The sequence below is a fragment of the Trifolium pratense genome, linkage group LG2, assembly GCF_020283565.1.
Source record: "Trifolium pratense cultivar HEN17-A07 linkage group LG2, ARS_RC_1.1, whole genome shotgun sequence".
NCBI lineage: Eukaryota > Viridiplantae > Streptophyta > Magnoliopsida > Fabales > Fabaceae > Trifolium > Trifolium pratense.
This window is the reverse complement of record NC_060060.1, coordinates 32,853,214-32,996,534: the sequence shown is the minus strand read 5'-3', so window position 1 is coordinate 32,996,534 and position 143,321 is coordinate 32,853,214. Positions and strand designations below refer to the sequence as shown.

Sequence of the window (143,321 nt, the reverse complement as noted above, 5' to 3'; positions counted from 1 at the left end):
TTCATACACATAAAGTGGAGGATCAAAGTTCGAACATCGGCCATGGCGTTTGACAAAATACACAAAGGGTGCTTATAAATAAATTTCATTTGTATATCTTATATTTAGGCTGAGTATAAAAATGTGTAATAAAATACACATCCTTATTTTTCAATAAAATAAAAATATGAATATTTGTTTTGCAAATTTACTTGAAACTTAAAATTTACTTGAAACAAAGTCACTAAGTTTGATCTAGTGGTGGAGGTTTGGGTAGTATACTATAGGTTTTTGATTTGATTATCAGCTCATTGTAAATAAAATAAAAAACTACTTGAAACATAATTCCATAATATATATGAACCACTTCTATAAACTATATGATTTACATTTACCAAATTATTTTATAAATCAATATGAATCATATAATTTATGTAATGAGTTTAATTGTTGTGCACGTCGGTGTAAAATTTTTTTACACATACATTTAATGACACGTTGCCACATCATTTAATGAATGTGACACATCATGTGTTTTAAATTACCATACATGATATGTCGGTATATTATTGGACGCATGTGCAAAATAACTTTAGACCGACGGTGCATATAAATTAAATTCTTAGGTAGATGATAATGGAGAATAAATCATACAATTATAAAACTAAATATGCACTCTTTATTATTCAACAATTTTATCGAAAAAAAATAGTAATTGAGAAAGGGTGCATTACTCGTGCATTACTCTAACACCCTCCAATGGTTACTCGTGCATAAACATATTCTCACACCCTCCAATGGTGCATTACTCTAACAAATAACTTTACCATCATGAAAGGTTAAGTAATGAACTGCACAAACAAGATTGATTTTTTTTTCTTCTTATATTATAATATCGTGAAAAGTTAAAAATATTCTCTTTACTATTATTATTACGTGACCTCCTTACTTTGTGTGTTAAAATAACAAATACACTACAAGAATATATATATATATATATATATACATACTTAAAATTATATATATTAATAGTTATAATTTTATGACAAACACAAAAGAACATAAGTGTTTAAAACTATTTAATTATTTACCGTAGAAGAAAAAACTATTTAATTATTTATAGAAGAGCAAGTACTTTATACACTATAAAGAGATCAAATGATCATATTCTATTTTTTACATGCAAATTGAAAAGGAAAAAATGGCTGAAATTCTCAAGATTTTTTATGCTATGACTGCATTTCTTTTCTTATTTATTGTCGTAATGAAAGTTAGTGGTGATGATGGCAAGTCATTTTTTTTATCCTTTTCAAATTTTCTAAACAAATATTTTATTATGTTTAATTAGTAACATTATTTTGTTATCTTTTTTCATTATAGATTTTATTAAATGTAAAGATGACGCTGATTGTCCAAAATTTTGGTTTCCTGTAAATATTAAATGCATTGATCATGAATGTCGATATTTTGGTAATCTTCATGATTTTGATGAGTATCGGACCTAGAAGAAGTACAAAGATTCCCTACAAATGAGAACGAGTTACTGTGTTAGAAAAATAAATATGCAATATATTTTATGTTAGAATATGTTATGAGTTTTCATTTAATTATTTTAGGGTCACCAAATTTTATTTCTCTTTTTCTATTTTATTGGACCTTACTTTTGTAATTTTGTACTCCACCAGTTAGGTTGAAAAAAAAAATTATCTTACTTCAAAGCCTACAATTATTTTTTTATGTCACAATATTTCTCTTCCTTTTGATTGTATTTCGTATGCCTCGTTGGTTTTTAGAAGATATGGAAAAACAATCAATTAGATTAGATACTACAATAACGGTAAAGAAATTAATCAATTATTTATTTTGTTTGTATCCGCAACAATTTTTTAAAATTGGTGAACTAAGTTCAATATTACTTACCCTATAGACTAACGTGTATTTTGTCAAAGTAGTGACATGTGATTAAAAGGAAAATATATTAGTATGTGTTACTAATCATAATAAAGGGGTGATTTAAGTGGTAAGAGTCTTAAACCTCTTAAATAAATGGACAGGGGTTCGATTTCTATATATTTATTCATGTGCATAAAAAAAATTCGGCTAAAATAAGAGAATTCATGTACTCCCCACAGATTTTTTAACAAAAATTAATCACCAAATATCTCTTAAGACACGTGTTAACAATTTGCTTACAAAAATCAATCGTAACCAAAATCAATTCCAAGGGACGACACCAGCCACAATACACCCAACACCCACACTTGCCAACTACCCTTCTATCTTATTAGGAACCTGAGTTAGGATTTTCTCAATTTGTCAAAATAAATAGAGTTTCATTTGGAGAGATAGACAAAAAAAAATAGTGAGTAAAAAAAAAAAAGACACAAAAAATAGTAATTAGTGAAAGTCACTTAATGATAGTGGAACTCATTTAGTGCTCGAACTCACTACATACTTTTTGTGTCTATCTCTCTCACTCTAATTGAAATTTTTATATTTCTTTTAAGAGACGGAAAGAATGCTAATCCAAAAGTAAAAAAAAAAATGACAAATATGGAGATTAGTAGAGGAAGAAAAATAATGGAAGGTTTGTTTGCACCAAGCTCTTGATGAGGTTAAAATCTAGGTATTCCTTGTACTAGTATGATTATGAGAATTTCAAACTTTATTCTTTACACTTATTTTGGCATACAAAATCTTGTACTATAAAGATAATGCGTTGCAATCATTGCATTCCTTCTGAATGGATACAAGAATCTTCTTGTATGAGAAGCATTGTGAGGCGCGATATAAATCATATTATTCGTCAGAGTATCAACTATCAATTGGTTAAAGCTGTCAAATGAGTTGGTCCAACACGTATGAATGGGTTCAATAGGGTTAGCCGACTGGCTACATGGGCTACCAAAATTGAGCTCAGACCAAACATTAACATTAATATGTGCAACAAAGCTACTCTCATTTTTCACACACACCAAAACAAAGAAATGACACAACTAATAAAATACCTATCACATAAAACATCTATCGTATCGAATCCCAAACAAACTAACTAGTAACTACCACGAATATTCATGCAAAAGTATAGAATATTTGTCATAAATCACAAGTTATGAAGTAGTCATACATAAGAAAACAATAACTACCACATAAAACATTCATAGGAAACAATTTTGCACCCACCTTCATTGAATTTCATTGGGAAAATCTCGGGGATTTTGTTGGAAGAGACCTTCTGAAATATTCGGCCACAAGACATCGTGGTGATTGAGTTAATGCTTCGCGACAATGAGAATTCACTGGATTGATAGCAAAGAGGGCCACAATGGGCTACCACAGCGGGTAAGAGACAGGAGAAACTGTTTCGATTGTAGAGAGAAGCACAAAAAAGAGTAATGGATATGAGATACACATTGGTAAGTTGTAACACATCATTCGGGAGATTGTCGTGATGTTCAGTTTCGTGACATCAAATATTTCCCTTCCATGTTTATTTTAGGAACAAATAAACTCAAGAGACAAATTCACCTAATGAATCAAAGAGAAGAACCATACTTGAAGAGAACACGAACAAAAAATAAAGACAAAGTGCACGAAAGTAACCAACACAAGGTGGCGAATCATCATTTTAATTCAGTTGAGCCACCAATTAACTACTTACATAAAAATAGAACCCTAAAATCATTCAGAGATTCGGCACATCTACTCCAACTTAATTAGTGGTCTAAAATTCGAACCTTGAAAATACATCAAGGTTAAACCTTTTAAAGAGTAGTGTTTTGTCTTCTATTGATGTCTCCAATTTTAAAAGTCTCTTTATTTATATCCTTTATATACCTCAAAACTATAGTAACAAACATATTTATAAAAATGGAGATGATCTTTAACTCCTAACCGAGGATTGAAAATTGAAAGAACTTCACCATTGCATCGAATTATAGATACTATTATCTGGCTCATTCTAAGTACTATTTAGAAAGAGGAAACATAGAGAGAAATTTAGAAGAAAGATGATGAGAAGCATTACAAACAATTTGGTTTCGAATATTCGCTCCAATAATAATAGAGCAACACCCCATGCCAAAGCACCCCAGCCTGACCAATACCTAACTGCAATAGCACAAAATAAGTATTATACATTGTTTCTTTAAGAGTTAATGTAGATTTTTATGTACCATGTATATTGTATAGTATCATCTGAAAATCAACTTAAGTCGAATAAATAAATAAATAAATAAATAGAAAATTTATCAATAAAGAACAAAGAAGTTCCTTCACCACCAAGCATAACTAACAAAGGGAAGAATTAAACTTTGTCAAACTAAGCATTTGCTTGCAATAAACCAACAAAGTAAAAGTAGTAATTCCCTTTACAAAAAGGTTGCTTCCTCGAGATATTTGGAAAATTGGTTGTTGTTAATTGGTTTTAGCTTCTAGTTATAGAAGCCGAAAAGTTATGAATTTGGAATCTTCATCATCTTGACGCACTTGCCAAAAAGACAAGTGCTATGACTTACTGAAATCGAACGAAAATGTCTTCTGGATTTGCTCTTTCAAAGAAGGTGGTGAGGAAGGGCGCGAATCTTCATTGATGAGGAATGATTTCAAGTGCCTAGCAAACTCTTTAGGCTTTTCAATGTTCAATGCATGTCCTGCATTCTTGATAATCACCATTTGAGTATTTTCACCTATATGCCTGCTTCAAAGAAAGGACAAGTCCATGTTAACTAGTTTAATACAATGCACACACATTCAATGTAAATTATAAGCGGCGACATGAATGAACTTTCACCGAGTTGAAATTGAAATGTCACCTTTTTAATCTGTAGCCTAATTCCAGAGGGAATACCTGATCTTGCTCTCCCCACATGATTAGAGTAGGCTGCTCCAATAAAAAACCAAAATGATGTGAATCAATCAATGCATCCAAAATGAGAAGATATATCATAAATATTTGAGAATTACTAACATATTACTAACATAGATGACAAAGCACAACATAAACAGAATCAGATTTGCTGCAGTAACTGCGTTGCTCAATTTTCAATCTCGACGGTCAAAATAACGGCCAGGATTGTTTACGGTGTCTAAATAGATGCTTCTCTTACAGAAGGGAAGCCGGATCCAACATAAGCAAGGTATTAAGCCTAGAATCCCGAGTGTTCATGTGAAATTTGAAATTGAAAGAAACTAAAACAAAAACAGTACACTGTAGTATACAAACTATAAATGTCGTTGGATTTCAGTTTGAAATTTGAAAGAAACTTATTGAGTTAATTCACCAAGATAATCCCTTTTTTACTCGTGAAATGACTTTAATTTTAAAATTATACCTTTAGCTTTCAACCTAGTAAAATAAGCTAGCTCTCATTCAAACCGAAAATCCAAACACAATCCAGAACTATGATAGCAATTAATGACAACCGAGCCATATCTACTGGGTCGAAAGCTAAATGTATAATTTAAAAATAAAGAATGACTATATTTTAATATTTCTAACACATGGTGAGAAGATATAGATATATACCTTATTGATTTTTGGAAGGCTGGAAAGTTGTCTATCTTTTAGTATTGCCTCAAGCAACTCTCTCTTCTGCTCAATGTGATCTGTGCACATTACCTGTCCAAATTAATAAGCACATACATAACAAAATCATCATAGGAGTAATGTGATAAACCAATTGATCTTGATCTATGAAACTCCGAAACAAACACGAGACACAACACTGACATATATAGACACCGCATACACACACACACCTTTGATAATTTATAAATGTAATAAAATGTGTAGGTGTCGTGTCAGCATCAGATATGTCTTCAATCTAAAGTGTCAGTGCTACATAGATCATTGAACTCGATCATGAAAAAAGAGACAAAGCATCCATACATACATGAATGAAATCTTCAAGGAACCAAGAAGGAACAACCCTAGCAGGCCTAACAAAAGACAACCTCATCAATTCCCTAAGCTTATCAGGAGTTTGAGGTAACAAAATACTAGAAGCTTCCTCCAAACTAGAAACCTTAAACAACCCATTTTTCATATCAATTTCCTCCAAACAAACACCAGCACAACACAAAACCAACTTCTCAATCACCTCAGGAAACTGAGCAGCCAAACTATACCCCACAAATCCACCATAGCTTATCCCAACCAAGCTCAATCTATTAACACCATGAGCTTCCATAAGCTTCATCAAACACAAAGCTTGAAAAGATTCAGTCCTCTCTGGCCTTGAAGTAAAAGATCCACCAAAGAAAAGAAGATCAGGAACATACAAATTGAAGTGTGTAATGAAATGACGAAGATATTCACCATATTGCCACATTGCATTGGCGCCAAAACCATGAACAAGAACAAGTGATGGTTTACATGGGTTATGTAATTTTGGTATCCAACAATGCATGGTGGTTCCATCGCCGAGATCCGTCACCACCGACCGGAGACCGGCGACCATGAATGAGTGGCGGTATAACCAGTCTCTTGAAGCGGCAAAACTGAAACATTTTGAAAATTTTGACAACATGGAAGAAAGATAAAAAAAAAAAAAAAAAAAAATGAATCTTTGTTTGATTTTTGTGATTGTTTTTGAAGAATTTGAAATGGGCTATGAAGAAATTCAAAAGGGTGTGTTATTTTTATATGATAATAATGAAAACGATGGATTTAAGAAACAGAGGAAAAAAAGAATTTTGATTAGTTTAATGTTAGATTTATATTGAATGATTCATAAGATTGATCGATGGAAGAATAAGGAAGACGGTGAGCGAAGAACACGAGATATTGCCAACTCAAATTGGAATGCAATAATTGCGGATTGTGAATTGATGAAGAGGTTACATGTGTATGTTCTTGTACATTCTATTTTAGAAGGATAAAAACAAAGGGTATAAAGACAAAAATAACATGATAGATCTCGAAACAAATGTATAGATAAACACCTTGAGTCAGTAGTGTAGAGAAGAAAACAAAATACATCTCACTCGTAATAAGACATTTGAGGAAGGATTGTCTTTCATTATTTTTTCTCTATATTTATGTGTGATTTTTGCTATAAGTTATTTGACAAAAAATAAATTGCCATAATATAATATTAAGAGTAAATTTGAAGTGAAGTATGCAGGTGTTAATAAATCTTTTATATTATAAGCTTGTATACATAAGCAAATTCTAAACCCTAATTTGTTTTTCTCATTTTCCCTCCATTTTATAATGCAATTTTTATTAAAAAATAATACAATTTTGTCTTGACTAGGATTCGAACCCGCAATCCTTCAATGCAAGGCAATATTTCTAACCACTATGACAAGTATACCAATTGTGATTAAAATTATGTGCAATAATTGATAAGCACCATCAATTTTAAAAGTATATCATATCAAAATTATTGTTGACTATATTATTCATCACGAAATATTTTTATGTCTTTCCTGATCAATAATTTTTTTTCTACTGGATCATAAATTTAGAGAATAATTATCATGTGAGATTTGGAAAGTTATTATCACGTGTAATTTAAAAAGTTATATATATATATATATATTCTCATACTATAACACCTTCAACAATATTTAAATCTATTAAAAAAAAACCATCTTTCACATTTCAATGTCTCATGTAACCTTACTTATATCACTTTTTAAATTATTTATTATGCAGTTTATTAAATTGTAGTTTTTTAAAATTGGAAAAAGAATTTTGTCAAAAAAGATTAATGGAAAAAGAATTGATATTTTTTATAAATACCCTTTATTTTTACGTTAATGTATCCAAACATAAACCAATTCTGTTTAACTCACTTTTAACCAAAATCAAATCTATCAAACTCAATTCTGCTAAATCAATTTTTTTGCAATACAACCAAACACAATCATAGTCATGTCACTAATCACATTCATTATTTTGATTTTAACATTGCAGATTTAATATTAACCGGTGATCAATTGATACAATATGCACTAAGAGATATTGAGATGATGTTACGTAGTTGTGGGAAGAGTTTAAAAGATTATCCTCCAATGCCTAGAGCAGACACATCATTAGTTCCTGATATACAAAATAGTTTAATACACGACGAATTGAATTATAACAAACAATCATTAGCTGAGGAACATGTTAGATTGATGTCAACTATGACTTCAAAGCAACATAAAGTATATGGCACAATCATGACAAGATTTAACGAAAACAAACATGATGTGTTTTTTCTTTGTGGTTATGGCGGTACAAGGAAGACATTTATTTGGAGGGTCATGTCAGTCGCATTACGCTCAAAAGGTGAGATAGTTTTAACAGTTGCCTCAAGTGGGATCGCTACATTGCTTATACCTGGCGGTAGAACAACACATTCAAGATTTTGTATTCCTCTAAATGTTGACGAGTTTTCAACATGTATCATAGTTCCTAAAAGCCCTTTGGCGCTATTAATACAAAAAGCAAACCTCATTATATGGGATGAAGCACCAATGATGCACAAACACTGTTTCGAAGCTGTTGATCGAACTTTAAAAGATATTCTCAAGTCTGTTGATAAAAAACAATAAACACATTCCCTTCGGTTGAAAAGTTGTTTTTGGCAGAGATTTTAGACAAATTCTACCAGTAATACCCAAAGGTACAAGGCCAGAAGTTGTTCATGCTACTATTAATTCTTCGGTTCTTAAAATTTTTTTGTGAAGTTTTAACATTAAGTAAAAACATGAGGCTTCTCGGTGGTATTTCGAGTGCAGACGTTGAACAAAGAAAATTGTTTTCTGAATGGGTTTTGGGTGTTGGCAATGGGGAAATTGGAGATGAAAACGACGATGATTTAGAACTTGACATTCCATCAGATTTATTGATTCCAAATTCAGGTGATCCTCTTGCTTCTATCGTTGAAAGCACATATCCCAAATTTTTACAAAACATGAACGATATAACGTATTTCCAAAATAGAGCTATACTAGCTCCTAAAAATTCAATAGTCGACACAATAAATGATTATATGTTGGATTTAATTTCTGGTGAAGAAAAAACATACTTGAGTTATGATACTACACTCACACAAAATGTAGACGGTCAAATAGTGGATGATGTTCATGCTCCCGATTTTTTTAACACGATTTCTACGTCGGGACTTCTAAATCACAAGTTGAGACTTAAAGTTGGAGTTCCAGTTATGTTATTAAGGAATTTGAATTAAAAATTAGGATTATGCAATGGAACAATATTTATTATTACGAGATTGGGAAAACGTGCTCTTGAAGGAAAATTTATTTCAAGAAGTAATATTGGTAATCAGGTTTTCATACCTAGATTTTCTCTAACACCATCTGACGTGATAATTTCTTTTAAATTTCAACGGAGACAATTTCCTATAATGATTTCTTTTGCGATGACTATTAATAAGAGTCAGAGGCAATCTTTAAAGCATGTTGGGATATATCTTTCATCGCCAGTGTTTTCACATGGTCAGTTGTATGTTGCAATTTCAAGAGTTACTTCTAGAAAATGATTAAAAATATTGATCATCGATGACGACGGTGAAGATACGACTAAGACTTCGAATGTGGTCTATAAGGAAGTCTTTCGTAATATAACATAATTTTCTTTGTATGAATATTTATCCAAAATTATTATTGAACTATCGTTTAATGTTACTCAACTTTTTTCATATACCTTACATTATTGAAATTATCATATATTATTTAATCATTATATATCTTACAGCTAATTAGACCCGTACACCGCACGGGTCGATGTTCTAGTTATTATTTATGTTAGTTTATTAGGTATATTTATCCACGGTTTATAAGTTCACCTAGTTAAATTCAACCGAAAACATGTTAAAACTACGTGTATTTAAGTAGTATTTGTCATTTCGTCTAAGATAAAAAAAAAATATATCTACGACAGCAAACTAACATATAAATGATTAAATTATGTATATTACCAAATAATAGAACAGATGGAGTACAAGTACAATGCAAAAAAAAATTATGCCTATTGACACATTACTCAAAAGCCATTTCTTTTCTTTTTTTTCTTTCTGTTTTTTTGGATACTCAAAAGCCATTTCTTTTCTTCTTTTTCTTTTATATACTCAAAAGACATTTATAAAATAAAACAATTAAAAATGGCAAAAGATGTATCAAGTTTGACTAAACTACCAAATTTCATAATTATACCCATTAAAAAAAAAACCTCCATAATTCCAGTTGATAAATAAATTCACTCATTTCAATCAAAAAAATAAATCCACTAATTCTCAAAAAAGACAATTTTCTAATTCACTTTAAAGGCATAAAATTTTAGTCGATAGGCATTGACAACAACAATACACATGTAGTATATTTTTAGAGTTCAATTTAAACAGCCTAATGTCGTTATCTATGTCGGAATGAGCTTATGACTAAAACTAGGACTAAATCTTATTCACTAGCAATAGACCCTTATTCACTAGCAATAAATCTTTGTAAGTTTACTCTATATTAATACAAGTAATTTCATGTATAATCACTTGAGATATCTGATGTTTCAATGGAATGGAAGCCTTAAAAAACATACCAAAATGAATAACGATAGATATGCAAAATAATCGTCGTCTACAAAACTTTAAACAACTAAAAACAGTTGTTTCAAAAAAACTACAAGCTTCCATAAAATCTAAATTACTGTGTTTTTGGGTTGCCTTTCTTTGCACTTCCCCCCTTTTTAAAAGGCTTCTTCTGAGGTTTCAGTTTGTTGTTGGTTGTTGAAGACTTCAATTTATCACTTCTTCGGTTTTTCTCTTTCTTCACATTTGTCACTGTGACAGCCTAGAATACAGAGAGTACAATTATGAAAAGAAACACTAAACAATCAAAACTTGATAACAATCGAAATCAATGTAATAGTTCAGTAGATAACTTGAATGTACCTTTTTAACATTGAGTATATCGTGGTTATTCTTGGACAAGATCTTGTTCAATATTTTTTCAGCTTGCTCCCTCTCCGTTGGGCCTGTCGCTTTTCCATCTGCTGCAGGTGCTACCGGCGGGAACTTGATGAAAAGAAAACAAAGGAAGCTAACCAGTCAATTTAATGAAAGATAACTGCTTCTAACATTGTAAGATAGCTGCTTCTACATGGATAATACTAAGATAAACTAATTTCTGTACGAGTATAGAGCACACCTTTCGGAATTTTCCTTTATGTTTTGGAGGCTTTTCACCTGGCAATTTCTTGTCAAATTTCCCACCGCTAGCTGTGGCAGTTGATGCAATTCCTGCTACATTACCTAATTCATCCTTGGTAACCTTCTTCTGCACTGCCTGAGTTCCTGTTATGGGCAAGGAAGTAGCAGCCAATTGAACATGGCTGCACAGGACATTATTTAGATCTCATTTCAATTGTGTTTGTTACAGGTGTAAAACAATGCAAACAAATCAGAGTGAGGGTCACAACTGAATAAATGACAGTAGATAATAGTTGTTAGAAAGCTAGACAATTAACACAATTAGTTCTTTGTAACTTCTGTAATTGTTTGACCAGTTGGTGTTCTCGCATTTTGAGTACCGTTATGGGACTCTTCTATCATATTTCACACATGAGATAAACAGTTCATGGTTCCTCTCCAGTTAGTGAAAAGGATGATAATAAAACTATCCTCGATGGGTTTAGCAGACAATACACTCTTTCTCATAATTCTTTGTCCTTGCCTTATTCTTTCCAATCAGACAAATTGTTCAACAGAAAACAGCACATGAATATGAGCAAGGTAGAGGAAAAAGAACACATGTGTAAGTACTAAGTATACAAATACAAATAGCCATAGGTCAAAACAGCACATGAATATGAGCAAGGTAGAGGAAAAGGAACACATGTGTAGGTACTAAGTATACAAATACAAAGAGCCATAGGTCAAAACACTCCAACAAACTAGTAAAACAGATAAATGACAAAGGTATAACTCCAGCCCAAACTTAATTTCTAGAAAGGAACCAATACTACATACAATAAATTACATTGACAAGTACAAGCATATGATGATGGATGGGTACAAATAGAATGCCACTGTAGAACAAAAACATCAAGGCTAAATGGAAGTGATTAGGAGACAAACCTAGGTAAATCCCCGAACTTTGCAGCATTTCTCAAGTTCTGTACCCGGTTTTTCTCCTGTTTATCAACTCTTCCCTTTTTGTTTTCTCTTCTTTTGGCAAAAGGATCCTCATCTGGATCTGCAAAATGTTACAATACGATTATTGATATAGCAAGTCTGTTAGGAGAAAAATAATAGCAGCCCTCGGAGTGTGTTAAATGATTTACCATCAGTTGGTTTAGCCTCAATAATAGGTATGGCCTCTTCGTCATTGGCACGATCATAACCATGTCTGCGTTTCCATGTTTCAGATTGTTCATCAAAAACAATTTTGTCCTTCTTCCGATTAATAATGCCTGAAAAGTAATACAGAACACGGAGATTAAAAATCAAAACAGAAAACATACATAGCATTAAGAAAAGTATGACAGCACAGCTAACCTTTCTTTTTAGCAAATTCTTCCCATTTAGTAGGAGGTCTTGGCCTTGGCATCTGAAAAGATTACAAAACTTGATTAGCAAACAATTTGACTGATTAATTAATAATAATAATGAAATTGAAGAAAAAGAGAAAAGGGTTAATACGTGTTTTTCTCTGGGTAATTTGGTGGTTGGTGGAGGCAATTTAACAAGGGGTCCATCGATATCTTCAGTTGAGGGCAAAGTAAATAGAGAATCTGCGATAGCTTGAACTAACTCAGTGCCTTTCTCTAAACATTCCTTTACCAGTTTCTCCCTAATAGCTTCACTAGTGTTAGATTCAAAATCATATAGATTCAAAATCAAAATCAATATCATAAATAAAAAAGGAACAAACCTGGATTGTTGAGAAGAGACGGTGGAATGGGAGTCATACGCCATTAGGTTACCGAGGTCCACCTCGAACATCTTCTCACCTTCGATCTCCATCTGTTAGGGCGATGATAGGGGTGAACGGAAGATGGATGCCGGCGGCGCGGCAACGGAGGGGGGGGGGGGGGGGGGGGAAGGAGTGTGAGAGAGGGTTCTTCTCTCTTGTTGTGACTTTAGGGTTCGATCTCTTTAATACTTTAATTCATTAAAAAAAAAAAAATCTTCTATTTTTTTTAGTGACAAAACGACGACGTTTACTTCAGGGGAAAAAAAAGATGCTGCGGGTTTCATAATGGGTCAAATAGCTAGGGATACTCGGCGGGTCGGGTTTTTTTTTACCTTTTTTTTATAAGCAATGTTAGTCGTTAGTATTATAATATTATTATGGTAATTTTTTCTTCTTTATCAGGACTTTAACACTGGACAACCATTAGTTCAACTAGCTTAATCAGTTGTACTACCCATTTCATCCCAAATTTGATTATTCTTCGTTTAACACTGTTATCCAACCCATCAATAAAAAAAATTCCTCAAGTAAATTAATTAGTAGTTACTTTTTCAAAAAAAAAAAAATTAATTAGTAGTTATAATTTCACTTTTTTTTCACCAGTAATTTAATCTAGTTTGGGGTCATTTCTGGCATCAAGTGGTTTCGGCCCACTCCCGATCGCAGTTGCGGAGATCGAACCGTGGTTCTCCCTACCAATATGAATAAATGGAAGTGTCAAAATTCAAACTTTGGTCCTCCGATGTCGTTGTCAATTGAACTATACTCATCGGGACGAATTGATTAAATTTGAACCAACTTGATTCGATGTAGAGTGAGTTACTACTATAATACTTTTTTTCGTCAAATAATACATTTTAAAAAAAAAATATGTAATGCCTAACATAATTACACTTGAATAGAAAGCAAACAGACATTAAGTTGTGCTGCTAATTTTTTTGACCGTTAAATCAATCCTTTTAAAATAAAATAAATAAAAAAGTGTTTATATAATTAAATAATATTTTATTTTATGAAAATTCAACCACTTGATTAAATTCTATAAAATTCGAATCATTGAATTGAATGAGTCACCAAATTTGTGAACACCTTACCCCCGTTTTCTGGTTCAATTGGTCTAATTGGCTGATCATAGTCGTTTTTTAATACAATGTTGAACATCATTTTGGTTGTTTGCTATAAAGAGTAAGGATGGAAGAACTAATCCAATAACCCGATGAATTTGAAGATCGAAACCAATGAAATTGGTTCAATTATTTTATGTTCGGATTTGTACTAAATTAAAATAATCAAATTCGATCTATATATTATTTTTTTTGGATACAATGCCATTTTAATTTCAAGTAGCTGAATGGTATTAAATAGAAATCAAGTTAAAAATAACTTTGGAATGCACAACACACACATACAACATAACAATTATAGTCACTCGAATTATAGCTGGGGGATCAATCATGCTAGCAAGTCATGTATACCATGCATTTTTTGTTGTTGACAAACCCATAAATTCCAGTTCACATGTTCAAAGTAAAAATATATGTCACACTGCCTCATGTCATAATACAAATTGCTAAGAAGAAAAAAAATGACGGCATGCATCAATCTACACAAAAGAAATCAAGAAATACTAAATGGTACCACCTAATTGGATTTAAGAGAAATTCAAATTGAATTTTACATAGGAAAAAGAGCAAACCCTATGCTGCATAAAATTCCAAACTAATAATTGATTTCATGAGATTTTCGAACAAATGTATTATCATTTGAATCGAACAACAATGCAGGAAATGTCATCCCTACTCTCTCTTTTCAATGCTTCTGCAATTAGTTGTTTAGCTGCCTTTTGTGTATCTTTTATCTTTATGGCAATATCAACTGCTTCTTGGTTTGCCATTACCTGATATAATATGTAATAATGAATGAGACTCAAATTCAAAGATGAATAACGGACAAAAGGTGAAGATTAATCAAGGTTTTACTTACCTTCCATAGACCATCACTAGCAAGTATCAAGAGCTCAGTATCTTGATCGATATCTTCAGGTTGTACGTCTGGATCAGATCGTAAGTGTGACTTCAGGTTTCTGTCTCCAAATGCACGAGCAACTGCAAGTTGTCCATTCACTCTAGCAACATCTCCTGATATAACATTCACAAGTCAGGAAGTTCAGAACACTCAACCCAAAAGGGGTTAACATCAATGTATGCAAATAAACGTTATGATAAGTTTTAGAATTTAGGTGGTGGTTAACTTGATTCTGCAAAATCATGCTTGTATTGTGAAGGATGGTTCCGTCTTATAAATATATTTTAGGTCATCTATTTAATGTGAGATTCTAACAACACATCCCCTCACGCTCAGGATTAAATATCTGAAGCGTGACCTGAGTCACTGATAACAGATATTCTAACAAACCTAGGATAGACATTGATACTAACTTAGAATTTAGGTTAGGCGATCTAACTCCACCTCACAAAATCGATATGTAAGGTGAGGGATACCTCCCACTTATAAACATATTTTAGGTCATATCACGTCCGATATGATTACGAAATTATGGTTAGTGACATTGTTGATTAAATATGTTAAAGTATAACACTCTTTCGTTACTCTCGAGCACATAGTTTTATCAAGTTAGACTTTATGAAGCAACGCATACTAATTTGAGACCTATGTTCTATACAAGTGAAGTTAAAGCACAGGGTATGTCATAAATCAGAACATGATTAAACTAAAGTAAAGTTGATTAGCATGTCTGAACGATAGCATCTAATAAACTGCAATGGAACCAAACATGGATTCCTACATGGACCATGAATTCTCAAGATGATTCTACACTTCATGGCACACTTTATGGACCATTAAGGTGTACAAAGAATGCAAATCAACAAATATACATCCACAAATTTTCATCAACAATGGAAAGGCAATCTTATTGTAGCATAAGACTTCAACTTGATGTTAGAAAATTATGTTTATAAACAAGTAAGCATTGAACATGTATATGAGCAATATCTCATAAGCATTAAGGTTTATTGAAGTACCTGGAAGGTTCGAGACAAAGCCTCCTTTATTCTCGATGATGCGTCTTTCAGTATTAGGCTCATGATCAATACTCATCTGTATAGCGACGCCTTTCCTCGAAAGAACAGCCCGTGAATCTCCAACATTTGCTATCCATAACTTCTGATTATTTATAAGAATGGCTGTCACTGCAGTCGATCCCCCTCGCCCCAAATCAGGATTGTGAGATAGAATGGCCTGATCCGTTGCCTCATAAGCTTCGATGATCGAACTGTTTGGATCAGTCCAAAAGTTCTCCTACCACAACCAATCATAACTCAAGAATGAGATTTCAATTGAAAAATTAAATTATTCCAAAAGATATATTATTATTAATTAATGCGGTCTTAACGGCCATTTTACAATAGTTTCCGAAGGGATTTGAATTTCGTCCATTTAAGTTATAACTTTTAAGATCAAACTTTTAGCATTGAGCTAACACCTAATTGTCAAACTCTTATTCCAAAGACATTACATGAAACAGGAAAAGAAATTCTTCATTATATGCAACATATAACAAAAAAGAATCGAAAAACGTTCACAATGGAATTAAATATAGATGATAATGTTATATTGGTTGGAGAACTCACTTCCTTCAAGATATTAGAAAAGAGATGTTTTTGTAAATAGGCAGGCACAGTGTCACCCAAGTGTCCATCAAATATAGCAAAAAGTCCCAACTCTCGGCCATTAAACTGGACAATTTTCGCAACGTGAAAGTCCTCCATTGTGTGGTCTTGTGTCCCTTCAACTAAGCAAAAGCCATACTTAAGAGGGCACTGAAGGCTCTTGCCTTTGCCAGAGCTACATGAAGAACGTCCTCCAACACCCTAAAACTTTGCAAGTTAAAATACAACAAAAATAAAAGAATATACTACTTTTAACAATTTAGTACTACAAATGTCAATAGATACCACATAACATAAATGCAATGCAAGGAGATAGGAAAGTAAAACATAGCTAAAACACATAAACACCAAACACGACACTGACACAAGCACAAACACATCAACACTGTTAATAATTTGAGAAAATGTAATTATTGAATGTGCTACATGTGTCAATGGTGTGTTGATTCGAACACCAGACACACATTCAATCTAAAATGTCAGTGCTACATAAGCTCATTTCCGCATTAATTATTAACCTCACTCAGCATCCACTACTGTTATGAGGATACAGATTCTCACAAAAGCACAAAATAATCCTATAAGTTTCAATTTTCTTCATCAAGTAACAAAATATGGGACAATCACAATACTAAATCACCAGAACTTAATTCTAACGTTTCATCTAAGTCTCTTTTAGAATCAAGGAAATATCCTAATTAAATAACTTTAAGAAATTTTATATATACATAGAGATATACAATATATTGGATATTCCAAAGACAAAAGAAAAAAAATCAAAGAGGCAAAAAATCATCACCTTTCTGGAAGAGTTGAAGCAACAGAGACTATCCATTTTGTTCAACTATCTCTCAACATCTACTTCTTCAGCTAATATTCAAAACCGAAATTTTCAAAAAAAAAAAATACAAAATTTTCAAACAGCTCTGAATTATTACTCAGATGATAATTTTCAATACCCAGATGATCAAATTCTGTGATCAATCGAAAAATCTGAACTTTTTACAGAAAAAATGAGAGGGAAGATCTATATAGGAAGTGGGTGGTCACGGATTCTGCCGTTTTGTTGCGGAAAGAAGAGAAAGAGACAAATCAATCACTGAAAACAAACACAGAAAAATTTATTCTGATAGAAACTAGAAAGAGCTTATTAATAGGAAACAATTATTGTTTATTGAGAATTAAGAAACAATAAAAAATGTTAAGAATTAAGAAAGTCTTGTTTCAATGTCCGCAAAACACACAAAAAAGGCAGAGGTTACCCTTGTTGACTTTTTGCAGTTTTTTGTATTTTATTATTAAGAGTTTTTTGTATTTTAATTAGCAGTCCTAATTTTTTTTCTTTCACCATTAGTCTAACTTGGTTTGGGGTCAGTTCTGACATCAAATGATTTCAGCCCCTCCCGATCATAGTTGCAGAGGATCGAATCGTAGTCCACCTAATCAAGTTCAGCGTCAATCATCACTTAACCGACTAACAATTGATAATTAGTAGTACTAATTTGTTTTAAGATTATTAATAATTGGACATAATTATTGTAATAGTCAACTCTGCTGGTTCAGATTTTTCAGGTAAGTCATTAAAATTTTCTTGTCATATTTGAGCATAGAAACATAAAATCAGCTAATGAAGACAAAAAAGAGTCATGGGTTTAATCTTCACAATTTTTTTAACTTGTTTTGAAACAAGACAATAAATGCCAAGTGTGAGAGAAAGTTTGCTATAAGTACTTTGAAGACTTGGAAGGGAATCTTGTGAGGCTCATGTTTAATTTCACATGAAGTTAAATTTGTTAGGGTAGATAATTGACTTTGCTGACAGTGTCTCAGAAAGTCAAAAGGTTTCCTTCTCTAGCAGTCTAGTTTTTGTTTTCTTATCTAAATCTGCACACTTGTTGTAACTTTGTAGTACAATGGCAGGGTTATTTGGTAATTGTTATTTTCTCTTGCTTTGAGTCTCCCCATTTTTAGAGTAAAATATTTTTTAGTGTAAAATTTTACTAAAATATTTTATTAAAGGTGTGTTTGGTAAGTTCAATAAGCTAACTTATAGTTTATTGGACTACCTTATAAGCTTGTTTGAAAAAAATAAAAGTATTTGGTAAAAAGCTTTTCTCACGAGCTTATAGCTTTTTTTGAGATGCTATTTCAAGTAGCGTTTGAACTTATAGCTTATAGTTTTTTACGGTTTTTTCCATTTTTAACCTTTAATTTAATTTTATTATTTTTTATAAAATAAAAAACTATCCACTACATATAAATGTCTTTTTATGTCTTTTTATATTTTTCAATCATTTAAAAAACTAATTTTACCAAACACTTTAATTTCAATCAGCTAATTTTTCAGCTATCAGCTAACTTATCAGCTATAAACTAGCTTATAGCTTAATTTTACCAAACAGACCTTAAGTCTAAGTGTTAATTAGGAAGAAAAAATTTTGTTCACTGTTACTCGTGCGTGGAGGGTGATAAAGAATCATTTACTTCATTCTGTTTGGTTAGCGGCCAGTTAGAAGATTCACCTAGTGTGTTTTCACGTGTTTTTTAATGAAGATCACTCACGATTAAATAATAGTTGTGCAATTAAGGTAAAAAAGAAGAAAACTATTCTAAAAAATAGTTCAATAACTTCAATAATGATTACAGCTTTAGTAGGATTTATTGTCCACTATCGTACATTCATCATAGGCCTTAGAAAATGAGCACTAACATGCTTATAAATTCCCCTAAGCCACTATAATGACTTAGTGCACCACTATGAAGCATCGAGGCTAGAAGGAAGCTAAAGCTCATCTAAAAATCTTTTCAATACCAAAAACGAAAATTACATACAGTATAAAATTAAGAAAACTAGACTTGATTGTTTTCTATTTTGTCCAATATTATTAGACCACAATTCTTGTCATATTAATTGAGCTTCAAATTGGTCTCAAAACATCTTCATCCAAAATATTTTAGTGCATTTTTTTATAATTCTCCTTCCACATATTTAGTGAACTCATGATCTCATCGAGATTTTTTAGAAGTGTATTTTTTATCAACTTAGTGAGACTCCACGCCACACAAAACAAGTACAATATATGTGCTATTGTAGAATTTAACTTAGTATTTCGTTAATGACTAAAAATAAATTATTTTGTTATTATTCTTGTTTTTGGTATTTTATTTTGATGATATTTTTTTATTAGATTTTTATTTTGTTAATATTAAGAACAAACTAATGATGATGAATAATAATTTATTTATATTAAGTCACTGAGATGAACCATGCATGATTTGTTAACTTTAGTTTTATACAAAATGGAAAAGGAAAAGGAAAATGTGGTGTAATTTGTTAACTTGGGCACAGTCGACTTTTGTACTTAATTTTGCCTTTGCAGTATTTGCTGAAACTATGCATGATCAACCAGCATGACACGAGTTTCCACGCGTTGAAATGGTCATTCTATTCTATCAAGGAGTACGAGGTGGGGATCCTCCACACACATTTAAATGTCCCCTCACATCAACCTCTTTATGTTCATCTGTCTAACATGTTACAATTTTACAGATGAACTTTGCTTCTTTCCATCCTGCAATGTCTTAAATGTTGAGAATGGTTCACGGGAAAATGAAACTAGTGTTTCGAAAATAATTTTTTTTGAAGAAGTTAAATTAATCCACCCAAATTGGCACCTGTGAGAATCAAACTTGAGACCTTAAAGAGGAGCACACTCTCAAATTTCGAAAATAATTTAACTTATATTCGAAAATAAAACTTCCTATTATGAATAGGTTAAACAATATTAGAACACGTGTTAGCATACTCAATTTTTGTGATCAGTTTAATAAAAATTCAATGACTTTTTTTATTTGATTCATCATCGTCAAGAAGAAGGCCGGCTGTCTTGATATGGTTCATCTCAGTGGCCTAATCCAACACAATCTATCTAGGATTCGATTTGACCTCGTACCTCAAATTTTAGTTTCATTTTATAACCTATAAGATAAGATAAGATAAGATTAGGGATCAATTCAGATTAGTACTTGTGTTATCAGACTCATTCAATATACATGAAGCTGAAAAGGCAATTCACGATGAACACACGCCTGCATCACTTTAAAACGCAATTCATGATGGGGAGGCTATCGCTAAAATGGGAAAGTTGAAAAACCAATTGACCAGAAAAAATATAAGCAAAAAAACAAAACGGATAATCATAATTAGCACTTGGTTATAATTCTTATGGCTACAGTCGACTTTTGTACAAATTAAAATAATACATTAGCAAGCTCAGCTGCACCATTATGTTACAACCCCAACCAATTATAAACATAATCATATCCTGTTATAATAAAATCACCATAGGTAAAAAAATCCATGTCTCATTAGATTGCAGTATCTGAATGTCAAACCAGAATGCATGCTAGCTATTATAAACCTATGTATATATATTCAGCCTTTGATCCAGGTAATTTCGATTAGAAATATTTACATCAAGATGATGTTAGGGTAGGACTTCCCCCATGCCAAATAAAGCCAACTGGCCATATATTAACAGTGGGGAGAATAGGAGTAATACCTACAGAGAATCAAATGCTATGGCATTGAAATTTTCATCATCTAAAAGCATATCAATGTCGATCAAATCCTCCACACCATCAACTGTCTCTTCAGAACTGATCAAACCCATATTACAATCCTGCCAGATATAAAATGATCGTTAGCATATCATTAAGCCTAATGTTTAACGAGTTTAGACATTTTCCAGATGTTAGAAAAATTACCTTCTTTTGACGGAAGTCTTCAACAACATTTAGTACACGCCGGTATTGAGCGCGTGCCTCTGGATACTGAACCATGGACTTCACCCTAGAAAGGGCCTTTTCGATCTTTTCCTCTTTTTGTTTTCGTCCTTCCTTTAGATAATCATAATCATCCTCTTTCGGAGAATCATTTTGTTGACTGGGGGCTTTATTAAGGGTTTCTGGTCGAAACCCACGTAGACCACTACCCTTGCGTCTCCATCGTAATATAACCTTCTCCAGGATTCCAACGGACCAGATGACAGTTTTATACTGCTTCCTTACCTGGTGACCTCTTACATGGGCCTTAAACCCACAAAATTGCAAACAGTCAGTGGAACCAAGTCACAAATGTATATGGAAGGATAAAAAAATAATAGATAACAAAAAGAAAACCATGAGTACAAGAGGCCTTTTTCTTCTGGGAGTACATTAGAGGTGCAAAGCACCGCGGGGGAAAATATTATTTTGAGAATTTTAGTTCTGTCTCACCAATTTGAAGATTATTATTATACTCCTTTACAGGTCGTGGTAGTAGGGTAATCATGGAAAGACTTCAATGTAATTGTGATACATATGATATATTGATATTATTCTATGGTATACTTCAGATGAAGTAAAATGCCACTCCTTTCAAGGCCTACACTATTCTATGGTACCCTTCTTCTATGAGATAGCATCACTTTTAAGGCTTACGCTTCATTCCCAAGCATATGATTTGATGACGGGGTTTTAACGCATGTAAATGGCATTGAAAGATGAACCTAATATGAAGAAAAAATTTAACACATGTTTTCTTCACATTGCCTTCTCAAATTTGACAATCACAATGTTTGATCCACATGTATGTACATGAAGGTTATCAAAGGAGCAAACAGAGATGAAAAAGTATGTATTAGAAGATATGAAAATGTCTTGTAATATCTTTTAGAGTATCTAACATGATTAGCTTTTTATGTTGAAGTGTCTAAATTCTAAAATTATATCTTAAGATTAGCTTTCATATTTTTGAGTTATTATCTTAATTTGTTTTCCTATTTAATTAAGACAAGTCTTGTTTTCCTATTAATTAAGATAAGTCTTGTATTAGTATCAATTCGGGCTGGTGCTTAATCTTTTGTAACAACAATTATGGCAAATTACAATTAAAACTCAAATTTTTCATTTTTTCTATCCTCTCTTTATATAACTTAAACAGTACTACAAAAGCATTTTAGCATTTTTAACCTGAGTTTTTATCAAACAAACTCTCCGATATAATCAATTTTGCACCTTCTATAAGAACATCTAACCTATGCAAAATAATGTCCATAGTTTTAAAAAAGAATGAAGAAACAGAACAGATCACTAAACCTGGATTTTAACAATTCTTTGACGGATGATCAAGAATTCTTTTCTCTTCTTCCAACCACGGTACTTTTTCTGTATTTGAGTAGCAGCATCATTGACTAAGCCATCTCCATGTCCTGACTTGGACGCCTTAGAAGCTAGTAGGGAAAGAGCCCGCTGATCTAACAAACCAAACTCATCATCCTCATACTGAGTTAACTGCTTCCTCTGAAAGGACTGCATTCTGAATACTTGATGTATGCGATCAGCAGCTTGTGTAGCATTACGGACAGCGGTTAGAGTATCCTTAAGGCAGAGGGCATCAGGCATATCACTATAGACGGGTGTTGCAGTTCGCTCCGAAACGGTCTGCACTGCTTTTGTTCCTAAAATTTCTTGCAGACCACCTTTTTGTTGATCATCCACTGTGAGGGCTTCAAGGTGGCTGGTTAATGAAGATTCTGCAAGAAAACCGGAGAGTCCTTTGTGGCCATTGCTAGATGCGAGATCTGCAGCTGTTCTCCCTGAAGGAAATTCTGGAGATGGATCTGTCAATGCTCCACAATCTGCACCCATGGATACAAGGGCAGCAACTGTCCGCTCTCTGAACAAAGGAGGACAGAAGATATATGAATCAATTTCAGTTATACTACTTAGAGCAAAATTATAGAAAGTTCTCAGTGATCTGCCTTTAACTGGCCAACTCAATTGCTTTAGGGATTAGCTCTAACCAAAGTTAATTTATATGCATAAGGAATACTTCTGTTATGTTTAGCACCAAACAGTTTTAAAACTGAAAGGGGGGAAGGGGAGAATTCTATTCAATGAAACATGCATTACTAATTACTTTCTTACTTCCGTAGCAGAAAGAAACTTAAACCAACTTTGAATGCTAGGACAAGCTAAATTTGTAAACAAATTAGCAGTTCAAAAAGTCTCAGGATATTAAAAACAAGGGTAGTAAAGGAAGGTCCAACCAAATTAGTGAACAGATATTGTGTTATGCTCAATCAACTTAACACAATAAAGAGGGAACCCTAACCTGCAACAGGATGCTGCCCAATGTAAGGCCGTCCATCCATTCACATCACGGAAGTTGATATTAACTCCAGCAGTTAAAATTGGGGTTATTGCCCAGTCATAACCAAGAACAGCTGCTAAATGTAGCACGCCCTGCCCATCCTTATCTAACACGTTTGGTCCTTTACCACTCTCAGTTACCTTGTGAAGAAGCCATGAGTACAGTTTCTCTTTAACCTGCCTGTGAAACAGATGCTTCTTCACCTTGTGTTGTGATATATCCATCTCTACAACCCGCTCTTCCTTGATTGAATAATCTTCTTCCTCTCTCAGTGAAATAAGCTTACGAATTAAGTTTCTTTTCTCCGTATCACCCTCAAAGGTTTGATTTGAAGGGTGTACTGGTTTTAAAGAAAGAAACTCGTACAGTCGCAAATGAAGCAGCATTTCATTCGAACTATTGAAAAACTCTGAATAATCTACATTTCTAGAATAGCCCTCTCTGAAATCAAATTCACGCACCTCACTGCAAGCTAACCTATTGGAACAAGTTACATAGAAAGGTACCCGCCCAACCTTATGAGGAGGAGCTTGACAGCACAGAATCCCATTAGCTACAACCTCAGCAGGAACCTCAACTTCCCCAAACATACAGGACCAATTATAGGTTGAAACATCTGGTTGAGTCTTCAAAAATGATCCAATAATCAACACCTGCATAGTTTTGAAAAGGATAAGATATCAAACAAACTGAACCAGTTCTTTCTTGATTCATCTTTGCATTGGAGATCCAAATAGAAAAGGAGAGTGCAACCATTGATCAAATACCCAGATGGAATATTGTTAAGATGCATTACGAAATACCCAGATGTAAGAAGAAATACAACAATAAAAATACAAAACGGAGAACACTTTAAACTACGATATTGAAAGAGAAAAACTGCATGCATCTAACCATAGGGAGATCCGTTGGTATCTGAAAATGCCACATATAGTACCATATTTATTCCCATTATAGAAGAGGATGAAAGAATGAAGCCAAAAGAGAAAGAAAATGATTGTCTGAACTTTTCACTTGAAATAATGGATGCTAATATAGTAAGAAATGATATTTTGTCCTTATTTTCTTTTCACCATTTACTGTCTTTTCTATATTATTGAAAGTAATGTCCCTAAAATTAGTACCTCAATGTCTGAATCTGCATCGGCCCATTTGGGTGAAAAATCATTTATGCTATACAGTTGGTCCTGAGACAGAGATGGGCTCAGTGAGGTTTCATCTATCACATGCCCACATTCATCTGTACTCCATGAAATACCAGGTGAGGACTGCATATTCAAATTATCCACCTCTCCAAGTGCTTTAGTAATCCATCGATTGAAGCTATCAACCTTCCTCAAGCTCTCATCCCTATCCAATAATGAGCGCCTCACAGATAAGGGATGGTTAATAGTTTCTTCACTAGGAACTTCATTTGCGGAATTGGACTTAAGGTCAACTTGTGGGTGTCCATCTACCGTCTCTTCCATATAGTTTTGATGTGCAAGCTTCTCTTTTGGCTCACCATGAAAATTAAACATGACAGGATCAATTTCAGAACTTTCATTATGAGCTACATTCCCTAGTAAACCAGTGCCATAATCAGATCCAAATTCCAAACTCAATGATTGGGTAAAAGTTGGCATGTGTCCTGTGTTGTCTTCAAAAGGAATCTGTGTCCAATCAATAACAATATGAAAATAGTTAGATTTTGTTGCCTAAATCTCATAAATAGGAGTAGTTTGAACACTAAAACCTACATACGAGATAACCAAACAAACTCAATTACAATATCAAAGTTTCAAATCAAGCAATCAATAGACAAACATGACACCAAGACAAGCTAATATGTGGTCACCAAATCAAGCCACTCAAAATTGTAAATTTGTAATAATATATTATAGGTATCTATAGGCTATAGCTTCAGAAATAATAACAAACAACACTAGTAACAACAATAATAAACCATTTACTGTGACACATGAAGCTAAAAGACCAAAGAGTTAAAAATGTAGTTCATGGCTGAGTTTTACTAATGGAAATCCAAAAATTTATCAAGATCATCATGAGGCTGTTTGTTGCAGGGTTTTTTTTTATAAATAAAAAAAAAAAATCAGTTTTAGGAAGATTGCATCTGTTTGTTACAGCTTTTTTAAAAAATCCGAAAACAAGCTGCTAAAAGTAGCTTATCAAAAACTAGATATTTTAGAGGAGAGAGAGAGAGAGAGAGAGAGAGAGAGAGAGAGAGAGAGAATAAGTGTCAAAAGATGGAGGTAATTTTGTACCAAAAAACAAACACAATGAATTCTGCTTTTCTATAAAATCTCTAAATTATGGGATGTCAAAATCATTTATTTTTCTAATCTGAAACAAACGGACCCTATGCTTATTATAGGTCCTATGTTCTGAAATACAAAATGCACAAACTAGAAAGAAAATAGTCTAGGAAATTAGAGCGTGTCTAGTCTCTCCCAACCTAACCCTTGTAATCCTACTCACTCACTGTATAAACCCTCTGCTGTCTTAGGGAGTAACATAATAGGTCCTATGTTCTGAAATACAAAATGCACAAACTAGAAAGAAAATAGTCTAGGAAATTAGAGCGTGTCTAGTCTCTCCCAACCTAACCCTTGTAATCCTACTCACTCACAGTATAAACCCTCTGCTGTCTTAGGGAGTAACATAATAGGTCCTATGTTCTGAAATACAAAATGCACAAACTAGAAAGAAAATAGTCTAGGAAATTAGAGCGTGTCTAGTCTCTCCCAACCTAACCCTTGTAATCCTACTCACTCACTGTATAAACCCTCTGCTGTCTTAGGGAGTAACATAAAATACCTGCCAATTTGGTTGGAGAGGCTGAGAGCCCCCTGCTCCAATAGTGTAGCCACTTCTGCTCATTGAAAAGTCTCCCAAGATGTTATGTTCTTGGTCAAGGATGTTTGCCAGGGAACCAGGTGGAAAGGAAGGGATAGATACAAGAGAAGGATCAGCATTCAACTCAGCAGTGCATTGCAAGACTGTGTCCCATGATGCCAAGCCATGTGCTTTCGGGCCATCAATACAATTACCATCATTTCCGCTAAATTTATCCCTGTCAAAAAGTGGGATATAATCCGTTCCAGAAACTGAAGACTGTCCATGATCACCTGAAAATATTCAGTATACAGAAAAAATTTAGTTGAGAGATTACAAAAATAATCATGTCAGACAACAAAGAACAATAAACATAAGGCAAGGTTGCATGTAAAGGGACCACACACTCACAAACATTCCACGCAAGATATTAAAAACGTTAGCTTATTTTTCCATTTCCAAAGTTTTAAAACCCCGTGAACAAAATTTAGACAAAAATACCTGAATCAGCATCTTCACGTAAAGATGCCAAGCTGCTAGTTGGGCTCATGGAATCTGTACTCAGTGAAGGCACACTACTATAAGTTGTGGGAAAACCAGACGACGGAGAGTTGACCTTTTGGGAATCTGATATGACCCCATCGCTATCGGCACTTCCTCCAATATTTGACTTGTTCCCCTGAAAGATAAAGAATCCACGATACATCTATTAATAAGTCATATAGCACACAAGTTAATCATCACCAGAACTACAAATAACAGTGATGCTGATATTTAGTACGGCACCCAAAAAAACAAAACTCATGATATGCAGTACATGACTATCACAACAAGTATTAGTATTTAATACAAATAATCAGGACTACTTTTTTATTTCAAAAGCTTAAACAGGCGCAAACAATTTTTTAATAAAAATAAAAGTTTTTTCATTTTTATATAAAAGGCTATATGGATAAGAGGATCTTTTTGAAATAGATTATACATCTTTTGGTATCATTGGTTGAGATTTCAACAGATTCAGTTGGGGACTTCCCATGACAATAAAAAAGATGGCATATCAGTTGAAGCTCAAATATCACAACAATATTTTGGAATATATAATAATGCTTAAACTTGGTTGCTAAACATTGATGCTAAGAAAGCATATTCCACAATCCCCAAGGTAAGAAATTCATAAGGAATTTTTTTGAAAAAATACCTTAACTTCCAAGTAGTGGACAAATACTATGTGTGTATCCCTGCAATAAAATATATAGATATATTCTGATCAATAATAAGAAGGAATAAAATACATCGGCAGATGTATATTAAAACTTAAATGCAACCCCAAATGGCATTAAAATAAAATAAAATAAAAAAACTATTATTTTATGACATACTATTATGCAAAATCTTAAATTAATTAGTTCATACTCACTGTTCAAGCAACCAATAGCTTCTCCTTTGAAAATTTTCGTTTTCTTCTCCATGTGCATAGTAGCAGTGTAACGCATCAACACTTCCGACCTAAATTTGCTTGAAGGATAAACAAACCCAGTGAGTAATTATTTAATGGTATAGAAACTTGCTTTTCAATTAGAGAAGACTGATTGACAAAAAAATTAACATCTTACATATACGCAAGTTTTACCGAGACTTGATTATATGTATGTCCTAAAAAGACCAGATTCATCAGCAATGTATAAATTATAACTCGTTCAAATTTTGGATTACCTTTAATTTTTCATGAGCTTCTTTCACTGTTTTTCCATCTTTTTTCTTTCTCCAATTATGTCCATCCTTTCTAAAGTATCTCAAAACCTTCCGGTCAAAAAGAAAAAGTGAACCACCTGTAAATTACAAGTCATTAAGAGTTTATTTGTTTGAAGTCATGTAAAAATAAAAATTACTCTAGGGAATGTAGTTTCCTTCTGTTTGGTACAAGTAATAAAAAATATTCATGGGCATTATTTATTCCCGGGAATCGAGAATACAGATGTTTTTCCCACAATCTAGTCCTATGTCAAGGGGTGGGAATCTTATATATTCCCATCGGAGTAGAAGTTATAATTTTATTCTTCTAATCATATTGCCCAACTTTCACCTTGTTCTACCTTTTTTCTTATATTTATGAATTCATTTAGTTTTGAATTGAAATTTTTTTAAGAACATTCTTAGAAATGATAAATATTTACCAAACATCTTTATTGGGAATAATGTTACTGGTATATATTAACAGGGAAAACATCCCCAAGAATATAATCATATGCATTGAGACAAACACCCATTTATATGCACTAATAATAGGAGCTAATAGATGCATTGAAGATAAAATAAAGCAAGATTTTCACCAAAAACAAAATACTACTAATAATGTCCTAAAACCTTGTGAACTATCAAGATTATGCAATAAGCTTGAGATACTCTTTTGCAACCAGATTTCATGCAAAACTGCATACGAATTTCCCAAAGTGCCCATTTTCCTTTAACTGAACTATATAGGACTTAGTGGAACAAATACGCCTTAAGTTCAGATAATGAACAGTTTAAAAATTTATACAGCTTTGAGAGGAACTACATTCAGCTAATCAAACCTAAGAAGGGCAAACAGTCATATCCAAACCGCAACATTGCACACTTATGAGGTTGTTACTAATTCCAGTAGATAAATATGTTAAAACCTCAAAGTGAAAAACAATTCAACGAAAACTATTGGTTCTAAGCTTAGGCTTTGGGTGATTTGTCAGCCCGTATATGTATATCTAAGAATTTCATGGTAAGTATAGATGTGCTAAATAATTTATTAATAACATATGCAACAAATTTATTAGTAACATACTCGGTGGCCTTATATGAGGTTCTGATGTGATGTGAAACAGCCGATAATTACGAAGAATTTCACAAATTTCTGCAGGTCGTAACCACCGATGTTGTGCTTCAAATTGTAATTGCTGAATATCTGCACATAAAATTGTAATATTGTATTACGTACAACAAAATTTATTCAAGCAATCTATAGCCACAAAATACCGCTGGTTTAAATCCTACTTGTTTTATTTTTTGTACAAATAAGGATTAAATGCTATGAAAACACTTGATAAATTGGAGTGTTTTATTTTGCCCTTATTAACAATTATAACTTTTGAAAAGTTGATCCCAATTTAATTACGTTTAAAGTTTTCTCATAGAAATGAAATTACTTTGTATTTGTAATGATACTTAGAGTCACTCCTGTTAGGATTACAGACTCACAAAACTTATGCGACGGATTAACTCATATAGGTCAATCCAAACAGGCTCTAAGTTAGTTCATCAGGGGAGTTGAAGAAAGTGTTAAGCAGATAAGCAGAAAACTATATGCAAACTATAGTATCATTTGTATCTGTACAATTACAACTATACTAGCTTTATTCAGCAGAAGAACATGCATCATAGAAGTGAAGCAATACAATACTTATCAATATTCAATATTTCATATTACTCGTATCAACATAACCTAATTGAACTAAAATAATCATCATCAAAACCTAATTGAACTAACAGAGTAATTATCAAAACCTAATTTGTATTTTAACCTAAAATAGTGACAAGATCCGAGCATTAATAGTGATAACAACAAAGGAATTGGAAAAATGACCTAATCGAGGACCTAATCCGTAAGAAGGACGCTCCGCCATGGCGATGACTGAATCTGAAATCAACGATGAAACAAACGAGCGAGAGAGAGAGAGAGAGAGAGAGAGAGAGAGAGAGAGAGACTCTGTTCTTATTTTATTTTGATTTTCTTTTTTCCTCCAACACTCAAGTGACGTGACAAAGTGAAAAACTGACGCGGTATATATTTGACATTTATTTCATTATTCTTATTATTTATTATTTAGGTGAACACTTCGGTACACATATTATGTGGATGTGTACCGGTACACTGCTGATGTGGTTAACAAGTGGCAAATATTTAATGCAGATTTTGTTTCTTTATTAAGTTTTCTATATTAAACCCTACTTTTCAATATTTGCAAAAGTATCTTTTACATAAATGTAATCACTAATCATGTCCCACAATAAATCAAAGTATGCATCAAATCTTTCAACTTTTTCAAATTTTTTTTAAGCAAATATTTTCTTTTTACAAGATTCAAATATTATAATATTATTATATATCCAGTAAAATATATGATTTTTTATTATTTAAGAACATCTGGTATTTTCTTTAAAAAAAACAACGGATAAATATATATTATTTTTGATAATATTTATTATTATTATTATTGCATCCAATGAAGTTTTTAATATTTCAATATTATTTATATTTCCATTTTTTTAATATCATTAGTTTGTAATGTTTAATATTTATTTACCTTTGAACCATTAATAGATACAATTATATATTATTTTATGTAAAAAAAACTTATAATTCTTAGTGTGTGTATATATATATATCGACTCCAGAAGTAAGTTTTCATTGACTTACTCCGCTTAATAACTCGACATCGGCATTATATTTCTTCAATCCAACCGTTGAATTCAAATATCTCATTGAGTAGATCAACTTCACAAATTTTTTAAAAAATTCAAAACTGTTTGATACTTTTTTTGACAACTTCAATTGAACGTACGATAAACTTTTAAAAAAAAACTGTTGAATTTCAATGGTCTGAATACATAACTACATATTTTGAATTTTTATAAAATTTTTTGGAGTTTATCTACTCAATAAGATCTTTGAATTCAACGGTTTGATTGAAGAAATATAATGGCGATATCGAGTTATTAAGCGGAGTAAGTCAATGAAGACTTACTCCTAGAGTCAATGGATCCCTCGTCTATATATATATATATAAGCAATACTGTTAATTTTTAGTGTTTCATAATATTTTAGTGGGTTAAATACAACTAAATTAAATTTTTCGTATACATAAAAAAAATTATGTTTTCATCTCTTCAAACTGTTTATGCATGCAGATAGAGTAATGGTGTTAAGTTGACGTGTATTTATGATAATTTTACAAATATGTATAGAGTATTATAAAAAGTTTGTCCAAAAATAAAGAGCACAATATTTAATTTTTAGGTCAAATGATTTTTTAGACAAAAGGAAAAATATATTAAGTAAAAATAAAAAATACAGAGACCGGAGGACATTAAACCTAGCCTGGCTAAAACCTAAACGGGAATACAACGTGATCAAACAAATAAGGTAGAACAACCCTAATCAATCTAACACTACAAACAAATAAGATTTTATGCAATATTATATAAGTTTTTCAAGGTAGTTTATGAGAAAATAGCTTATAAAAATATAATTCTTGTTGGTGAAAACTTATCAAAATAACATAAATTTTATTTATTTGAATAAGTTATTTTCATAAACTAAAAAATAAGCTAAATTCAATCGGGCCCATAATAACAAATAGGTTCAATTAACAAGATGATTATTTGTCTTGTTGGTAAGTTATATGTGTTGTTAACGTATACTCTGGGTTCTAATTCTAATCCATCATGGGCCAAATTTTATTTTACTATTTTTTTGAAAAAAAAAATTGTCTACAAAAGTATGATCGTTTGGTCTAGTGGTGAGGAGTTTGAGTTGTACATTTGAGGTCATAGTTCGCTTTTCAGCTCAATTGTAAACAAAAAAAAAAAGTAGTAGCTTTTACAAAAAAATAAGTTTGTTTGTATTAACTTATTTTTAAGCTTATAAAAAATGATTTATGCAAATAAATAATTGTTAAATCTCAACTAACTGAACTAACAATACTTAAAAATTCATCATGGACCAAATTTTATTTTGCTTTTTATTTTTGAGTTTATCAAAAACATTTTATACAAATAATAAACTTTTATATTAGTTTATTAGTTGCTCCAAAAAAATATTAATTTATAACTTCTACCTAGCGAAAATTGTATTTTCATAAGCTATTGTTTTCATAAATTCTTTGACAAGCTTATGAATAATACATAAGAGCTTATTTATTTGTCTAAGCTTAAAACTAAGTCAATTCAACTGCGCATAAATTTTATCCTTATTAAATCATACTAGTCCCATACTCGTGCATCGCACGGGTGTTATGCGGTATTTTATATTATAATGTTGAAAAATCATTTGTATAAATTGAAACAATAAGTATTATGAAAATTATAAAAATAACAACAATAACAACAAAATAATAATAATGTAAATATAAGATAGATATTAAAGATGTGTTTATACATTTCGAAAAGATTACAATGGATCCTATTGCATCTACCAAAATAAGTTGGTAATCCATAAATTGTCATGTCACTATGAAAACGGTTTGTGGTCATACTCATACACTGTGGTTAGATTAGTGGTTGCACAACTATCTAGGAATTATATATAGATGTTTATACATTTAAAAAACTTATTTATACATCACATTTGAAGTTACTTTGGTATCTTCTTCATTAACATTGATTAGCAGTATCTTTAACTCATCTTCAAAATAACTATGGAAATGACAACATATAATTAACCATGGAAAACAATCAATGTTGAAACATAAGTTTTTATTTATATTATAAATCTCATTGGAGGATTATGAGTTGGATAAACTACTTCATTATCTCTTACCAAAAAACTACTGTATTATCGAATTTGACATTTATATTAAATTGAAACTTATTGGAGCAAAGATAAAACAAACTTAACTCATACTAACATTAGAAAGTACTTTATTTTATTTGTCTTTTTTACTAACATTAGAAAGTAGTTATGACAATCAACCAACTCCTTATATTTACAAAGATTGGACAAAAGATTATTAGCAAAAACATTAACATTTTTGAAAAAAAAAACAATAAAATACACAAAATAATAAAATGAATAAAAAAATTTAAAATGAATAATAACCCAAAACAATAATAATAATAATAATTACAATTAGTACCCCACATTAAATGGATGTAAGTGGATGATGTGGCTAAATGAAAGGTTTTCATTGGTTTGTGGATTAGGGTTTAGATAAACAATTCCACAACTATCTAGGATTTATATATATAGATTTAACCCTACTAATTTCAAAAATCATAACTCTCAACTAATTAGATTAGCTATGGCTCAAGAAACCTAGTTCATATGAAATAAGTCTCAACTAATTTTCTCAATTGTGACCATGGGAATCAATCCATCTCATTCAGTTTGTTCAACTTGACCTAATTAGAATAATAAATACTTAAGAAGTTGAATTTCAACAATCTAACGGTTCAATATCATATTGTTGGACTAATAACTAATGCTCAAGAAACCTTAAATTATGAAAGGATTGCTAAGTCACATCCACCTAGCTAGATTGAAAGGGACTAAGGAGATCATGTATTCTCAATCTGACTATTCAACTTGACCAAATTGGAATGAGAAACACTTAAGAATTCAAATAGTTAAACCTCAACTAGTTAGATTAACTATGACTTAAGAAACCTAGTTTATATGAAATTATTGTTAAGTCTCAACTAATAATGTCGAATGTGACTCAAGAAATAAAAATTTATAGATCAAACACTTCAACTTGAAACATAGTTCATATGTAAACCTAGCTAATTATACTTACTTTCATTAATGAATTCAAATTTTCTCAATCAAGTCGTTCAATATCACCTAATTGGACTAACAATAACTTATGAATTTAAATTTCGACATTCAAGCATGTCTAGAACAATATTTACAAAACTTTAGTATTTTCCAAAATGAGATGAATAAAATATGAATTTTCTAGATCAAAATATCAAGATAATAGTAACGAATGTTCTGACCTAAAAAATCATATTTTGAGATCCTTATTTTTTGACAAACTTTTTATAACGCTCTATACATATTTGCAAAATCATCATAAATACACATCAACTTAACAACATGACTAAAATTACATGCGAAAAATTAAATTTAGTAATTTTGCAGAGGCAAAAAACTTATTTAACCCTATCAAATATTACCAATCACTAAAAAATAACAGAATTACAATAAAATATTTAAACATATTAAAAATTATAAGTTTTTTTTACAAGAAAATAATTGTATTTAATAATTATATGTATTAATTGTTAAACAGTAAATAAATATTAAACTTTATACACTACTAATATTAAAAAATTTGAAAGGAAATAATAATAATAAAAAGTTATTAAAATCATACGTTTTTTTTAAAGAAAAAATATCAAATGTTGTTAAAAATACTAAAATCATATTATTTTATAGGATATTAAATAATATTTTTTAAAGGGATATTAAATAATATTAAAATATTTGAATCTTGTTAAAAAAAATTAAAATCTAGATCGAAAGATTTGATGCATGCTTTGATTTATTGTGGGACATGATTAGTGATTACAGTTATGTGAAGGATGTATTTGCAAATATTAAAAAATAGGATTTAATATAGAAAGCTTAATAAAGAAATAAAATCTGCATTAAATATTTGCCATTTGTTAACCACCTCAGCGATGTACCGGTACACATCCACATAATATGTGTACCGAAGAATTCACCTATTATTTATATTTTTCTTACATGATGAAACTGACGCTCAAGTAATTTTATTGATGTTAAGTAGTAACCAATAATTAGTCACAAAAAATTCAACACATAACTGGAATCCCTGACGGTTTCCCTCCTTCTATAATTTCTTTCCAACAGTACGCTTGTACCTTCACCAATCACCCCCGTAAACAATTTTTATTTTTTCAATTTTATTCTTTTTATTATTTCACTTCAAAATTTGTTTTCATATTTTTTTTAAATAGTCAACATTTCAAATCGGAATACTTAAAAAACTTATCTAGCATAGTAACAATTTGTCACCAGATCGAGATATAGCTACTGAAAGTTTAAATTGTGGCTAAACACAGTTAAAATACATTTAAACTTTTGCCAAACTACAAAGTCTGAATTTTAAGTGTGGAGAGTTGAAGAGAAACCTCCTTCCATGCTAAAACATTGTGTACGCGAAGTTCTTCATGAAACGAGTGCAGAGAGTTGACGAGAAGCGTTCCTCGTATAAACTGTATTTGATGGCCACCACACTTGCAAAATTACAAATGAAGTTATATTTGAACCAACTTCTCTTCTTCACACTAAGTCTTCCTCCATATTGCTTAGCTTTAACAACGCATTCCCAACTCCAAATAAACAATATTAATTGTCCCTTTTTATCATCACATCATTCACTATTGGATAGGACGGAGAAGTAGTAATTCCTTCCCCTAATTTTGATCGAAATTGAAATTAATATTTTGTAGTTCAGCTTTGTTTAGCCACTATTTAATCGTGGCTGACTCTCAGGAATTATTTCACAATATTTTTAGGTAGCTATCTCAATTTGGTCATGGATCATTAATTTTCGGATCTCTTTTTTTGAACAAGACAATCGTGTTTGATTTTATATCTTTCATAGTTACATGTCAAAATTTTCTTTATATTATTCTTTCGAACGACATGTTAGAGACTAGATTGATAGTACGTGAATAAAATTAAAGTGAATGGCTAAATATCATTTTAAATGACAAAAGTCGTCAAATAACAAAAATTGTTTTGGTGCATGCATGTGTTTAAAAGATGACAAAGATAATTTCATTCGTGTTTAAACGATGTGGAGCTATAGTAATCCCCTTTCGCATGAAGTAGAAATGTGGGATATGAAAGCGACTAATTATTGGTTACGAAATTTAGACTATTCTAATGTTGTCATAGAATTATGTTGTAAGCTCGTGGTTGATGGCATTACCGGCTGCGGCGGTGCTACTCTAGTGTGAGGGGTGCAGACCCTCTAGGCTTTTAATATTTATACATGTAGTCTCTACATTATTTTAATTTGAACCATATGAAATTATTAATTTGCACTTCACCCACACATATGCTTTTTGTTTTTCTTCGATAACTTGTTTTTATTTCTTTGATGCAGTTCATGAGTGTGATTAACTGAAATAAATTCTTCATTTTTTTTTTTCTCGCTTAATTAAATCTCTCCATAAACCACGAATACATCAATAAAGTTCAAATCCAACTTGGGCGGGTTGTTTTGAGATCTATAACCACTAGACTAGACAAAGACGATAGAGATATGTTAATAATACAGATATAAATATATCCATGATTTTTTTTAACTAGCCTGTATTATAAGTTTTTCTCATCTTTAATTTTAAGTTCCGTTTATTAAAAAATAAGTTTAAATAAATTTTATACGTTTTATGCAATTATTTTTTAAAACTTCAATTGTTTGATTGGATAAAAAAGGGAAAAAATTACAAGTTTCGTAGTTTAAATGAAACATTTAGTTGAAAGAAAAAATGATTATACTAAAACTTAGTATTCATAATCAAGTGATTGAATTCAAGCTGCAATTATAAAAGTACAAAAAATCAAGTGATTATACTCAATGTTTTGTACTTTTATAATTGGGCGGATGCTAGCGTGCGTCAGTGTAACATATCTCTCACCGGTGGCCAGTCTTAAAAACACATGAGAACCATTAGATCAATCAAGATCACAGTTGGTACTCTACACTAGATCACAACTCCTTTATTTTATTTTATTTTATTTTATTTGAACAAACTCCTTTTTGTCCTCCCCTTCTGTTTTCATCAAGCAAACCGACGATTGCAGCCAGGGAAAAAGTTCACCACCGCGTTGTCTCCCAACTCCGCTGCCTTCGGACAATCCTGACTCTTTCTTGAAGCTCTTATAATTCATGTTCAAATCACTTCCAATTTTCCTCAAATTTGAAGTAAACACAATCAAACCTCCTCATCTAAGTTAAAAATCTGAGTCCCCTACTCTCAAATATATAAATTTTTTAAAGAAATATACAATTTTTAATTCCTTCATAGTACAAACATATAGTAATTTTCTTTTAGAGGGAGAAAGGATGTGGGAAATTAATTTATGCAAAGAAAGGTTTTCTTTTAGATTTGAAGGTTTTTGCTTTCCTTTTCATTCCAGTATAAATTATGAAGATGGAAATTTCATTTTTTTTAATTAACAAACCATTGCTAGATTGGATGAAATGAAGGGGAATGATTCTTCAAGAGAAATTGGAGTTCTACTTCTAACGGTGTTAACGCCAAAGAGATTGGAGTTCTACTTTGAACTAGCTTCGAATCTTCCGTCATCTACTTACGAGTTGTGGTAGTTGTCGTTGGTGCTGCGGCGGTGCTGGTCGCCATCATGGTGGTCGGTGGTGCGGGTATGCGTTGGTGTAGTTTCCGTCAGAAAAGTTGAAGTACGTTACAGACTTACAATACCAACTACCAAGGAGGTGTATGACAGGATTGTCTGTGCACAAGTATACATGTTCTCTATTTTAATTTTGACAGTTCTAAACCATCAATTACATCTGACGGTAAAAAATTAATGGTTCATTAGTGAGAGATATGAGAGGGTCTCTTACCCTAGCATGAGCCTTATAATTGCACTTTATTTTCAAATTATTAGGAATATTTCCTCAAAAATTAGTAAAACTTCTTTATTTGCATCATCAAACTTTAAGGTAAGTTTTAGGTTCCGTCTAACACGAAAGATTTGATAAAATCTTTTATGGTGTAGAAGTCATCAATATTATTATAACGAATACGAATTTTACAAAATCCAATTTTGAATTGAAAGTTTATATTATACAGATCATCAAAATTTGAAAAATCCACAAATTTTTCTAAAAAATTTGAAAAATCATTTGATCTGCTATTGAGACCCATCAAAATTAACGGTATTCGATAAAAATTCATGAACCGTTAATCTTGATGAGTATTAATGACATACCAAATTATCATACCGTATAGAGCTAAAGCTACTGGATTCAATCCTCATTTCCAACCATGTAAACTAAAAAAAAGAATTAGTTCGCTAAATTAAAAATTAAATAAAAAAAGAAGTTAAATAGACTCTAAAATATCATAAGAGTAAATACAATTGAATTAAGATTGTTCTTCAATCATGTCATCTTCATCTTCAATAGTTCTAATCCAAATTCCAAAAACAATGGATTCTGTTGTAACGCAAAAGATACTTTTCAAACCTCTGAATCTAAATTTTCCCATCAGAAGCGGCATCCAACAGCAGCTGAACCACCGCGTTCTCTACCACAACTCTGTTATGCCATTGCGGTGCTCAGCCTCAACTCCTCCTCCTCCTTCTGATGATGCTATTGTTCTCAATGTTCGGGTGTGTCAGTGTGTGTATCCTTTTCTCTTTATTATTAATTTATTATTGTATTTTGACATGAACGAACGAACCAAAATGAATTCAATTCCAATTTGTTATGCTTACGCAGGGAATGATGTGTGAGGGATGTGCTTCTAGCGTCAAGAAAATTCTAGAAACTCAAGTATGTAGTATATTTCAATTTTCAATTTTGATTTTTCGTAACATTTTGCACAGGATAAGATAATCAACTACTTACTTTTTTTAATTAATCACTCATTTTCCTATTTAGTGGAAATAGATAAATTACAGAGATGTAAATTCATGAAATAAAATAGAAAAGTGAGTAATTAATTAGAAGAAACAAACAATATCTATGGTATGTAAGTACAGCTCAGATGGTTAAAAGAGTACAAAGACATCCGATACTTTTTAGATACATTGAATAACTAATATATTTGGTCTATAGTTTAGATACATTAATTATTAAATGTATTTAAAAAAGAATATTTTTCTTATATTAAGGACCAGAGAGGTATGCTAGAACGAGGGTTCGAAGTCGCATTTAGTGTGTGTGAGTTTTGTCACTAGCTCTTGAAACAAAGAAAAAATTGTACACATTAGAGAAACCATGATTATGAAACTGCTAGTATTTATGAGAGATACAAAATAATATGAATGCTTTATTTATCACCAAGAAGAGAGAGCTGAATACTATATGGTAGTGAGGAGAATTTTTTTAGCACTGAGTTGACGTATTCAGGGGAGCAGATTGTTACAGCTCGATACCGTCAAGAACTAGCCTTGTTTTTTTTTTTTTGTGTTACATTTATTACTATGTTGTTTACTAAAATTAGTACATAATATAATTTTGTTTATACTATCGCTAATCATTACTGCAATCTAAATGTGTGTTATTAATGGACAGCCACAAGTGTTATCTGCTACTGTGAATCTAACATCAGAGACAGCACTAGTTTCCCTTTCCCCTTTGTTATCCGAAGATAAAACTTCACCAAATTGGCAAAAGGAGTTAGGAGAAACACTTGCACACCATTTAACTACATGTGGTTTTACTTCTGCCCTTAGAGGTATACAATATACTTTCATCTTCCTCGGCATACTTTGATCAACATTTGCACATATCCTATTATATTAGTTTGTTTACTTGTTTGTTTTTTAAGATTTCACGTAAAGGATAAGATTGTGTTGCTTGAGTTCATAGAGCTGGCTACAAAATCAATGAGTTACCTGCTGTTATAGCATGAGTTCCTAGTAGTCATAGATACATGAAAATTCTCAATAGTTCTTGTCATTTTGTTGAGAAGTTTTTCATTTGGGTTGGTGTTTAAGTCTGTACGTGATAGATGGTATTGTTTTGATGTGTAGTTATTATATCACAAATATTGGGGTGATTTCAGATAGCAGGCTCAGGGAGTTTGTTTTGTTTTTGGAGCCGCTTGGATTTAGTTTCAAACAAGCCTTTAATTTTGTGTTAGGGGATAAAATTGCTTTGGAATGTTTCACTTCTCTTTAATCATTTACTCACTAAACACCCTTTATCGTTATCTACATAATAAATGTTACATCCATGTTTTTAGGAGCTTTACCTTCATTCAATTTTTAGCTAACTGCTCTGCTCATGATAATGAACATTTAAATAAATTAATTTGTTACTATGCTTGTTGTTTACTTAATAATTACTACCTTTAAACAAGATTAGCTTCCGTGTTAAATGGCAGATCAGGAAGATAGAGACTAAAGGAGATTAGCTTCCATGTTGGAGTGAATGGTATATCTTCATTTACCAAATTTGAAAGGTTTTATGATATAACAAAACCCTTTAAACGACTGAACTGTTTTTCAAATAGGTGATTCTCTGAGGCCACTTGTGTTGAGTATTGGAGAGCCATGTCTATGTTTGGATGGATTTGTATGCTGTAGAATTTACTGATGTTCAATCTTAAATTAGTATTAATCTTAGTTATCAAGAAATCTGTGGACTACCTTCAGGGGGTAGTGTTCTGCATAACATCTGTGGACTTGTTTATGTGAAGTTGGTCGGATTTTGTGTGTATAATACATACGACTTCTTTTGGGCCAAATACATGTTATACAGGAAAACTGACTCAATCAAGAGGATATTCCACCATATTTTTTTTATCATAGGCAACTAACATTGCAACTAAAAGACCAAAACTGAAGGTTGTCACTAGGGATTTGGGTTGTGGTGAGGGATTTGGGTAGTACACTATAGGTCACGGGTTCGATCCCCAGCTCTTTGCAAAAAGAAAAAAAAAGACCAAAACTGAAGGTAGTTACAGCTGACCTGAAACTAACAGACCCAAAGAATCCAGCAAAATCACCACCCATTAGCAGCAAAAAAACCACATAAACGAAGCACCCGTAAAACACCCTGCAACTACAGTAGCAACTGAAACCAAAGCTACCTAATCAAACAATTCCCAGATCCCATGACCACTCGTAAAACAAGCAAGAAGGCATCTTTATTAGACCACTCAAAGCCCATTGACAAGAAAACACTTTTACCGCTTCATCCGCAGCCTTTGTGTCGATCACTCCATTAGCGAAAATCACCTCATTTCTCGACTTCCAAATCACCTATAAGGTTGCAAGCCAAATCACCCAAAAACCTTTCCGCATCATCTTATGACCAACTGTACCACTAATACCTTCAAAGAGCAAGAAGTGATTAGGCGGAATGACGATAACCAAACCAAGCCAGTGAAAAATATCTCAGCCGCAAAATCAAAGAACAAACATAGGTGCAGGGCGGATTCCGCTACACCAACACAGTGAGCATAGTCAACTGACTGTCCTGATACTAACACACCACACAAAGCTATGTTGAACTTTGATGAAATTCAATTTAGAAGCTGTTTCCATGAAATTTCACTCGTAACAAAACAAGAAGAAATATAGTATCAAACAAGTATTGTACGTGTATCGATGCTGATTATGTATTAAGTACGAGTACTGTGATTTTTTTTTTGTCTAACAATGAGACCTTGTTCACTAGTTTTTTTTTAACCAAACAAACTTAATTCATATCATTAATTCATATCAAACTTAATACTAGTTGAACACATAAAATTTTATTATTATTCTCATGTTCTCAAAAGGGAAAATTAACACATGAAATGCATTTGGATTGCAAGTAGTTTTAAAGTCAAGTAAGAAGATGACTAGTGCTATGACCACCTTCATAACCACGTTCATAAGTGAGTGGCCCATAGTGGATCGATACTTAAATTTTTTGAACATTTTAATGTCTGCCGGCAATATTCTATTCTTTAAACGTGAAAATACACCTTTTCTAATTTTTCTGGCTAAAATAATAGCATGGTTGTTAAGTTCAATACAACTCACATTTTAATTTTTTTCCGTTATAATAAAACGGTATCAATTCCTTTCCATCCAACTCGCCACTTCACAGTTCAAAGCGCCTATGAACTTCAGTGTCAAAATTTAAACCATATTGAAGGGGATTGGCAAAAGATATGGGACTGGAAGGGTCCCCACAAACTCCAAAATTTCATGTGGATAGCGGCACATGAACGTCTATTAAATAACTATCGCCGAAGCAGATGGGGGATTGAAGTTTCACCCATTTGCCCTAGTTGTGGGAATGGTGACGAAACACTTTTACATGTTTTGCGAGATTGTGTTTACGCAACCCAAGTATGGATCAAGTTAGTTGCCTCAATTCATATTACTAATTTCTTTTCTTTGAATTGCAGGGACTGGATCTTCAAGAACCTCGCCAATCAAGTGTATGCAACACGCAAAGAGGAGTGACGATCTATATTCATGGAGACCTGTTGGAATCTCTGGACGTGGAGGAACAAATCTATTTTTGAGGAAGACTTTCATCGGCCTACTGATCCTATTCGGGTCATTCTTGATTTGGTTCAAGCTATTGATAGGGGCGGACATCTTCACCTAATAAGAGGGTCGAGACGTATTGACACTATCTACATTGGCTGGAAGAGACCACAAGGAGGTTGGGTTAAACTTAATTGTGATGGAGCCTATAAGGAGTCCTTGGATCTTGCAGGATGTGGGGGCCTTATTCGAGACTGCGACGGTCAATGGCGAACAGGTTATACTCGAATGATCGGAACATGTGATGCTCTTCATGCTGAGATGTGGGGAATGTATGAGGGGTTAAAGATAGCTAGACGCCAAGGTTTTTCACATATAATTGTGGAAAGTGACTCTAAATTGCTAGTGGACATGGTTACAAATAATTGGCAGATTAATGGGGCTACTCCCGTTCTGATTCGTCAAATTCGAGATCTTATTAATCTTTCTTGGCATGTTCAGGTTAACCATACCTTGCGAGAAGGCAACAGATGTGCTGATTGGTTAGCTTCATATAGTCTAACAAATGATTCATTTTTTCCCATTGTTTTAGAGGCCCCACCGAGGGAGCTGCAGAGTATCTTATTTGATGACATTTCAGGGGCTTGCATGCCTAGAAATGTTCGTCTAATTTCGTAGTTTTTTTTTTCTTTTCTTTATTTGGGCTTGTTGCCCTCTTTATGTACCAAAAAATAAAAAATAAAAAATAAAACGGTATCAATTAATTCATTATTTCATTCATAAAAATGAGAAAGACTATAAACTTATACTTTTAAACAAATATATGACTGAATGATTTAAATTTAAAGCAATTTAATTGAAAAAAATTTACTTTAAATTCAATTTTACATATGATATTTTTTCTAAATGTGATCATGCATGCAACATGTAATCTAAATCCAAAATACATTATAAATAATAATAAAAAAATTTTTTTTTACCCAAACTAGAAAAGATAACGGCTAGACCAAGAATCTAGAACTTTCTTATGCTGACTCATTACACTGTCAGTGCCAACAAATTCAATTCAATCCAATCCAATCCCTAACTCTATTTATATTTATACTCTTTCATCCCTACATTCACTCACACCTCACTCACCGCTGCCTATATTCAAACCCATCACCCATGTCTCTTGCATCATAAACAATTCTACTTCCATCCTCATATCAGATCTAACTATGATAGGTACATTTTATTTTTTAGATACATGATTTTTATTCTTTGCTAATTATATTCAAATTAAGTCTTTTATTATGATGAATTGGATCTAGATCTATGTTTATTATTAATCATTATATCATTTTGTGTTTGCATATGTGCACTAACATATACTATTGATTTGTTGTTTTTACAGTGAAACCACTGAAGATTTTTACCATTTGTTCCGGTGAAATGCTCATTGTTGATGAGTTTGCTACAACCGTGATTTCTTTGATTAGCCAACACAATATACCAGGTCTTTTTTTGTGGCATTATTTAATATAATTATTTGATTTAAGGGAAAGGAAAGATCATTTATATTAAATAATGTTGTGGGAAGATTTTTGCTACATTCAAATGCAAAAAAATTAAAACAAAATAGAATTTTCACTGCGATTTTTCAACGGCATGAGGGCACATATCATAGAATTTTCATTTCCATAGTTCTCCTTTTTAATTTTTTTTTTTATTTCTCAAAAATATCATTTTGTTGTAATTTTAGTTCTAACTCCACAATTTGACCTCTAATAATTGCGATCTTTGGCCCAAAATTTAGTGATTTTTTTCCCCAATTTGGAAGAGCAAATATAACATTTTCCGGACAATATTCACAAATTTTGAGGCCAAAATCACGAAAAATGTATTGGGCTAAAATTGCAACAATTATGATACTTATGGGACTTAAAAATTTAATTTTTAAAAGATTTCACGAGCATAGTGAGAAGAAAAATGTAATTAAACTAAAATTAAAGCTAACTTAGAAAATAAATAAACTATTAAAGGTATATACATTGTGTCAAAAAAAAAAAAATAGATACAAAACATTTTTTGAAATTTACAAATGTAGCAAGGGCAAGCCTTAAATTTTGGTGTATAAAAAACAAAATATTTAATTTTTACTAAATAAATAATGAGGTAAGTGGGGGCAGTTGCCTCCAATTCAAAACACTTTGCATCCCCCTCCAAAAAAAAAAAAAACACTTTGCATCCATTCCTGATTCTTTACACAATGCATCTCACAAAAGCTAACTCACAAAAGTTATCGTTTCTCACAAAACTCATTGCAGATGGAGGAACTTGTGCTCCAGCAGACGGGGCAGATCACCGGTGGGATTAGAGTTTGTTGTGGAACTGGTGGATGTGGTGGGATTAGGGCTAATTGTTGTATGTCGCGAGTGTTGTTGTGATTGAAATTGATCCTCAACTTCTCTAGATCAATAAAATTAGTTGGGTTCATTGGAGTTTGAGTTATTGTGTGATGTTTTGAGTGGAAATAATGTTAATGGTGGTCGTGATGATATGCTGCGTAGGAATAATATCTATCTGCAAAACTTGATTAAATCAACTATGTTTGTGTTTGTGGCAGGGGTATACTCCTTAGTCCTTAGGTGCAAGTGTACTATTTTATATTTGTATTGAGGAGTTTGTAATTTAAAATATAAAGAATGAATAAAGATGTTTCTATTTTGCATTGCACCGATTTTTGCTTGGTTTGCACTATTAATTTTACTATTTTAGCGTAACGCCTATGGAGGAAAAAATTAGAGTAAATCGTTTCGTTGTATAGTTTTAGCATGATACTTATTTTAAATGGATCGACTATGTATATGTACCATTCTTGATTAGTTGTAGTGCAATTTATTTATTTTAATAGATGAAATTGTAGTGCATTTGTTGTGAATTACAGTATATGTTAATACATATAGTACGTAATAGTCTTGCTATACTATGATTATTTTATTATATATTCTAAAATAAAATGAAAAAGATACTCATAGTTTGTCGAATGACTAATGAGCATGATCTACGATTTGAATCCGGAGCAATTCATAATAATTTGATTGGGCTGGGTAACGAATTTTCGACCAAATTCTACCCACAAACTTCAATGTCACACACATTTTTTCCTTATTAAAATTGAATCATCATATATAAATATAAGAAAGGAAGATACATGTTTAAAAGTTCTAGCTACCTTGCTTGATATTGTTGAAAATTTGCCACATCTCAATATTAAGGGCAATTTAATTCATCGTAAAATACTTTTTTTTTTTTTTTATATAATTAACAAAGTAATATTTTTGTATTACTTTTACATTTTGTAGTATTAATTTATATTGGGATCTCAATGAAATAATGAGCTTTGCATTCATTTGTTAATGGGTAAAATATGTTTTCAGTCCATACTTTTATGTAGAGTTTTTGTTTTTGTCTCTATATTTTAAAATCATTCTTTTTAGTCCTTAATTAATTTTCAGTTTTGGTTTTAGTCTTAGATATTAAGTCAACTAACAGTTGACTAACAAAAGTCCACGTGGCGTCGACACGTTGGATTCCACATGTGGCATCCTACGTGAACTGCAACGTCATTTTTTAATTTTTAAAAAAATTAATTAATATTTTTTTAAAATTATTTTTTTTAAAAAAATAAATAAATAATTTTTTTGCCAATAATAATTAAAAACCGTTTCTTTTATTTAAAATAAAAATGAAATTATTTAATCAATATTTTTACTATTATTTTTTATCCATTTTTTTAGAAATTATTTTACAACTTTAAAAAAAAAAAAAAAAACTGACGTGACAGTCCACATAGAATGTCACGTGTCAACAAAATCCAACATGGCAACGCCACATAGATTTTCATTAGTCAACAGTTAGTTGACTTAACATTTTAGACTAAAATCAAAACTGAAAATTAATTAAGGACTAAAAAAAATGATTTTAAAGTATATGGATAAAAACCAAAATTCAATATAAAAGTATGACTAAAAATATATTTTATCCTTTGTTAATTCATAATAAGATGTTACGGCTGCCAGAGTTCCTAATTTGCACACTCGAGGACAATAAAAAAAGTAGAAAAGTTACCATAATTGGCTTTTGAGCAAGAATTAGCGGCGTCTTAAACGTGCATATCAACTCAAGAAGCACATGCAAGCACATACCTACTTTTAGAAGATGTTTGTTCCTACATCAAAAATAGAAACATATAAGTATACTATACTCACCAAACTTAAGGGATCTAGTAGAAAAATGACATATTACATAAGCATTTTACATCTGAGGAACATATGTCAGATGTGAAAAGCTATAAGGAGTAGTCTTTCCATCTGGTTTCAATATCCACAGATGTAAAAAATATATATACAAAACGTTTTACATCTGGTTTCAATGTACCAGAAGCATAACTGAACGCGGTGGCAATCCTGTAATTATGGCGAAAATTATCTAAAATATAAATATATCTGGCCATATATAGCCACAGATGTAAAAAGTCAGTATGAATAAAAAAAAAAAAATAGAACCAAGTAAAAGAAAGGCAAATCTTATCTTCTCACCAAACGCATCTTACGCGATATCACCAAACACCATCTTCTCCAAATCGATCGAACCCAGCTGCAACCCCAAATCGACTCTCCGCCGTCTCCTCCAAGCACCGCCGTCTCCCTCTCTCACTCTCAGCCGTCCTCTCTCTCTCTCTCTCTCTCTCTCTCTCTCTCACTCTCATCCGTCCTCTCTCTCACTCGTAATCTCCAACCCTAGCTCTAAATCAAACCTTCTCTCACTCGTAAGGGAAACGCAACATCGCAAACCGTCAACTCATCCTTCAACCGTGACGATCCCGATATCAATTGGCGATTCTCCCTAAATCTCAAACCCTAGTATGGATTCGTCCCCAAATCCTTAACCCAGTGTCGATTCATCCACAAATTCCAGACATCTGTTCGCGCAAAATCTCTTGAAGAATTGGTACCACCATCGAAGGTTCATTCTTCCACTTCAACCGATTTCGTTGATGCCGATTCGCCGATTCTTCGTTCGTCAAAGGTAACCATTTGTTCTAATGCACTTTGGTTGTTCTAAAGTTATTATTTATTTATTTTGTTTTGATTTTTCTGTTGTTGTGCCTCCTCACTGTGATTTACTTTGTTTTAATGTCCTGTTTGTTTTGCATTTTTCATGGTTACTATCTATGGTGTGGAAAGTCTATCCTCTGCTATTTAGTTTGGAAGTGATGTTGGTGAAGCCTTGGAACCACAACGAAAGCTTCAGTTTGGAGTGTTTGAATGTGACATGCTAAAGTGTGAGGGAGTTATAGAAGAGTTTCTTTTAGAAGTGTAAGATTGTTAAAATTGTCCTTTCTAATAACATGATGTATAGTTCTTTATAGAGGAGTTTTGTATTTCCATTACATGAGCTTAATCATGTTTTTATGAGGAACTGTTTCTTAGTTGATTTTAGGTGTCTTCGTTTTGAAATTCCTCTAGCATACATGTTTGTTTTAGGAGACTCACAAGAATCATATTGTTTTTGTATGTCCTATCTTTTGCTTCTTACTTTGTTTCTTATTTAGTTCTAAACTCACTTTGTATGCTACTAGTCTCGAGAGTATAATGAAAGGATAAGACAACGAAGAAGAAAATTTCAATTACTATACTTTTATGTGATGTGTCACTATCCAATAACCAAATACTTAATTAAGATATTGAATGCTTCACTGGCCATCATTATATAAATCAATTTTATGTGTGAATAAAAGTTCTTAAGAATTAATGTATTGTTAAAGCTTTCTTAGGAATTTATGTTATTTGTTTCTTAAAAAGCATTTGGACTAGTAATCCTTATCATGAAAAAGTAGTATATGCAGAACTACATCACCTATATAGTGTGTCTATTTGTGATTTCCAGCTGCTAATGTATTCTTGTGGAAGTGTAGAAACTATGGTTTTTTTCTGGTTCATGTTTATAATGTACCAATTTACTTGTTCAAATGTCAATTTTATGTTTTCAAATATTTAATATATGGTTACTCATAAATTTTTTCATGTGATTTGTGATTTTTTTTTTATAGATATTTTGGAATGAAAGTGAGTTGGAGATGATTGGTCAAAGTTCAGATTATCAGAAAACTATTTACCAAAAGTCTCAAATGCAAAAGGACTTTTTGGCCATCAGGCCTGTGAGTACTTTGCATACTTAGCTTGTTTCTTCAATGCATAAGTTGTTTTGATCAATTTTAGTTTGAATTATTGTTTTGTTTTATCATATAGTATTATAGTAAGTGAAGATGATGTTCGTTCCATCTGTGTCAAGGCATAATATTATCCATGTTTGCATGTAGTTGTAGTTATGCAGTTTGCTAGAGTAATCTTATATTAATTATCGATCTTGTGTTGGGTGGTTTTTTCTTCAATACACTATATGTAGGCTATTTTCTCTTTTCATTCTTTAGCTTCGAAGAAAAATGCAATTTTGGGTTTCATTGTTTTTCACTCTGTGATCAATTTTGAAGAACAAAGATTGGCCTTTTAGATTTCTTGTTTTTCTTCTATTGACTATTGTTGTTGATTTTGATTGTTGATGATCATCATGGAGAATTATTCAAGAAGTGGTGTTCATGATTTTACTATGGCTTCAAGAAAAGCTGAAGAAACAAGTAAGTTTTCAATTTTCATTTTACCCTCAATTCATTATTTTTCTTTATTATAATGTTTCAATGTTACAATGTTAATTTGAATTTCTAAACCCTGAATGAATGATTATGATGATCATGTTTTCATAAAGTGAACGCTGAATGAATTTCTAAACCCCGAATGAACGCTTTTATTTGATATAATTTTTATAGTCTCTGAATGAATAAAAATTACAAAAACATCCTCAAATATATTTATCTAGTTTTACTGCAAAAGCTGAAACTTCAATATTATTGTTTTAGATAATTAATATATAAATGGCTCAAGACTAATGTTTAGTACTAGTTGTTATGCTTCCCATGTTGCTGCATTTTGATTTGGTTGGTTACTCTAGAAAAATTGAAATATTTGATGGTTGGATATATATTATCTATCGTCTTTATAGTTAACTAACTCTGTTTGGCCAAACTGGTTACAATTAGTGGTGTAATAGGAGCTACACTAGTTTTATTTTATAGTCAACTTATGAAACTAAAATTTTGCAGTGTGGTTAGTTGTATCAGTTGAGGATGCGTACAATTTCATGATGAATTGGCTTACAAAGGCTCCCACAGTTTATGGGATTTTTCATAGCAAGAGAAAGCTATGTTGGTAAGGGTAAGTGTTTAATTTGAATTCGGTTAGTATGTTTTTTAGAATTGTTTATGCTCTGCGTAGTATTTAAACTTCAGATTGAAGGAGTACCGATATGTGTCGGCGATACAACACCTACACCGTTAATGGTTATATTGAATCACTTTTATTTTCTTTTATAATGCTTTGTTTTATATGCTAGCTTGTTTTAGGACATTGATGCAGAAGACTTTGGATACTCTAGGATATAGATTGATGCAGGTAATTTCGATTTCTGCTTTCCCATGGATTGTTCTTCGAGTGTGCCTGTTTTCAGATGTTATTACTTGCTTGCTATGTTCTAAGGAGCTGTATGATTTGCGAGACCGCTGGGCAACTTGTTTTCTTGACCTATATAATCCTGAGGTAGATTATGATGATGCCGATGAGAAATATTAGGAGCTAGCTAGCTAGGTTTGTGTGAAGTTACAATGGATTAGTATTAATTATGATGATGTTTTGATTTGTATTTTGGTTGAATTAGTATTAATTATTATGATGTTTTGTATTTTGGATTTCAATGGTTGTACTTTAATGACATTATTACTATATATATATATATGTTGAATGTTGAATTTGGCTATGGATGTTGAATGTTGAATTTTAGTATTATGTTCTTGATGCAAGTTATGTTATATTGTTGGCATTGTGGGTTAGATTTTTTTAATAATAAAAAAAAGGATTTAAAATATATATAAAAAAAAGCAGGTTTTTGAAAAAAAAATTAAATAAAGTTAAGATTTCACACCTGGTGGACTTGGTCAGATGTAAAAGGTCCAATTTAATTTTAAAAAAATAATATTTGATTTTCGCCTTGGTCAGAGGTAAAAAGTGTTTTTTTACATCTGACTACGCCAGATGTAAAACGTATATACTTACTAAGTCTCGTGCGCCTACATCTGACATTTTTCAGATGTAAAAAGTGATTTTCGCCAGATGTAAAAAAGCTTTTTTCTACTAGAAGATGATGATGGTGATTTAAAAAAGCAACAGCTTAGATAAGTGAGAGTAAGGTGGACTATTTTAGCTGTCATTTTCCCTTTTTATCCTTAGAAATTATGAGGTTAATTATTACATACTATACCCTAATGTTTCTTCTACTTGGGTTATGGATTTTTTTTTATGGCTCGGTTTGGTTATCATCATTCCGCCTAATTATCTCTTCTTTCTCTTTGAAGGTATTAGTGGTACAGTTGGTCATAAAATGAAGCGGAAAGGTTTTTGGGTGATTTGGCTTGCAACCTTATAGGAGATTTGGAAGTCGAGAAATGAGGTGATTTTCAATAATGGAGTTATCGACGCAAAGGCTGCGGATGAAATAGAAAAGTGTTTACGAGTGGTCTAATAAAGATGCCTTCTTGCTTGTTTTACGAGTGATCATGGGATCCCTGGAATTTTTTGATCAGGTAACTTTGGTTTCAGTTGCTACCATAGTTGCAGGGGATAGTATATATAAACAAAATTATGTTACATACTAATTCTAGTAAACAACGTAGTAATCTTTTTGTAACAGAAAAAAAACTAAAAAAAAAAAAAACAAAGCTAGTTCTTGACGGTATCGAAATGTAACAATTTGTTCTTCATGAATACCTCGATTCAGTGCTAAAATAAGATAAATAAATCATCCATATTCTTTTTTATCTCTCACAAATACTAGCTTTCATAATCATGGTTTTTCTAATGTGTACAATTTTTTCTTCGTTTCAAAGAGCCAATGACAAAACTCACACACAAAATAGTGACAAGACAACATAAACAAAACAACATCATTATTTCTAAAAGGATTTAATGAAAAACAACAATTATTTATTAAAAAAATCAAACATTTAATATAAAATGCACAAGTTCCAATGCAAATTTACTATTTTGAATTTATTAACATCTGCAAAGTTGCACATGATAGAATAACCATAAACTTATGGTTTTAAACAATCATGTGACTGTCCGATTAAAATTGAACGATTTAAATTAAAAGCAATTTAATTGAAAAAAAAAACTACTTTAAATTCGATTTTACATATGATATTTTTTCTAAATGTGATCATGCATGTAATCTAGATCTAAAATATATTATAAATAATATATAAAAACAAAAAAATCGATTTTAATAAAGAAAGAAAAAACAAACTTACCCAAACTAGAAAAGATAACGGCTAGACCTAGAATCTAGAACTTTCTAATGCTGACTCATCACACTGTCAGTGACAACAAATTCATTTCAATCCCTAACTCTATTTATATTATTATACTCTTTCATCCCTACATTCACTCACACCTCACTCACCGCTGCATATATTCAATTCAAACCCATCACCCATGTCTCTTGCATCATAAGCAATTCTACTTTCATCCTATGTTTATTATTAATCATGATTTCATAGGTACATTTTATTTTTTAGATACATGATTTTTATTCTTTGCTAATTATATTCAAATTAAGTCTTTTATTATGATGAATTGGATCTAGATCTATGTTTATTATTAATCATTATATCATTTTGTGTTTGCATATGTGCACTAACATATACTATTGATTTGTTGTTTTTACCGTGAAACAAGTGAAGATTTTTACGATTTGTTCCGGTGAAATGCTCATTGTTGATGAGTTTGCTACAACTGTGATTTATTTGATTAGTGTTGGAGAAAAATGGCTTTTTGCATTCAAATCAGTGTTTAGTTACATGCCAAGAGGCTAACTGAATTCCCTAAGATCACTCTACATAACAAACTAACTGAAAACTACTAACTAACTAGCTTGCTTGTCGGGCAAGTTAGTTATAAACTACTAACAAACTGTCTTGCTTGTTGTGCAAGCCACAATAGTTCAACATTCCCTCCCTTAAACTTAGTTGTGCTGATCCACTAAGTTTACATCTTCTGCTATATTTGAGCTGCTGCACAAGCCCATCATCTGTTTCAGCTTTTCAAACGATTCCAACTTCAAAGCTTTTGTCATTATGTCAGCAATTTGATTTTGAGAAGCACAATGCTTTAATTCAACAATTCCTTCACAACTCAGATTTCTTAAGAAATGAAATCTTATATCTATATGTTTACTCCTTCCATGAAGCACAGGGTTTTTGCTCAATTTGATAGTTGAGCTGTTATCACAGAAAACATCTAGACACTTTTGCTGCTTCAAACCCATACTTTCAAGTATTCTTTTCAACCAGATTCCTTGACATACACAATGTGCTGCAGCAATGAATTCAGCTTCTGTAGTAGATAGTGTGACAATAGGTTGTTTCCTTGATGACCATGATACTGCACCTGATCCAAGCATGAATACATATCCTGATGTACTCTTTCTATCATCCACATCTCCACCATAATCACTATCAGAATAAGCTATGAGTTCAGTTTGATTGTCATTCCTGTAGAGAATTCCAACCTCAAGAGTGCTTCTTATGTACCTTAGTATTCGTTTGGCTGCCATCATGTGAGTTTCAACAGGGTGTTCCATGAATCTAGCTATCATGTGTACAGCAAACATCAGATCTGGTCTAGTAGCAGTCAAATACATCAAGCTTCCTACAATTTGTTTGAACTGTGTAGGATTTACTTCTTCACCTTTATCATGCTTTGAGAGTTTAGTACCAGTTACTATAGGGCTACACACAGCATTACTTTTATCCATCTTGAATCTTTCTAATACCTCTTTAGCATATCTTTGCTGACATACAAAAATTCCTTTTTCACTTTGAATTACTTCAATGCCAAGAAAGTGCCTCATTTTTCCCAAATCTGTCATGTCAAAAGTTTTCATCATAGATTCCTTGAATCTTTTGACCATAACACTATTGTTTCCAGTAAAAATCAAGTCATCAACATAGAGGCTGATGATCAACAAATCAGTATCACCATCTCTCTTTACAAATAAAGTGTGCTCATGAGGGCATTTCTCAAATCCTTCCTTAGTGAAGTATTGCTCAATTTTGCTATACCAAGCTCTTGGAGCTTGTTTCAATCCATATAGTGCTTTGTGAAGTCTATAAACTTTGTTCTCACTTCCTTCCTTTATGTAGCCTAAAGGTTGTTCTACATAAACTGTCTCATTTAATTCTCCATGGAGGAAAGCACTCTTCACATCTAGTTGGTATACTATCCACCCCTTCATTGCTGCAATAGCCAATAAACATCTTATTGTGTCCCATCTAGCCACAGGTGCAAACACCTCCTTGTAGTCAGTACCATATTTCTGAGCATACCCTTTGGCTACCAGTCTAGCTTTGAATTTTTCAATTTCTCCTTTTTCATTTAACTTGGTCTTGTATATCCATTTAACTCCAATAACTTTGGCTCCTTTAGGGAGGTCAGTGAGTTCCTAAGTGTTGTTTCTCTCTATAGATTCAATTTCATTTTTCATAGCAGCTTTCCATTTTTGACTTTTCTCTGCATCTTCAAATTTTACAGGATCTTCTTGAACACAGGGACCAAAGACTATCAAATTCATAGATTCTTCATCTATAAAATCCTCTTCATCCATTGTAGTATCATAATCAGCATGCCATGATGGTGGCTTTCTAATTCTCCCTTGATTCAAGTTTGAATTAGAGGCACTTGCATTTGTAGTAGAGGTACCTGTGTGTTCAATGATTGGTACATCTGCAGATGTATCTTCCTGTGTGTTGTCAGTAAGTTCTTCATTCACATTGTCTCCTCCACCTGTTTCTTCATCACTGTCTGTACTCATAGTGTTGGCAGGATCTTTTGAGCCATTCCATTTCCATTTTTCTTGTTCAGCAAACTTCACATCCCTGCTAATAATGATTCTTTTTGTTGGTGGATGGTAGAGTCTATATGCCTTAGATTCTTCACTGATTCCAAGAAAAATACACTTTATACTCTTATCATCTAGCTTTTTTCTTTGAGCATCTGGAACATGTGTGTATGCAATGCATCCAAAGACCTTGAAGTGTTTCACAGTTGGCTTGTTGAAACTCCATGCTTCTTCAGGTGTTTTGTCAGGTATAGCAGCTGCAGGACTTCTATTTAGCACATATATAGCCCAATTGACTGCTTCAGGCCAAAATTCTTTAGGTATACTTTTGCTTGCCAACATGCTTCTTACCATATCCATAATGGTTCTATTCTTTCTCTCTGCTATCCCATTCTGTTGTGGTGTGTAAGCTGCAGTGAGCTGTCTTTTGATACCATTTTCTTCACAAAATTCTTTGAATTCATTGGAGTTGAATTCACCTCCTCTATCAGTTCTCAAGCAGCAGATAGCTTCACCAGTTTCCTTCTCCACCATGCTTTTGAACTTCTTAAAGTAGTCAAAGGCACTTGATTTATTTTTCAGAAAGTACACCCAAGTTTTCCTACTGAAATCATCAATAAAAGTAAGTACATATTTGTTGTCACTGTTGGATGAAGGAGTTATGGGACCACATATGTCAGAGTGAATCAATTCTAACCTCTTTGTTGATTTCCAATTACTAGTCTTTGGAATGCTGTCTCTGTGTTGCTTTCCAATTAAGCAATCTTCACACACAAGTTTTGAGTCTTCTATCTTAGGTAAGTCTCTTACCATGTTCTTCTGATTCAAGAGTTGCAGACCTTTGTAGTTAAGGTGGCCATACCTGCAGTGCCACAGATGATTCATGTCTTCAATTTTCTCTTGAAAACATGCCATCTTTGCTTCAGTGATAATGGGATAGAGATTGTTGGAAGCAATTTGAGAAGACATAATCAACCCCTCTTCTTGATGGTAAACTTTACACCAGTTATTCTTGAACACAAAAGTGAGATTTTTCTTTTGAAGTTGTCCTATACTCAGCAGATTATTTTTCAACTCAGGGATGTAATATACTGCAGTGATGACTTGTGTCAAACCATTCATTTGCAGCTTGACATTGCCTCTTCCCATCACACTCATTTGTGAGTTATCCCCCAATCTTACAGTTTCTCTAAAATTTGTATCAAGATCAAAGAACCATTCCTTAATTCCACACATATGGTTACTACAACCTGAATCTAGATACCAAATTTTACTCTTTGCACTGTTGGTTAAAGATCTATCAAATGCCATCAGCAAAACCTCTCTACTTTCATTATAGTCAGCATAATTTGCATAATCTTCACTATCAGGACATTCATATTGAAAGTGACCAAGTTTATGACATTTATAACATTCTATGCTTTCTTTATTCAATCTTTTACCTCTTCCTTGGTTAGTTCTGCCACCACGACCTCTGCCCCTAGTTGAGTTTCCACCTCCATGTGTGATCTTTAAGGCTTGATCTTCTTCTTTTGCTGGTTTCATCTTCTGCTCATGAACCAACAAAGATCCTTGGAGTTCATCAATAGACAAAGTCTCCACATTATTTGATTCTTCTATAGCACATACCACATAGTTAAATCTTCTAGTCATGGATCTAAGAATTTTCTCAACCACAATGCGTTGTTCCATTGTTTCTCCTTGAATCTTCATCTTGTTGACAGTGGCAAGAACTCTTCCAAAGTAATCATTCACTGATTCATCATCTTTCATACGCAAGATTTCAAATTCTCCTCTCAAAGCCTGCAACTGAGCCCTCTTGACTTTAGTTGATCCTTGATACTTGTGCTTCATGGAATCCCAAATTGCCTTTGATGAAGATTTGTCAAGAATTGTTTCAATGATTGTTCTATCAATTGCTTGAAACAAATAATTCTTGGCTTTGAGATCCTTCAATCTTGCTTCATTAACAATTCTTGTTTGTTCAGCATTAGCATTTGCTGCAAGAATTGGCACACCTGTTTCTACAATGCTCCAATATTCCTTCGATTGAAGCAAGTTCTCCATCAACATGCTCCAATGATCATAGTGACCATCGAATTTTGGTATTGGAAAACCAAAATCCTTGTTCTCCGCCATTGAAGAACCTTCAAGAAATCACCAATTGAGTTTAAAGAACACACCAAGATGTTGTGTATGCACACCCACACACGATTCCCTCCCTCAAGAAGAAATATCAAACAAAAACTCAAGCTCACACAGTGTTTCCCTGGATTTCTGATTGAATGCACCACCAGATGTGGCGATGATACCACTTGTTGGAGAAAAATGGCTTTTTGCATTCAAATCAGTGTTTAGTTACATGCCAAGAGGCTTATTATATAGGAATACAAGCTAACTGAATTCCCTAAGATCACTCTACATAACAAACTAACTGAAAACTACTAACTAACTAGCTTGCTTGTCGGGCAAGTTAGTTCTAAACTACTAACAAACTGTCTTGCTTGTTGTGCAAGCCACAATAGTTCAACAATTAGCCCACACAATAGTTCAACAATTAGCCCACACAATTAGCCACAATATTCTTTGCTAATTATATTCAAATTAAGTCTTTTATTATGATGAATTGGATCTAGATCTATGTTTATTATTAATCATTATATCATTTTGTGTTTGCATATGTGCACTAACATATACTATTGATTTGTTGTTTTTACCGTGAAACAAGTGAAGATTTTTACGATTTGTTCCGGTGAAATGCTCATTGTTGATGAGTTTGCTACAACTGTGATTTCTTTGATTAGCCAACACAATATACCAGGTCCTTTTTGTGGCATTATTTAATATAATTATTTGATTTAAGGGAAAGGAAAGATAATTTATATTAATGTTGTGGGAAGATTTTTGCTACATTCAAATGAAAAAAATTGATGAAGGGTTTGATCCCCAATTCATTGTAAACAAAAAAAATGCAAAAAAAATAAAAAACTAAAATAGAATTTTCACCGCGATTTTTTCAACGGACAAATTCAGAATTATACTTGAGTGATTAACATTGTTGTGTTTATGAATACTTTCATAATGTTAAAGGTGATGACTATATTATTTTTTTTTTTTAATAAATAATATTGTGTTGTGAACTATGTAGTTCAAATTATGGTGAATAATGGTGAGATAAAATGTAACACATGTTCATGCATCATTATTAAGTCATAACATGTAATTGGTGGAGAATTTGGTGGAGTGGATAATCCGGTTATATGAACTGATATCCAAAATTTGGTGCAGATAAAATGATATACCACATGTATTAGAGTTGCATTAGGAAATCATCGCATAATTGTTTTGAATTAATATGTGAGGTGGATATATGTATATTGGGGCTTGATGATTGTGCATATGATATTATGATGATTGAATAAATGATTATTGTACGAATTTAACTAATGCGCATCATATTTTGTTTATTTACTTAACATGGCTTGTAATTATAATCTCACGCTTCTATGTGTTTTGTATCCGCAGGTATAGAGCAAGAGTAGCTTTTGGTGAGCGTTAGCAAGGATAATGAATGGATTGTATTCCATTAGATTCAACCCTAGGACTTTTTGTTTAGTATTAATCGAGTCCTCTGATACTTGTAACACCGGATTGAGTGTAACTTATTAGTTGATGTTTTGAACTTAATTAAAACTTGAATTATGTATGAACTTGGTGATGTAATAGCTATGACTATATTTAGCTTATTTTGTAAGTCATGATTCTTAATGTAGTGATGACTTTTAAGTAATTAATATGACTTCAAAGTGTGATTAAACTCTTTCGTTGTGAAAATTTAGAATAACATGTCTGATATGTCATGTATGTTTGTAATGAATTTTATGCGTGACACCAATTGACTTGTATGCATGATAGTATATATTTTATTAATTATTGGACTTTGGGTTAGGGTGTTACAAATATCACTTGTTATAATTTTAGTTCTAACTCAACAATTTGACCTCTAATAATTGCAATCTTTGACCCAAAATTTAGTGATTTATTTCCCCATTTTCGAAGCGCAAATATAACATTGTTTAGACAAAATTCACAAATTTTGAGGCCAAAAACCTCATTTCTGGGATGATAAATAAAAGTGTTGGGCTAAAATTGCAACAATTATGATACTTATAGAACTAAAAAATTTAATTTTTAAAGAGAAAGATTTCACAAGCATGACCAAATGTGAGAAGAAAAATGTAATTAGTTCAATAATCAAAGAAAGTTTTTCTTCATTTTCTCTCAACATGTGTTCAATATTGAGTTCTTTATCCACCATATCATTGATAACTTCACGATCATTCATTCACAAAACACCTTTTATTGATATATGTACAAAATAAATGTTACATCCACATGTTCTCTCACCTTCATTCTTTATTGCTCATAATAACTAACATTTAATAAACTCTTTTTTTTTACAACCAATAACTCAAATTATTTCATTAAGCAATAAAGTAGTAATACAATGAGATAACATATCAAAGATATTGCGACTAGATCAAGAAATGGCCGCCCTAGCAAGCGTATGAGCAACCATATTCGCTTGTCGCTTAACAAACTTAACCACAAAGTTTTGATTTAACAACATAATGTGTTTACTGTTACATATAGTGGCACTGAATTCCGAGGAACCAGCGTGTAGATAATGAATAGCATCGGTCACACTCTTGGAGTCCGTTTCAAAAATAACATGAGTGAGCCCTCTATGCTCCATGGCCTTCATTGCTTCAAGTAGTGCTAGTGATTCCCCTTCGACTATTGAGCATTGTCATTCCCTCCAATTAGTACTTGCTTGCACAAAGTTTCCTGAATGATCACGCAAGCACCATCCATCACTAGTTTTATTCAAATCATTATGAAAACCTGCATCACTATTGCATTTGAACCAGCCCGTGGGAGGTTTTTGCCAAGCTAGAACCTGCTGCTGCTGCATAGTAGGTGGAATCCTCTACTGAAAACGCTGCATAGAAAACCAGTCCAGCCATAAGTGTCGTGATTGGTGAACAAGATTGTGCCCTGTCTCCTGTGAATCATTTCAAACCTTATTATTTCTGTTATTCCAGAGAACCCATAGCAACATCGCAAACCTTCTAGCAGTGTCAGCGTCCTCGCCTTCGCAAATAGAAAGAATGATATCTTTGGCAGAGCTCATTTGTTGCATACGGTTTAAAATGGAGAGTTCAAGGCCTGCCGCTTGCCTTGCCTGGATGCTGACAGTACATGAAAAAAATATGTGCCAATCATCTTCATTACAAAGATCACGAAGTGGACATAACAAAGTACAAGGGACACGCCGTTCGCAAATAAACTAATTTGTTACTAAGTTTTCTTGTTGTTTACTTAATAATTACTACCTCTAAACGAGATTTTAGCTTTCATGTTAAGCGTTGGGTTAAGAAGATAGCCACGAGTGGTCATCTAAGAAGATAGCCACGAGTGGTCATCTAGAGTTTGAAAGGTTTTATGATAAGATTATTGCATATGCAAATGGGAAAAATTTATCATCTAGATGCATTTTTGACATAAATAACATATGTGTAGCTTCATCATTTTTGGATTCTTGAAAATCTTTATATAAAAAAGCTATTAAAAGAAAATCACATTCAATTTCAAACTACATAACTCACGTGATGAGAAAGATAATAGTTATGGTTTTAAGGCATACCCCATTCAGGTAACGTGATGCAGCTAACAATAGAAAAAAAAAATACAAGAATTTTTACATATATACATCTCAAACAACTTCGGATTTTTACTTAGATATTTTGTTAACTTAATTTTTTCTTGTATTTAAGACCGAATGCAGTAACCTTTATGGGATCATTGATAGTTATGTTGCATAGGTAATATTTTTTTTTTTGTACCATGCATAGGTAAAAAATATAGGAAAAGGTTCCGTCTAATTTCACATTCAACTCTTTGAATGATTTGGAAGTCTAGATATGTTGTATTTTTAGTGGTGACTCAAAAATTTGGTATGAGGCGGTGAAGGACATTAAGGCGGTATCTTAACAATGTGGTTTAGAAATGATTGTCTGTCAACCATGTTTGTTATATAAATGGCGATTGAATCAGATTATTTGCTTCGACTTATCTATTTTCAGTATCTGCCCGTGGCAGTACCACACTAAAAGTGTTTGGGAGGGGTGGGGCCGTGGGGGTGCAATTCAACTGCGTCCTGAATCTTAATATTTTGTATCCATAATAATATTTCTATTGGGTATTGAATCGTCTGACTTTTACACTTTGCACCATAACTCTAGCTCCCTTTTGTTTTATGAGTTTTATATCTTTGTGCTTCACTATAAATAAAAAAAATGATTTTAATTAAACGACAAAATTTTCTCTAATTGTTTGGATTGGAAGCGAAAGTGAAAGGAAAGAAAGTAAGAGGAAAGAATGTTGGAGGAATGAAAGTGAGATGATTTTTTAGTTGTTTGGTAGAAGGGAAAGTCAAAGGAAAGAAAGATATATAATTATAAATTGACATAGATACCCTCAAATAAAAATAAAATATATGTGTGCAAAGTTGTAATTTTTTTAACTTACCTAGGCATTTGTGTCATTTTAAACAAAAAGCAAGGGCAGCAAATTTTTTTGTCCACTTTTGGGAGGATTACAAATTTAGTGGGTTCCACACAAATACTCTCTTTCCTTCCATTTATTATGACAAATCAAACAGTGGAAAATAGAATATTCTTCAAACTTTCTCTCCTTCCTCTTTCTTTCCTTCTTGTTTCTCTCAGACCAAACAAACCATAAACGTGACCACATGCAGTTAACATAAATTTGACGGCTAGACCTAAAATCTAGATCCTTCTTGTGATGAGCTAATCTCATCACACACACGTGTCAGTATTATCAAATTCAATCCAACCCTAATTCTCTCACTATTTATACTCTCATCAATTCCTACTTTCTCTTACAACTCACACAACTCATTAGCAGCCGCTTGAAGCAATCTCAAACCAATGTCTCTTGCATCACATGCAATTCCACCCGATCTAACTACGATAGGTACATACATTTCCTTCTTTTTATATATAATAATCTTAAACATTGTCAGTTATCTTCAAATTAAGCCTTTTATTTTGATGAATTGGATCTAGATCTATATTTATTATTAATAAGTATTATATATGGTTTTGTGTTTGCATAATCATCTCTCACTAACATGTGATCATTTTGTTGTTTTCAGGGAAGCAGTTGAAGATTTTTATTATTTGTTCCAATAAATGTTTGTTGTTGGTGACTTTATTACTACCGTGATTTCTTTGATTAGACAACATATAAAGTCTCTGTTTTAACGGTGACATCAATTAATCTAATTATTTGATGTCTGTTAACATATTCTTTATGCCTTGAGTTTTCTTTTGTAAGATTTTTAATGAGGCAGAAACACTTGGGTTTTGGTCTAGTCCCCTCAAGGTTTCTTTGGTGAGATTTGCTTTAATATATTTTATTAGGCTTTGGTTTCTTCAAAAAAAAATAAAAATAATTATTAGGGTATATTTCAGTATTTTATTAGGGTATGCTTTTTAAGAGTGCCTACATGGTTGGAATGTCTCATATGTCACATTTTGTACTATTATGTCCTTTATAAAAGAAACTTATGCTTTATGCCTGTTAACATATGTACAAAAAAAAAAACATATGCTTTGCACTAATTTTTTGTTTTCCATTAATTATAGAATTTAGTTGTTGACCATAATAATACCCAAGGGAGGCAAAAGAGAAATCTCAATATTGATTTAGCTATACCTCAATTTCAATTTCAAAATGTTTAATTCATATATATTGGTTATTTTGACATTATCACTCTTTTATTCAATTAATTTTGTAAAACTGATTCATTTGCATAGAAAATAAAACAAAATAAGGAAATCATGATTTTTTTTTCAGTACAAAGAACTGGATGCTAAAGCAGCCATCACAATAATTGTACTTTTTTCAATTATAGTTGGCCATGTAACAATCATATACAGGCCTTTTCAATTTTAATTTCAAAATTAAGTGTTGAACTCCAACTTAGGGATTGTCCGATGTATATTAAGACTTAAAGCAAAAATTTAATTGAGGTTTTTAAATATAATAATATTTTTTAATAAAAAATATTTATCCATTTGTTTGATTGTAAATGTCATATTTGTTATTGAAAATAAAAAAATACGTCATGTGATTTTTATGGTGAAGGAAATAGTATGATTTTTGTCCAAGGATGTGGTCTAGTTGAGTAGAGAAACGTATGGGTTTTTCGCAAGGATGGATGAAATGGATGAGAGCTTGTGTTTTTAATAGCTCGATGTCAGTTTTAGTTAACGGGAGTCCTACAGAAGATTTCTCGGTTGGCAAAGGATTGAGGCAAGGTGATCCGCTCTCCCCTTTCCTTTTCTTAATAGCAGCTGAAGGACTCACACGTTTGATGCAGAAAGCAGTGGATATCGGTAGTTTTCACAGTTACAAGGTAAGTGATGAACTTCAATTTCACACATTGCAATTTGCGGATGCTACTATTATGATAGGAGAGGGTAATTGGGACAACCTATGGACTTTAAAAACTGTGTTGCGCAGCTTTGAGTTAGTGTCAGGTCTGAAAGTCAATTTTTTTAAAAGTAAATTGTACGGTATCAATCTTGAAGATTCTTTTTTAGAAGCTGCATCTTCTTTCCTTCTCTGTGAAGTGGATTCCATTCCATTCCGCTTTTTAGGAATTCCAGTTGGAGCCAACCCAAGGAGAGAGATAACTTGGAATCCTATTGTGGAATCTATGAGAAATCGTCTTAATAGTTGGAATAGTCGTAATCTATCAATTGTTGGTAGAGTTACTCTCATAAATTCGGTGTTATCGAGTTTACCACTTTATTTTTTCTCTTTTTTCAAAGCCCCGGTTTGTGTTTTAAAAGAATTGGTTAATATCCAAAGGAAATTTTTGTGGGGAGGGAGTTCGGAGAACAAGAAGATTTGTTGGGTGAGTTGGGATACTATATGTCTCCCTAAAGAAAAAGGAGGGTTGGGCATCAAGAATCTTAATTTATTTAATCAAGCCTTACTTAGCAAATGGAAATGGAGAGGGATTTGTGAACCAAATTCTAGTTGGTCCAAGTTGCTTGCTTATAGATATGGCTCTTTGTATTCAAATTTCTTGGATCAGGTGGTTAGCGAAGGTAGAGGACAATCGATTTGGTGGCGTGATTTATTGAAGATAGGCAGACAAGATAATGGCGAATGGTTCCGATCAAATATAAGTAACGTGCTGGGACAAGGGAATGCAATTCGATTTTGGAAAGACAAGTGGTATGGACCTGATTGTTTGAGGGATTTATATCCAGCTTTATATATTAAAACTTCTATGCCAAATTGTTTAGTAGCAGACACATGTTTTGAACATAATGGAAAATGGTTTTGGAATATTTGTTGGGCTGAAACATTGTCTTCAACCGAGTCAGAAGAAGCAGAAGAGTTATTGTATTTGTTGGCCGATATTAGTCTAAGCAGGACAAAATGGATAGCATGAGATGGATACCAGATCATAACGGTAATTTTTCTGTGAATTCGGCATATCAATTCCTTCTAAATAGTGTTGAATCAACTATAGTAGATGAGAATGTTGTGCATGCTTTGAATCAGTTATGGGTGAATGATGTTCCATCAAAAGTAAATGTTTTTGGATGGAAGTTATTATTAGAAAGATTACCGACCCGTATGGCTTTAGTGAGGAAAGGGATTATTGTTAATCATCGTGAATGGTGTTGCGCTTTTTGTTATAGAGAAGAGGAAGACATTAATCATTTGTTTTTTAATTGCTCTTTCTCACTACGTGTTTGAAAGAATATTTTTAAGTGGATGAAAGTGACTTATATAAATTTTGAGGAGGTTTGGAGCCACTTCAACAGTTTTGGGGCTTTGGTGAAGACTAATAAAAATGCTAAAGGCCGCCATCTAATTTGGTTAGCTACCACGTGGAGTTTATGGCGTGCTCGAAACAACACAATGTTTAGAGGAGTTGTTGCTAATGTGTCAGTCATAGTGGATCAGATTATTTTTATTACGTGGTTTTGGTTTATAGGTCGTATAGGGAACAATTCTTGTTATAAGTTCTCTGATTGGTGTATTGATCCATTAGTCTGCCTCCATAGTATATAATGGAGGTTCTCCGAATTGTAAGGGTTGAGTACACCTTATACTCCTTATAATTCAATTATTTGCTTATCAAAAAAAAAAAAATCATTATTTCCACGCTCACAAATAAATATATGAATTTGGATTGCTTGCAGTTCTATCATTAAAAAAATATGTTTGTCTATTATATAAAACAAAATATCTATCGGATTAAAGTCAAACAATTTAACAATTTAAATAAAGAAAAAAGACTACTTTAAATTTTTCTTTTTTTGTTCAAAGTCTAATTTAAATATAATTTTAACCAAATAATAAATTTTTTCTCTAAATGTGTCTGCATACAATTAACATAAATTTGACTGTTAGACTTAAAATCTAGATCCTTCTTTTGATTACCTAATCTCATCATACACATGTGACGTGTCAATACTATCAAATTCAATCCAACCCCTAACTCTCACTATTTATACTCATCCCTATTTTCTCTTACAACTCACTAGCCGCGCTGCTTATACTCTTTGAAGCATATTAATTCATTCCAAACCAATGTCTTTGTCTCATGCAATTCCATCCGATCTAACTATGATAGATACTAAATTTTCTTCTTTTAATAATAATAATAATCTTTAGCTTGTTAGTTATCTTCAAATTAAGCCTTTTTTAATTTACAGTTAAGCCTTTTATTTTGATGAATTAGATTTAGATCTATATTTATTGTTAATACTAAGTAGTATATATGGTTTTGTGTTTGCATAATTATCTCTCACTAACATGTGATGTGATCGTTTTGTTGTTCTTTCAGTAAAGCGGTTGAAGATTGTTATTATTTGTTCAAATGGAATGGTCGTTCTTGATGATTTCATTGCTATTGTGATTTCTTTGGTTAGACAATATGATTTTGGCCTTCATTATTTCTCAACGTATAGGATCAAGTCTCTCGTGTAATTCATGTGAATATTTATAGAGCGGGGAGGGAGATCAATAATTCTTTGACTCTTTGACAATGTCAAAGTTCCTTTTCCGCTTCTAATGGATCGTAATAGTATATATATATATATATATATATATATATATATATATATATATATATATATATATATATATATATATATATATATATATATATATATATATATATATATATTTGCAAAATACATACAATTACCAAGTGATTCCATATGGATATTTATATTCGTAAGCTTTGTAGTTTAGAACAAAGAAGAAATAAATTTGGTTATTATTTTGTAGACACTATGTATATTAACATGTGCTTTGCACTATTTTTTGTTTGTATTTTGGCCCGAAAATATAAGCTATGTATAGAGTAATTTTTTTGGGAAAAAGAGAAATTACTATATTGTTTATATATATATATATATATATATATATATATATATATATATATATATATATATTTTATAATCCTCTGGTTCCGGGGAAAGGGACCCTAATAGTCTAGAGTTCGGCCCGAGGTAAGTAAAGTCTGACAAAAAATTGTTCCACACAGGAATCGAACTCGGGGTTCTCCCGAGATCCTAATAATATATTGTTTTAGCTTTAGCCTATTTCAATTTTCAATTAATTCATGTTATCTTTTTGGTTATTTGGGCATTATCACTCTCTTATTCAATTACTACTTTGCGAAAATGCTACATTCTCTTAAATAATATTGTGGGAAGACATTTCATGTTAGTAATTATTTGAAAGATTTTATGATAAGATTCTTGCGGATGCAAATAGGAAAAATTTATCGTCTAGATGCATTTTTGCCAAAAATAACATATAATCTACCATGATCAGAAAAAGTACTAAATGGTTATGGTTTTTATTGGATTCTTGAAAATCTTTACAAAGGGTTATGATTTTGGATTCTTGTTACATATATATACATCTCATACCTTAGTTGTTATATGGAAAATGCAATCTAGTAAGAATTTTTGTATGCAAGAAAAAGAAGAATCTTATGTGGCAATATTTAACACTTACAAAGGTAGCAGGTTAATTTATGTGTGAAAAGATAGTGGATTACAAGTGGCTGTTTTGTATTGGTGTGGTAATTTGCCCATGACTTTTGGAAGGCAACCAAGAAAAAATCTTACTCTGATAAATGACCGTTCTAGCAAGCTTGTGAGCTACCAGATTTATTTGTCATTTAATAAACTTTCACCTTAAAGTTAGAATTTAAAAACAATACATTACGAATATTACATATGAAAGTACTAAATTTCGAGACACCCGAAGGCACATTGTGAATTGCATCTACTATACTTTTGGAGTCGGTCTCAAAAATGACATGAGAGATGCTGCAGCTAGTCATCTCCTTCATGGCTTCAATCAAGGCCATAGCTTCACCTTCAATTATAGAACATATACCTTGCATCCATGTAGTTCCAACCATGCCAAAGTGACCCATGTGATCACGAATGCACCATCCCGCATTTGTTCTTTCTATAGTATTGTGAAATCACGCGTCAACGTTGCACTCAATTAGACTCGTATTTTAAACAACGTTGCACTCAATTAAACTCGATTCACTGCGCACCAACACATCTTTGTAGGTAAGCTTCAGAAAATCACATCGTTGTAGGTACCAACTACGATAAATGAAAGATTATGTTAAAAAGGAGACTTAATAGATATTCTATCTAGATATAAACAAAAATAATTATTTTTTAATTATTCAATAACATATAGATCTAATTCATATTATAGACTTGATAAATCAATCACCATCCAATAAACTTAAAAAATAAAATTTTGTTTATATACTATATATGAGACCAAAGAGTAGATGAATCTAGATTCCCTGCTTGTTTGTTTTTCACACAGTTTGACACTTATTAAATATGAGTCATACATGTTTAAAATAAATAAATTAGTCATTCGTATAAAATTAGACAACTTTAATGTTCCACACAATTTTATGATTAAACCAATCCAACCACAAATTTTAATTTGAAGCACTAAGATCAGTTATCGGAGGACACATCATCAATCACATGAAAAGATATTTACTTAGACACAAACCTAAATAATTTTAATTTAGGCGCTCACACTAAGATCAGTTAGATGATGTGACTAAATTGTTTCACATTTAAATTTTTCATTTGTTTGTTTGTATGCCCAAATACATAATTTTTATTTGGGTTTCTTTTCTACTCCCTCCGATCCTATATATAAGAGAAATTTTACTTTTTAGGTTCATTGTAAAATGAATGTATTTAGACTATATTATAGTCTAGATACATTCATTTTACAATGAACCTAAAACGCAAAACTTCTCTTATATATAAGACCGGAGATAGTATATAAGAATTACTTCGACGGGAAATTTGCATCCATAGTAGTTGCTCGAGTATATTCTTGTCAATGATGATTTACTTTTTACCTAAAGGGTTAATAACTCTTTACCCCCTGCAATATGAGCCAGATTTGGTTTACCCCTGTAAAAAAATAATTTTTGATTACCCCCTCGTAATGCGAGTGAATTTTGATTTACCTCACTCAGTAGACAAATTGCCTTGTGACTGGACATATTTGATGATTTGGCATGTCTAAGTGTTTTTTTTTTCATTTTGGATTAATTTAATCATTGCCATGTAGACTAATTAATTACATGTTCATTTTTTAAAAGAAAAAAAAATTGAAAAAAAAAAAAAAATTGAAAACCTAGAAAATCAAAGTCCAACTTCATCACTATCTTCATCATTCAAAATTCAGAAAGATAAAATCTTCATCTACCAACATTCAAACCAACAACTCATTAAAAACCTAAAATCTTCAACTCAAAGTTTTGTTCATGCTCACTTTCCTCCTTCCTACCACCACCATACCAAGATCCCTGTTTCCTCCCACCACCACTACCACCATAACAACCACCACCATAAGCACCAGATCCAACATACTCAAGCAACAAACCGAGAGAAAAAAATATCACATAATCAAAATTGCAAAATATCCGTAGGAAGACGCAGAAATCGCGTGACCTAGACGAGAGAGGAAGAAGCAGAGCAAAAACAAAGCATAAGAAGAAAGAAGATATCCAATTTCTGCCAAGTTCTCCTTGATGATACCCAATTTTTGCAAACAAAACACGTGACCCACTTCTCCAATTTTTATAAGCTTGATTTTCCATTTTGGGTTTGATGGTTAGAAGAAGATGAAAGAGTGCTTTGATTGGTTCCATTTTATGTTGTTGTTTTGAGGAAGAAGAAAGCTCTTTTTTAAAAAAAAAAAAAAAATTAAATAATTAAATTAGGCGGTAATATTTATCTAGATGACAGTAATTATTTTAATAAAAAATGAATGAAAAACCACATAGGCATGCCACACCATCAAATATATTCAGTCACAAGTCAAGTTATCTACTAAGAGGGTAAATCAAAACTCACTCACATTACGAAGAATAATCAAAAATTATTTTTTTATAGGAAGTAAACCAAAACTGGCTCATATTGCAGGGAGTAAGGTGTTATTAACCCTTATCTAGATAAAATCATTTGCGGTAAAACGGTATGTGGGCCAGAAAAAGCGGACGGTAATTTTTAGGAAAAAAGTGGGAATAGCAAAGACGGCTAGACCTAGAAATATGAATGAATGATTTACTATGATTCTAGATCCTTCTTCTGCTGACATCATCATGACACACACACACGTGTTAGTAAAAAATCCAATCAATCCAACCCTAAATTCACATTATTTATACCCACTTACCTCCTACTCCTATTTTCACTTCACTCGCCGCTTTTCTTTCTATCAAATTACTCCCACATTCATGTCTCTTGCATTTGCATCAAATGCAATTTCACTCTCTTATTCAATCCTTCAAATCCGTTCCAACTATGATAGGTATTTTTTATGCTTTGCTAATTGGATTCAAATTAAGCCATGGTTTCATATATGGTTTTGTGTTTTCATAATTATGTGTCACCAACATGTGATCGTTTTGTTGTTGTTTTTACAGCCAAGCCATTGAAGATTTCTATCATTTGTTCCCGTGGAATGTCTATTGAGGATGATTATGTTATTATATCGGCGGTAATTTCTTTGATTAAACAACATATAAAGTCTCTGTCTTAACGGTGACGTTAATTACTCTAGATCTATGAAATCAGTTGGTTTCATAACTGTGTTATTTTATTGGATAACAGTAAAATCGTTAAAATAAGATGGTGTGGTGTTTTGATCGGAAATAATGTTACAGGTGTAGGTGAAGTTTCAATAATATATGTCCCAAACTTGATTAGGGTAGTTTACTATTTTATATTTGGATTGAGGAGTTTGTAATTTAAAATATAATGAATGAATAAAGATGTTTCTATTTTGCATTGCACCGGTTCTTGTTTGTTTTGCACTATTAATTTCACTATTTTAGCGTAACGCCTATGTAGTTAAAATTAGAGTAAATCGTTTATTTTAAATGGATCGCCTATGTATATACCAAAAAGTGTTTTAAAAACTGGACCGATCATTGAACTGGTGAGAGTATTGGTTCATTGGTCGAACCACTGAGTCACTGGTCTAACTGCATGGCAAAACGGATTAAATCGGTGGAAGGTTCTTAAATTCAAATCCTAAACAACGGAAGTTTTAGAATCATTAGTTTTTTTTTTTACCGCAAAAACATTATTTATTATAAGTAAAAATGAGAGTTTAACAATTAAATTGACATTAGACAAGCATAAAAAAAAACTGTGCATTTAAACAAAAATTGAGCGAGTTTACTTAAAAAAAAAAAAATCAGAAATGCAAATAAACCGGCCAGTTCAAAAAACCGCCGATTTATCGGTTTTTTTCGGTTCATGTGATTTTCACCGGTTCATTAGCATGTTCGGTCCAACAATCAAACTAGACCGATTGAACTCCGGTTCCCGGTTCAATCGGTTCGACCGACCGGTCCGGTCCAATTTTTAAAACACTGATACCATATTCTTGATTAGTTGTAGTGCAATTTATTCATTTTGATAGATGAAATTGTATTGCATTTGTTGTGGATTATATGTTAATACATATAGTACGTAATAGTCTTGCTATACTATGATTATTTTATGAAGAAAACTTATATGCATTTCTTTAGATGCAGTTTTTCTTATTTTTCTCATAAAAAAAAATAGTTATTTATATTTTTTAATTAAAAAAAAGTAAAATAAAATTGTTTTTAAATAAAAATAACTTCCCCATGTATCTAGCACAGTAAGAACTGTGTATATGAAATTGTACATAAGTTTCATCCTTTTTTATATACTTTAAAATAAAAAAAAAAAACTCTATAGTTTGTCTAATGAGTAATGACTAATGAGCATGATCTAAACGTGTAACCTTACAATTTGAATCCGGAGCATTCATCATCTTATTTCATTTCTCAGTCATCCCATTTCATGTTCATTTTATTTTTACGAAGTTTTCACCACAAGTAATTCATCTCCGTCTAGGACATATCTCAGTTCATAGTCATAAATTTGTATATTATTCCACTAAATTAAGAAAACCTAAGTTGTTGGAGTTGTTAAAAATTAAAACCATCCAAAAAACAATAATGCATTTTTTGAATCATTTTGTGTTGCGTTCGTTTCACTTCATTTGTATTTGTTGAGACATTTAATTTTGGTCATAAGGGGAAAAGAAAAAGGCTTTAGAAACATTGCGCTTTGGCCTTTGAATTTAGTAGATGAAAATTCTGCGTTTTGGAGATGAGTTTAAGAAATTGGATAAAAATTTAAAATTAGAATAAAAAAAATGAATCATTAAATTTCTGGGCTTTGACCGAGTTTATTAAATTTTGAATCTACAAATGAATTATTTGTTTTTTCACCTAAAAATATAGATTAACATGTCATGTTTCTACATATTAATACACAAATTCGATAGCTTATTAGTTGCAAGTGTAATTGAGTTGTGGCTAGTAACGCAGTTTCTCAATTTTTGCACTTTGTTGGTTACTTGAAATAAGTCATAATGTTCGGTGGAGAAAAAAATAATTGAATTGTGGCTAGTGAAAGACCTTAATTTCTCCATTTCATCACTTTGTTGGTTACTTGAAATATAAATCATAAAGCCCGGTGGAGGAAAAAATGAAATAAATTGCCCGACACAGTTGAAAATGTAATTGTAAATTTTTTATAAACTAAACAGTGTCATAATCAGATCAATTAAACTGCAGCTAGAGTTTGCTTTCGGGCATGATTAGCATCAACATCATTATTTGTAGGTATGCTTCAAAAAACCACATCGTTCTAGATACCAACTATAATAAATTAAAGATTAGATTAAAAAGGGGACATTAATAGATTATTTTTTTGTCAAGTAGTTTGTTGCTAGAAAATCCACCATCAAGGTGAATAATTAGAGTGTCTGAGGTTCGAACCTCGACTCATATACATATAATGTGATATCCCTACCAATTGAGCTAAACTCACGAAGATATATTAATAGAAAAATGGATACTTTATCTGGTCTTATATATAAACAAATATTATTATTTTTTGGATTTATTCAATAACATATAGATCTATTTCATATTATAGACATTGATGCATCGATTATCATTCAATAAACTTAAAAAATAAATTTTGTTTAAATATATATATATGCTCAATATATTCTTCTCAAGATGATTTACTATTTCATATTATAGACATTGATTCTAGATCTGTTCATGTCTCTTCAGATCTGTTCTAACTTCTAATTATGACTGGTGATTTTTATTCTTTGCTAATTAGATTCAAATTAAGTCTTTTATTTTGATGAATTATATTCAGATCTATGTTTATAATTAATTAGTACTACTCCTTTTGGTTTGATATATGGTTTTGTGTTTGATTAATAATTATGTGTCACTAACATGTGATTGTTTTGTTGTTGTTTTTACAGTGAAGCCGTTGAAGATTTCTATGATTTGTTTCGATGGAATACCTGTTGATGGTGATTCTATTATTACTAGCGGCCTTCGGTGCCCGTTTGTGTGATCCGCGTTCATTATTATGTTAACGGAAATAAATTGTAAATAGTGGGTTAATTTAAATTTGATTTTTTTTACTAATTTGTTTATTTTCAGATTCCTCAAAATAAAAATTGTATTTTAGATTGGTCCAAGCCATAAAAATTTTGTGTATTTTTGTAAAGAATTTTATTTTACATGATGGCGATACATTCACTACAAGAAAACTGTCTTAAAGCGTCTGCCAAAATGAGACTCTAAAGGGCAAAAAACGGACGCTACAAGCGTTTTAGCGTCTACTTAGTGTTTACATCGTGGCAGACTCTTAAATGCCTGAAGCTAACAGTTGCGTCTAGTAGACGCTAGCTTAGAGTCCGCTTTAATAGACACTACGTTGAAGCTAGTGAACTGTATATAAGGCAGACGCTACTAGAGTCCGCTTTAGGTTGACGCCACTAATATATTTTGTTGTTATAAAACGTCGCTTGTAGAGTCCGCTTGGCAGACGCTAATTTATTTATTTTTATTTTTTAATATAGAATTTTAATTAGCTAATGGAAAATTAAAATCAACTAACAATTAGTATTTATGTATCTAAAATATAAATTCATCAATTCTTAACAGGACCATCTATTTCTCATAAAATGCAACAAAAAGTTCTACATCCATAGAAATATATATCCCACAAAACATACAACACCAAAATATCCCACAAAATATATAACCTATCAAAATAGCTCTTAGACTTGACTTCAAAATAACCCACAAAGTCTACACACCTAAGGTTTACAACCAAGTGTCCGGTACCATAACACCTACCCCGAGACTTACCCCCAGAAACAGCTTTCCATATTTAAATTTTCTGTGATCATCACCCTCTTGAGTGTCACCAGTAGCACCACCATCAGTTTGTGCCATTTGGGTCAGATGTTCCCGATATTCATCCTATAAATCAACATGAGACCAACATCAATAAATTTCAAGAGAATTTATATATATGTGAAAACTACAAACTGTGTTGACACACATTCATATAAGAGAAAATGAACAATATGTTGACACACAATTCAGTTAAGTTAAAAAAAAAACTATTGACCAGGTTCCAGATAACAGTCCTGACTCTTAACCAAACCAAAAGAGATCAACTTAGAGTAAGGAGCTACAAAATCAGTTAAGTTGATTTGTTGCATGAATAGATTCCTTTTAAGTATATAAAAGTACTTTAGGCAACCTAATTTGATTGATGTAGCAGTAGAATCTATTTTTTACTATGAAAGAGAAGCAGCCACTTGGAGGTTCTGCTAGCAACAGAAACTATAAGCAAACATTATAAACACACTGGTTCAGTTACAGTTTGGTTCCAGTTATTATAACAATGGTTCAGTTAATAAACTGTTTTTATAAACACAGTTTGGTTCTCAAACTTTATTATAAAGGTTCAGTTCAGTTTGGTTCAGTGTTTTGGTTTTTTTGAACACCCCTACTTAGAGATCAACTTTAACCAATATATTTAATAAGAATATTCTTTATTGATGTTGATAACTATCTTCAGAGAACACAAGGTGATAGGATTAGTGTGGAATGAAAAACCACCAAGATGTGAATATTTTACAAAATGAATCTTTTACCTACCTCACCCCATTTCAGTGGATATGTTGGTGGAGCTGCTGGTTTTACCATACATGTTGGTCGATACAGATTGAGTAGACGTATTATAATCAGAATATGACCGAAAAACTAGTTAATAAATTAGAGAAGTGCTTAAGACTGATATAATCAATAAGCAAAAACTAGTGAATGCAATTGCCCTCCCACCAAACCTCCAACTTACAAAGAACCCAACCAACAAACACATTACTATCACTATCAAATGCATAATAACGGGACACCAAACAACACAGCAAAAGCAAAATAACAGATGAGACACAAATTTTCATTTTCATAAGTTACTATACAAAAGAGGAGTGTTTGAACTTACTTTAGAACATATAGATATAGATGTCAATAACTTGCAAATCAGCACATGCCATGCCTTTCCTATGTAAACCATGACTCTCTGCAAATACAAATCATAACAGATATTAATTTTACAGCATATAATATACACAACATTGATTATGCATAAAAAGGTCCCGACCATGATTTTCTTACTTCCTTCAATTGGGCATCTCTTTTGACACTAACATGATTTATCTTACTTGTATACTTCCATAAAAACTAAAAAGAGTGGTTTCTCTTACTGCTAATAAAATTTTATCAGCACTTCTTTTTGGAGAAACAAATCCAGAAAATAAGGTTAAAGTAGAGAAATATATGAATTAGATAATAACAAAAAATAAATATCAGAGGATTAAATTTGCAAACCTAGAGGAATAGAAATGCAACAGCAGGTTCTTGAAGCACATAAGAACATAAAACTGAAGATTAATGAATAGAATACATTGCAAAAGGGTTCTTGAAGCATATAAGAACATAAAATACTTACCCTAGCAAACTTGTAAAGAAAAGCCATAAGATACTTTGGCATAACTTCATCCATAGAAATTCCAATTCATTCGGTGAACACATAGATCTATCACAGTATCAAATTGATTTAATCAAATTAACCGAACATAAAGAGCGAGTTACAAGAAAAATAATCAAGTGAATAAACAGGGAGATAGAGAAGGGAGAAAATAAAATAGAATTAGCCATTTTGTTAACATTTTCTTTCAATTGATTTCATAACCAAGATTTGGTCTAAAACATGACACTACACAACTCCAATGCAATTACACCACATAACATAGTAAGAGACATGTTTGGCCTAGTAGTAAGTAAGCTTATTTTTACCATATCAATATATAAAGAATACTAATACAGTGAGAAGGAAAAAGAGAGAGAGGCCTAGAATAGAGACATTGCAAAATGAAGTTTGGCAATAGCCTCACAACTGAATGATGAAAGAAGGTATCCTTACAAATGGGAACCAAGTTGAATTCTTCATCCATTTTCATTTTGTGATTCATGTTTTCACCACAACAGCCACAATCCATATCCACTCAATAAACCTACACAAGAGAAAAATTGGGTCAAAAAGACAACTATAAATGAATAACAACTCTTGTGATCAACACCAAACTAGTATAGTCACATAAGCATAGTCACATAGTGTGTGTGAGTACAAACTAGTAACGTTGCAAGAAACAAATACAAATGGAGATAAATGGTGAGACAAGAGTATCAAAGTTCAAGAGGGTTTGTGTGTTTTGTGTGAGTAGTCCCGGCAAGAAAAGTAGCTATCAAGATGCTGCCATTCAACTTGGAAACAAATTGGTATATACTTTATTCATTTTCTCCCCTGTTTTTTTTATGTTCTACAAAAAGGATTTCTTTTTCTTATTTCTTTTTTTATAGTTATTAGTTGCTGTTCAAATATTTAAACTTTATGAAAAGACATATTCAATATTTCAGTTGGGTCAATTCCTTATGTTCATAACATGTTTGTTGATAGTTCTAACTTAAAAAAACTATGTCTTTCTTTCTTTTGGTTAACTTAGTTTCTAACATAACACAGAAATTAACTAACTCATCCAAACAACTAGCTTAAATTCAACACAAAGATTAAATTCAACATAATAACTTAAATTCAACACAAAGATTAAATTCAATACAGTATAGAAGAATACCTAACAACAAAACAACAAGCTTTTTTAAAATAGCAACCAAGTACAACTATACAAGTGGTACTTAGAAGAGTCACAATACAGAATACATGGAAACAGAAGGGAATCCAAACATGCACTAACTCAAAATTAAAAGAACAAGAGTTAAGGAACTAACTTGTTGACTGTGAGAGCTTCTTCGATGGCGGAATGGACGGCGGAAGTGAACGGCGTAAGTGGACGGCGAAGTGATTGTTCTTCAACGGAATGAACGCGGAATAGGGTTAAGGTTCAGGAACGGCGAAGATGTTTTGTTTGTGTTCTTTGAGATTTGGGGAAAAAAAAGGAAAATTATTTTAAGACATATAATAAATTAAATGATATACTCCGTATTCTATCAGTAAGAATGAAATTGCCCTAAAAAAAAAGTGAAAAGGAAAAAAAAAAGGGAAAATGAAAAATTGGGAAATTTTTTTGGCGCTTAACAAATAATTTAATTTTTATTTAATTTATTATTTATGACTAGAGTCCGCCTCAGCAGATTCTAAGATGAGGGATTTCTTTATTTTTACTTAGTGTCTCAGTAGTGTCTCTGAAAGCAGACACTAATTATAATTATTCAATTAAAATAAAGATTTAAAAAATAAAACCAGTAGCGTCTACCAGTTAGACTTAAAGCGGACTCTAGTAACGTCTGTGTCGGGGCAGACGCTAAATAATTTGAAGCTAATCAGCAGTTTTGTTGTAGTGATTTTGCACGGATACATACTCAGTATGGAGAACTAAGTCAGTTAAAGAAGTTAACAAAAAGTCAACCAAGATCATAAATTTATTTTAAAATAGAACGAGACATAATAAGAAAATGTGTACACCGAACTAAAGTGATTGAAATTTTCAAAAAGCAGTTCAAGTTGGCAAAAAGTAAGAACAGTAAAAGCAATAGAGAAGAGGAAAACTATTTGGCAGCAGAGAGAAGCCACTTTCTCTTCCATTTTCTTTTAGGCCTACGATCGAAATTCCTCATATTTGTGAGTTCTCGTTGTTACTCTTTCGCTTCATATCTAATAGCCACTTCATTTATGCATTTCACTTTTGAAATCACAGTTTGAATTTGAAGCATCAAAATTATAAGACTTATTCATCCTTCGTCGAACATATACCAAAAGAAAGGATGCGGCCATGATGATGTCCAGTCTTTTTTACATCAAGTTTGACATAAATAGACAACATATTCGGTAAATTTCCAATCTCTGTATAAAGAGCAATATAAACACTGACCTTCATTCTTCATAAAAGAAAAATAGAATGTCAAACAAACCGGAGCATATAAGAATTACTCTAATTCAAGTTTTTTTTTTTTTAAAAAAAAAAAAACTATGGATTAAGAAACCGTCAATGTTGTTTAATAAATCTTCTTGACTTTGTAAGCATTACTCTAAATCAAGAAGGTAAAATCTGAAATTAAAGTTGAAAAAAATATGGATTGTCAAACTTTGTATAGCCATAAACTTCGTAATTCTCATGTGGAAGTTTCTCCAATACAACGGCAAAAGAAGATAATGCAATGAAAATCATTATAGAGAACTGTACCGACCTCTTTCTTGTTCATTACTCCACCGCGGCACCATTCACAGTCGTTCCCTTCTTCTTTACATGTTGAATGAATGCAGACAATTGCATTCAGAGTTTATATACAATCACACAATTGCCGAACTTTACACCGTTCACAGCCCTCGTTGTCAAACAGTATACTACTCCCACGCTTCTTCGTCTTGCCTAAATTTTTTAAACATTGATGATATTATAGAAGGAGTTGCATTCCATTATATATGACAGAAGCACAATCAAAAAAGAAAATAACATCAAAACTATATGGTCAAAACATTAGGTAGATGTTAAGCCTTGACTTAACATTATAATGAAGCCCCAATCTCCTACCCAAAGTAATAGTCCAGCAACTCTAGTTTATTTATGGCAGAATCTAATTATCTTTGTTTTGGAGATTAATTGATGGGAAAAAACTGCATGTACCGATCCTTCAAAATAGCAAATATCACATAGTGGTTGCATTTTATTTTTGACATACGATCGAGAGATGGCAATGTTGATGGCCGATGCGCTCGAAACTTAAGTGCTTCATGTGTCTTCCTCTATGACCATGTGAATCTTGTTGTTAATTTGTTATATAATTAGGTAATTTTGTTCTACTCCTCCCTGTATCCAAAAAGCTTAAATATTTTACAACTCACTGGAAGCAAAAAAAAGTTTAAGTCCTTTTTGTATGACCTCACTCAAAAGAAAATTCAATGCAAACAAAATTAACTAACCAATAACGCCAAAAGATTAGCAAAATTAATATTCAAAACCTTGAATGGGTTTTTCCTCCCTCCTCCTTGTGCTTCCTCTATTTTATGCTTGTTATTGTTTTCATAGTTCAATGCTCTTAAATTAAACTGCAAAGCACCGCAAAATTTAAAAAATCAGTAGTTAATTCAATGGTGTTGAAGGTGATTATGATGTGAACACATGCTAGATATTCAGCATTCAACACATAATAAGATGATAATGAAAGCCTCCTGAATTCATACCCAAATAACTGCCTATTAATTACCACACTACACAATTCAAGTTAGAAAACATGTGACATGAACTTTGTCAAAAAGTGCTAATAATAAAAAAAAAGTATATGAAGAAATAGGAAAGGATAATATTAAAAAGTAAAAACATAAGAACTTCCATTGCTTATCACTGAAGTAATATGTGCTTTCCACAAACACAATTTTGCCCGCCAACAAAAGGAAAGGAAAATAAAAAAAATAGATGGTTTAAGGTTTATGGTAACCACTTTTCCCTTGTTTTCCTAATTTTCTCAAGTTTGTAGTTCGCTCAATTGTTCTGTATATGCTACCTTTTTTATGTTGTTTCCTTAACCGCAGATTTTTTTAAAATTGAATAGCATAATTGTTCCATTTTGTGTTATGCAGTTATTATATTGGGTTGATGCAGTTTTGTAACCAACCATGCAGTTAAAAGTTTCACTATATTTGGTTTTGAAGGGTAATGTTGTCATTAAGAAAAGTCAACACCATGTATGAGAGGGTAAATTTGGAAATAATGAAAATCCACACCAAATTGGGGTATCCTCTTTATATTATGTATAGATATCAACTGTGATTTTTTTTGATTAAACAACGTACAAAGTTTTCGTCTTAATGGTGACGTTAATTAATTACGTGAAGAAAACCAGACATAGACCTAGATTATTAGGAAGACATGTGTACATCACATGATTTCGACTTGCTGGTAGTTTATTTATATGGTTGTTCAAACAATTATGAAACATTTAATGATAGATGAAAACAAGGCTAAGAATTGCTAGCTGAAAAAGCTGAAAGGAATTGTTCCGTTATTAGTTTAGAGAAATTGTCAAATTGAAGAAGTCTTTGAAACTGTCCTTGCGGTTAGCGGGACAACCACTAGTGTTTTAGAGTCCATAAAAATAATTAGTTGTGATCTTTTGCTGAGAAGAATATATTTTATATTTATCTATTTATGTATCTAGAAAGAATTTGTAATTTAAAATATAAAGAATGAATAAAGATGTTAGTTTTTGTTTGTTTTGTACTATTAATTTTACGATTTAATTTCACTATTTTAGCGTAACTCCTATATGGAGAAAAAAATTTAAATCGCTGCATTGTTTTAGCTTGATGCTTATTTTAAATGGATCGACTATGTATGTACCATACTTAATTAGTTGTAGTGCAAGAAATTGTAGTGCATGCATTTGTTATGAATTATATATACTACATAATAGTCTATAGTTTGTCTAATGAGCATGGTCTAAACGTGTAACCTTACAATTTGAATCTGGAGCAAATTCTACCCGCAAACACTTCTAATAATGTCAAACTTAGGCATGACAATGGGGCGGGACGGAGACGGGTTTTGCCCTCCTCAAACTCAAACCCATAAAGTTTGGATTTCCCTAAACCCATCCCAAATTCGAGCGGGGATAAAAATGATAACCCCAAACCCATACCCAACCGAGATCGGGTATCCCCATCAGGTTTCGGGTATCCCCATTACGCATCTTTCCACATGAATTTAGATTACATTTTAGTATTTTTTTATTAAAAAAAAAGTTAAATGTCCAAAATTATTTTCTCTCAACAATATTTTTTTAAATAAAGAAAAAAATAGAGAAAATTGTTTGTTTAATACTCAAATTAAAATAAAAAATAAATATATGAACGTAATTTAAGAGATTGTTTAGGCGTTTCTAATTTAAAAGAGGTGAAATCTAATTTTTAGTATAAGCGGGGTGGGTTCGGGGTGGGTATCAATGTACCCATTACCCGCCCCAAACCCATCTTTTGAAATCGGGGAAAACCCAAACTCGAACCCAAACTCAGTCAACTCGAGTTTTCCCCGTCAAAACGGGTATGATTTGGGTGGATACCCGCGGGTATGAGTTTTATTGCCATGCCTAGTCAAACTTGATACCGACCGAGCTATATATTGCTTATACTTTTTCTGATATTTTCTATCCATCATCTTGTTTCAATTCTCAATCTCAATTATGCTTTTGCATTCGTTCATATTGTCATGTTGGTTATAGTACTGTACTATTCTACATAAACATAACTATGACATATATATCCAATTTCATGTTCATTTTATTTTTTTTACGAAGTTTCCACAACAAGCAATTAATCTCCATCAAGGATATATATAAATTAAGAAAAGGTAAGTTCTTCAATTAGTTAAAAATTAAAGCCATAAAAAAGAAAAAAGAACGCATTCGTTGAATCATTTTGTGTTGTGTAACATTTCACTTCATTTGTATTTGTTGATGACATTTCATTTTGTCATAACGGGAAAAGAAAAAGGCTTTAGAAACGCTGCACTTTGAATGTAGTAGATGAAAATTCTATGTTTTGGAGTTGAGTTTAAGAAATTGAATAAAAATTTGAATTTAGGATAAAAACATAAAATCCTACATATTTACCTTAAATTTCTCAATTTCATCTGTATTAAAACGGTTTTGAGACTCGGTTTATGAAATTTTGAATCTACAAATGAATTGATTTGTTTTTTCACCTAAAAATGTATATTCACATATTTCTACATATTTATTTATTAACACACAAATTCCATAGCTTGATCTCTAGTATTAGTTGCAACTTGCAAGCGTAATTAAGTTGTGAAAGACCATAGTTTCTCCATTTTAGCACTTCAACAACACTCTGTCCATAATTGTACATTCAAGTTGAAGTGGAATTGTTCACAAATGTGTATACATAATGTTGCATCGATTATTTTTACCTATCTGTTTCTGTTTGTTATCAACCTATTTTGATTCCGTGTAAGAAGATGCCAGACACAACTACTATAAACATCAGTACGATATCTGATGATGAGCTAGACCAAGAGCAAACAACAACTAGAAGGTAAATCAAATTGTGCATTCCAAAATAAAACCTTTCGAGGGCCTGCTCACCGCCATCATATGGTGGTTTCCAAGTAAATTGTCGTTCCATTGGATAGTAAAATTGATTTTCAAACCATGTAAGTCATGCTAACTTGCATCAGATGTGAATGTGGCACACTTAAAGTTGTGATACCCCTCCTGCAGTTCTTTCTCAAGAAGGCGTAGAAATAGTTTATTACTAGCTTCTTGATAAACCAAGACTCCTTTCGTGCTCTTATATCCCCATGACCGAGAAGATAAACAACTCCAGATTCTTTAGCCTTGTGAATAAAAGATAGCTCCCTTTCAAGGCTCTGTTCAGCATCAAACGCTGGGGAATCAGACGCTGTAGGGCTTAACACCTCGGATGTGCTTGCTTCTAAAACAGAGCTGCTTGTATCCTTAAAATCGGAAAGAAGAGGAATCCCAAGTGAGTAAACACTCCCATTGGGAGCAATTAGAACCCTAGAACTAGAGTACTCATCCTCTGAATCAATATCTTCATCCCTATCACTCTCCAGTGATCTCTCCTGAGCCTCACGGCGTATAAACTTCTCCAGGCTCTCAATCAGCATCTGCTCAAACGTCTGGTGATTTTCTTTTCGAACATCTTTGTAACCATATCTGTTGACATAAAAGCAAAGAAAGAAATACTTTTATTAAATGATAACAGCATACACTATAGTTTTTTCAAGAAATTGTCCCCATAAAGTGATATATACATCAAGTCATTGCACAGGTTGTGTCTAAAAGAAATATTTAGGAGCTCCATTTCTGGTAGAATTAGAAAATTACTTTGGTAGTGAAGAGTTAAGAGCTGCATAACTGGGTTGGTGGTTAACTGAAATAGTAGGAGAGGAGTAGAAGAACATTTTGATTCCGAAATCTGAATTAATAAAATAGGAAAACTAAGTATTAACTCACTTGAAAAAGGGAAAACCCTTTGGAAAGAGATAATTCTCTTCCTTTTCTGTAGACATCCAATCAACCCTTACAAATTTGTTCTCTTTCACTCCATTTGTAACATTTTGATAATCCATTACACTATTCCAAGGTTAAACCACTTTGCCAAGGGTGTAAAAGTTAACATCATCTCTTATTAATACAGTTATACACAGAACCAAAATATGAATAAAAGGAGCTAGTTACCTGGCAATACAACGAAATATATGATAACTTTTGAGGCAGACTCGCCGGAAAAGGAACCTTTCACTTTGAGGCACCACAGGAACCGGAACATACTTGATACTCACAAATATGATCATGGAGTGAATTGCCGGAAGTGTAGTCAGAAAATGTCCAAGAATTGCTGGTATTCCTTTGACCAATTCGTTATAAAGCAAACCAATTCCAGGAGCACGTATTGTCCCAAGATTAGACCCTAATTCTCGCATCAAATCCATCGACAGTTTTTGCTTGACTTCAGTTTCATACTTGAGATTGCTTCCATAATTCCATACATACATTATAAGAAACATTATTACAGAAAAGACCAATATTATCCAACTTCCATCTGCCACACTACACAGAACAGATGAAAAGAAAGTCAACTCCAATCCCAAGAAGACTACCGCAAAACACAGCACTATCATGATGTGTATTTGCCATATAAGAAGCATAACAAGGGTTAATAAAACAGTGGTCGTCATCATCACCCCCATCTCAGCAATTCCTGAAAGTGGAAAAAGGAAAAGGCTGAATATGAATTCATTAATAATACATAATAAGTTAATAACATAGTAATAATGAACGGAGTTCAGTGGCCAAAAGCCAAAGAAAGCTAAACTCTCGAGCCGCAATTTCCGAATCAAATTATTATCGATCAGGATCTATTCCTTTCACAAATTCAAAGTTCAACAGAAGTGTGACCATACCCATTTATAATAAAATAATAGCCATAGCCACTACCTCTTAAAAGTCTTGCTGATGGAAAAACAATTACATAGATACATTGTTCCGAATTTTTTAAAAAAACAGGGCAACAATAGGGCTTAAGATCTCAGAATGCACGGGTTTCTCAAAGCAAATTAGGTCTTCTTTTATAAGGCTCTGGCTGTATTATTGATTATCCACTCAAAATAAATATCAGGAGAGGTCAATGCTCTTCCACATAATTACAGTAACATTTTTTTGATGCAAAGCATTCTGTTCTTTTTGATAAAGGCAAAGCATTCTGTTCTGAATGTCGACCTCAACAAAAATGTGATATTAACATTATCACCAAGTTTCAATTTCACAAAGCAATGTAATTATTGCTGATAGATTTTTAAGATTATCTGCAGATATAAAAGAACATTAAAACAATCATTACCATAGGCATTTCCAATCTCATCAATGCTTGATATAGAGCAGACAAGCACCAGTGAAACAGCCAGGAGAAACCAGTTTAGGACAGGGATATAGATCTGGCCCATAAATTTCCGGGAGGTGTGAATGATTTTAAGACGAGGGAAACAACCAAGTGCAGTTGATTGCTTTATACATGAAAATGTTGCTGTTGTCATAGCACGACTTGCAATCAGTGCCGCAATGTTAGCAATAAGGAAAGTTGGCCAGAATGCACCACCTACAGACAGAGAATAGTATTACTTGAAAATCCTGTAATTTGCTGAAACAGCTCACTGCAAAAAAAGATAAATTGCTAAGACAACCCGGTGTAAAGAATGATATTGTCAACACTTACTCGGAACAGAAGAATAAAAGGCATGACCAGCATCAGCATGGTTTTCCATAAGGTATGCAGCTTGACCCAAATAACCCAATAGCAGGCACGGCAAAACAAGAAAGACAAACGTAAGCTGCAAATTAGCACCATCAAGCCTCACATATTAGTACACAAAAAGACAAAGGAAATAAAAAATATGAAAGAAGCACGATACTCTAATAACTACAATTTTACCTGCACTGATCGTACAGGAAAGTAGCAAAGATCTGCAAACATGGCTTCAGAACCTGCAATACAGTTCAGTAAGAGTTTTAATAAGTACAGCAATAGTTACATTTATATTGCATATTCATCACAATAAAAAATTTATTATGGACAAACTTAGACAACGCCAATCATAATTGTTAGCAATGCATTGTATGTAAACAAATAAAAACACATTACTAAATCTACCTAACCAGCAAGATAAAATATATATACTATTATTCCATTCCCAGTTTCAAGATACTGTGTATTTTGTTTACCAGTTGCACACAGAAGACAACCCCCAAGAGAATACCATGCTTTAGTTGAGTTCCTCTTGAAGAAATAGTAGATATGAATAGGATTAAATGCCCTCAAGACACTGCTGTCATATTTGACAAGATTGTATATCCCGATACCCGCAAGAGAACAAAACCATATGAACAAAGCAGGTCCTACTGCAAGTCCCACTTTACTTGTTCCATACTTCTGTACACTGAACAAAACAATCAGGCAGGCAACTGAAATCATCACCACTTGATCTGCATAGTTAAAATGGAGAAAAGATTAATGCAGCTATAGAAATGACCAAATAATAAGCTTATAAATCAGCTCAGCTTATTCATATGTTCACTTATCTAACCCTCAGAAACAAAACCAAAACAAGAAAGGCTTTCAATTGTCTCAGACCAAGTCAATAGACTGCAGTAGCAAATATTTATTGTAAATAGTTAGCAATTTTGTGTATATAGGACAGTGATGCTTGTGTGTTTTCATGTAAATATAGTAAATACTGTAGAACTGGAGTTTAGGCCAGATGATTGGCATCATATGTGAGTCTAATGACCTCTATCAACTCACTACTCATCCTCATAGTTGCAGTAGCACAAATTTCCCCTTCTAATATACGGTCAACTGAATCATCCCAGGCTTTCAAAGCTGCATAAATTGGTGCCAAACTTGCCCAATTTATCCACGTTGGCTTGTGAGTTGTGTGAAGACGGGAAGCATGCTTGCAGTTCATTTTCCTAATCGACTTCTGTATTCATTCCTAAGACTGCAAGTGGATTTTTTTCTTCCCCCTGGATAATGCCAGGCTATTGGAGAAGAAACATGTGCACTTAAAAATATGGGAATTCAGACCATGTTCCTATTCCTCCAAGGAAGTTGATTGTTGGATGTCACCGGATCTTTACATCTAAAGTTGGTTTTGATGGTAACAATGTCAAACCTAGGCATCAATAACTATTATAGACAGAACCTCTGAACAGTGAGTGTGGCCTAATGCAAATTTTTAGAGAGACATTTGAAATGATAGAGCTTAAAGTTGGGCCTTTTCTATCATGAGAGGCCTTCCTATTTTTCCTCCAATAAAAATAGTTAATAATACTAAGCAAAATTTTTGTTGAGGCCTAAAGCCCTTACTTCACTGCCTTGGATCAGCCCTGGTTACAGATAAAAGAGTTGATTTATAGGTTAATATAATACCTTGCTTGATTGCATCTATCCCAATGTTTAAACCACCAACAGATGACAATACTGCAGCAAGACATAGAAAGTGAGAATTATTATACAAAAGAAAACACTAAACAGTAGTCAAATGGTGATCAAAACACCGGTTGTTCACGAACACAAGTAATAACATATCATTACAAGTATGTTATGGATATCATTCCAAAGACATGACCAAGGCAAGTCCGAAGAAATTACAAAAATACATACAGTAATAGCAGTTTTTTTTCTGGCAAAATAAAGTAATAGCAGTTAATAACCTGACATTGCTGGTGTTACAACACCATTAGCAATCACCATAGAAGTACCAGCAAGCACTAATATCAGTAGCGTCTTCTTCAGAGTCAGAGAAGACTCAAGTCTTTCCTTGATTTTTAATGACCTTTCAAGCTCAGGGGATGGCACCTTTAGCCTAAAGCTTGATATACGGGCATCTGATGCTAACTGGTTGGGGAGAAGACTCACCTTAGCATGACGACAAATCAAGGAGTACAAGGCAAAAGTACCACCTGCAGTGGTTCGAAAACAACTATGATATTGAGGACATAACTGTCAGAACACTGTGATAGCCACACAGAGAAATGCAAGTAATATTTAAGGTTTATTTTAGAGGAGATTATCTAAATGCACTATCGGCGTAAAACTGTTTTACACATGTATCCAATTAAATCACACTATAGTGTCACTTTCTTTAGTTAGTTCCTAAAATGTCTCCACAAATATCCACACATATGGTACTATGGTGTGTGATCTGATCAGATGCATGTGTACAAATGTGTTACATCTGATGGTGATACAAATAAAATCTATTCTAGAATATTTAATTTAATATACCTTCACCATTATCATTGGCCCACAGAACAACCAGGACATACTTCACCAAAGGAATCAATATTAAAGTATACAAGACAAGCGATAATGCTCCAAGAATGTCTTCATTTTCATTTATAGGGGCCTTTCTAAACATAACACTAAATGTATATAATGGACTGGTTCCAACATCACCAAAGACTACGCCAAGAGTCTGAAAGGCCAATACAATTTTCTTTCCTACACTGATATCCTGCAATAAATTAGGAAGACAACGAGCATAAACATTTAAACATTAATATCTAGTTCTTATATGTTTCACTACAGTATACAGTTGTATTCTCTTATGATACTCAATTAACAAATTAACAAGGCAAAATTTCACTTTCAATTTCAGGTAACGATTTGATCCTTTATCTTTTTTATTTCAGTTTTGCCCTTTTGATCCATTTGCATATGAATTTTCAAGCTTTAAATGCAACATTCATATGTAAAAATGGATGAAAGACCATAGATTTGAAGACTCATAGGTCACAAGAAAATAAAATCATAAAAATGTGAAATAGAAACACTAAATTTAAGATTAACTTTTTGAAATAGAAACACTAAATTTAAGATTAACTTAAATGTTTATCCATTCTGAAATTTCAACTTATGATTAAAACTAAATTTCAAATAAAATTGAAACCAAAAGATTCTCAAGCTACTACAACTACAACTAAACTAACTAAACTGAACTAAAGTAAAATCGATTTCAATTACCATATCTCTATAAACGAAATAGTTCATAAACTAGCATTAGAAATCTTGAAAATTCAACATTCCACTCTAAAATAAGTAACAGAAGCTAAAAAAATGCATCATGAGAGAAAGTATGGACCTCATAGTCATTTCTGTGAACACCAGGAACATCAAGAGCTTCAACATCGAAAGAATCGATTCGAGGACCAGTGCGAATGAGTTTTTGTTCAGCGTTATCTTCATCTTCTGAATCAGGTACAGTGTTGCGTCCTCTGAATCTCAAATCGGCATGGTATTCTTCTATATCGGACACATCATCATCTTCATCCTCATGGAAAACCCATCGTGATTCCGATGAGTCCATCGAGAATCCACCATTGATTTCGCTACTTTCCTCTGACATGGATTCCAATCACAGGTCAATTTGAATTATGCGTGAATCAATCAATCAATCAATCGGAATCTTTAGGGTTCGATGCATAGATATGGTTCGATTTTAGAGAGTGAGGTGCCATATACATTCGGAAGTGTTTTCATTTTTTCAGTTACAGTGTGTGTGTGTCTGTGTGTGTGAAGAAGAAGAGTAAATTATTAAAATATTAATATATAATAATAATAATAATAATAATAATAATAATAAATTATAGTTTTCCTTTTATTTAAGTAAAATTGAAATTTATCCAAAAAAAAAAGTAAAATTATTTGATTATAATAATACTCTCATATAATTAATTTATGATTTATATTTGCAAAACAATCAAGTTCCAATAGCACTTTGTGAACTTAATAATAATGTACTGCCCAACTAGCTATACTCTAGCTATTCAAAACACACTTCATATTTGGATATACTTTAAATTTACCACATAGATTCTGAATTAACCAAAGCCCTCTAAGGATTACAACAAATTTGAAATTTAAATGGTTTGTGATTACAAGATAACTCTTTGATGAGATGATGTGTCAGTTTAGCTTAAATACAGTGTTAAATATTTGAGAAAGGATTTGAATTTGAATTTAACTTGACTCTTTTATTGCTGACTTCAGAGTTGTTCTTTATAGTGATGATAGAGTACTTCACTTGCACAGGATGTTTGTTCCAAAAGTTCTTCTTTACCTTGAGTAAAAAAAATAAGTTCTTCTTTACTTTGAATCATGAAATGATTTAGGAGTACTTTTTAAATGATCAATGTTAAAATGATTACCAATTAATAATAATTATTAACATAATTACTTCACTCCAGAATCGGTAAGATAAAAAACCTAAACACATAAGACACAGCATCCAATTACAGGCGAAAAATAGATATGATCTCATTTGAGTTTCAGTCATGAAAATGTGAAGCAAACAACAAATTTATGCGATCATATATTTATAAAAAAAAAAACAAGAAAAAAAAAGTAAGGGCAATCCAATCCAATGTTACTATACAATACTCTGTCCATAGTCGTACATTCAAGTTGAAGTGGAATTGTTCACAAATGTGTATGCATAATGTCATATCAATTTATTTTTTTAACATATCTGTTTCTGTTTGTTATAAACCTATTTTGATTCCGTGTAAGAAGATGTCAGACACAACCGCAACAAACATCAGTACGATTGCTGATCATGAGCTAGACCAAGAGCAAACAACTAGAAGGTAAATCGAATTGTGCATTCCACAATAAAACCTTTTGAGGGTCTGCTCACCGCCATCATACCGTGGTTTCAGAGTAAATTGCAGTTCCATTGGACAGTAAAATTGATTTTCAAACCATGTAAGTCATGCTAACTTGCATCAGATGTGAATGTGGCACACTTAAAGTTGTGTTGTGATCCCTCTCCTGAAGAAGGCGTAGAAATAGTTTATTACTAGCTTCTCAAAAGTCTGGTGATTTTCTTTTCGAACATCTTTGTAACCATATCTGTTGACATAAAAGCACAGATAGAAATACTTTTATTAAATGATAACAGCATATTATAGATTGTTTCTGTTACATAATAAAATAATAGTTTATGTTATTGGGCATGTTAGTTTAGAGTCCATTAGGTTTTATTATATATTCTCTAGTAACCTTTTTGTAATGTCAAGCTATTGTAATGTAATTTTATGAAACCCTAATAGCCTCCATTGTTCATTCCTTTGATTTGTATCTCTGATTCTAACATGGTATCTAGAGCTTGGTTCGATCCACCTTGAATCACCGGTTCTTTCCGCTGTCAAATTCTCAAAAGTTTGAGAATGTATTTGGTTTGATCTTTGATGATTTTTTCTTTCCCTGGGTTAGTTCTTTCTCTTATTGTTGGTCAATTTTTCAAGTGGGTATTGTCTTTGCTGGTATTTGTGAATTCTGTGTGCCGTCGTCTATTATTGCTTGGAAGAAACGAATCGGTTATTACTTCTTTCTTGATGGGTTTTGAATTTTATTGGTGGATATTTGCAAGGTTCATCCACGTTTTGAATTTTAGTGACAGGAGAAGGTATTGTTCCACCATTGCCTTTCCTCTTTTTCTCTGGTTTGTCCATTATAGTTTGATAAAATTTGTTTGTTTGTCCTCTTGCAACATTTAATTTGGATAGTGAATTTATTTGGGAGTTTATTGCAAGTTCTGTTGTGGATTTCCTCTCTCGGCTTGTTTGAACTGCATTGGATTGGATGTTGGATTAATTTGGTTTGGTTCTCCCCTCTTAGTTGATCGTGATCTTAATTGGGTTGATTTGTTGTCAGGGCTAATTTGTAACAAGCTTAAAGCTTAATAAGCTTTAGCTTGAGGGGTGATGTTAGAAGTTTATTTTATTTGGTAGTTTATTTTATTTTCGTATTTTGTTTGACAAACTCATAATGCTTCTTGTTGATGCATCATGAGTTTGAGAGTATGTGTTACATAATAAAATAATAGTTTATGTTATTGGGCATGTTAGTTTAGAGTCCATTAGGTTTTATTATATATTCTCTAGTAACCTTTTTGTAATGTCAAGCTATTGTAATGTAATTTTATGAAACCCTAATAGCCTCCATTGTTCATTCCTTTGATTTGTATCTCTGATTCTAACAGTTTCAAGAAATTATCCCCTTACACTAATATTTACATGAAGTCATTGCACAAGTTGTGTCTAAGAAATATTTAGGAGCACCATTTCTGGTAGGACGAAGGACAAAAATGAAAGTGGTGGAAGCATAGCAGAGTTAGAGTTTCAAAATTACTTGGCAGTGACCCTACTTATTTTGATAATCCATTAAACTTTTCCAAGGTTTTACGACTTTGCAGGGTATACAAGTTAACACCCCTCTTATTAATTCACTTATACAAAACCAAAAATTTGAATAAAAGGAGCTACTTACCTGGCAATACAACGAAATATATGATAACTTTTGAGGCAGACTCGCCGGAAAAGGAACCTTTCACTTTGAGGCACCACAGGAACCGGAACATACTTGATACTCACAAATATGATCATGGAGTGAATTGCCGGAAGTGTAGCCAGAAAATGTCCAAGAATTGCTGGTATTCCTTTGACCAATTCCTTATAAAGCAAACCAATTCCAGGAGCACGTATTGTCCCAAGATTAGACCCTAATTCTCGCATCAAATCCATCGACAGTTTTTGCTTGACTTCAGTTTTCATACTTGAGGTTGCTTCCATAATTCCACACATACATTATAAGAAACATTATTACAGAAAAGAAAAGAGCAATATTATCCGACTTCCATCTGCCATACTCCACAGAAAAGATGAAAAGAAAGTCAACTCCAATCCCAAAGAAGACTACTGCAAAACAAAACACTATGATGATGCGTATTTGCCATATAAGAAGCATAACAAGGGTTAATAAAACAGTGGTGGTCATCATCACCCCTATCTCAGCAATTCCTGAAAGTGGAAAAAGGAAAAGGCTGAATATGAATTCATTAATATTACACAATAAGTTAATAACATAGTAATAATGAACTGAGTTCAGTGGCCGAAAGCCAAAGAAAGCTAAACTCTCCAGACACAATCCACATATCTAGATTTCCAAATCAAATTATTATCGATCAGGCTCCGGTTGTATTATTGATTATCCACTCAAAATAAATGAACGTTAGGTATGTTGTTCTAGATGTCACTTTATTAATGTCTCGTGATCATATTTTGTGAACTATTTATCAAGAAATAAGATCTCTAATCTTGATCTACTATTGACACAAGCCTAATTAAAATTGAAATCATTGTCTTTAATATTGAATTCAACATGAACTTAAAGGATTGCTCAAATAATGATTTTTCTTGATTATTGTTTATGAAGATTATTTATGAAATGGTTTTTCAAAGAACTAAAACATTAATGGTATATACTAAAGCATTCTTGAAGAATTGCTCGAAGGATTTTTTTAAAAAATTTTGTGATATAGTTTCTGGAGAACTAAAGAAGAAGAAAAAGGGAAAACCTTAATAATACCGAAACATCTTTGAAGGACTGCTTAAATAATGAAATTTTTATAAATGTTTGAAGATTTGGAACATAGCTCTTGGAGAACTATAAATTTAATATCGAGCATCTATGAAAGAATGCAAAAGAATAAATTATTTTTGATCATTAAGAAGAACACTTGTCATAGAAGAACTAAAGTTTTTTATTTTGTTACAAGAACTAAAGGTTTAATATTAACGCAACTCTGATGGATTGCTTAAAGAATATGGATATCCTTAACCGTTGTTAATGAAAAATTATCTGTACAGTTCTTGAAGAACTTAAAAGCCAATATTAAAGCATTTTCGTAGTATCACTCAAAAATATTTTTTCATAATCAAGGTTTATGAATTTTGGTGTTATAATTTTTGAAGAACTAATAATTTAAACATTAATGAAAAATTATTTGTTGTTGAGTTACTGAATAACTAAATTGTAAAATTATTAATGTCTCTTGAATATAAATTTGATTACTTATTTAAATATATTTATTGATTTTAATTTATTTTATTTTCGATAAATTAAAGGTATCACTCGCGCGCAACTAATCCTTTCGAGGCAGTGAGATACATTTATTGAGTTGCACTCTTCCAACAAATACTACTGTTTTCTAAAAAAAAATAATTGTTACTATTTTCTAATTCTACTGAAATCCACGTAAACATTTCTTTTAGCTGTATCTTGTGAATTGCGTGGTCCAGTAAACAGTCCAATTGTTTCCTTCGTATTCTTTGATATGCTTTAAGACAGCATACTCACATAAATGTGGTGTTATTATTTTCCTTTGTTTTTTAATTGCAGTTAGCATTACTTATTTAAATTTTTGTCGGTATTTGTTAAGATGATATGTTTAATTTACTATTTTTCATTTTTCATTTCTGTGAATATAAATTGCAACTCCTAATCCATCAAACAAATTCAAAATTATTTCAAACTCAAAACCTCACAATTGTGCGTGAGAGTTTCAATGGCACTTGTCATTTCATCTACGGAAAGGCCCTAAAATTGACACAAAAAACAGCCATCCAATAGTAAAGCCCTAAAATTGACAAACAAAAAAAAAACAGCCATCCAATAATTGCATGAGCATAAATATATTTGCACTTTGTAGGGTAAACTGACTACCTCTATGTTTGTTTTCGCAAATCATGGGGTTTTCACGTCGGATCCGGCGCCATCACAAGGAGGCTTCCACTACAAGACACAAGAATATGCTATGGGACTCGCAGGTCAAGAGAGTATGCTTTTTTGGGATCAGCTTTGGTGAATTTTTAAGCTACTACACATCAGCAACCTTAAACGATAAAGGCAGAAGAAAAACAGTTGGCTTAGCACATCAACAAGTTTCCCACAACAAAGTATATGTGCAGAAAGATAAATGATGTTTCTTTTTGTAAATTGCCATTGGAAGACAATGATTGTGGATATGCTATAAATTGTCTATCCTCCCCTTAAACAAGCCCCTCAACTCGAATTGGTTGAAACCTCGGGAACTTCGTCGTAGGTGCCAGCCTCCTCATTATATGAGTACCTGTGTTTAAACAAAAATAAACATTCCCAATGAGCTACAAACAAAAATATGAATAAGACCAGGAATGAGCTGATCACAAAATGCAAAAACTAAACTATACAGCTACTTAAAAAAGGTCCATCCAACACGGAATCCTAAAAATTCAAGAGCCTGAGTTATAGATGGACAAGAGTAATTTCAACCCCTACCCCTACCAATCACCAACAAACATACAACAAGTAGAAACCTTTTTCCATTAAGTAAGGTCGGCTAAATGCGTCAAAAGGTGTCATGCCATGGACCATATCTTGGTAGTTGGTTCTCAATGGTTTGAGCTATAATTTTATTTGATCTCCCTCTAACTATTGGCATATTTTTATCATGGTCTAGCACAAGCAAAATCATACGTATGTCTTTTTATTTTCACCAAAATCAAGCTTAAAGTAAAGTATGAATAATGCATGTTTATTGATATAGTTACCAAATGAGAAATATCATATAAGAAATATCTATATAACCATGATAGAATTAAGATTTAATCAAATGAGCAAAGAACTGGCATCTAAAGGCATTCTGATATTTCAGATGACTAATAATTTATGAGGCTACAATCATAAAAAATGACACATGCACACAAAGATGAATCATGAATTCACAATACCATTTCCCTGATTCCGCAGAGCAATAAAGCCCTGTATTTGGATCATAGTAATAGCCCAGACTGCTGCTGTAATAATACCTGGACATTACATATATCGATGTCAGATTAAATTTTCAACAGATTTTTTATTATAAGAGAATTCATCACGACGAGAAAGACAAAATGAGTACTAAATGAATTTTTGCAGCATTAAAACATAGGTGAGTACTGTAGAACATTTTAAATTATTTTATAAAAAAGTATAGGGAAGAAAAGTCATACCCAGAAGATTCATCATACACATAATCACTTTGCAAAGCTCCACCTGGAAAGAAAAGTAGAACCAGTTAAAAACTTTAAAGATAAAATTCAGCAACAAAATCATCATTTCAGATGCCAAATATATAGAATAACATTTCAGATACCAAATTTATAGAGGCAGGTTTTTACCTTCTGTACCAGAATTAATGGCATCTGATGACGGTTCACTAACTGCATTATTTTCATTTGTAGATGGTTTAGCGGCAGAATCATCATCAGCAAACATATCAAAATCATCTGCACCGGCCAAAGGTGAAGATGTTCCTTCTCCTCTTGCCCTGGCTAATTCCTCATATCCTTCTGAAAAATAGAAATTGTAAAATGCATAAGCATTAGCAATTACTGGGGCTACTACGGAAACAGGTACAATTCCTTGCTCCTTAGTCTTTGTTAATTTATGTTATATGATTATATCACCCACCATTCACAGAACAAGAGTCGAGAAAAATGTTGAGAATACTGCTGAGGACCAACTTCCCCTAAATCTAAAGCTTAATTATGTGATGGTCCAAAAAAATAATATTCTTATTACGTCATGATAAGACATAGCTGAATAGTTAATAATTAAATCAAGTATTAAATTAAGCAGCATATTACATCATGATAACAAAGTAACTCAAGTCACAACATAAAAGTAAAGGCGGAAATACAACAATAGCACATGATAAAAATAGAACAGAGACATAATGTAATGCACTGACCCGCTTCTCGCTCGAAAACATCTTTCTTTTCATGATAAACATCTGCAAAAAACACAAAACAGACAAAAATGAAGAAAACAAAATTAAGCATCTTGTGGTAAAACACAAATCTTGAAGCACAAGTTGGATAACATAAAGGATCCCGTATAATGAATGCATGTCTTAACCATGGATGATATCTACAACGAATGACTTACCATATTCACCATTCTCCATAAGTTTCATAGCATCCTCAGTTAGTTGGTCAAATACGATCTTAGTCTCACCAGACATTTTTGTCTTTCTATCACCACTCCCTTTTAACCTTCTCAAACATTGCAAGACCTAATGGAAAAAGTATCAATTAATACAAACAAACAAATGACCTTCAACATCCCTTAAAAAATTAAATATGTACCTAAGTTCTATCGTCAATTATAGTGATTTAATTTCCAATGTCAAGACTTTATGAATTAAGAGAACACAATTAATATTATATAAAATTAACAATGGTAGTCAGTTTACTAGCTAGATATATGACTTTCTAAAACAATAATTTGCTTCTAGTTTTAAGAACGTTTTGTAACCCCTTTTTAGGGTAAATTGGGGGATAACTTGGTTTTTCTCTGCTAACTATGATAAAGAGAAACCAGTAACAACTAGGGTTTAAAGTGACATTGAATAGTCTACTAACTGCGACATATTTAAAAATTCCCTCAACGAGATACTTCAAAACTTCATTGCCATGAAGAAAACCAATGTTTACCTAATTCCTAAACATGTATATAGATCATATACAGTGGAGTGAGTTGACAAATAAATGTTACATTCTGCAAAGATGCTTCAATATAACAAAGACAACAAATCACAAAACAATATAAATTAAGGTTTTGTTTGGTTTAAGAAAATATTTTTTGTTTTCATTTTCTACTTTCACTAATTAAAAATGCATTATTTTGTTTTTTCAAATCAATCAGACCTATATTCGAACAAAATAAACAACTCAATCAGACCTAAGAATGAATCGAATGATAGAACATAGGTCTTACTGTTTCCTCTGGTTCAAGAACATTTGCAATGCGCCTCTTCATGATTGCCACATCTTTAGAAGAAAGTTCTTGGGCCTCCTCTTCATCTTTTGTTGCTGCAGTGCTTAATCCAGCAAATCTAGGATCAATCTCAACATTGTCAAGCCATGCATCCTGCAAGTATCCTTGACAATTTATTAATAGAATAAAAAAGAAGTAGTTGTGAATAAAGAATGAAAAATACTAGAAAATAGAACTCTCACCTTAATCTCATCGTCTCTTACATATTCAACAAAATTCCCGGATGCATCGAAATAACCTTCTTCCCTTTCTTTATCTAGGTTGAAAGGCTCAATGTGAATCCCGTCTTCAACAAAATTCTCATTTGCCTGCCAACAAACATCACCAATCACTGATTGCTTGCCTATCCTTTCTATCAATATAAGGATGGATGCATGAATATGGAAACAAATTGACTATAAAATTACTACCAATTTAGGAAAGAATCACAGTACGAAAATGCATTTGAATTCGAACACAAGCCAACTGGCTACGAACTTCACAAGCGTACAATTAAGGCTACTAAAATCCATTACAAACACTCCATACAACAAATACAAATAGTGCTGAAAATTGAAATATATCAACAAGCTTTATACAATGGAGTAAACTAAACTGAAATTGTCAAGTAATAGCAAAGTGCAGAAACAGAAAATGAATAATTCATCCATCAACTTTCGTATTTCATACACCATATAAACAATAATTTAACTCTTTTACTAAGAACCCTATTATCTATCAACATAATAAATCAAAGAAAACTCTAAAAAAAACAAACCTGATATTTCACTTCAGCAGCTGATATATTATTTGAAATAACTCCATGTTCCTCACTCAAAAGCTCAGCAGTAATGTGATTCCTACGTTTCATCCGTTCTTTCGCAGCAACAACCGGATTCGACAGGTCATTCACATTCTCCTCGACAATTACTTTCTCAACTATTACATCCTCGACAGTGGCAGCATCATCATCAACAGGTGCAGCGGCAGCTTCACCATCAACAGCTGCAGTGGCAGCATCATCATCAACAGGTGCAGTGGCAGCATCATCATCAACCGCTGCAGTGGCCAAAGCTGATGCTCCTCCTGAAAAATAGAAATAGTAAACATATAATCAATTAAGCAAAGGCTTCACTACATAAAGTTTCACTACATACAGTTTACGGTTGTACAGTTCACTACATTAGCTTATTAAAAAAATTACATGTAATTAATAGAGAATATCATTCATATTTCCTTTAATTTAATTAACATATGATATATATATATATAAAAGCAGATGGTGAGTTAGGGACAGTTTATTACCTGCCACCTCTACCAGGCGGCCATGTTGCTCCACTAATTCAACCTCAACATCTGATTCTGGAGCAATCTCCTCGACATCCTCGACAACTTCAATATCTGACTGCCGCCGACCAGTACGAGAATAGTGACCATATACGGATAGCTGAATGGCTCCCAATGCGAGTCCAATCACATTGGGGAGCTGACAAAAAAATAAAGAATTAATAAATAAATAAATAAATGTGTCAAAAAAAAATTAAATGATTAATTTAATTGATTTATTACTTACATAAATGTAAATATTCTTCAAGAGAAAACCATAGATAAGCCAAGCTCCGGCACTGACAATGAGACAGCCGATAAGAGCTATCGGCATGGACTCTACTCTCCCCGTACGAACTACATGTATCTACACACATAATCCATAAAACATACAACAAATTAACAATTTAAATAATAATAATAATAATAATAGGAAATTTTGGATATTAAATAATTAACTTACCACGGCGCTAAGAGGTGCCGCGAAAACAGCGATCGAAACGGATGTACAGATCCATCCGAGTACGGTGACATGATTCTTCTTAGCTACAAAAAATTGTATAGCTAAGAAGATCGGTGCAAATAATCCAACGATCATTGCGATGAGCAATATGATCGTGAATCGCTGTAATTAAAAAAAAATATTAGAAACAAACAAATAATTTTTAAATAAACTAGAATTGATAGATATAAAGGTGTATTACCCGAGCAGCTGCGGGGGCATATATAATATAGATGACTATGTAAATAGTCTCTATGAAGGCTCCAGCGGCATTTATGGATATAATCAGCATGCCATCTGGCTGCTGAAATCCATAATAAAGCCATAGGATACATCCGAACAGTCCTACCAAATATGGTAGTGACGGGATGTTCGCGGCACTCCTCCTCCTGTGAATACGGAGAAAAGTGGCACTGCAATAATTTATTCACGTCAAGATAAAATTACTAACGGAACTATTATTAATAAAAACAGTTTATTAAAATAAAAATGTTGTTGTTACTTACGCCGGAGCCAGAAATATGGAAAAAGAAATGAGATTCGCTGCACAATAAAAGTAGTATATTAATAACATAAACGAAAGCAGGACAAAAGAAGGACAAAAAAATAGGGACTATTATAAGATATAAACTTAAAAAATAGAGTTTGAGTTTTCTATCTAATCTAGTCTAACTACATTCGTAAATTTTAAGGCTCGGTTTGGATTGATGGAACAAAATGGAGCGGAGCGAAATATAACAGAATGGAGTGGAACGGGGCGGAATGAAATAGATATTCTATTCTATTGTTTGGATATTTTATGTATGACGAAATAATATTTCCATTCTATTTTTTTTTTTTGTTACAATTTCCATTCTATTATTTGAAACAAGTGAAAAGATCATAACAAATTATAAATATTTTATTCCACTATTACCCTTGATTAGAAACATTTTTCTATAAAGTATAACATACTATTATAAAAATATTATCTCCATTAACGGTTTAAATTTCAACCTCTAAAGTAATATATGTGCTATCAACTAATCTAAATCTATGGAACAAAACAATAATGAATTTAGATCTTCGAGAACATATCTTGTTCTTCTAATCTACAGAGTAAATGAAAAAAAGAAAAAAGAAATAGAAATAAAAATAAAAAGAGTATAGTTTAGTAATTATTGATTACCTACTAAGCCAGCGCCAGTAGCAACGGTACGCTGTTCCCATGTCTGGGTATCCATAGTCAGATCTGATCTCTCTCTCGCGCGCCCTCTCAGGACAGAAGGATGAGGCTTACTAACAATGAAGGGGAATGTGGATAGCGGAGGAAGTAAAGGTTCTCTCTTGGAGATGGAGTGTGGATAGGTTGAAGATCTCCCCGTGTTTATTTTACGAATGGACTTGGGACCCGGGAAGTTGTTTCAATCGCTAGTTTTTTACTGCTGGTGCTTGCCTTCTTTTTGTTTGGGTGCTGTGCTTCTTGTTGTGGGTGTGCTGTGGTGCTTTGTCCAGCTGCGTTTTTTGTTCTGCGTGGGTGTTGGTTGCAGTATTGTTTTCCAGTTTGGTTGGGTGTTGGTTGTTGTTTCTATTGTTTAGGCTTCTGTTTCCCTGTTAGCTTAGGAGTTTTTTGGTTGTAGGAGGCTTGTTTTCCTTTTGTTGTGGCTCCTGTTTCTTTTGCTGCTTTTTTGTATCTTGCTCCCTTTCTTGGCATGTCTTATGCCATGTTTTGTGGTTTTTAATAAATTTGCTGATTCAAAAAAAAAAAAACAATGAAGGGGAATGCTCTCTCTCTCTCTCTCGCACTCTCAGGACAGAAGGATGAAGCTTACTAACAATGAAGGGGAATGAATTTTGGGAATGAAGGGTTATGGACTTTAAGTTTTACTCTCTCAGTTTCTCAATGAAGGGGAATGAATTTGATTTTTATGAACTTTAAGTTTCTCTCTCTCAGTTTCTCAATGAAGGGGAATGAATGAAGGGGAATGAATTTGATTTTTATGAACTTTAAGTTTCTCTCTCTCAGTTTCTCTCTGGTTATGAACTTTAAGTTTTACTAGCTAGTACTATTCTATGATGAACTGAGTAGATTTTTATTTTGATTTTGATTTTAGTCTCTTCCTCTGAAGAATCATTTTTAATTTTTGTTTTTCCTTGTATGTGTTATCTAGTTTAAGCTTCATAGCTTCCTCTGAATAGAAAGAATCATTTAATTTGTTTCATGATATTGCTACTTTTTCTTCTACTCACCAAATGTAATCTCCAGCTATTTTTGGTTGTTTGGTTGCTTTCACTTTCATTTGCCCAGTTTATGCTTTAAATTTGTACGTACTAATGGTACTATGTCTTTCCTCATATGGATTTCTACTCTTTTTTTAAATAAAAAATAAAAAAAATTCAAAACTATTCGTAAAAATTTATGACTTTGATATTGACAAGAATTTTGGAGTTTCATACTACTACTACTAGTTTATAGGTTCTGACTTCAAGTACAAAGTCAAAAGTCTCATATTGCTTTGACCTTAATATACTTTGTATTTTTCATCCCGTGAGTGACATGACATGGCATAACTTACACTTGTTAATTACTCTTGTTGCTCAAAGTCAAGAATCTTAGTCAACTCTTATATACTGTACAGTACATACTAGTAGTACATACATATATAGTGCAGTTTTTTAGAATCTTATTCTGATAATAATAATAATCATGAGTTGCCTCCTAGAATCTGTTTATTTCAACTTTTTATATTTTTTTTTTCTGATTTTTTGTTTATGATTTTGAAGGAGGGATAGTTTTATCACCCATGGAGCTTTTTGTGATGCTTTGGCTGTGGAGAATGCAAAATCTCATAATCAAGCTGTTGGGAAAGCTAATTGAGAATCTGATTCAAAGGTTTTGACTGATGATTTATTGCCACCAGTGTGGGCGCTGACGCCGGCTCCTATAACAACTCCTCAGTCAAATAAGTGGTGTGTCCTCTGCTATGGAGGTGTTATTGTTTGTTTCTGTGATCTTGGTGTGTGGTATTTTTTGTCTGCTATTGTTTTTTGTTGTGACTTGTTTTAGTGAGAAACAAGATCAAGTGACATGAGATTCAGGGGATGCTAATTAAGTAATGAAATTAATCACTTAAGAGGTGTTTTTTGTGTGATTGTTGGATCTAAAATTATGCAATGGTTGACCAAGAAACTACAACTTTGTCCAGGGTTCAAGGAAAGAGTAATCCATATGATTCCTCCCTTGCTGCACAACTTTGCATTCCAATCATAAATGACCTACTGGTTGAGATAAAAAACCAAAGCTACCATGAACAATGTTTTTTGAATATAGATGTGCCAAACAATGTTACTAACCATAAGGTATAGTGTAATTATTTTTTCAATATATATTTAATTTTTGTGATTTAGAGGGGTAAATGGTTCTTTTGGCTTAATATACATGATAGAAACACAATGAACCTTAAAGTTGGTTCATTGACAGTTCCAGCATCATCAATTCCTGTTATCCCTGTTATTTTCATTAGTATCTTGGTTCAAATTTATAAAATTTTCTTTGTTCCATTTGCAAGAAAAATCACTCTCCACTTTGGCAAAGGCATTAAAAAATGCATCATTATTAGTAGCATATTTCTTCACCAGATTATCATCAGTAGTATATAACTCCCATTGAACAACTCTTGGTCTGAATGGAGAAGAGCCTTTTTCGCCAGTAAACTCTTGAAATATCGATTATCGACATGGGTCGGAGTTTGCTCTGTAGTGACTTGGCAAATAAGGCATTAATATTTTAATCGTTGTAGAAGTGTGCTTGAAATTGCACACATCTAGATAGACCAACTGTATGTGCACCGAATGTTTTATATATATATATATATATATATATATATATATATATATATATATATATATATATATATATATATATATATATATATATATATATATATATATATATATATATATATATATACTCAATTGAATTGAAACATACTATACTATATTGAACATTAATTGGATGCCAAGTATAATTTATGAACAAGGTAGTGGTCATGATGAATAATGATAAAGCATTAGTATTACTATATGGTATCTGAAAGAGCCACCAAGTCATTCACTGAGGGTCCACGGTTAGCAAAATTTGTTTTGAGAGCACTTCAATTTCAGCCACTGTCTTCATTTGGTACTTTAATGAGTGCGTTGACTTTTTCATGAGATATTATTTCTTCAATTTTGTATATTGTCTGATTTCATCATGAGGTGTTTTGATTTTGGCATTAGCTTTTCACTACAGTAATGCACTATGAGCTCCATATACAGTAGTGTTTTCCCATATAATATTAGATGATGTCTTTGCACTAGCTTATCTCTTTTTCACGGTCAATACAAAGTGTAGCAAGAGTTATAGATGCTCATGTATTTTATAGAATGATCATGATTACTTTGGTTGTGATTGACTGAGAATTTGTTATAATGTTGATATTCTTAGATGTGTTGTTGAAAGCTTACCTTTTGAGATCAATGATCTACCAAATGTTTGCTCCATGGTTGACCCTTATTCTGATAGTTTGAAGGATGCAGATGCAGATGCAGTGGTACCAATTGCAAAGCACAAGTCAATTTTGGTTTTGGTTATTATAATTTGTTCATACATTTGGTTTTTCCTTTTTTATGGCTTTGAAATGTACATTGTTGTTTGACCTCTTGATTAAATGTATCTTTAGAGTGCTGAATCAATACTATCATTGATGCTAATGAAGAGGTTTTTAAATCATTACAGGTTCATGTTGATGTGATGCAGTGAGCTAGCTACAAGAAAAGGTAAGGAGTCTACTGCTTTGCTTCTTTGAAAAATGAAGTTTAAAGAAAGAATTATTAAAATACTATTGTCCTTATTTCAAAACTTTGAATTTTTTTTAAAAAAATTATTATTATGATTCTGTTAGTACCTTTCTGGGAAAACAAACTGAACTAGGAATGTTAAGCCTTCCAAGTTGAAAGCATGAAAGTTCAAGAAAAGCTTTTTCAGAGGTCTGCAACTTATGTTATGTTATTGTTATATTAAGTTGTATAGGAAGTTGGAAATAGAACCATGGCTCAAGAGAATGATGGCTGCCAAGTTTCCACATTGAATGACTTGCTTTTATTTTGAAAATTTGGATTGATTTAATTTCTTATAGAAATTTTTGTTGGAGCAAGAAATGATGCTTCTGGAGTTTATGCACTTGCTTTTATGAGGTGTATGATTAATGTTTGTTCTTGAAATGTAATTTATAGATAGATACCATAAGAACTGGAATTGGCACTTTGGAAGCAAGAGTATTAGTTATTTTTTATTTTATTTTTCTTCACAAAGTTGTTGATGAAGGGAAGGTTATACATTGAATGTATGTATTTGAGTTGGTTTTACAGTGATATTATTTTAAGTTTAGTTTCAGATGATTTTACTCTCATTACTTTGATTTGTACCACAACTTTTGAAATGATACATCCTAGTTTATATATAAATTAAGTGTCATACAGTTTTGCTTTTGCATCAATATCATCCTCCCACCTCTTGGACGGTTTCTTCCTTATGTTTGGCTGTAAGCCTTTGTGGATAGTGAATAATGGTTAGGTTGCATCATTTATGACTTTAAAGTCAGGCATTCAATTTTATTTTATACAACTATGTGACCTATTTGAACGAACTAGCTAGCTTGTAGTACTCCATTATGCCATCATTTTCATTTGATATAAAAATTATCATTGTTCTTTTAAGTATGATTTAGGATTAGGATTAACTGCTTTTAGATTCTATTCTTAATTGTTTAGAGAAGATTTTTTTTTTTTTTTACACAAGAAGATGCTTATTCTATGTATTGCGTAATATTAGTATTAGTTTATTTAAAAGTAATCAAAGTATTATAGTTCCTTCAAAATCAAGAATGGTCGGTACCATAATTTTTTTAGATCGAGAATGATTTTAGTTAGTTATCATATGAGTGACAATGATCTTAATACTCTCTTGAAATGAACAGTAAAAAAAAATATAGAATATAATTGTCACGGTCATGTTTTATTTTGGCATTGCATCTCATTAGTGGAGGGAAATTTAATTAACCAATTGTTTTGTGCTAAATAGAATCCCTATGTTTAAAAACAAAATTTCTCTTTATAAAATTTTAAAGAAAAGACAACCTAACTAGAATATCTTATGTCCATTTGAAGATTATCTTCCTAATTTTAAAGTTAATTAACTATATCAATGTTTGGTGTGATAATGGGAGTACTACAACTTTTGATATAGTCTTCACTCTTCACTGACGAACCATTGAAAAGTCAAGACCCCTTTCCTTGGATTGAGCGGAACAAATTACTTTAATGTTGAGGATGCTAAGTTACATCGTCTAACAGAACATTGCTCTATCTATGTTTTCAAAACTCACATGCCCTCCGTCTTATATTATAAGGAAAAAAAACTATTTTTTCTTGTCCCAAATTATAAGCAAAAACAATTTACTTTTATCATTTTTAAGATTTACTTTTACTTATTCTCATGAAATTTAATGCAAATTGCATTTAATTTAGTCTTTCTTTTCTTTTTCTCATAATCAATCACCAATAAAAATTCTTTTTGCATCTTCCAATGAAACTTATTTCAAGAAAAACACAAAAAGTCATACTTCAAATTATCATATTCAACTTTTCTTAATAAGTGTGAAAACTTTTTTTTTCCTTATAATTTGGGACGAAATAAGTATTTTGTGTTGTAATAATAAATGGTGGCAGACACCATCCAATTTTTAATTTGAATTCGATGATGTTCTTCATCATAATTTCATTATAGATGGAATTCAAAAACTTGTGGCAGCAGATGGAATTGTTTAGTCCAAGATATATTGAAAAACATATTTTCTGCATAAGAGAACAAAAATCAAGACAAAAACGATAAGTAATTGTAAGGTGCATTAACACATTGTGTGCTGCTGCCTATAGTCAATTCAAGGTAAAAGAAAAAAAGAAAAAATATATAATTCTTTGATATTCTTATTATCTTATAGTTTTGTTGGATATCGGTACATTCTAACATACCAAATGTTTATGAAGGAAACGTAGTTTATGGAGTAAAAAAACAATTTATTCACCTTTAAATAAATTAGCTTTTGTGCGAAAGAAACATCAAAATGCAATAAAAAAATATCACATTCAATCTATATATAAGAAAGTTAATTGTTCATTTACCAAAAAAAAAAAAATAATTAATTGTTCTGGATAAGTCTAAACTACCATTGCTTAAAGTGTTGCCATGTGTCCCAAGTGAGGGAAATTGATATTCAAAAATTTGATAATTAAACTAAAAGTACACTCATTTTCAAATGAAACCAAATCATATGAGCTATTTGGGGCATTTGTGAGTGGAAAAGTGTTTTATCAAACTAGATTTTACATTGTAACCAAGCCACTGAGTGTCGCGGCGCGAAAAATATCCTCGAGTGTAAACATTCGAAAATTAACAGAGTTGCCACCGAATTTTATTTATCCCAAAGAAGGGAAAGGAAAATATCGAGAAAACCTTGAGCGGTGAGAAAAACGGGTTCGGGAGTTGGTTATGCGAGGGGAAGGTATTAGCACCCCTCACATCCGTTGTACTCAACGAGAACCTTTTAGAGGGAAATGTTTGTTTGTTTTAATGTGTTTTTTTATGTTTGCTTGATTACTTGTTTCTTGCTTATCGTTAGCAAAATGTTTTTATTTATTACTATTATTATGGATATGGGGAAAAATGTTTTTGTTTTTTATTATTGTGTCCGACAAGATGTTGAATCTCGCTCCTACGTATTCCTAGGTGCAATGGGAAAATCAGGGTTTCGTAGTTCAGGGTAAAAATATTTGTGGGTTGGTTGTTTTTAGACGCATGACGCCTAAGTCGCATTCTCGTATTTAAACGCTGCTTGTATGCTCGCACGGTGGAGGCTTAAGCGTTGTTTCTGTTACGAAGAAAGGACGAAAACGTCACCCGTTTTGTGAAAAGAGTTTTACTTTTTATGCGCGCGTGGGCAGAGAAAAGGTTTGAGTGTGTTGAGTTGATTTTAGGAGTTTTAATGAAAACGTCCGAGAATGAGGATAATCCGAGTCACGAGTCATACGTCAGGGTCTAGAATTGCTCGGGGAAGAAAGTCATATGTAAGACTAACCCTTTTTCATTCCATTTATTTAAATTGTGGGGTTTTTCAAATAAAGAAGTGTTTTTAAGAAACAAACTTGAGATGAAAGTATTAAGTCAAGTAAATAATCCAAACATTGCATATGAACTTATTAAAATAAGCTAGAGTGGTTTTGATTAATTAATCAATTAACTAATAATCACTTATTTAAGTATTTAACCATTCAAGCACTTAGTAACTTAAGCACTTTTAATCAGACAACTTAAATGGTTACTCACTTAATCAAGTGTTTAATTAATTGACTAATTAATCAACAATTCAAATAATAATTTCCAAATGATAAGCACTTATTTAAATAAGCACTTATGTGAATAAGCTCTTATTTGAATAAGCACTTATATAAATAAGCACTAAAAATTAAGCAAAACGTAACTGGGGGTGCAAAACTGGGTTCTGGGGGTGAAGCCATAGCAATCTGCAACACCAGGCCCAGCCCAGACTAGTTTTCGTCCAAACAAAAAAAATAAACAGGAGAGTATCCAGTGTGGCATGAGAACAGAGGCTCACAGTAGACGTCATGGATCTGAACCTTTTGATTAAATCAGCCGGCTGTGATTTAAAACTCACATAACAGATCTCGGTCCTTGGATTAATCTCGGTCCTTCTTGAAAGATTAGATATCATTTGACCTAGTTTTTTTTTCCTTTCTCAAAAGTAAGAAGTTAAGCTAAACAACATTTTTAAAAGCTCTAGTAAACAAAAAAAACTTCTATATTCTCGGAAAAATTATATATTATCAAACATATATTTATTTTTTTTGATAATATCAAACATATCTTTTAACCATATTATAATAAAAAACAACTTTTAATTTATTTTTTTTATAAAAAAAATAAGATTTACTAAATAATTTTAGTTAAAAAAGCTATTATTTATAGCTTTATGGTTAAAAGAACTTCTACACATAAAAAAAATTGTACCAAACGGTACCTAAATATCTTTATTAAACCATTTATTTGGATTAAGATCCATAATCAAATCCACATTTTATTTAAAACTGGTTACCAAACCAGTTATAAATATGGTCATGGTTATATAACCGGTTAATTTATAAATCCGATTCTAACTTGATTATTTATCAAATTTGGTTTAAAACCAATCATTTTTTAAATTCGGTTTTAAATATAGTTATTTTTTTTGGTTTAAAACCAATTATTTCTCAGATCCAAATTTAAAGACCAATTTTTTTTTTACGGAAAAGATCAATTTTCTGCATAAGAGAACAAAAATCAAGAAAAAATATATAATTCTTTGATATTCTTATTATCTTATAGTTTTGTTGGATACAGGTACATTCTAACATACCAAATGTTTATGAAGGAAACGTAGTTTATGGAGTAAAAAAATAATTTATTCACCTTTAAATAAATTAGCTTTTGTGTGAAAGAAACATCAAAATGCAATAAAAAAATATCACATTCAATCTGTATAAGAAAGTTAATTGTTCATTCACCAAAAAAAAAAAAAAATTGTTCTGGATAAGTCTAAACTACAATTGCTTAAAGTGTTGCCATATGTCCAAAGTGAGAGAAACTGATGTTCAAAAATTTGATGATTAAACTAAAAGTACACTCATTTTCAAATGAAACCAAACCATATGAGCTATTTGGGGCATTTGTGAGTGGAAAAGTGTTTTATCAAACTAGATTTTACATTGTAACCAAGTCACTAAGTCATTTATGTCTTTTTTTCAGTTGGATGAAACTAAGTCATCTAAGCCACAAACACATGTGACATCTTTTTGCTTCTCTCAATGTCTCACCAAATTTCAAATTCAAATTTTTCCCCCTTATCACTTATTCAAAATTCTATATACACTGAATAAATTTTAACTTATATATAAATTTTAACTATTGTATATGGATTATGACCAAAAAAAAAATTATCGTATACGGGATAAATTATCACTGATCAAAAAATCAAAATAATTATCACATGTGACACAAGTTATAACTAATAAAAATTTCAACAAAACTATTTTATACAGGATAAGTTCTAACTTATATAAATTTCAAACAAACTATTATATACATGGACAAATTGTAATTGATAAAATTTTTAAAATAGTTATCAAATGCGAGAAAGTTCTAACCAATTATAATTTTTTTTAAAAAAATTATCTTATACGGAATAAGTTCTTCTAACTTATATAAATTTCAAATAACTATCATATACGAGACAATTTCTAATTGGTAAAAATTTCGAAATAATTATCAAAGGTGAGAGAATGAGACAATTTCTAAATTAAAAAAATTAAAAAAAAAACTTTTATACGGGATAAGTTCTAACTTATATAAATTTCAAATTAATTATCATATACGGGACAAATTCTAACTTATAAATATTTCAAAATAATTATCATATGTGAGACAAGTTCTAAATTATAAAAATTTCAAAAAACTTATTTTATACGGGATATGTTCTAACTTATATATATTCCAAATTAACTATATGTACAAAATAAATTTTAACTGATAAAAATTGAGAAATATTTTTTAAATGTGAGACAAGTTATAAATTATAATTTTTTTTAAAAAAAAATTACTTTATACGGGATAATTTCGAACTTATAAAAATTTAAAATTAATTATCTTATACGAGACAAGTTCTAACTTATAAAAATTTCAAAAAAATTATTTTATGCGGGATAAGTTCTAACATATTTATTTTACTCATACATTCAATAAAAAAATATATGTCAGAACTTATCCCGCATAAAATAATTTTTTTGAAATTTTTCGCATTATTATAATCATTATTATTTGGACCCATTTTTCGCAAACTCCTTTATACGTGGCATAAGGAAAAAAAAGCGCTTTTTATGATTGTTGACATTAATTTTTTATATAATCAAATTAATTACTACAAATGTATCAATTATTACTACAGATGTTTAGCTTTGAACAAAAAACACCAACATACAGGATAAATTGCTAGAAATCTCCAAAATTTTTAGTGGAGCTTATTGACGCAAACACGGAAAGGGCGTTGAAGAATCTTTGGTTGAATGATGTTCCGTCGAAAATTAGTATTTTTGGTTGGAGATTGTTGCTTGAAAAGCTACCAACAAGAGAGACTTTATTTGGCAAAGGAATCCTCCTCAATCCTCATGAAAGGTGTTGTGTTTTATGTTTTATGGAGGAAGAAGATATCCAACATGTCTTTTTTCGATGTCGATTCTCAGTAGAAATTTGGAATAGAATCTATAGATGGCTGGGCATCAACTTTATTCAATTTGAAGCGGGATGACATCATTTTAATATGTTTGGTAAAATAGCAAAAGGAAAATATAGGGCCAAGTTTCGTCACCTTATTTGGCTCGCTACGACGTGGTGTATTTGGCATATGCGTAACAACATTGTGTTTAGAGGAGCTTATGCCAATGTATCTTTCTTGGGTAATATTAATTTATCTTTTTTTCAATGGTGTAATAATTCCTTAGATTGTTTCCAAAACACCTAAAGACTAAAGTAGTTAATATCGAATTGTAAGGGTTGAGTACACCGTGTACTCCTTATAATTCTTTTTTTTTTGCTTATAAAAAATATGAAGATTTGTCTTTACACCCATATTTCTTCCAACACCCCAAAATTCCTTTTTACCTTTTAGGATTATTCGAAATCTATTTTTTTAAAAAAAAATCGGATTATAGAATCCGAATTTGTTTATATATTTTTTAAATTTATGTTTGTGTTTTATTTATATTTTTTCATGTAGGTCTTATGTTTTTATGTCAAATTTTGTTGTATGTCGTTATGGACTTGTTAAGATTTACTATTTGAAGTTGTTGTTTTTAATGGCACATGTTAAGATTTTTGTTGAGTGTGTTTTATTGAGATGTCATTTATTTTTCTGAATAAAATGTTTGTGGTTATTTTTTCATTTATATTATAGTATTTCACATTCTTTTTCCAAAATAGCTAGCGCGGAGTTTCAAATATTTTGGATTTTATATTTTTCAAAATAATGTGGGTTTAAAATTTTTTTTTTAAAAAAAAATAAAATTCTAGAATCTAATATTTTCTTCTAAAGTATTTATTTAGAATATTAAATTTCGAATAATTATTGTAAAGGACAAAATTTTTTTTTAAAGGTTTGGGAGAAACATGGGGTAAAGAGAAGTTTTCAACTATAATAGGGATATCAAGCCCATTATTGTTTTAGGTTACTATCCACACCACACGGTTTTTCTAATACACCACTAGAAGCATATGGGTCCTACTAAATAAATAGTGCTTCCGAGACACTTGTTAAACATAATAAAAAGTAAATTAAAATAATAAAAGGTAAATTAAAGATAAAATTAATATTAGAAGATAACATTTTATATTTTGAAGACATTGAACCCTGTGTATTTTTTAACTTGCACTCACCTCTTCTACTTTGACAGTGTTCACCGGCCATTATAGAAGGGAAATCCCTCTATATTACTGCTTGTATTGCCAAAAACTTTTCAATTTATTTTGATTCAATACAACATATTTTGTGTTGCTCTTAAAATATAGAATTTAAATGAGTCTAGATTATTCTTGAAAATTGGTTATGCACTTAAAACACAAACGTAGGAATATTGAATTGGTCTAAGTAGTAAAGAAATTGAACATTTTAAATAAGTAGTTATGTGTTTGATTTTTTATTCTTATATACACCAAAAAATCACTTGAAAGTGGATAACCCATCTTGTATGTATCTCTAATTCTTCGACGAAGATTAGTCGCTACTAAATTGCAATAGAAATTTGGCACTATGACATGATAATTAGAAAAATGTTTTTTTCTATGTCATTATGTACTATTAAATTTTAGGAAAAGTTTATTTTGTTCAAAACACTAAAACTTAAATTTTATTTAGGATATGAATAAAATTGCATGGAGTAATATTTTATACCAATTTATTGCTAAGTACTTTGTACCTTCATCTCTTATATAAGGGATGTACTTGAAAAACAAAAGATAAGCAATATCCACATGTATAAGATATACTATTCTTCAATGGTAGAAATAAATAAGAGATGACACACAGGGACAAGTTCAAAAATTTGAACTTACGGGGCAAAATTATCTATTATAAATATTTTTAAAAAATAAATTTTAAGTGGTGATATATAATTTTAAAACAACAACTTTTCTTAAAGACTTGTTTAAGGAATCTATAAGTCATAGCTTAATTGTCAATGCCAATAAAAGGCATGTTGGACATTTTTCTAATTTTAAAGTTGATTATCAAACCCTATAAATTGCATAAAATAATTGGTCAGCCTTTGCTTGGAACTAAATTCTTGTCCGTGTGATGTGTAGAAAATTTGCTTGGAACTAAATTCACTCTCACAAGCTAATACATAAGCATCTTATTTCTTATTTGAAGTACCACTATGTTTATCTTCTTTTAAAAAGTTGCATCTGGATACATACCCCTTTTAAGAATACATGGACTTAGGTGTTATTTATCACCTCATGCACACGTACATGGTACATCATATAGTAAGTACATGTGTTTTTCTTAATGGGAAGAACGTGCATCTTTGAGATTATTTCCCCCCAATAATTTAGTGATTAGATTTATAAATTATGAAAATGTTAACATGATGTGACTTAATGATACATACTAAGCTAACAGATGTAGGAGATTGGATCCTCTCTTGTCAAAAAATTATTGAATGGTGTGAATTACCACATATCAGGAAACTGGAGAGTCCCACAAGAAACAATTCGTTTCCCATATATAGAAAGTTTTTTTTGTATTAATTGTTAGTTAGTTTAGTAATGATTATCGTTATATTTAATAGGAAGAATCATGTTTCAACCCTCCTGTGGAGGTTGTTGATGTTAGAGAAGGAGTAAATTTTTTGACTTCATAAGAAAGTTCATTCCATCTTACATGAACAAGCTAAAGATACCCATAGAAATTTAAAACTACATAATCAAGGCAAAACTCTTTTAAGCCACTATATATATAGTATTAAATAAAGGAATAGTCATGGTCAAAGTGATACTGCAAGCAAATTGAAACAGAACCGCCATCTTCATTCATTGGATAAAAAAACTGAATCAATTATCAGCCTCTATTTGTTATTAGACAAATGTTAGTATCATTTATTTTAAGGACCCATAAATAAATAACTTAATATAGAATCTCAGATGTATAACTTAGTTGATTGAAATATTAGATATATAATAGGTAAGAATTGAAGTTCAAACATTGATATTCTTATTTATATTAAAAAAATTAACCATTAAATTATTCTCTCAATAACACTATATAATATATAGACTAAATATATTTATTATGCAATGAAATGTGCTCCTAAAACATGTCACCTTAAAATACTCGTTAACAAAACCCTTTCTATTATTACTTTTGAGTTGGAATCTTAGTGCCCATCATTTTATAGTATACGCCATTGCCTACACCAAGTTATCCACTAGTGTTATGTCTTTTTTTTTAATAGTAAACTATATTATAATGTTATGTAATATATATATATAGAGAGAGAGGATAATTACCCTTAAATATTATGTTAATTTTTCTTCTTACCATAACTTAAATTTTGAATCTTTAACTCTTTTAACATTTAATTCAACTAGTTTAACTAGTTGAGCTACATATAGTTATACTACTCATCCACTAGTATTATGTCTAAAGCGACCTCGCATTTAATTTATAGGGATATTATGTTTTATAAATGATTAGGAATTTAGGATTCAAATCCAAAATCTCTAATTATTTGTCTCAAGAGATGAATTTCTAACCATTAAACTACTCCAAAAAAAACAAAAAAAACAAACATAAATTAAAACAACAAATTAAGTGGGGAAATTTTTTTTACCCCTACAAACTAATTGCTTTTCCAATTTTATCCTTATAGACTTCGTCTTCACTTCACCCCACAAAATATTAAGTTTTCCAGAATTAAAAATGAATTACAAACCGGAAGAGATCGGGAATGATTTCCGGTTTCCTCTCGTTCCCTTCGGTTTCACCGTCTCTTTCACCCTTCCATGACTCACTCCCTCTAAATTCAAGGAAAAACAAATGGAGTTTCCTTAAATCACTCAAAGGTTGTTTATTTGCAAGAATTTGGCGGTGAATCATCGTGCGGTGGTTTTAAACTTAACCATGTTAGTGTTTTGGTCAAAGGGTGTACTTAGATCCATGATAATTTGGATGATTTATTTGTATTCTTGTTGAATACAAATTATCATGCTATGTGGGTTGAACTATTTGTAGACAAAATTTGTATGTTCTTCGTGATAAACCTGGTGCTTTGATTTTTTTTAACTTCATGAAATTTGTTGTTTTTTTTTTTATCGGAAAATTTTGTTCATGTGTTTCGAAAACTTTTTTGAAGTGTTATGGATTTACAATTTGATTACCGGAAAACTTTTTCTTTTGGTTTACTATTATCTGAAAACTTTTTGTAGTTGTGAATGTTACCGGAGAACTAGTTAATGTGTTCCCAATGATAGAAGAGTAAAGTTGGAATTTTTTATATTTTGTTGGGGTAAAGGTATAAAAGTTGGGGTAGGAAAAAAAAATTTCATTAAGTGGATGTCTGATTTTGGAGATAATTGATTTTGACAAAATTAATGTTGATATAATTAATTTTTGTTAAGAATATATTTTTATGAGATTTGGATCATTTCCAATTTTTTCCTTTTATATTGCCTCTCATTTTCTTAATCCAGTGGTTGATAAATCACAGAGATAAAAAATTACTCTCCCCGTGAGCTTAGCTCAGTTGATAGGGACATCATACTATATGTACAGGAGTCCAGGTTCGAACCCGAAACACTCCACTTGTTCACCTTTAAAGGTGAGTTTTTTAACCACTAGACTACTTAAAAAAAAAACTATGACATGACCAATATGAGAGAAAAATGGGAGAATATATTTGATTTAAAACTTAAATGATTTCAATTAGCTCGAGTGGACTAGTTTCCGCAGTTACGCCACGAGAATATATTTGATTTAAAAAATAAATAAAAATAATATAATACAGCATGGGGAACGCCTGAGTGGTACAAGGAGACACCATAGCATAGCAGTCGTGTATCAATAATCAATCACAACGTTTCGACGTTGCTTCCTCCCTCCCTCCCAGTCCCAGCTATTGATCAAAAGAAGTAGGTAGTTGACGAATCTCATTCATCTATATATAATATAACAAACCAAACCAACAACGTCATTTTAATTCAACACAACACAATACAACCTTGGACCAACCAAATTCATTCCTTAATTATTCCAAACAAACGAACACAATGGCGGCTGCTTTTAATCTCTCCTCTTCTTCCTCACCTCCCCTCTCATGCCCCCGGTAATTAACTCTTCTTCTTTCTTTTCATCATCCACACTTTTATCAATTTTATTGCTGACTTTATTTTTCTAAATTCATTTTCGCCATAAAACTTTTTTTTTTTACAAAATTATAAAAGTTAGTTACAGTTTGTTACTTAGTTTGTTACTATCTTTTTTTTTTCAATCAATATGAAATCAAATGAATCTTTATCTCCGTGGTCATGTACCAACCGTTAGTTGGTTTAGTGGTGATTGACGCTGAATTTGGTAGGGAGGACAAAGTTTCGATCTCCCGCAATTGCGATTGGGGAGGGGCCGGAAGCACTTGATGCCGGAACAGACCACCGAACCAGATTAAACTGGTGGTGAAAATCTCCGTGATCATGTGATTCATAACAATTTTGAAGTTAACCTTTAATTTGATCTGTTCTTCAATGTAGGGTAACCAATCAATTCAAATTGTTCAATGATTTACCTCATGTCAGAGTCAATTATAAAATTCCCTCAAGTCACAACAATGCTGTTTTTAGTGTTAAAGCTACATTGGTAACTGGAGGGGGTGATTTGCTTTCTTATCCCAAAGATCTGGTTGTTGGTGCTCAAGTTATTCAAATTAAGGAACAACCTAATGGAACGCTGACATCGGATTCGGGGATAACAACCACTTCTTTCCCGGTTGACTATGGTGAATTTGATTTGGAAAGCCCCGCCGAAGGTTTTGCTTCTATCCCTGAAGCCATCGAAGACATTCGCCGTGGAAAGGTTGTCAAGTAATTTCTTTGTTTTTCTGCTTGTTATAAGTTTTTGTTATTTTGGGCCCGTTTGGATTGACTTATTTGAATGTATCTACCGACATAAGCAATGGTGAGACTGTTTGAAAGAGCTTATGGAAACAACTTATGACATGTCTCTATGCTATTAATATTTTCAGTTTATTTCCATAGGCTCTCTAGATAGCTTATGAAAACAGCTTATAGCTTACATTAAAACAGTTTGACTATATTTTATCTTTTCTTATAGAAATGATTTATACATCATGATTGATTGATTTTATTATCTGATATTAATCATACAGATGGTAGTGGTTGTAGACGACGAAGATAGAGAAAATGAAGGAGACTTGATAATGGCTGCACAATTGGCAACACCTGAAGCTATGGCTTTTATAGTAAAACATGGAACTGGCATAGTTTGTGTAAGCATGAAAGAGGAAGATCTTGATAGATTGGAACTTCCTTTGATGGTGGACAGTAAGGCTAATGCTGAAAAACTTTGTACCGCATTCACTGTGACAGTGGTATGTATTACTATTCATCTTTACAAGCCTGCAGTTAGTAAGGCAATGTTGCTAAATAGCGGCCAAAACATAGCAAAATTTGAACAAATCGCTATTGTCTGCAGTATGCTATTTAGTATAAAATGTTGTCAATTAGAGGCTATAGTGCTGCTACAGCACGTAGTAGATTTTGAACAAACTGCTATTTTCCGCGATAAGCAATTAACTATGCTGGACTAAGGTCTTCAACTGTTATCTATCATGCTGCACTTGTATAATGCATTTATTTTGTTGCATGTGATAACTGATAGCTAAATTTTATATATCTTTGCGGCATTCATTTTCATTTAACAAAATAGTTTCAAATCAAGAAAATTATTGAAATTTTATCTGCTATGCTATTGAAGGAATTCTCTTTTGGTGTAGTTTAGGCGTTTATTGATGGAATTTGATACATTTCAAGAATTTAAATGCATTTGTAGGATGCTAAACATGGTACCACCACAGGGGTGTCAGCTCATGATAGAGCAACTACAGTCTTGGCACTTGCATCTAGAGATTCAACTCCAGCCGATTTCAACCGCCCAGGCCATATTTTCCCACTAAAGTACAGGGATGGTGGTGTCTTGAAGAGAGCTGGACATACAGAAGCTTCGGTTGATCTTACCGTACTTGCTGGTTTGGATCCGGTGTCAGTTCTGTGTGAGATTGTAGATGATGATGGTTCCATGGCTAGGTTGCCTAAGCTTCGCCAGTTTGCCAAGCGTGAGAATTTGAAAATTGTATCTATCGCTGACTTGATAAGGTATGTGGTTATCGTGGAAGATGTAATAAAATTCATTGTTATGTCTTTTATGTTTTTTTCTGCTTTCAAGTGCAGATTACATAGTTTATATACCTCATGTTGCCTTATATGTAACATTAATCGTGACTAAATAATTGAACAAACTTAGACTTTATGGTGCTTAATTTTGTCTGTTGAGGATATTATTTATCAGTCAAATATAACAATTTCATGTGAGGTTTCTGCAATTTCAATTTGTTTATATTTATAGACTTTCACTGAACGGAATTTTTATTATCATTACGAGAATGATTTTTTTTTTATAAAAAAAACAAAATTCCATTTGATGGTTCTAATAGAATTGGGGAGATAAAGAGAAAGATATCAACCTTAGGATCCAAATAGGGTGGATAAAATGAAAGAACGCTTCTGGTATGCTTTGTGATAGAAATATATCACTCAGGCTTAGAAGTAAAGTTTAATCACACAACTAAAGATCTACAATGCTGCATGAGACTGAATGTTGGATAGTAGTAGAGAACCAACAAAATAGTTAGGTAATAAGATTAGTATTGCAGAGGTGAGGTGACGACAGATGAATGTAGAAGATTCATAGATGCACTGATAAGAAGGGTAGACTAGATAGAGGGTAGTCAAATTGTTAGAAAAAGAGACTAAAAGATTATAGGTCAAAAAATCGAGAGATCTAGAATTAAATGGTCTTTCAATAGATATTGTCAACGACATAACATTAAAGCGTCATTTTATCATTGTAGACGACCTCACATAGTGGGAAAAGGCCTTGGTTGTTGTTGTATTTGTTTTTTCCTGCATTAAAAGTTCATTAAAATTATGAATTAGCTGTATGAGCTTAAATACTAAATGGTTGTCTTTTATGTAATTTTGTTCCTTAAGTCTCGTTTTTTCAAGATTTTTTCTGCCTGAGATTCTTCTTGTTGCTTATTTTGTTATAGCAAGGAGATTAACACTTATTGTTATACTTGCAGATATAGAAGAAAGAGAGATAAGTTAGTAGAACGTGCTTCAGCTGCAAGAATACCTACAATGTGGGGGCCATTCACATCATACTGTTATAGGTCTCTGTTAGACGGGATCGAGCATATTGCAATGGTTAAGGTGCGCATTTCATATGTATATAATATAGTGTATGCAGAATTACCTATATTTTGCAACACTTGGTGATCATTCTTCAAAGTCCAAATATGTATAATAACCAGGCTTAAGTTTGGGGTTTGACATTTAACAGGGTGACATTGGAGATGGAGAAGATGTTCTTGTGAGGGTACACTCAGAGTGTCTAACTGGAGACATATTTGGATCTGCCAGATGTGACTGTGGGAATCAGCTTGCACTTGCAATGCAACAGATTGAGGCTGCCGGTAGGGGTGTACTTGTATATCTACGCGGACATGAAGGAAGGGGTATCGGATTAGGCCACAAGCTTCGTGCTTATAACCTACAGGATGATGGACGCGATACTGTAGAAGCCAATGAGGAGTTGGGATTGCCCGTTGACTCTAGGGAGTATGGCATCGGTGCACAGGTAATATATGCTTAATGATTTGATGATGATTTGTTTACAATAGAATTTGAACTGTTTTAATACATGGTATGATCACAGTTTTTATGGAAGATTATCACTTAACATGGCTTTCAATCTGAAATGCTACTTTTGTAGATACTGAAGGATCTAGGTGTTCAATCTATGAAGTTAATGACAAACAATCCATCAAAGTATGTTGGCCTCAAAGGTTATGGTTTGACTGTTTCTGGTAGGATACCATTGTTAACTCTTATCACTTCAGAGAACAAGAGATATTTGGAGACAAAGCGCATGAAAATGGGCCACGTCTATGGCAATGGTAAAAATGTTGAAGATACAAATGGTGTTACTGGTCTTTGAACAAGCCTTCTTTTTTCCTGCTAGAAAGATATGTCAGACACAGCAGAAGAGGAAGTAGAAATCGACACTGCAGATGAAATCCAAAAAGTGACAGTTAATTAATTCTATTCATGTCTTATGAATTGATTTGCCTGATTTTCTTCAAGCAGGCACTACTAAATTACACTTCATTTTGAAACTTATAGTGCCATTGATTATAAATAAGGCCAGTACCAACACAAATTTCAGGTTTTCTTGTGTTTCTTTGGTGTCTATTGACTATTAGTTATTACAAAGGTTCATTGTTTCTGAACTCTGGAAGTTATTGATTGGAATATTTCAACCAACTTTCTTCATTCTTTTTGGAACTATAACTCTCAGTGTGGCCTCTATAAGAGTCACATGTTCTGTACCTCTAATGTGAACATCTAATGTGATCCGTGCGGTTAGTCACATGTTCCAAAATGATCCGTGTGGTTAAAACTAAATGATAAAGCACATTAGATGTTCACTACCATTTGTTTATTCTCATTACCAACAAATGATAAAGCACAATTTCATGCCACATAGAGTCCACAACCTTGACATAACAAATGCAATCCCTCATGCTCCACATGATACCAGAATTCGCGAAACCAAACCTTGTCCACTACTGGTTTGTCTAGTAGTTCAATCTCAATACAAACTCTCGCAAACTTCCCCCAGCAACTCATCCAAAGTGTGCATCCACTTTGATTGGTGTACCCACATTAGTTGCCAAAGCAACTAGCAAACTTTCATCACAGTACTCCATTCCAAAACTTGGGAAGCAAATTCAGACTAAGGTTTTGTTGATCTTCATCTGGGAGGAGATAAAATCTGTTGTCCTAGGCCTGATTGCAATACAATGGTCAAATATCATCCAGGGACCATCACTGATGACCTTCTCTCTGCTTCAGCGGCCTAGTTGGCAACAAAGGCGATTGTCGACCCGGAAGGAACCAAGGTGCAACGTGAGCCATCATACTTCTCCGAATGAGAGTGAGTGTGAGAATTGGTTTGTGTGAAATAAATAAGAATTAGGTCGATTTATTTGTGCACGGTGATTGCCAAATGCTAGCAAAAACAATTACACCTTCACCACTTTAATTCTTAATTATTTTTGACAGAAATTCTTAATTATAGTTAATTCATGTAATTGATAACAAAATCAGTGTTTTGCTTTTGCTCCCAATTCATGATCATTTTCATTTACTCAAATAAACTTATCTTCTCTAAACTGTCGTATGCGCCAGAGGTTTGCCAAGCCAATAATAACTATTTAATTCTGATAAATGTTACGCCAATTTTTTTTTTTAAAAAAAAAATAATTATTCTACAATAACTTGAAATATTTGAATTTTTTTTTAATGAAATAGAACAATGGGATTGAATATGATTTGTATAAAATTTCAAATTAAATTAAATGTCCAGTTTGATTTGCACACAAAAAATACTTCATGTACTTTTTGTAAAAGACAATTAATTTTTTTAATTGAAATTCATTGAATATTTGATCCATCTATAAATCAGATGGTTATTCATCATGACCTTTAATGAAGTACTTTTATATACCATTTTACGTTAAGAAAAAAAAAAGAAGCTTGATCTTTGAAAAAAAAAGAGTTTGGCCTAGCTTTCTCCTTTCTCCTTTGAAGGAGAAAGATGACGGAAAATAAAGGGACCAAACAATCCGGAAATTTTTTCATCTCACCCACTCACTTTCTCCCCTATCCCCTAGCAATTCGGAAAATATTTTCCAAATTTTTTATAGTGTAAATTTTACACTAAAAAAACAGTTTGGAACATATTTTCTGAATTTTTTTGCGCGTTAGGGGAGTAGGCAAGAAAGTGAGTGCGTGGAATGAGAAAATTTCAACAATCCGGGGCAAATAACACAGAAGAAAACTCGTTGAAAAGTAAAATACAGGATGTGCATAATTAATTAATTAATTATTAATTAATAATAATATAACCAAAAGCAAAATACAGCAAAATCAATCTCAATGTCAAACTCAATAAGCTTGAGAGGCGGAAAGCAAGAACAGGTCATGAAATCCACTCCACTTTTCTTGCACAACCCAATATCAAAGTGAAAGTTACTTCTGGCGCCTTGACAGTGATGGTCACCTTCTGAAAACTCCATTTTACCTATCTCGTTAATTAGAAAGCGAGTGTGTAAATAGCAAAAATAGGGGGGGGGACAGGGTTCACTTTCTAGAATGCAAACAGCAGCTGAGTTCGCTTTCTAGAATGTGAACCCCTTTTTTCATTCTAGGGGGTGGATTTGAGCTAAAATTTGACACTCGCGACTTAGAATGCGAAAAAGTGTTCGCATCCTAAAAAATGAGAGGGTTTAGTTTGGTAATTTCATGGGGTGACCGAGTATATTCAGGAGTGCGAAAAGTTCAAATCTATCGAAGTAGCCTGAAATAAAATTTCATTATGTATTTGCGAGTACAAAATGGAAATAAGCTACAAACAATCGTATTTCAAAGGTCATTTTCCAATTCCCTACGGTTGATTTTCAGTGCAGGTCCTTATATTTAGTACAGTACAAATTTTAATACAAGACAATATATTATGTGTGGAAAAGACCAAAAACAACCTAGACAACAGTATAAATATAAAAAATATAGGAAATTTAAGATGAGAGATATTCTATCCCTCTAGTCCTAATTATAAGAAAAAATTGACTTTTTAAATACATTCAAAGTTTGATGTATCTAGACTATAATAATAATATATATATATATAGGGGTTTTCTAACTTAGACCCTAGTTAGGTCTAAGTTAGCAAGGTGCACCTTTTGAGTTGGAAAAAAATACCCATTTTTTTTTTTTTGAAACAATAGAGCAAGGTGCATCATAAAATAGCTCGCCCCCATGTCTTCTCGCGCCCCCCATGCAACAACAACAACTATTACATTTTTTAAATTTCTTCCAAATTTCGACCTCATTTTACGTGCGAATCGAACACCGATTTCAAAAACTAATACCGGAAACCTTTGTAAAATTGAAAAACGATCAAAATCCATATAAGGAACGTCGAGTTTCGTTGAGTATTGAGGGAGATCGAACCGGGTAAAAAACCGGGTCGCACGACCCGTTTCTGCGTAAAACGGGTGGAGGGGACGATGAACAGTGCGCGTCGCCCACGCCCACTCTCACCGGCGGCGCGTGGGGGCGCGTGCGGCCTCAGGGAGGCTCTATTTGTTTTTTAGTTTTTCATAATAAAATAGTAGATAATATTCTGGAAATTTTGGTATATTTTATGAAATTTTTGGAGACCTGAAACTATTTTTAGTTAATTAAATGAGTAAAAAGGTAATTAAAAATATTATAATTCCATAAAAAATTTCCAAAATTTTATGTAAAGTACTATGAATTATTTAGAACCCTCTTGTGTACCTCACTCTCCCTAGTTCAAGTCATGAAATTATTTTCACAAATTCCGCTGATTATTTAAAACCATTTAACAAATAATAATAATAATTTCATAGATTTGTACTCTGAAACCAATTGTTTTTTTATTTGTTTCTAATAAAATATTAGATAATATTCTGGAACTTTTGGTATATTTTATGAAATTTTTTGAGACCTGAAACTATTTTTCGTTAATTAAATGAGATAAAACGGTAATTAAAAACTATTGTTTGCTTCTGAAACCATTTAGCTGGAAGAATGGTTTCAGAGAGTTATACTGTGAAACCATTCTAGCAGTAAAATGGTTTCAGAAGCAAACAATTAAAAATCAACTCCCCTGAAACCATTCTATCAGTGAAATGGTTTCAAAGTACAACGCTCTGAAACCATTGTACCAGCTAAATGGTTTCAGAATGGTTTCAGAAGCAAACAATTAAGAAATTACTCACTGAAACCATTCTACCAGTAAAATGGTTTCAGAGAGTTATACTGTGAAACCATTCTACCAGCTAAATGGTTTCACAGTATTATATAAAGATAATTAAAGGTAGTGAAAAATTGAGTTTTTTTTTTTGTGTCCAAATCAAACGAACCAAGTCTCTATTTGTAAACAAAAAAAAATTATGAATTTTGGTATAAAAATAAAAAAATAAAAAATTAATTTATAACGAAATAATTGAGTTTAAAGTATTAAATGAAAAAAAAAACACGCCAACCACCCAGCAGTTGACACGTGTCCTGCTTTTTTAAAATGAAATTTTCTCTCTCCAGGCGTAGATCTAGTGTGGTGCACGCGCTGGCTTATCATGGAGATGGATGATTTGGACTGTCTGATTGATCCGACAGCCATGATTAGATCATCTCTTGGCCGTCTGATGGAAATCAACGGTCTGTAACGGTGGTCCTGCGGTAGGCGCGCGACACTGGATCAGCGCCAATATGTTTTTTTTTTTTTTTTTTTAAAAAAGAAAGGGTATTTTTGTCCAACTCAAAAGGTGCACCTTGCTAATTTAGACCCAACTGGGTCTAAATTAGCAGCCCCCATATATATATATATATATATATATATATATATATATATATATATAGACTAGATACATTAAACTTTCAATGTATCTAAAAAATGATTATTCTATTATTATACTCTCTCCGTCCCAAAATATAAGACCTAGTTGACCACTGCACATATGTCAATGTACAATTTTGATCACTAATATCTTTAATTGTCTATTAGTAAAAATTATAAAAGCTTGATATTTTGAAAATACTCATCAAAACAAATCAAACAAGATTTTATATGATAATATTTACCTCTATATATTATTAAAAAAATATAGTCAAAATAAGATACATGAATAATGCATTTAGTCAAATAAATTCTTATAAAATGGAACGGATGGAGTAATTAGAACCGGAGGGAGTATATTTATGTGTATGATTAAGGAGCAATTAAAAATGCAAAGGTTATATATCGATAATAGTATTCTTCGTTTGAATAATATTAAAATCAAGATTAGAAACCAATGAAAATTAAAAGAAAACTCAATGAATTGTTTTGAATGATTTACAATATAAATAGTATGCATTAATATTTGGAATTTCCATTCATGAATTGTTGATTTACCGATTGTATAGCATGAAATAAATAAATTATTAAAGTTTTTATAATGTGATCTTTTTAGAGGAAAATTATTATTTAATATATCAATATTAGGATGTAACACAAACAAATATACGATTGTATTCCTTCAGTTATATATATATATATATATATATATATATATATATATATATATATACACACACGATTGTATTTAAAGTTATCTTAAAAGGGGTGTTGTGTACAAAATAAAAAAAAGAAAGAGATATTGAGTTAATATCGTTCTACGGATGAATTTTTTTAATTTCAACGGAAATCTATATTTCTGTTTAAATATTAATATGAAAATCGATTTTTTTTTGTTATTTATATTGTAGTCTATATTTCTACTCAAATATTGATACACAACCATTTTTTTTCTTTTTGTAATTCATATCAACTTCAAAATCTTTTTATGAAACCTCAAAGTCTCTTCCATATATCCCATAGAGAAATTATTTTCATCAACTTTATAATTCTTTAGTGGAGAATAATAGAAACAACTATGATACATTTTTAATTTGATAAAAAAAATATGAACTATATGAATCTTCCCTAAGAAAATCTATGACACTCTACATAAATTTTACAGTTAATTTTTTATCACAGCATGTTATTTTAATTATTAAATTATACAAGATTCTAAATATTTATATAGTTGTCATTAATTATTCCATTACCAATTATAATTATAATTTTCAGTTTAAATTAAAATATATTATTTATAAGTCAATAAATCTACAATCGCATATTTGCCCGTGCTTGGCACTGGATACTAGTTCTTATAAAATGAAAGAGAGAGAGTAATTAGAACCGGAGGAAGAATATTTATGTGTATGATTAAGGAGCAATTAGAGATGATCCATTGTTTAAAAAAAAATTTAGAGATGATCCATCGTGAGCAACTATGCGCATCTCTATAGGGTCATTATAATAATATAATGTCAAGTTTCTAGCTGAATTATCGGCAGTAGATCTATTCTCTTCAAGTCTAACTTGAGTGCTTTTATTTGCTAAAAAATAGTAGTATGTGATTTGACATAACAACTCTAGTTGCATCCTATTTAGTTTTAGATACATCGAAATTTTGATGTATTTAAATGTATCCAAAAAAATAAATGTATCCAAAAAATAAATGTTTTTTTATAATTAGAATTAGAGGGAGTATTCTTAACAATAGATAAATTGGGGTGAAAAAACTGGACAAACATTGAAATTACTTTTTTTTGACAAACATTGAAATTATTGTCCCACAAAATCACAGAAAAACAACTTATTATTCTAAATACAAGTTATTTAAATTTATCAAAATAATATTTTGTCCAATAAAAAACATACAAGGCAGTACAATATCTTAAAAGATTGTTTTGTGTCCTTATCATTACGAACCTATAAATAGAAAAATATGTGTAACTATTCCAAAAAAAATTTAAACAAATTGTTGTCTTGAATTGTATTCTGCCGAACTTTTTTATAAGAACCTTTACCAAAAATTGTAGGTATTAAGAAAAGTTGTTGGAGTAATAAACTTGTCTGAAATGTGTATAACTATTATTAAATTATCTTTGTACTCCGTATTAAATATCTTTATTGATGATTTTTAATATTTTAATGCAAATTGGTGATATTAATTAATTAATAAAGAATATATTTGAAAAGGGAGTAATAAATACATCTAAGCAGTCTTTATATTTAAGGGCAAGATTTTATTTATAAAAGTATCCTATAATTAGAAATAGAGGGAGTATATATCAAAAAAAAGAAATAGAGGGAGTATTGTTTATCAAATTTATTTATTTTAAAACTACGCAAACCATTGTTTTATAAAAAAAAAAACTATTGTTACTTATACTTGATATTCATTAGAAATAAATTAAAACCACCGTATTTTCTACAAAGAGATCTATAGTGGTTTAAGGAAAAAATATTACCTCAGACATGAATCACCAAATGAGTTCAGATCCAAATGAGAATCGAAATGGAGACCAGATAAAACAAAAAAGAGTATCAGAAAATGACCCAAAATGCATAGGGGAAATGATAATAATAATAATAATAATAATAATACTAATAATAATAATAATAATAATAATAATAATAATGGAAAAGAAATAAATCTGTGTTTTCATCAGAAAAATTGTTGGTTGTTTCATTCACAGAAAATACCATAAAGCTTTTGCCAATATCCGATACCATGGAGCTTGATATTTGACATTTCAATAGAAAAAAAATAAGGCAAAATATATCGAGGTATTCTTTAAGTTTTGTGTTTGTAATAGATAGGTGCTTTAGAGTTTTAGGTAACAAATAGTAGGTCCTTTTAAGTTTCTAATTTATTGTACCGTTACTCTTTAACCTTCGTTATAAAAACGCTGACATAACTGTTAACTTAGTGAGATAGTATTGAACATTGCGCCTTGTTATTTGGAAGCCAAAACGCGACGTTCACTACCACTTCACTAAGTTACTTTAGCGTTTTTGTAACAGAATAACTTGAAGGGCAACAATGCAATAAATTAGAAAATTAATGGACTTGTCACCTAAAAAACTTCAAGATTTATCGGTTACAAACGCAAAACTTAAAGAGTAAAAACCTCTAGATATATTTGGCCAAACAAAGTTTTGACCAACAAAAGAAGAAAAAACAAATCCTCCCTCCGATTCTTTTTATAAATAACAATTCACTTTTTAGACTTATTAAATAACTTAAACATTCTTGACAAAAAAAAAAAAGTGATATATTGAATCTATATTATAGACGAAATATAAGTTGTTTTTTTTTTTGGTTTAGGCAAATATAAGTTATTCAATGCATCTAAAAAAAATGGGAGATAGTAGCAATTAACAAAAGAGAAAGGAAAAGACAAAAAAAGGAGGAGCTGAATCCCCTTACCTGTTGTGTTAACGCAATTTGAGCTGAATCCCCTACGCTGTTGTGTTAACGCAATTTCCGGAAGTATCATGGGCAATCATTTTTTTCAATGCATGGCATTAGGATCATCATGCCTTCATCCAGCAGGTCAGAGTTTGACTAAATGTTGATGGCTTCGTTGAGCCTTGCAGTGTATATGCTACACTCGAGTCGTGACTGTCATGAAGCTTTCTTTCTTTGTTGATTCCCTCACCTATTAATAGAAGATAAATACAGGAAGGTTAAATAACATTTTTTATGCATAAATAAAAAGTGGAATATGTACAAACCTATCAGATTTAGAAAGAAAATATCTAAAAGACAGGGGACTGGACAATTTTTGTTATACCATGTTTGATTTATAAACTGGTTATGGTACTCGACACAAAGTACCATGGGACAACACAAAAACAGCAATCTGTGTCCCTCACTGAACATATAGGACAACTTTTTGTTCATAGTACAACTTAAAAAAAATACAAAAATACTCATTTTATCTCTCTCTCTCTCTCTCTCCAGTATAGTTTTATCCTATCTTGTACTGTTATGTCCAGTACATACTGTGTTGCGAATCAAACGCATCCCTAAAGGGTGAACGGTATGGATCAGAGTAGATAGGACTCAAAAGCCACTCTTTCATCTATGACAGTAATAATACAAAAACAAAATAAAGTCAAACCTATTTCAAACATGCATATCAGCGGTCATGCACTCCTTTATCAATCAGAACACTAATTAACTACGTGGAATTCTTTATTAAGGACACTGCGTTGGTATTGTTATTGTACACTGCATTTTAGTAAACAGCACAATATAGCACACTAATTAAATACGTGGGATTCTTTATTAAGGACACTACGTTGGTATTGTTATTCTACACTTTGCATTTTAGTAAACAGTACAATATAGCACAGCTCGTTGGAAGTTAAATGGATGTGCCTTAAATGCAGATTTAGTGGAGTCTGGTATGAGTCATTGGGCAGGAATATGGTTTTAGGGTGAAAGTATTATCAGAAAAAACTAAATACATGGCTCTACATACTTGTTAAGCTGCCACCACTGTGATGTTCATGAGTGTAATCTTATTGGTCGAGTAATAAATAAAATTTAGTGGGTTAGGAAGGGAAAATGGAAAGAATTTGGAGTATATTAGAGGGCTTCTATTGGTAAGGAGACTTGTTAGGACTTAAGCATATGAGGAGAATCCAACCCAAAAAACTAGTCCAATAGGTGGGAGAGTCTCATGACTTAAGTGCCACGTTGAGCACTTTTATATACTCGATGAGGGACTCCTAACAAGAGTCTAATAGTGTGATATGATTGGCTAAAAGATTAGGCTTTGTTTGCAAGTTTGGAGGAGAGGGGAGGGTTTTGAAAAAAGAAAGAAACAAGTGGAAGCAATAGAGGAGTTTGTGAGGGAAGAAGTTTGATGGAGCTCATAAGTTGTATTAGAGTGAGAGGATTTTACAGGGTTTGCGTAAATCTTCAAATTTAATCTAATTTGTGATAATATTCTTAGATTTTAAAATATATTAATTATTAATCATTCTCTATTCTCTATAATATTCTTAAAGTCTTTCCCTCTCTAAACTCGCAATTAAAGCCTATGGTTTTGGATTATAAGTTGCTAAACTATCTTACATTTAGTTAATTAAATTTTGTTTTTATCACAAATAGGCATGTTATTTAGTTCGGTCTTCATTACTGATTTCAAAGCATAAAATCAATGCAATGTGTGTAAAAATAAATTGAACTTCAACTAAGCTAAATTTCAAATCAAAGGGTTAATATGAGAGGAATTCTACGTTCATTGTGATTAGAGGTATGTATTTGCATCCTTTTCATCTACTGTTTTATGAAAACTTTGAAAAGTTTAAATCATGTCTGCATTATTTAAGGAGTAAAAATTGACAGAACTAAAAGAGATGCATATCAACACCATAAAGCAAAAAACTCCACCCAGACTTACACCAAAATCGCCAATACCCCTAAAAACCAAATCAAGAAAACTGGAATAGAAGCACTTGAACAGAAAAACAAACACGCCTGTTAAACCAGAAACCACCAAAGCTAACTAGCCACATCTATACTAACCAAAGCAGAAACGCAACACGACAGCAAAACAAAACTAAAGAAAGACACAGGAAAACAACAATAACAGCCTGCAAACTATAATCACTACACTGAAAACAACAAAAGCTAGACAGAATCACCTACTGCACTCTACCACACAAAAAAACACAGACTATAGCAGACCAACACAGCAGTCCTCCCACAAACTAGAACCGATAACACCTAGAGCACCAAAGCCAAATTACAATACAGCAGAAATATAAAGACACCATCAAACCCTGTGGACATCAGATTCCTATTTTTTTGTACAATATCCATATCCAACTTAAGTTGGGCTTCAACAACAAAAATTATATTTGTTTATATTACCCCGTACACACAAGTGAACTAATTTGTCATGTTTCATTCCATACACCAGTTCATACAACCATACTACCATAGTAAACACATAAACAAAGTTCATACAACTCCACAGCTACCATAGTAAACACTAAGTTCATTTGTTTGACGTGGGAAACTAAACAATAACAGACAAAAAAAACACCTACAGCACCAAACAAAAACACACCTTAACAGAGACAATGTTAACCAATCCAATAGTATCACTGAGGGTTGATACACCAAAGGAAACCGATTGGATCGGTCAACACAGTGTACACCTTTTCCTCGGCGCTCTTGAGAACTTTCCCAAACTTTACCTTTCCACCATTTTGTTCGGCCTTTTCAGCAATGCCACGGATACCATCGGTGGCAGCAACCATCATCCCGTGAGGATTCCCAGCCAAATGCACTTGGCTTCCAGCAGCAGTAGTTCCATAAGTGATGCATGAACTACAAAAGGAGAGATTAAAAATGCAAAGCAGTGTGTCTAGATATACAATTACAATCAAAACAAGGATTACAGCATAAGCAACACAGCATGAAAAATGTGTCAAAAACAAACTAACAACAAAATTATAGCATCAAAGAACTCAATCCAAACAAAATATAGATGAAAATCGTGTTTCCAACAAGGATTACAGCATAAGCAAGTAAGCAACACAGCATAAAAAATGTGTCAAAATAAAATACGAGAACTAACAACAAAAATTATAGCATCAAAGAACTCTAATCCAATCAAAATATAGATGAAAACGTGTTTCCAGATCAAATATAACATAAAGTAAAAAAAAAAAAAATCAATAAGGTTATAACAGATCCAATCAAATAGAGATATTAAAACAAACAAACAAACAAACAAACAAACAGGAACGCAACAGATTCTAGATCTAGATCTGATCCAAACAAAGATGATACAACAGCAACAACAAAAAGGAAAAAAATGAAACATAAAAGAGTAAGATACTCACGAATCAGCGTCCTCTTCCACTGCAACTATGTAAATGGATTTGGCTCCATTCAGCAAGGTGAATTTTCTTGCGAGCACTCCCCTTGGATCATGAGTTTGACCAAGGTCAATGGCATCAAAGACTGATGCGTAGAAAGACATGGCAGTGTGCACCTTGGATTCTTGAATGTGTAAAGTCGAGGGGGGAAATATACCGGAGCCGCCGGCGTTCTGACCATCACCTGATTCCGCCATGTATGTGAGAGAGTGAGCCGCCATTTGTGTGAGAGAGTGAGCAGTGAGTGAACTATCTATGAGAGAGAAACGAAACGTGGTATGGATGGGATGGGATGGGATGGGATGGGATGGGATGAACTTTTTACAATTTTACTATAACCAACTATTGCATGATGATTGGGATTCCTAGAAAAGCCCGCTAAGGTGTGTATTGAATTAAGATTTCAAAAAATTTTAAAAGATTTTTTTATGTTAAAAAAATTTAGTGGTATTCAATCAATATTTTTATAAAAGTCAAATTTAAGACAATCAAGATTTTTTTTCAGCCAACAAAATCTGTTGGTATTCAATTGAGATTTCTTACCACTTTTAAAATGTCTATTTGTATTCAAAAGTCTATGAATTTTAATAGATTTTTTCATGTAATGGATTTTGATGGACTTTTTACTTAAAAATACACATAAAACATTCACCTAATAATCTCACTCAAACCCTTGAGACTTTTTATAATCTTCCAAGACTTCTTTCCGCCAGCGAGACTACTATCATGTTCTTTCTCCAATTTTTTTTATCATTGTTCATATATATTCCCAGATCAAAACAAAAGTATCACATGGACGGTAACAAATATTTCATTATAGGACATGATTCGTTAAGAATCATTCATAATATTGAAATTAAAAAATTGTATGCAACATCTTACTACAAAAAGAGTTTGTAAACCGATCGATTCATTGTATAAGAGAAATACCGAATTGACATTTATTGCTAATGGGTATTTGTTTTTTGTCTATTTTTATGTTTATTAGGTGATTTTTGTTATTAGGTGATTTTTGTATTGTTTTTTGGTCGAACTATGGTTGTATGTTGGTTTTTGTTCTTTTCTTTTATTTTGGGTTTGTCACTTTTCAACTAATAATAATTTATTTTTGGGTTAACTTTTGCAATTTTCTTTTGATGTAATGCTCTTCTTGTTCTACTTCTTTTTCCAGCATGCTTCCTTATAGTCAACTAGAACTTTGACCCATGCACCGCATGAGTCTAATTAGGTGTAATATGTAATAATAAAAAATAAAATACAAAAATTCTAAGAGCATTTTCAATAAGAGTAGTATAGGGAATTTCATGAACTAATTATTCTATATTTGTTTATGTGCTTATTTTATATTTTATATATTTTTTAAATAATTTTGGAACCCCGTCGTTTTGTTTACTTATTAAAAAAAATTGCTGATAACTAAAGGTTAAAAAATTGATGATAATTAAAGGTTAAAAAAAAATTAAAGACATAATCAAGAACATAAACTTAAGTAGACATCCATAAATAAATAAAAATTGTGATTAATTCCGCCGTTCAAATTTATTGAAAACGGGGTTAACATATTAGGATTGCTAAATTCTTTCATAATTGAAGCACATGATTTAGCGGTTGAAAGATTTTATTGTAAGTAAGGGATGCAGGTTCGATGACAAATCTGTATTTTTTTAATATAAAGCTGCAATAAAAAGAAAGATAAAATGAGAGGGGGGGAAATTTGGTTTAGGGTTAGCTTATGTTAGCAAGCTTATAATATAAGAAATTATTGGTTTTTAATTGTTTAAATTGTGCAATGAAAATTGATGGTGCTTAATTGTCGTATGAAATCTTTCCTATGAAAGTTGATGGAGCTTAACACTTTGTGGACATGATTTAAATCACAATTGGTCTGCTAGTGCATATTGTATCAATTGATCATCGGTTAATATTAAATCTGCAATGTTAAAATCAAAATAATGAATGTGATTAGTGACATGACCATGGTTGTGTTTGGTTGTATTGCAAAAAAAATTGATTTAGTAGAATTGAGTTTGATAATAACTTTCCAAATTACAGATAATAACTTTCCAAATCTCACATGATAATTATTCCCTAAATTTATGATCCGGTAGAAAAAAAAATATTGATCAGGAAAGACATAAAAATATTTCGTGATAAATAATATAGTCAACAATAATTTTAATATGATATACTTTTAAAATTGATGGTGTTTATCAATTATTGCACATAATTTTAATCATAATTGGTATACTTGCCATAATGGTTGGAAATATTGCCACCCATTGAAGGATTGCAGGTTCGAATCCTAGTCAAGACAAAATTGTATTATTTTTTAATAAAAATTGTAAGATAAAATGGAGGGAAAATAGAGAAAAAAAATTAGGGTTTAAGATTTGCTTGTGTATACAAGCTTATAATATAAAAGATGAATCAAATTTATTTATTTTTTTTACGTTTTTTTATATTCGTTCTTTTTTTACCTATAGAAAAAAGTTTATTTTTAGAAACTTTATAAATCTAATAAATCTTATAAATCCTTAAAGTCTTTTGAAATCTTGAAAATATGTGTAATAAATTCATCAAAATTCAAATTGGAATATCTAGATTGTAAAAAGTCTTTCAAAAAAATCTCAAAAATAATTACAATCCCGTAAAATCTTTTAAAATCTTCAAAAAAAATTTAACAAAAAAAAAACTTACAAAATATCAATCCAATACACCCCCTAAAATCTTAAAAGAACATGCCCCAAAATCTCAAGTGAACATTTCTTGTTCAATCCAATTGGGTCATGTGCCCACAATTATTATATATTTTAAAATCAATGAATTTTATTGCAAACCTTTTAAATACATTATCCTAATCTTAGTTGTTTTTTTTTCTTTTTTTCTAATTTTAACATATATCTAAATAAATTTCTGTTGTGTTTCCACGATTTTTATTTTATTTTTGAAAACTTGGCATTTAGTCAAAAAGCAACTGAGAAATTTAACCGTTCACTTGTGGGTCTTATTTAAAGTCAAAGTATAGCTATGCATAAATTAGACCAAAATTAGCACAAAAGGAACGAGACATGAGATCTTAAGAGTAGCATACCCCAAAGTCTCAAGTGAACACCGCTTGTTAAATCAAAGTGAGTCATGTGCATAAATGAATTTTACCAAACCTTTTAAATGATTTTTGTTATTAGCCAGATTTGCCTAAATTTTTCTCTCGTCATCTGTCTTTTAGGTCATTGACCTCAAATTTATAAGCGATGGGTCTTAGAGCTTAGTCAATCCAACATAGGTTAGTCATTCCATGTAAAACAAAAAATAAATAATTTTATTCAAAATTTTATCTGAGAATAAAAATCATATAAGATGTATAATATATTTATGTGTCGGTATTATAAAGTCAGTATGGTGGTTCAATGGACAAAATCTTTGGTTTTCAACCAAATAAATGAACTTTGGTGTCATGTATAATCAGTGGCGTGCGTAGTGCTGTCAAAATGGAATTGTAGATTTTATTTTTTTACGAGGAATTATAGAAAATAGGGGAAATAGTCATTTTAGTCCCTCAATGTGCAACTCGTTGTCATTTTGGTCCCTGACTGAAGAAAAAAATACTATATAGTCTCTGACTCTATAATCTGTTAGTTACTTTGGTCTCTGGCGTTAAAATTAACCGTTAAGTTTACAAAAAAAATTGATGTGGCATTTTTTTGGGACACATGACACGCTGAATATGCATAAGTTTGACAAGTGGTGTAATGATATGGTTAGGGACCAAAATGAAAGTAAAAAATAAATTTTATCCATTTAAATCCCAAATCCGATTTTTCTTCTCTGTTGTTGTTCTTCAATTTGTTTGGGGAAAAGAACTAGTAAAATTTTGGCACAGATTAAGGAGAGGTTAAAGGTTGCAGTGAAAAAAGAGTGATGTAGAAAAAAAAGCTGATTAAGAAATGAGCTAAACTTTGTTGGCGAAAGGAACTAGTAAAACATTCATCAGCAAGATCGTAGATCAACTTTGAGTCTTCTCCATATTTTTCCAAGAGAATTTCTCAATTCAAAGACAAGCATATCCAAGGCAATGGCGCCATGCCTTTCAAAAACTTCTGTTACTTGTCAGAATCGAGTTTTTACCTTAACACATTTTGTATGGGTAAACTCGACATGTAAATTATGTCGTCGTCGTTGTTCTTGTTGCAATTGCTGCTGCTATTTTTGTGGTTGGCATGCACTTATTCAACAACAGTGCTCAAATGATTTTGATGAATGATTTTTTTAATGCGCATAACAGGGCTCAAATGCATTGAATAGATATATCATCAATCAATTAAAATGTTCCAACACAGTTTCTATTTGCTTCACTGTGCAACCTTTCCTTAATCAATGCCAAAATTTTACTAGTTCCTTTCCCAATAAATTGAAGAACAACAACAATATAGAAGATGAAAACATAAAAGAAAAACAACAAACAACAACAAAGAAAAACAATGAGATCTAGGATTTTAGGGATTTAAATTGAGAAAATTTGGTGTTTACTTTCGTTTTGGTCCCTGGCTATATCATCAGGTTATTTGTCCAATTTATGTCTACTCAGCGTGCCACATGTCCTAAAAAAATGCCACATAAGTTTTTTTGTAAAGTTAACGGTCAATTTTAATGTAAGGGACCAAAGTGACTAACGAATTACAGAGTCAGGGACTATATAGTATTTTTTCTTTAGGCAGGGACCAGAATGACAGCGAGCTGCACATTAAGGAACTAAAATGACTATTTCCCCTAGAAAATTTTGTATAACCTATTATCAATTTTATATTTTACACACATGTATACAACATGTAACCAGCATCAGGGACGGATTTAAGGGGTGGCAAGGGTGGGCTTCGGCCCCTCCCTCCCACCCCAATGGTGTATATATTATATCTTTAAAGTTGTTTTTTATATATAATTATTATTAATTTGTATGTATACTTATAGTGTAAATTAATTGCGATAAATAAATCAGTGTAAAATAATTTTATATTGGTATAATTTGATCCCTATTCATATAAATTACAATTAAATTTTATGTAATATTTCTTATTAAAAAATGATCAGCCCCCTATTCGATTAGTTTCTAGATTCGTCCCTGACGAGCATATTGCACAGAAATTGCTTCACCCTAGAGGTTAGCTTTTGCAACCTTTCTTAGATGGCAACGATTCCTTTGCAATATCATTTTGTTAAAATATTTTGAATTCTTCATACAGGACAGAGGGTAACTTTGAAATTACTAGTATTTAAAAGGACCAAAAATATAATCAAACTCTAAAATTTAATAATTTTGTGCTTTAGATGGGAGCCTTAAAGCTACTGATGGTAATACATTCATTTATTATATACAATGTTACCCGCAAAATAAAATAATTATTAAAAATTATAAGGCTACCAATAAAGTAAAATAATTATTGCGTAAAAAAGAAAAATTATTAAAAAGTACAAAAAATGAATATTAACCTGAATTTTATAACAAATTAAACTAATATTTTTATTTTTTAGCTTACTTAACATATATAATAAAATAAAATTATTTACTTACCCATAATTTTTATGAAAAAATATTGCAATTATTTATCTAGTGGTGTTAAATATTGCAATTGATTTAGAATTCTATAAAATTATTGAGTGTTTTAAAATTTTATAATTATAAATTATTGCAAAATAATTTATGAAAAAGTTAATTATTTTACAAGATTCATTTTTTATCTAAATATTATATACTGTATGTTTTATCATATTATTATAAACGGTGTAAAAAAATAAGGTTGTCAGAACCGGAACGATTATCGAACCGGCGAGCTCACCAGTTCAAGGTTCAATTGGTCGGATCGGGTTCAACGGGGTCGAACCGCTTTTAATTAAATATATATATTTTAATTAATATATAAATAAAAATATATGAATAATTGCTCGATATTTCACAATCACACATTAAAAAGATAAAATATCACAAGTCAAAATAAAATAAAATTTATAATTCAAATCAAATTAGAAATTATATAATAAACTAAATTCAATAACATAAAATAGCACCATAACATCAATTGACAATATACTGCTTTCAAAAAAATCAATTCCTACGATAAAAAATAAACATTTCATATTCCTACGACGTGTTGTTTTGTTTAAGATTTTTTTTTTTTAAAAAAAAAAGTTAAAACGACGTCATTTTGCCCTGTTTTTTTTTTTTTTTAAAATTCTGCAGAACCGCTTGGACCGTGTCGACCGGTTCGCCAGTTCAAAACCGGTTCATGCGTTTTTTTGCCGGTTTGTTTCCTATCCAATTTTTGCTCATAACCGAACCGTTTTCATGACCAGTTCACGGTCCGACCGATCGGTCCAGTCCAGTTTTGATAACCTTACAAAAAAACATAATTTAATAAAATATTATTATCACAGTTGTTATCTTATGTGCACCAAGCACATAAGATATTTGTATTGTATCTATTTTTTTCTTCTGAAAAAATATAATATCTATTTTTTCTTTGAAATATATATATTTTTTCTTTGAAAAAAGATCTATTTTATTTTTTGGTCAGGGTTGTTTGATCTATTTATTCGTGTGTATATATTATATATATAGAGAGAGTGTGGATTTTGCTTGAGCAGTCAATTAACAATTATTATCGTCTTACTTTGTCCAGACTCCAGAGACCTAACCTAACCTTTTATTGTTTTGTCTCTTTCGATCGGTGCCGGCACAAGATGGTTGAAGCACTTTTTGGCGCCCCTCTCTCTAACTGCGAAACCTTTCAAAGCTTTGAAAGCTTATGCATGCATTGCGGCGAAAACGTACTCTCACTTTCTCTCTAACTGTATTGTATTTTCCGAACTTTGTTTGTTTTATTTTCATCTCACTTCAAATTCTCCCATGTCTCTTTCGTTTCAGGGCACTACAAATTCCTTCATCACTTCCATTCCTCACTTCAGAAAGGTATGTTTCCCAAATGTTTGAAATTTCTCTTGTTTCTATTTTTAATCTTTCTCTCATTATTATCATGCTAAATACCTTATTTTGTTATCTATTTTCTTATTTCTATCAAATGATTGTGCCTAATATGCAGATTTGGTTGTCCGCTTTCGATTGTCCTCATTGTTGCAACAAGTAAGTTGCTTCCCTAATCTATCAAGAGTGATTATTATTATTATTATTTTATTGTTTTGGTTTACAATGAGCTGGGATCGAACCCACGACCTATAACATACTACTCAAATCCCTAGACCAAACCTAGTGGCTTGAGTGATTATTATTATTATTATTATTACTACTACTACTGGGGTAGCTTTTTAAGATATATAAGTAATTTTCATTTTGATAAACAAACAAAACCTTAAACTTTTTGTATCACTCGGGTCTTTGTTTGTGAATTAGGAATAATGAAGTAATGTATGTTGACGAAATTCCAACTCGTTGTTGCTCTTACACCTTGAAGATCTCATCAGGCAATCCAGAGGTTATGCTAATTCAAATTATCTACTTTACTACGCTCTATTTTGGATTATGTTTTGTAAGAGTAAGAGTGCTTACTCATAATTTTTAATTGATGCAGATGCTCAACAGACAAGTGGTAAAATCAGAACATGCTACCATCAAGGTAGTAAATTGATCTTGCGGATAATGATGTTCAATACTTTGTAATTGTGCTTTAGTTTAACTGTGTGAATGTTCCTGCAGATACCGGAGTTGGATTTTGAGATTCAATCAGAGGCTCGGCGTGGCAGTCTGTCAACGGTATATATATATATATATATATATATATATATATACTTCAATTTATCTCAATTGTTATCTGCCCCCTTGATTTGCCAGTGAATACCTCTACAGTCTACACCCTGTAGTTGATTTTGGCTTACATTTATTTGTACAAAATTATTACTTGTTATTGTTGTAGCAAGGATAATGTCCACATATATATAATTGTCGGTGCTAGAGCTCTAATTTCAAGTATTTTATGAAGATTTGGGTTAAAGCTATGATTAGTTAAACATTTTCCCCTCATATGATGTGACTATAGTGTTTCTGGTGTAATTATAGGTAGAAGGGATACTGATGCGAGCTGCTGATGAACTTCAAGAACGATGCAAGGTACTATTTGTTTTTGTCATATATTTAGTTTTATCGAATATCGGTTGATATGGTTGGTTTTTCTGCCATAATCTGCTATTGAGGCGCCATGAACTGCCATCGACAAGAACTGCCCTTATTATTGTTTGGTATAAGTTTCTCTTTTACTGACTTAGTTTTATATCTTTGACATCATAGAATGTTGCTCCGGAGACAGCTGAAGCAATAGATCAATTTTTGGTGAAGTTGCGAGCCTGTTGCGCAGGAGAATCATCATTTACATTTGTTCTTGACGATCCTGCTGGAAATAGCTTTGTTGAAAATCCGTAAGAGATATTTTTGTGAATTTTGTTATTGTGTGGATGAAAATAACTTGTTAGAGAAGAAAATATTACAAAAGAAAAGGGTAGGATATTTTTCTAAAAGTAAACAACAAACAAAATGAAATATATAACTTACATATAAGGAGTAAAAGTGATAGAAGGGGTACTAAATCAAGGATGTTTGAATAGGAGTAAAAGTCATAGAAAGTGTACTAAATCAAAAAATGTTTGAACATGAGTAGAAGGTCATTTTAAAGATAAGAAAACCGAGCTTCATTTGTATTGGATTGATGCTCTTCAAATCATTCCACGCTGCATGTTATAGTCCTTTATTGTAAATCAAACCTTTAATTCATTAGTGAGGTAGAGTCTTAAGCATGCATGTGTGTGTGTGTGTGTGTATATTCCTATATGTATATTCAAATCAATGCACGCTGCATGTTATAATCCTTTATTGTAAATCAAACCTTTAATTTATTAGTGAGGTAGAGTCCTAAGCATGCATGTGTGTGTGTGTGTGTGTGTGTATTCCTATATCTATATGTAGGGTATAACTATAATTATAATTATGTGAATAGGTTTGCTCCGTCATCTGATCCGTCAATGACAATAAAATTTTATGATCGAACTCCTGAGAAACAAGCATCATTGGGATATCAAGTTACACAAATTGGAGGAACTCCAGATGAAGCACTAACAGAAGTTTCCAACCAAGTGAAGGGAGAACCACACGGGTCTGTAGGGGCAGCAGCAGGTCACCGAGCCATTGCACAGAGTAATAGTGCAGAGATTGCAGAAGCCTTATTTCGATATAGTACACCAGAAGAGGTATGTAATGTAATGCTGAACTGTATGCTACCGACTGCTGCGGGGGTTTTCTTTCCTTTTTTTGTGTTTTTTTGAACATTCAATGTTTTTGTGGTGCTTATTATTTTATTGGCAGGTGATGACTTTCCCAACAACTTGTTATGCTGGTTGTGCCGGTGGATGTGAAACTCGAATGTTTGAAATTGGTATCCTTTTAGCATCTCTTATATTTCCCTTTTGGTTTATTATTAACAGTGTTTTGCCTTTATTTGAAGGGTCGTCCTTCAGTTATTATTTTGCAATTTGTTAATGTTATTTTACTATTTTAAGAGTTGGCATGAGAAACGTGTCTTATTAGTTCATCTATAAACTTTGTTAAGCTTAATGATGTATAGATATTCCGTACTTCAAAAAAGGAATCATTATGGCATTCACTTGCGATGTTTGTGGTTACCGAAACTCTGAGGTATATGTTGATTTCATGTGTGTAATTATTTCTTTCTCTCTGGGCTACAATAATTATTGTTCATCATGCAGTTGAAAGCGGGTGGGGGGTTTGCAGAGAAAGGAAAAAAGATGACTCTTCATGTGAAAAATGTTAACGACCTAAACCGTGATGTAATAAAGGTTTGTCAAGTCAAATAATGCTCTTCTGATACATTAATACACTGTTTGCAATGATGTACTCGGGGTAATAGTTGTAATCATACTTGTTTTTGATCAATGTTGTTATGATACTTAAATAGTCCTTTCAAGTTTCCATTGAAGACGAGTCTGAACATGATTTTTCGGTGTTGTAAATTAGTCCTCTCTTCACACTTTTTGTTCACGGGCCTGCTGTTCATTTTATGTTTGCCTGGCCATTTAAACAATATTTTATGTGATTGGACGTCTATAAATATGCTTTATATCTTTCCATGTATACTTGTTATATTTGTCTATTAATTCTTTTATTCAAAGCATTAACTTCGTCGTTTTTTGGTTTCATTAGTCTGATACAGCTAGCGTACAAGTGCCTGAACTTGACTTGGAGTTGGCAAGTGGCACTTTAGGAGGAGTTGTTACAACTGTTGAAGGTTTAATTAAAAAAATTAGTGAAAGTATGCTCTCTCTCACTCTCTCCCTCTCTCTCTGTCTCTCTCTTCCCACACACATTAATGTCAAAATGATTTGTCAAGAGGGATTTCAAGTTGTTCTCCTTTCATCAAGATGTTTAATATTAAATTTACACACTTACAGGTCTTGAGAGGGTCCATGGGTTTACTTTTGGAGACAGTCTTGATGAACATAGTAGAAGCAAGTGGCTTGACTTTGGGGCCAGGCTGAACAAGGTACACATGATTGTATAATATATTTGGTTTACATGGGGGGATGAGCATATGCCTCCCCCGCGCAGGTTTTGACCTTTTTATGTATACCTATTGTGTAATGTGTAATGACTATTCTAAATTTCTAATTGCAATGTATATCAATTATATTTGGCTCACCCTAGCTGCATGGTCTTTGACATCATTATTTTTATCTGCTTTTCATTTTTTGCAGCTTCTTAGCTTGGAAAAACCTTGGACTTTAATTCTTGATGATGCATTGGCAAATTCTTTCATAGCACCTGCAACTGATGATCTAAAAGACGACAAGCAATTAATGTGTAAGTTTTTCTTCAACACCCACAGACTACAAGTTTTGCTTACTGCAATTAGTTTCCATGTTTGATGTTGAATATGTTTTGTCCTGGGGCCCATCTCCATTGCACACAAACTAGGGTATTCTGCTTCATCTGATCAAAGTTTTATTTATTGATGATATTATAGCTTCCTATGTTTTCTATGTAAGGACTAAGGAGTAAGGAAGATTAATAATGAAAAAGTATATTCATATCCATTTGGTTTAATTGCCTTCTATGTAGTTTGCTTGTTAGGTGTGATGGGGTTTTAAGTTTTAACTTCTAATTAGCTTGATCATATAACTATGGCTCATGTCATTCTGAGAGGGCATTGCTGTTGAAATAATTTTTTATTCATTTATGAATTTTATAGATTTGATGATCTCTAGTTGTTGAATGTATTACTATTATGTGACTGTGGTGTAGGGATCTTTACTTGGCTGCATAGTTCTTCAGGCTTCATCTTAATATATATTAATGTTTGATTGTTTTCTGTTTTGGTAATTTTATCAACACGGTGTCTCCAGTTGAGGAATATGAGAGGACATGGGAGCAAGATGAAGAATTAGGTCTCCATGACATGGACACATCTTCTGCCGATGCTGCTTATGAATCAGCAAATACTAGTAGCAGTGAGTAAGCTTATCTGCTTATGAATCAGCAAATACTAGTAGCAGCGAGTAAAGATGCTCTTCTAGTATGAGAAATTATTCATATAATTTTAGATTTTTTAAACTTTTGTGGTTTAATTTAATTATTTCCGGAGATCTTGTTGTGGTGTTGCCTTATGCCCTTATTTATGATTGTAAATGAGAGAAGTCAACTCGGTTGTTTGCTTGTTGACATCCAAGTAAAAAAAATAAAAATACAATCTCATATTGGGGAATTAATAAGCTGATGTGTAAAATACTAAAATATACTTATCATATTGGTTAACCGATGTGAAATGTGGTGGATATACCACATCACATGCGATCCTATCGCGTACAAAACCAACGTGAAACTTGTTTTGTCTGATGTTAAATCTCTTTTTTCTGCACTGTACCTCCCCTAGGGTTTTTGGTACATACAAAAACCTAAATTTATATATATCATGCTTTTGTTGGTGTTATGGGCTATATGTATTTTCTTTAATAAATCCTTGAAAAAATTAATTTATTTGAAATTTATAACCTCTCACATAAGCTTAATTCACTACTAACGACAAAATTTAGTAACTTAATTGAAATACAATTTTTCTTTTAGAAACAATATGTAAATACTATAGGCTTATTTAACAAAGACGATAGGCTTATTTACTTTATTTTTTTAACCAAAAAAAAAAACTTAAAAAAAAAGTGACGTTATTTGGATTAGGGTTTACTAAATGAATAGTGCTTAAACATGGATTTCGTTTCACAATGAAGAAAATCAATACTGTAAAGATAAATTTTTCAGTTGATACATTTTTATGGTATAGAAAAATATGAACCGTAAGGATTTGAAAAATGACTATAGTGGAAATCACTTTAAAGGTGCACAAATTGTTTGAAAACCAGTGTCTCTCAAATTTTGATGGATACATGATGTTTTCATTGTTCTCTAGTTTTATCAAGCAGAACAATGAAGTCATGTTTGTTAAAGAAATTCCACTGCGTTGTTGTTGTTATACCCGAAGACATCGATCCAGCAATTCAGAGATTATGTTAATTCAGATTATGTACTTTACTATGCTCTATTGGTTCGTAAGAGTGTATGCTCTTAGACGGATCCAAAAATTTATAAGATACCGGACGAAAAATATAATATCAAAATGTTAAATAAAATACAATAATATTTTTTTTTGGTAATTCTCCAGGAGAATAAAGCTGGTACTATGAAATTCGGCAATAAGATAAGTAATACCCGACAAAAAATTATTCCTTCTAAAAATTAAACTTGATTTCTTTCAAATGATTCTTCTTAACAGAAACTTAATAACCGAGCTCATTCATTTGATTGAAATGTTATAATGCTTAAAATATTATAATAGATAAATATGCTCAATATATACTACTGTACTATTTAGCGGCTTTAACATTTTTTAAAGAAATTAATAGCCGTAACATATATGTTATAAGCCTTAAAAAGGACATATTATTTAATATTAAAATATAGACAAAGCCAACACTTTCACACGGCTGCATATATGTTCATAATACTACTATTCTTAGAAAGAGGTAAT

The 143,321-nt window shown here is 31.9% G+C and overlaps 12 protein-coding genes and 4 long non-coding RNA genes across 23 annotated transcripts; 8 read left to right on the top strand and 8 right to left on the bottom strand.

The window, feature by feature from the left end:
* Positions 1-2,714: 2,714 nt before the first annotated feature.
* On the bottom strand, positions 2,715-7,044 carry LOC123910600 (monoacylglycerol lipase ABHD6-like). Its single transcript, XM_045961758.1, has 5 exons — positions 5,874-7,044; positions 5,507-5,599; positions 4,794-4,861; positions 4,497-4,675; positions 2,715-4,089 (listed from the first exon to the last, which is right to left on the bottom strand). Exons 1-5 carry the CDS (start codon positions 6,507-6,509, stop codon positions 3,941-3,943), a joined length of 1,125 nt encoding a protein of 374 aa, XP_045817714.1. The 5' UTR covers positions 6,510-7,044; the 3' UTR covers positions 2,715-3,940.
* Positions 7,045-7,956: 912 nt separating this feature from the next.
* Positions 7,957-9,476, top strand: LOC123910595. Its single transcript, XM_045961753.1, has 2 exons — positions 7,957-8,464; positions 9,421-9,476. The coding sequence occupies exons 1-2, from the start codon at positions 7,957-7,959 to the stop codon at positions 9,474-9,476; spliced, it is 564 nt and encodes a 187-aa protein (XP_045817709.1).
* Positions 9,477-10,496: 1,020 nt separating this feature from the next.
* On the bottom strand, positions 10,497-13,095 carry LOC123910593 (ribosome biogenesis regulatory protein homolog). The gene is made up of 8 exons (XM_045961751.1): positions 12,862-13,095; positions 12,630-12,780; positions 12,486-12,537; positions 12,272-12,400; positions 12,066-12,183; positions 11,137-11,320; positions 10,881-11,003; positions 10,497-10,779 (listed from the first exon to the last, which is right to left on the bottom strand). The coding sequence occupies exons 1-8, from the start codon at positions 12,951-12,953 to the stop codon at positions 10,633-10,635; spliced, it is 996 nt and encodes a 331-aa protein (XP_045817707.1). The 5' UTR covers positions 12,954-13,095; the 3' UTR covers positions 10,497-10,632.
* A 1,315-nt stretch (positions 13,096-14,410) lies between these two features.
* On the bottom strand, positions 14,411-17,884 carry LOC123910594 (probable protein phosphatase 2C 10). The gene is made up of 5 exons (XM_045961752.1): positions 17,395-17,884; positions 16,557-16,796; positions 15,948-16,224; positions 14,887-15,041; positions 14,411-14,800 (listed from the first exon to the last, which is right to left on the bottom strand). The coding sequence occupies exons 1-5, from the start codon at positions 17,428-17,430 to the stop codon at positions 14,663-14,665; spliced, it is 846 nt and encodes a 281-aa protein (XP_045817708.1). The 5' UTR covers positions 17,431-17,884; the 3' UTR covers positions 14,411-14,662.
* A 2,884-nt stretch (positions 17,885-20,768) lies between these two features.
* Positions 20,769-30,553, bottom strand: LOC123910592 (calmodulin-binding transcription activator 2-like). 2 transcript variants are annotated; one of them, XM_045961749.1, is made up of 12 exons: positions 30,242-30,553; positions 29,444-29,563; positions 28,339-28,454; positions 28,043-28,131; positions 27,824-27,863; positions 27,127-27,304; positions 26,608-26,918; positions 24,915-25,442; positions 23,752-24,443; positions 22,734-23,313; positions 21,363-21,686; positions 20,769-21,277 (listed from the first exon to the last, which is right to left on the bottom strand). In XM_045961749.1, exons 1-12 carry the CDS (start codon positions 30,279-30,281, stop codon positions 21,158-21,160), a joined length of 3,138 nt encoding a protein of 1,045 aa, XP_045817705.1. In that variant the 5' UTR covers positions 30,282-30,553; the 3' UTR covers positions 20,769-21,157. The 2 variants fall into 2 exon arrangements, with proteins under 2 accessions (XP_045817705.1, XP_045817706.1); XM_045961750.1 differs by lacking the exons at positions 29,444-29,563; positions 30,242-30,553 and having other exon boundaries at positions 28,043-28,140.
* A 7,899-nt stretch (positions 30,554-38,452) lies between these two features.
* LOC123910596 (copper-transporting ATPase PAA1, chloroplastic-like) lies at positions 38,453-40,857 on the top strand. Of its 4 annotated transcripts, none has more exons than XM_045961756.1 (5): positions 38,453-38,773; positions 38,883-38,936; positions 39,681-39,843; positions 40,500-40,544; positions 40,624-40,857. In XM_045961756.1, exons 1-4 carry the CDS (start codon positions 38,546-38,548, stop codon positions 40,505-40,507), a joined length of 453 nt encoding a protein of 150 aa, XP_045817712.1. In that variant the 5' UTR covers positions 38,453-38,545; the 3' UTR covers positions 40,508-40,544; positions 40,624-40,857. The 4 variants fall into 4 exon arrangements, with proteins under 4 accessions (XP_045817712.1, XP_045817713.1, XP_045817711.1 ...); XM_045961755.1 differs by having other exon boundaries at positions 38,455-38,773; positions 40,495-40,544; XM_045961757.1 differs by having other exon boundaries at positions 40,500-40,857.
* A 2,864-nt stretch (positions 40,858-43,721) lies between these two features.
* On the top strand, positions 43,722-45,316 carry LOC123910598. The gene is made up of 3 exons (XR_006810240.1): positions 43,722-43,825; positions 43,995-44,096; positions 44,908-45,316. It is a non-coding gene; the product is annotated as an uncharacterized LOC123910598 (long non-coding RNA).
* A 2,266-nt stretch (positions 45,317-47,582) lies between these two features.
* On the top strand, positions 47,583-50,393 carry LOC123910599. The gene is made up of 4 exons (XR_006810241.1): positions 47,583-47,671; positions 47,830-47,961; positions 48,696-49,280; positions 49,803-50,393. It is a non-coding gene; the product is annotated as an uncharacterized LOC123910599 (long non-coding RNA).
* Positions 50,394-69,537: 19,144 nt separating this feature from the next.
* On the top strand, positions 69,538-70,142 carry LOC123910591. Its single transcript, XR_006810239.1, has 2 exons — positions 69,538-69,658; positions 69,774-70,142. It is a non-coding gene; the product is annotated as an uncharacterized LOC123910591 (long non-coding RNA).
* An 11,254-nt stretch (positions 70,143-81,396) lies between these two features.
* Positions 81,397-88,442, bottom strand: LOC123910590 (potassium transporter 7-like). 2 transcript variants are annotated; one of them, XM_045961748.1, is made up of 11 exons: positions 87,974-88,395; positions 87,118-87,346; positions 86,544-86,792; positions 86,260-86,310; positions 85,053-85,313; positions 84,763-84,815; positions 84,547-84,661; positions 84,175-84,429; positions 83,013-83,535; positions 82,659-82,749; positions 82,350-82,487 (listed from the first exon to the last, which is right to left on the bottom strand). In XM_045961748.1, exons 1-10 carry the CDS (start codon positions 88,235-88,237, stop codon positions 82,701-82,703), a joined length of 2,049 nt encoding a protein of 682 aa, XP_045817704.1. In that variant the 5' UTR covers positions 88,238-88,395; the 3' UTR covers positions 82,350-82,487; positions 82,659-82,700. The 2 variants fall into 2 exon arrangements, with proteins under 2 accessions (XP_045817703.1, XP_045817704.1); XM_045961747.1 differs by lacking the exon at positions 82,659-82,749 and having other exon boundaries at positions 81,397-82,487; positions 87,974-88,442.
* Positions 88,443-89,178: 736 nt separating this feature from the next.
* LOC123910589 (potassium transporter 7-like) lies at positions 89,179-91,598 on the bottom strand. Its single transcript, XM_045961746.1, has 2 exons — positions 91,162-91,598; positions 89,179-89,742 (listed from the first exon to the last, which is right to left on the bottom strand). The coding sequence occupies exons 1-2, from the start codon at positions 91,473-91,475 to the stop codon at positions 89,637-89,639; spliced, it is 420 nt and encodes a 139-aa protein (XP_045817702.1). The 5' UTR covers positions 91,476-91,598; the 3' UTR covers positions 89,179-89,636.
* A 1,581-nt stretch (positions 91,599-93,179) lies between these two features.
* Positions 93,180-98,434, bottom strand: LOC123904576. The gene is made up of 12 exons (XM_045954224.1): positions 98,300-98,434; positions 98,084-98,203; positions 97,816-97,996; positions 97,289-97,596; positions 96,714-96,839; positions 96,472-96,624; positions 95,641-95,767; positions 95,444-95,485; positions 94,872-95,042; positions 94,704-94,746; positions 94,443-94,520; positions 93,180-93,802 (listed from the first exon to the last, which is right to left on the bottom strand). The coding sequence occupies exons 1-12, from the start codon at positions 98,432-98,434 to the stop codon at positions 93,736-93,738; spliced, it is 1,551 nt and encodes a 516-aa protein (XP_045810180.1). The 3' UTR covers positions 93,180-93,735.
* Positions 98,435-101,245: 2,811 nt separating this feature from the next.
* On the top strand, positions 101,246-103,650 carry LOC123910588. Of its 3 annotated transcripts, XR_006810237.1 has the most exons (3): positions 101,246-101,677; positions 102,804-103,135; positions 103,261-103,650. It is a non-coding gene; the product is annotated as an uncharacterized LOC123910588 (long non-coding RNA). The 3 variants fall into 3 exon arrangements; XR_006810238.1 differs by having other exon boundaries at positions 103,095-103,650; XR_006810236.1 differs by having other exon boundaries at positions 102,804-103,650.
* Positions 103,651-114,542: 10,892 nt separating this feature from the next.
* Positions 114,543-119,125, top strand: LOC123910587 (bifunctional riboflavin biosynthesis protein RIBA 1, chloroplastic-like). The gene is made up of 7 exons (XM_045961745.1): positions 114,543-114,838; positions 115,260-115,581; positions 115,895-116,116; positions 116,578-116,900; positions 117,887-118,016; positions 118,147-118,443; positions 118,579-119,125. The coding sequence occupies exons 1-7, from the start codon at positions 114,783-114,785 to the stop codon at positions 118,801-118,803; spliced, it is 1,575 nt and encodes a 524-aa protein (XP_045817701.1). The 5' UTR covers positions 114,543-114,782; the 3' UTR covers positions 118,804-119,125.
* Positions 119,126-125,640: 6,515 nt separating this feature from the next.
* Positions 125,641-130,520, bottom strand: LOC123910586. Its single transcript, XM_045961744.1, has 3 exons — positions 130,198-130,520; positions 129,417-129,679; positions 125,641-126,989 (listed from the first exon to the last, which is right to left on the bottom strand). Exons 1-2 carry the CDS (start codon positions 130,452-130,454, stop codon positions 129,451-129,453), a joined length of 486 nt encoding a protein of 161 aa, XP_045817700.1. The 5' UTR covers positions 130,455-130,520; the 3' UTR covers positions 125,641-126,989; positions 129,417-129,450.
* A 6,326-nt stretch (positions 130,521-136,846) lies between these two features.
* On the top strand, positions 136,847-142,229 carry LOC123910585 (zinc finger protein ZPR1 homolog). The gene is made up of 16 exons (XM_045961742.1): positions 136,847-137,052; positions 137,150-137,194; positions 137,325-137,365; positions 137,633-137,714; positions 137,811-137,855; positions 137,936-137,992; positions 138,296-138,346; positions 138,524-138,651; positions 139,227-139,476; positions 139,592-139,661; positions 139,851-139,921; positions 139,993-140,082; positions 140,447-140,555; positions 140,695-140,786; positions 140,998-141,103; positions 141,646-142,229. The coding sequence occupies exons 1-16, from the start codon at positions 136,966-136,968 to the stop codon at positions 141,756-141,758; spliced, it is 1,437 nt and encodes a 478-aa protein (XP_045817698.1). The 5' UTR covers positions 136,847-136,965; the 3' UTR covers positions 141,759-142,229.
* The last annotated feature ends 1,092 nt before the right edge of the window (positions 142,230-143,321 follow it).

Excerpts from the sequence above, each read along its gene's own strand:
- LOC123910600 (XM_045961758.1), bottom strand. The coding sequence starts at position 6,509 with ATGTTGTCAAAATTTTCAAAATGTTTCAGTTTTGCCGCTTCAAGAGAC. Across the intron at positions 5,600-5,873 it reads TCCTTGAAGATTTCATTCAT|GTAATGTGCACAGATCACAT; the intron begins GTATGTATGGAT and ends TAATTTGGACAG. Across the intron at positions 4,676-4,793 it reads TTAGGCTACAGATTAAAAAG|GCATATAGGTGAAAATACTC; the intron begins GTGACATTTCAA and ends TCTTTGAAGCAG.
- LOC123910585 (XM_045961742.1), top strand. The coding sequence starts at position 136,966 with ATGGTTGAAGCACTTTTTGGCGCCCCTCTCTCTAACTGCGAAACCTTT. Across the intron at positions 137,053-137,149 it reads GCATGCATTGCGGCGAAAAC|GGCACTACAAATTCCTTCAT; the intron begins GTACTCTCACTT and ends CTTTCGTTTCAG. Across the intron at positions 140,556-140,694 it reads AATTAAAAAAATTAGTGAAA|GTCTTGAGAGGGTCCATGGG; the intron begins GTATGCTCTCTC and ends ACACACTTACAG.
- LOC123910594 (XM_045961752.1), bottom strand. The coding sequence starts at position 17,430 with ATGGATAGTCTCTGTTGCTTCAACTCTTCCAGAAAG. Across the intron at positions 16,797-17,394 it reads GCTTCAACTCTTCCAGAAAG|GGTGTTGGAGGACGTTCTTC; the intron begins GTGATGATTTTT and ends GCAAAGTTTTAG. Across the intron at positions 16,225-16,556 it reads TTTCTAATATCTTGAAGGAA|GAGAACTTTTGGACTGATCC; the intron begins GTGAGTTCTCCA and ends TGGTTGTGGTAG.
- LOC123904576 (XM_045954224.1), bottom strand. The coding sequence starts at position 98,434 with ATGATCGTTGGATTATTTGCACCGATCTTCTTAGCTATACAATTTTTT. Across the intron at positions 94,521-94,703 it reads GTGTATGATGAATCTTCTGG|GTATTATTACAGCAGCAGTC; the intron begins GTATGACTTTTC and ends TGTAATGTCCAG. Across the intron at positions 93,803-94,442 it reads TCTGCGGAATCAGGGAAATG|GTACTCATATAATGAGGAGG; the intron begins GTATTGTGAATT and ends GTTTAAACACAG.
- LOC123910596 (XM_045961755.1), top strand. The coding sequence starts at position 38,546 with ATGTCATCTTCATCTTCAATAGTTCTAATCCAAATTCCAAAAACAATG. Across the intron at positions 38,774-38,882 it reads CTATTGTTCTCAATGTTCGG|GGAATGATGTGTGAGGGATG; the intron begins GTGTGTCAGTGT and ends ATGCTTACGCAG. Across the intron at positions 38,937-39,680 it reads AGAAAATTCTAGAAACTCAA|CCACAAGTGTTATCTGCTAC; the intron begins GTATGTAGTATA and ends ATTAATGGACAG.
- LOC123910586 (XM_045961744.1), bottom strand. The coding sequence starts at position 130,454 with ATGGCGGCTCACTCTCTCACATACATGGCGGAATCAGGTGATGGTCAG. Across the intron at positions 129,680-130,197 it reads GTGGAAGAGGACGCTGATTC|TTCATGCATCACTTATGGAA; the intron begins GTGAGTATCTTA and ends CTCCTTTTGTAG.
- LOC123910593 (XM_045961751.1), bottom strand. The coding sequence starts at position 12,953 with ATGGAGATCGAAGGTGAGAAGATGTTCGAGGTGGACCTCGGTAACCTA. Across the intron at positions 12,184-12,271 it reads TGAGGCTAAACCAACTGATG|ATCCAGATGAGGATCCTTTT; the intron begins GTAAATCATTTA and ends AACATTTTGCAG. Across the intron at positions 11,004-11,136 it reads ATAAAGGAAAATTCCGAAAG|TTCCCGCCGGTAGCACCTGC; the intron begins GTGTGCTCTATA and ends CTTTTCATCAAG.
- LOC123910587 (XM_045961745.1), top strand. The coding sequence starts at position 114,783 with ATGGCGGCTGCTTTTAATCTCTCCTCTTCTTCCTCACCTCCCCTCTCA. Across the intron at positions 114,839-115,259 it reads CCTCCCCTCTCATGCCCCCG|GGTAACCAATCAATTCAAAT; the intron begins GTAATTAACTCT and ends TCTTCAATGTAG. Across the intron at positions 118,017-118,146 it reads AGCATATTGCAATGGTTAAG|GGTGACATTGGAGATGGAGA; the intron begins GTGCGCATTTCA and ends GACATTTAACAG.
- LOC123910589 (XM_045961746.1), bottom strand. The coding sequence starts at position 91,475 with ATGTGTGGAATTATGGAAGCAACCTCAAGTATGAAAACTGAAGTCAAG. Across the intron at positions 89,743-91,161 it reads ATATTTCGTTGTATTGCCAG|ATATGGTTACAAAGATGTTC; the intron begins GTAAGTAGCTCC and ends TTATGTCAACAG.
- LOC123910595 (XM_045961753.1), top strand. The coding sequence starts at position 7,957 with ATGATGTTACGTAGTTGTGGGAAGAGTTTAAAAGATTATCCTCCAATG. Across the intron at positions 8,465-9,420 it reads ACCAATGATGCACAAACACT|TGTTTTCACATGGTCAGTTG; the intron begins GTTTCGAAGCTG and ends TTTCATCGCCAG.
- LOC123910592 (XM_045961749.1), bottom strand. The coding sequence starts at position 30,281 with ATGGCGGAGCGTCCTTCTTACGGATTAGGTCCTCGATTAG. Across the intron at positions 26,919-27,126 it reads ACGTGAAGATGCTGATTCAG|GTGATCATGGACAGTCTTCA; the intron begins GTATTTTTGTCT and ends GAATATTTTCAG. Across the intron at positions 24,444-24,914 it reads ATGCAGATTCAGACATTGAG|GTGTTGATTATTGGATCATT; the intron begins GTACTAATTTTA and ends AAAACTATGCAG.
- LOC123910590 (XM_045961747.1), bottom strand. The coding sequence starts at position 88,237 with ATGTCAGAGGAAAGTAGCGAAATCAATGGTGGATTCTCGATGGACTCA. Across the intron at positions 84,816-85,052 it reads TTGTCTTCTGTGTGCAACTG|GTTCTGAAGCCATGTTTGCA; the intron begins GTAAACAAAATA and ends ACTGTATTGCAG. Across the intron at positions 84,430-84,546 it reads CTTTTATTCTTCTGTTCCGA|GTGGTGCATTCTGGCCAACT; the intron begins GTAAGTGTTGAC and ends CTCTGTCTGTAG.